General features: G+C 56.7%; 2 protein-coding genes across 12 annotated transcripts; both read right to left on the reverse strand.

Moving 5' to 3' along the window:
• Positions 1 to 742: 742 nt before the first annotated feature.
• Positions 743 to 74,904, reverse strand: FMNL1 (formin like 1). Of its 11 annotated transcripts, none has more exons than XM_075123538.1 (28): positions 73,960 to 74,904; positions 52,791 to 52,874; positions 47,190 to 47,273; positions 45,478 to 45,551; positions 41,011 to 41,094; positions 39,058 to 39,198; positions 36,258 to 36,383; positions 35,705 to 35,813; positions 32,745 to 32,821; positions 32,185 to 32,278; positions 26,756 to 26,830; positions 25,364 to 25,474; positions 24,799 to 24,948; positions 24,138 to 24,239; positions 23,440 to 23,668; positions 22,626 to 22,928; positions 21,683 to 21,807; positions 21,015 to 21,217; positions 18,397 to 18,631; positions 14,709 to 14,777; positions 13,413 to 13,493; positions 7,704 to 7,833; positions 6,220 to 6,383; positions 5,518 to 5,619; positions 4,986 to 5,075; positions 4,459 to 4,582; positions 3,492 to 3,524; positions 743 to 2,793 (listed from the first exon to the last, which is right to left on the reverse strand). In XM_075123538.1, exons 1-28 carry the CDS (start codon positions 74,110 to 74,112, stop codon positions 2,690 to 2,692), a joined length of 3,456 nt encoding a protein of 1,151 aa, XP_074979639.1. In that variant the 5' UTR covers positions 74,113 to 74,904; the 3' UTR covers positions 743 to 2,689. The 11 variants fall into 11 exon arrangements, with proteins under 11 accessions (XP_074979639.1, XP_074979638.1, XP_048685711.1 ...); XM_075123537.1 differs by having other exon boundaries at positions 47,160 to 47,273; XM_048829754.2 differs by having other exon boundaries at positions 3,427 to 3,524; positions 47,160 to 47,273.
• A 16,375-nt stretch (positions 74,905 to 91,279) lies between these two features.
• On the reverse strand, positions 91,280 to 119,700 carry LOC125626614 (myosin light chain kinase, smooth muscle-like). The gene is made up of 11 exons (XM_048829807.2): positions 119,575 to 119,700; positions 112,882 to 113,116; positions 110,276 to 110,372; positions 108,973 to 109,176; positions 108,053 to 108,270; positions 106,540 to 106,663; positions 106,309 to 106,461; positions 102,095 to 102,215; positions 101,684 to 101,780; positions 95,683 to 95,823; positions 91,280 to 95,169 (listed from the first exon to the last, which is right to left on the reverse strand). Exons 2-11 carry the CDS (start codon positions 112,895 to 112,897, stop codon positions 94,910 to 94,912), a joined length of 1,431 nt encoding a protein of 476 aa, XP_048685764.2. The 5' UTR covers positions 112,898 to 113,116; positions 119,575 to 119,700; the 3' UTR covers positions 91,280 to 94,909.
• Between the last annotated feature and the right edge of the window lie 20,643 nt (positions 119,701 to 140,343).

The following is a 140,343-nucleotide window of genomic DNA, read 5'->3' on the forward strand; positions in this document are numbered from 1 at the left end:
CCAATGCACCAAGGATCAGGAGAGGAGCTGCCCTCGGGGTGAGGGCCCTATTGTTTGGGACACTTACAAATAGATTGGGCCAGCAGCGCACTGGACTGGCAGGAGCCCTGGCATTGAATGCTGGCTCGGCTGGTGACCTGAGGCATGTCATGTCTCCCCTCCTTGCTTTTGGTTGTTTGGGGCAAGAATGCTCTGTGGAGATGTGGGGCCCAGCACCCTCTAAGCCCCTAGAGCAGCTGAGGAGGATGAACTGCTCCCAACATGCCAGCAGCTCCCCTCCAGCATGAAGGCCTCAGCTTCCAGTGGTAACTGCAGGACTCGTGTCCCCCAGGTAATGCTCAGCAGAGGCCAAGGAATGCTCTCAGCTCTGAGTGAGTGATGCTCTCCCTGAGCTACCCCAGACCTTTGCCTTAATCTCCATGCTCTGGAGTGTATCTTCTCCCTGCTGCTGTTTCACTCCCTGGAGAGACAAGGTGGGTGAGGCAGGATCATCTCTGCTGGACCAGCTGCGGGGGGTGACGAGATGTGTGAGTGTACACAGAGCTCTTGGCTGTAAGCTCAACTGCATCTCCCCCCCCCCGCCCCAACCAGTTGGTCTACTGACTAGATGCTATTGCCTCTCTCTGCCCCCCCACCCCCACCCCACGGGACCAACCTCACGACCCCAGCCCTGCCTGCACCAAGGGAAGGCAGCGACGTTTCACATGCTGGCTGAGGAGGCCTCACAGGAGCAGCCGGGAACTGTAGCCGTAGTGGGTTTATTACCAGATTAAACCAGGCCTCACAGCCAGGATATAAAAATAATGTATACAAAGGAGCAGTTCCTGTTTCTTAAAGGCATGGTATAAGTTACACATTCATTTCCCCACCCCCCACCCCGCCTGCATTGTGATGAGCGTCTGGGAGTGAGACCAAGCAGCTGGCATTTTGCCCCTTAATTACAGCAGGAAGCAATCACAGCTCTGGCTTGCAAACATGGCTAGTCCTGCTCGAAAAGCCTGGCCTAGCAAGAGGATCCATGGCAGCTGCATGCCCTGAGTCAGGCCGAAAGAAGGAGGGCGAGCACCGTGGAACTCAGGGCTCGATCTCAGTGGGCTCCTCTACTCCAGCAAGCAGGGGGGCTGCATCATTCCACCAGCGCCTGGGGCTGAGGCATGAGTCCGGGGGCTAAAGGGGAGGGGATGGGGAGCCGCAGCCCACAGCCCTCGCTGCAGCTGGGTGCACAGCCATGCAGCTGGGAGCGTAGACACACGCTGCGCCTGTGGTTGCTGCAGCTGGCCAGAGCCACATCCCTGCTCTGCAGCCAGGAGGGCACAGCTGCATTACTGCAGCCCCCTGGCAATGGGGGCACCCGTGCAGCCTGGTGTGTGCTTAGGGCTTCGACAGACATCCCGGCCAGCCTTGCAGCCCAGAGCCAGTTGTTCTGATTGTCACTCATCTGCCTGTGAAAGGCTTAGCTGTACAATTAGAGGCTCCAGCCCTGCCCAGGGCTTAGGGGGCACTAGGTCTGAGCTGTGGCCCCAGCCCAGCCCGGGGGCGGGGTGCAGATGGCATGGGGAAAGGGTGACACCTTGTGGTGACATGAGGAATAGTGCTGCTTTACCCCTGTTGATTGTCATTGTTTGGAGCCTCCCTGGGGATGAGAGAGGGGCTGCTCCCATCCTGAGCCCAGGGAGGAACAGCGGCATCCCCTCCCTGCCTCCCCCACGCAGTGCAGCATAACAAGAAAGCCAAGGAAGACATTTAAAAGCCACCCTAAAATACCGTTCCCACGTTAGGTGACCAGAGAAGGGTGTGACTACTCGGGACACTTTTTCCAGGGGCCAGGAGGGAGTATAGGTGCCTATGTAAGACAAAGCCCCTCAGCTCAGGATGGCTGGTCACCCTATTCCCACCTGCCAGCCAAGAGGGTTGGTGCAACAGCCCCTGTCAGCCTAGCACAGCTCTGTAGGTCCCCCTTGCAGCCAGGCCGGGGCCAGGGAGGCGAGAGCCTGGGCGCTCTGTTCTCACTACAACAGAGATCAGGGCAAGGCAGTGCCAAGGCCGAGCGGGAGGCTGGGGTCAGGGTCAGCCCTAAAGCAGCACGAGAAGGCCAGTCAGGCCAGGGGAGGGGCAATCACAGTACAAGATGCAGCCCATGGACTGCAATCCCAAGCCAGACAGCATCTGCCAGACATTGGCAGGCAGGAAGGCAGGGCTAGCACAGACTGCGGGCAGACCTCACTCTTGGTGCACTGGGGGGCCCCGGTCAGTGGCTGTGGTCCAGCCCAGCATGTGGTGTTGCGTGAGGGAGAAGAGGGATGGGAATCGCTACTGGGGCCCTAACCCCCCTCTGGTCTCTCATGTGGAGCTCAAGCAGCTGCCACACACGTAACATTCCCCCTCCCCCCCCGAGCCAATGACTTGGCTGCCCAGGCAGCAGGGACATGGCCAGCGGGGGAGAGCCCTGTGCCAGACGTGCAGGGCTGGTTTGGGGGGAAGGGTGTGCATGGCACCAGCTGGCACTCGGAGCAGTTAAGCGGCTTGAAGCTGCGAGCAGGGATTCTCCCATCGGTGAGAGTCCTTGGTTCAGGCCTTGGTCCATGGTGGCCCAGTCCCTGTGGGTCACATCCACCTCCTCTCCCCGGGCGGGGCGGGGCGGTGCTGCAGGCTGGCCTCCTCCAGTCAGGGCATCACTGTAGGCGGGCGGTCACAGCGAGATGTCAGGGGTCACCTGGAGGGTCTGGCCCATGGGTCGTTTCTTGCCGCTGCACCGGCCGGTGTCGCCACGTCTGTACGGCTGGTTCCGCAGACCTGTGCCCAGAGAAAACGGAGCCTGGTTGGAGCCTGACCAGCAAGGGGGAAACCAAGCAGCCCTTTGCACCTGCCCTGAGGCGATGAGAGCAACTCCCCTCACTGGTGCCCTTCACCCCCCGCAGATGCCACGTGCCACCCTGTGCTGGCTGTGGGGTGGGGTGGGAGGGGCCTTTCCCATCCAACCGGCGCTGAAGGGAAGTGGAACGCCAGGAGCCAGGGACACGGCTTCATGTTGCAACGCTCGCCAGACAGGCCAGCAGGAGAGGGCCAGCACCTCGCCGGGCCTCCCCGTTCTGTGCTGGCACCAAGGGAGGCCCGCCGCCTCCTGCACCAATTGCTGAGCCACCTGCCGTTTGTCTAGGCCTCTGCCACCCCCATATGGACCGGGCCCAACCCCCCTGAGCGTGAGCGCAAACAAGATCACGGCCCAAAGCAGACGTACGTGAGCCCCCGGCATACCGCCTCCCTGGCTGTCCTCCCGCCGGACACGCACCCAGCTCAGAGGGAAGAGGTGGAATTCCCGGCAGGTGCATGCACAGGAATCTGCTCCCCCAGCCCAGCTCCTCCAACGCAGTCGGTAGCCCAGGCCTGGGCACCCCTCCAGAACCCGGCTCCCCAGGCAGGGGTTACCTAGAGCTACAGGGGACTCTCCTCATTGAAGCTGGCCTCGCAAAAGAGCCGGGACGAGCGCTTGCCTGTCCGGGCTGTGAAAGGAACCGTCTTCAGAGCTGAGCAGAGCGATCCGCCGAGAGGCAGCAGAAGGGGGGGAGAGAGAGAGAGCAGGAGAAAGCCGCAGAAGGAGGTGAGGCCAAGGATGTATGAGAGACAGACCGAGGTGCACGGGGAGAGCTCAGCCCTGCACAGTGGCCAGGAGTGCTGCTTGGAGCTGCAACGATGCTCTAGAGGAATGTCGAGCCCCTGCGGGGTGGATGCCTTGAGCCTGCCCCCTCTCAGCTGCTGGGGAGGTCAGTTCAGCCCGAGGCCAGGGGATGGCTCGACTGTTGGCACAGCCCAGGGAGATTTGGAGGGCTAGAGATCCAGGGGCATTACGGAAAGGCAGCAGGGAGCCCCCAGGCTGAGCTGCAGCTGCCAGGCAGAGATGCTCAGTCCCGGCCCTGGCAGCTCTTTGCACACACTAATGCCCTACCAGCTCACAGCACCAACCCACTGCACGGCTGGGGACACCAAACCCCGGAGAGATGCAGCTCGCCCCAAGCACAACAGTGCCAGAGCTGAGAACAGACCCCGGGAGCTCCCTGCTCCACCTATTGAACACACTCCTCTGGGCTACGCAGCCCACTGGCCCACCCCTCCCTGAGCCCCAGGGGACAGGAGAGCTGCCAGCCAGGCCAGGGGATGGCAGGCGATGGTGCCTTGGGAAGCAACGGCAGAGCACAGCCCTGTGATTGGCAGCAATGGTGTGTACCACATGGCAAGTCATGAGAAAGGGAGCAAGGGTTAGTGGTCATGTGACATGCAGAGCCCAAAGAAAACTCATCACAGAGCAATGGGCTCTTTCTGGTGCCACCTGGCCAGGACCCCGCTCTGCACCAGCTGCCCTGGCTTTGGCCCCCTGGCTAACGTATGGTGCGTTAGTTCCCATAGGCATCAGTCTGAGGGTTCAGGAAGACCCTGCTGGTCTCTGGGTCTGTGCCCCCTTACCCGAAATGATGTCCTCAATGGCACCATCTCCTCCCTCGTAAATGAGGGGCTCCTTCACCATCTGCTTCTTCTTCAGCTCAGCAATCATGTCCATCTGCTGGCGCTTGGCCTTGTGGACAGGAGACTGTGGTAGCAACCGTGGAAAGGAGAGAAGTTAGTGCCCTCAGCCATCTGGCCCCTCACACACAGTGTCTCCTTCTTCGGTAGGAGGAGACCCCAAAGTGCTTTACAAACCAGATACAAGAAACACTTCACCCACCACAGAACTGCAGCCACCTCTGGGGTAGAGCAGGGCAGCTGTGTACCAGCAAACAGCAATGCTACACTCTGGGTTATGAGGAAGTGAAGAAGACTCCAACGGCCAGGGGAGGTTTGAGGGAGGCAGAATGTCGGAGCTGGCAAGAATCTGGCTCCGACACACCGCCTCTTGGGAAAGGCTCCTGAATGAGCACATGGGACAGGCGCTTGGTGTCACGGCTGTGGGACGAAGCGGGGCCCAGCTCTGGGGGCTACAGCTTGGCTCGTACCTTTGGCTCTGGCTTCCTGGGGGAATTGGACTCCACTTCTTTGGCAGCTGCTTCCTCTTTCCTCCACAGCTCGATGTCCTGCTCCACTTTCTTGGGAGGAGAACGGTGCGGGCTCTGGTTACACAGGTTGGGGCTCTACACCCACTGCCCGGGAAGCAGACCCACCCCGCCCCCTGGCTGCGAGGGATCGCAGCAGATGAGCTTGCAAAGCCTGGCTGGAATTGGCCCTGCAGGCAGGGCCCAAGGCCAGTCTTTGGGCAGACCCTGCTCGAGCCCCGCAGGGTTACACGGCACATGGCCTCTGAGTGCCACGGAGCTCTGTGCCCATCCCTCATGGATCCCAGATCCAGTCTGCCCAGCCAATACGCCCGGGGCCAGGGGGCCCCACAGGGTCCTTGCTGGCGTAGGCCAGTCCCAGCCAAGGCAGATTCTGAGGGCTGCTGCCATTCTCTTGCCATGGCACGACCAGAGCGTCACCCCACAGGCCACAGGGCAGCGTGGCCTCTCCCCCCAGCTCCTGGGGCCCCTTTACCTTATAGGCCTTGACGAAGCGCACGAATATAGGGAAGAACATGGTGGGGGGGCTGGTCTTGGGGTTCTCCCCGAAGTACTCCACAGCTGACTCATAGGCCTCCTGCCGGCAGGGGGGACCCGTTAGCGCAGCCACCCCCAGGTAGATTCCCTGCCGGGGTCCTGGAGACCCCGCTCCTAGGCTGGCGTCAGCTGGCTGGGGCCGAGGAGCCTTGCTCTGCCTGGGGGCGCCCCGCTGCGGTGGATGGCATTACGCAGGGCCGGCAGCACGTTTGCTCCCCCCACGGCTCCCCTTCCCAACAGCGCTGCCATTGGAAGCCTGCTCCAGAGGCAGAGCCCCCCAGCAACCCCACCTGGGCCCTCCCCCTGCACCACCAGCAGGCACCGGCCTTCCAACCAGGTCCCCTTCCAGGCCAAGAGCACCCCCAGCTCAGCCCCCCCACCAGAGCATCAGCCCGCTGCGCACCCCCCCTAGGCCGTCTCAGTCCAGCCTCCTCGCCAGAGCATCAGCCCCACCCCTGGCCTGGGGTGACCCACCCCCTTAGGCAGTCTCGGCTCAGCCCCCCCAGTCTGGGGTGACCCACCTACCTGGGCAGTCTTGGCACAGCCCCCACTCCAGAGCATCAGCCCCACCCTGGTCTGGGGTGACCCGCCCCCCTAGGCTGTCTCGGCTCAGCCCCCCAGTCTGGGGCGACCCACCTACCTGGGCAGTTTTGCTGTCAGTCTGCAGCTTCTCCATCACCTCAGTGTTGGCCTTGAGGAAGTCCTTGAGCACCTGGCTGTCGTCCTGCCGCATGAACTCCTTGCGGGTCAGCTCCATGCCCCGCTGCAGGGCCCTCATGTCCTGCAACACGCTGTCCAGGGACACTGGGCGGGCAGAGGAGAACGCAACGTCAGTGGGGAGTGGCAGGGCTGCAGAGCCGGGCCGTCCTGTGCTCCTGGCCCGGCTCCTCTGACAGGCTTCACACAGCCCTGCCGGGACTGCGCCCTCCAGCTCCACGCCCCAGGGCTCGGGCCTGGCCCTGCCTGCGGGCACCCTGAGCTCCAGCCATGCTCGCTGTGATGATGTGACGCAGCAGGGAGGGGGGAGTGTTGACCTGGGAATGTGCCCTGGGGGTGGGAGACCTGAGAGCCTGTCACCTGAGTGGGGGGGGGGGAGGTAACACCTCTGCCCAGGAATGTGAAGACAGGCTGCAGAGGGGAACCTGCTGGGGGGGGTTAGTTTTCAGTTTGGGGCTGGGTGGAGGAACGCAGGGAACCCCAGGGCTGGGGTCTAAGCTCCCTGCTCCCCCAGAAGGACTTGACTGAGGGGTCCTGGGTGTGCCCACAAGCTCTGTTGTGGACTGTGGTCCTGTTGTCCAATAAACCTTCTGTTTTACTGGCTGGCTGAGAGTCTCAGTGCACAGCTACAGACTAGGGACCGAATGGCTCGGCAGCAGTTCTGCGGAAAAGGACCTAGGGGTGACAGTGGATGAGAAGCTGGATATGAGTCAGCAGTGTGCCCTTGTTGCCAAGAAGGCCAATAGCATTTTGGGATGTATAAGTAGGAGCATTGCCAGCAGATCGAGGGACGTGATTGTCCCCCTCTATTCGACATTGGTGAGGCCTCATCTGGAATCCTGTGTCCAGTTTTGGGCCCCACACTACAAGAAGGATGTGGATAAATTGGAGAGAGTCCAGAGAAGGGCAACAAAAATGATTAGGGGTCTGGAACACATGAGTTATGAGGAGAGGCTGAGGGAACTGGGATTGTTTAGCCTGCAGAAGAGAAGAATGAGGGGGGATTTGATAGCTGCTTTCAACTACCTGAGAGGTGGTTCCAAAGGGGATGGTTCTAGACTATTCTCAGTGGTAGAAGAGGACAGGACAAGGAGTAATGGTCTCAGGTTGCAGTGGGGGAGGTTTAGGTTGGATATTAGGAAAAACTTTTTCACTAGGAGGGTGGTGAAACACTGGAATGGGTTACCTAGGGAGGTGGTAGAATCTCCTTCCTTAGAAGTTTTTAAGGTCAGGCTTGACAAAGCCCTGGCTGGGATGATTTAACTGGGAATTGGTCCTGCTTCGAGCAGGGGGTTGGACTAGATGACCTCCTGAGATCCCTTCCAACCCTGATATTCTATGATTCTATGAATCCCAGGAAGAGGGGTGCAGGGCCTGAACTCCCCCACACTCCGTGACATTCGCTACCTGAGCCCGCCTTGTCCAGGAAGTGCAGCTCGGTGTGGAAGCCCGTCAGCTCCGGGTACTTCTCCATGATCACCCGCACAATGTAGTGCAGCAGAGTCTGCTTCCGGTCCGTCGACTTCATCTCCAGCAGCTGGGGGACGGCAGAGTCAGGTTGGGGCCATGCCCAGGTGTCCACCCCCAGAACCTGCACCCAGCCGCCAGCCTCCGCCCCCTGCCCCATACCCAGCCACCAGCCTCCGCCCCCTGCCCCATACCCCAGCCGCCAACTTCCGCCCCCTGCTGCCCCCATGTGCCCATACCCAGCTTCTGCCCCCTGCCCCATACCCAGCCACCACCCCACCAGCACCCATACCCAGCAGTCACCATCGTCCCCCCTGCTATTCCCCCCCCAGTGCCCATACCCAGCCACCACTGCCCTCCCCCTGCCATTCCCCCCAGCACACCTAACCAGCTGCCACTGTCTGCCCCCGCCACCCCCCAACACCCATACCTAGCCACCGCCATCCCCCCAGCACCCCTATCCAGCCACCACTGTCCTCCCCCTGCCATTCCCCCCCAGCACCCTCCTCCCCCTGCCATCTCCCTCCCCTCCCAGTCCCCAGCCACTTCTTCTCAGGGTAGATGCAGCTCTATATTCCACATAGGCACGCGCACCAGCCAGAGCATTTTCCTGGCAGCACCCGGAGGAGGTGGCGCTCACGCCGCGCGGCCACAGCTCCTCGCTTCCTTGCCACCCCGACCCTCCTTCGGTTCTTTCGTCCCCCCGTGGCTGGAGTCAGAGCTCTGGGTGGCTCTGAACCTCACAACTCCTCCTCCTCTGACGTGGCTGGTCCGGGAGCCCATCGCTAGCTAGTGCCTTTCATGCCAGCGTCAGTCGGTTGGCTGGGTTAAGTGTTCCCCGGCGATGCCCTCGCCAGGGTTCAAACACCGTCCGTTGGGGTGGGGGGGAAGACCCCCATCAACGCCCTCAGAGGGTGCTTGCTCCGCTTAGGCGAGGCCCCCGTCCGAGAGCAGCCTTCGATTTGTAACGCGTTCACAAAACACACTCGGGTGGCTGGAGACCTCTGCCTAAAGCAGCACCGTGTCCAGCGGGCCACGAGGCCTGTTTCAGCACTGAGGCCTAGGGTCAGAGGGCACCCTCAGCCTCAGCGAGTGGTACCAGCCCATACTTTGGGACCGGGGCCTCTCCGGACTTGTAAGACAAATCGAGACCACTCCAGGTCTCATGGACACTCGTCTTCCTCCTCCAAGAAGAGCACGGCTACTGCTGGCATACAGGATGGAGCAGGTGCTTCCAGTCACTGCCCGGTACCACACAGGGGCGAGCGAGACCCCATACCATCGACTTCGGTTCTGGCCCCGGCGCGTCTACTGAATCCGGTACCGATGTGGGTGACGGTTTCCATGCCGGCAGTGGATCAGGCGGCAGCGGATCTCCCCTGCCTTTCCCTCCTGAGCTCTTCCTTAGTCCAGGGTTTCGCTGTCCGGATGGCCTGCTGAACCTCTGGGTCTGTCAGCACCGCACCCCGATGTGCCTTTGCCGCAGACTGTGCAAGTGAGGCTGGTGCTGGGCTTGGCACAAGGACCTCCTCGGCACCACTGGACATCACGCCGGCAACGTTACCACGGCGGCACTCCCCAGCCTCGCCGACTTCGGTCACAATGGCCCGAGCTCTGCACTCCTGCAAGGATTCTAGGGGTTCCTTGGGGGTGCGCACCGGGGGTGCAAAGGCGCCACTACGGGTCACTACCCACAACGCCCCTTTGAGCAATCTTTCCCCCCGAAACAGCAGGACTACCCCAGACAGGGGCACAGGTCCCAGAGGCAGCAGCATCGGGTTCTGGGGTCAGCCAGGCGAGATGCCCTCCCCCAGCCTCCTTTGCCCAGCACAGGGGTCCAGTCTTGACTTTCATTCCCTGTCCCCTCCGTTCAGGGGCAGGCTTGATTACCACCCACAGCTGGGTCCTAAGCACAGTCAGATCAGGCTGTGCTCTCCAGTGCCTCTCCCCTACTCCTCTCCACCCTGGCTCCCTGTCCCGCGGGCTGCAGGCACCCCACCGGATGAGTGACAGCTGCTTCCTGAGCAGGTCCTCTCTCTACTAGCTTTGGGAGTGGTGGAGAAGGTTCCTCCAGAGCACTGGGGCCAAGGTTTCTATTCCTGGCACTTTCTGGTTCCCAATGCTCCGGACCTTCGGGACACTCATTTCCATGTGATGATTCTCCCGAGCCACAGAAGATTTCTCCGATTTGTCGTGGCAAATGGCCATTTGCAGTGTACAGTCTTTCCTTTCGGTCTGTATTCTGCCCCTCCCCGGGTTTTTACCAAACTCCTGGTCTCAGGAAGAAGGGAATCTGTGTCTTCCCGCCCCTGGAATAACGGTTACTAAGGGGCAGGCCCAGAGAAGTTCTCTCTCATGTGCACATTACACTGTGCTGACTTGACCGTCTGGGTCTCACCCCAACACCCGGAAGTCAACATTGGGCCCCACTCAGAAAATGGAGTTCACTGCGGTCCTAATAGACTCTATGATTTAAGGGTGTTTTTGTCAACTGATGGTTTTCAGACGATTCTCTGCCTTTGTCTCGCTCTGCACTTCAACCTTCCACAACAGTTCGGAGGTGCCGAAGACTCTTGGGCCACATGCCCACATGCCCACAGGTGAGTCCATTTGCCGGGCTGCATGTTCGCCCTCTTCAAATATGGCTCAGGACCATTGACCGTCCAACCCTTCCCGCCCCTGGACAGGTTGGTCTGCCTCCCTCGCTGATCCTGGGGGATGGTCCAGGGGAACGTCAGGGTATTCCCTTCATCCGGCCCTTACCAATCTGGACTGTGGTCACCATCACCTTCCTGATGGACTGGGGACCACATCTGGTGTTTAGGGTCTGTGGTCGAAGCAGGAAGCGTCACTGTGTATCAATGTGCCATCTACAATGCCTGTCACGCTTCTCTAGAGCGCATCGGGGCTCAGTGGCTCGCATGATCGCTGACAAGAGCGTCGCGATGTGTTATGTGAACAGGGAAAGGGGTGCCACGCAGTGGCAGTTCTACGCTGGGTTCTGCTTGCCCAGAGTCCAGAACCGTCTCGTGACCAGCTCAGCAGGAACTTTTCCCTGAGTCACGAGTGGTCCTGGGAGTCCAGTGTCCTGCGCGTCACTGTCACAGCTTGGGGCACCCCAATGATCGCCCTGCTTGCCACATGGGACAACCATCCGTTCTTCTCCCTTCCACCTCAGCTGGCAAGCGGCTCTCCTGTATGCTTCTCCTGCGCTCCCGACCATCCCACAGGCCATCCCTTGTTCGGGCCTTACAGTTAGCTCATTGAAGGTGCATCCGGTGGCAATCTCAGTGTTTCATCTGCCAGTTCATGGAAGATTGGTGTTTTCCAGTATCGTGGTAGCAAGACTCTTAAAAGAAATCCTTCCTCTCACTGGTGGTGGAACCGGTTCCCTTGTGGGACCGTCACCTGGTCTTGGCAGCGCTGATACAACCCCCGTTTGAGGCTCTGGCAACTTCCCCCTTTTCTCTCTTGTGTCAAAAACCTGCGTTCCTGGTTGTGATGACATCTGCGTGGAGTCTGGGAGCTGCAGGCTTTGAAAGCAGAGCCTCCTTACTTGTAATTCTCTAGAGTGATGTTGAGGCCGCCCCAAAATTTGCGTCTAAGGTGGTCTCTCAATTTCATCTGAACTAGGCGTGTATTTACTGGGTTCTTTCCTAAGCCACATTCTTTCGTGGAGGAGCAGCGTCTCCACACATTAGATGTCAGACAACGTCTTGCCTTCTACCTGGACAGGGCTAAAACCTTTCCATGCTTTGCCTTCTCTCTGTGTCATAGGCAGACCGTGCGAAGGGACAGGCAGGCTCCATACAGTGGATAACTTCCTGCGTCAAAGCGGTGTAAGAAACAGCTTTGGCTAGGGGCGCTGGGACAATGTGCAAAGTGGGGGGCGCTGAGAGCCACTGATCCAAACTGCAAACCCTGCATGTGATGGAAACCACCTCAAGCCCAGGGGCATGGCAGCCCCCCCAGTTCCAGCACCTCTGGCTTCGGCTACACCCCCTCGAGGTCATTGTCCCCCTACACCCCTCGAGGGGTGCGAGCTCATTAGACAAAAGCACAAGCTACGTCAATAGCTTCCCTCTGTGGTTTACAGCCCATTAGGCCATTACCGTGGCACCCAGAGCAGATGCAGGCCTTGGTAAGGTGGCCCTGTAATCCCTGTGCAGGCAGATGCCGAGCTCGCCTCCCAGGTCCTGCTTGTGAATCACCACATGGAATACATGGCTGCATCTCAGAGAAGAAGAAACAGTCACTCCCTGTATCTGTGGTTCGTCCAGGTGGGATGCAAACGTCTCTTCTACGACCCCCACTCTGGCCCCTCTGAACTGGAGCCGTATCTCAGGGGTGTTCGGTGCGAAGGAACAGAAAGGGATCGGGGCGCCCCATACAGCCAGGGATGGGGTTGGCCACGAGGTGGAAGCGCTGCCCCTATGGGTGCTGCTAGGGAAAATTCCCAGCTCTGGTGCACTGGGCGTTCACGTGCCAAAGTGAAATATATGGCTGATCACATCTGGAAGAACCACAGTTACAGGGAGTAACCGTTTCCTGCCCTGCCACTGCCCCGTCCCGTGCCATCCCCACAGGGCCCACCCCCTGCCAACTCCCACCCTCATCCACACCCAGCCGCCACCACCCACCCCCTGCCAACCCCCCAGAGCCCACACCCAGCCGCCACCGCCTGCCCCCTGCCAACCCCCCAACACCCACACCCAGCCACCGCCTGCCCCCTGCCAACCCCCAACACCCACACCCAGCCACCGCCTGCCCCCTGCCAACCCCCCAGAGCCCACACCCAGCCACCGCCTGCCCCCTGCCAACCCCCAACACCCACACCCAGTTGCCACCGCCCGCCCCCTGCCAACCCCCCAGAGCCCACACCCAGCCACCACCGCCTGCCCCCTGCCAACCCCCCAGGGCCCACACCCAGCCACCGCCTGCCCCCTGCCAACCCCCAACACCCACACCCAGTCACCACCGCCCGCCCCCTGCCAACCCCCCAGAGCCCACACCCAGCCACCACCGCCTGCCCCCTGCCAACCTCCACCTGCATCCACATGCGGCCACCACTGTCCACCCTGCCAACCCCCCAGATCCCACATCCAGCCAATACCACACACCCCCTGCCACCCCCCAACACCCACACCCAGCCACCACCGCCCACCCCCTGCCAACCTCCCAGGGCCCACACCCAGCTGCCACTGCCCACCCCCTGCCAACCCCCCAGGGCCCACACCCAGCTGCCACTGCCCACCCCCTGCCAACCTCCTGCTCCCTTCAGTTCCCAGCTGTCACTGTCCACCTCCTGCTAGTGCTCCCGGTGCCCACACCCAGCCATCATCACCCCTCCCTGGCATGATCAGAGGAGACAGTGAGAGGACACTGTTTATGCCCTGGCAGTGAAAGCAGACTTTGCAGACCCTCTGATCTAGTGCTGGATTTCCTCACTGGGGGGCAGACCTGGCTGACAGAGTCAGGAGCCCCCAGATGCCAGCTCCCCACTCCCCCAGCATGAGACCCACAGAGTGAAACCTGCTGCTTGACCCTCCTCCCCCTTGTCCAGTCAAAGCAGGTGCTGCCTGGGGACTATTGGGGCTCCTGTCCCCAGAAAGCTGTGGGCTGAGGGGGGGCCCCTCCCCAACAACCTACCGCGTCGAGGCTCTGCAGCCGGAAGCCGTAGGCCGCTCCACGCTTGCTGCTGTTCATATAGTTCCCGAAGGCCAGGACGATCTGCAGAGAGAACGGTCACCAGGCAGGGCAGTGCCAGGCAGCCCTGCCAGGCTGGGCAGAGAGAACGGTCACCAGGCAGGGCAGTGCCAGGCAGCCCTGCCAGGCTGGGCAGAGAGAACGGTCACCGGGCAGGGCAGCGCCAGGCAGCCCTGCCAGGCTGGGCAGAGAGAACGGTCACCGGGCAGGGCAGCGCCAGGCAGCCCTGCCAGGCTGCAGCTCCCATGGGCAGCCAGGGCACAGGGTGCCGATCCCCGTTAGCCAGCCAGGTGGGGCATCCCCCTGGAGTGGGGAAGTGGCCTGGGCACGGGGCAGAAAGGCACTGAGACTGGCAATCACAGATACCCAGCCTGGCAGCTCAGGACACCAGCCAACTGGCTGCAGGGCTGCTTGGGGGAGTCTTCTCCCAAATAAGACGCTGCACCCAGCCCCGCCTGGACTCTCCCCCGCAGCCTAGCCCAGACCCTCCGACCCAGCCCCGCCTGGACTCTCCCCCGCAGCCTAGCCCAGACCCTCCGACCCAGCCCGGCCTAGCCCAGACCCTCCCCCACAGCCCGGCCTAGCCCAGCCCCTCCGACCCAGCCCGGCCTAGCCCAGCCCCTCCCCCACAGCCCGGCCTAGCCCAGACCCTCCGACCCAGCCCGGCCTAGCCCAGCCCCTCCCCCACAGCCCGGCCTAGCCCAGACCCTCCGACCCAGTCCGGCCTAGCCCAGCCCCTCCCCCACAGCCCGGCCTAGCCCAGACCCTCCGACCCAGCCCGGCCTAGCCCAGCCCCTCCCCCACAGCCCGGCCTAGCCCAGACCCTCCGACCCAGCCTGGCCTAGCCCAGACCCTCCCCCACAGCCCGGCCTAGCCCAGACCCTCCGACCCAGCCCGGCCTAGCCCAGACCCTCCCCCACAGCCCGGCCTAGCCCAGACCCTCCGACCCAGCCCGGCCTAGCCCAGCCCCTCCCCCACAGCCCGGCCTAGCCCAGCCCCTCCGACCCAGCCCCGCCTGGACTCTCCCCCGCAGCCTAGCCCAGACCCTCCGACCCAGCCCGGCCTAGCCCAGACCCTCCGACCCAGCCCGGCCTAGCCCAGACCCTCCGACCCAGCCCGGCCTAGCCCAGACCCTCCCCCACAGCCCGGCAAGCCCAGCCCAGGGCACAGGGACCCCCTCAGCCCCGCTGGGGCTGCTCTGGCCTTGCCCAGCACCCGGTCGGGCCCCAGGCCCCTCACCTCCAGGATGTTGCGGAGCTTGGTGGAGGACTTGAGGGACATGGAGGCTGCAATGATGGCATTGAGTTGCTGCAGACAGAGGGAGAGGCGGGTGAGATGGGCCAGCAAGGCAAAGCCCGAGTCCAAAGTGCCTGCAGAGACTGCCTTCTGCTCAGCACAAATCACCCCTCCCCCTGTCAGCACGAGGCCCCCCCGCTGGCCCCACCCCATGCAAGAGTCTCCCCAGGCATCCCCACCAGGGAGCCCCCACAGTACCCAGCTGGGCTCCCACCCCAGCCGAGCCCTGCCCAAAACAAGGAAGCCCACCCACCCGGAACGCACCATGACACCGGTCCCAGCGCTTCCAGACAGCCAGCGACACTCAGGATGGGTTCTGGACCCGCTCATCCAAAGGCCCTGGCCCTTGGTCCTGACCTGCAGCCCCTGCCACCCCAGCCCTGGGCTGCCCCGGCTCGGCTGCCCCGGCCCTGGGCTCTCCCACCACGGCTCAGCTGAGGCACCACCGTCCTGGCGGGCTGCCCTCCTTGCTATCCCAGTGTGACGAAGTGGGACTGTTCTTAATGTTTCCTCTGAATAGTGTGGGGGTGCCTCAGTTTCCCCTAGGCAGTTCTTAAGTATCTAGGTGGTGGGGTAAGGGTGTATGATCATTGCAGAGCCCTAGAGGGCAGGTGTGTGCAGGAGTCTGGACACAGAGAATGGCCGACACCCTGTTTCCTGGCAACTGATGGCCTGGGCCCTTCCCCCCCTGCAAGGTGAGAGCTGAAGGGTTGGAGAACAAAGGAATCAGGTGACCTCCTGGCCCGGGAAAGGAACAAAGCCCAGAGGAGGAGGGGCTGGAGGGGTTTTTTCAGTTTGGGGCTGGCTGGGACATGGAGTGAAGTGCAGACGTGGTTGTCTGGCTCACTGCCCCCCAGAATGGACCCAGCTGAGGGGTCCCGTTCTCTGCACCTGCAAGCTCTGTTTTAGACCATGTTCCTGTCGTCTAATAAACCTTCTGTTTTACTGGCTGGCTGAGAGTCACGTCTGACTGCGAAGTTGGGGTGCAGGACCCTCTGGCTTCCCCAGGAGCACCGCCTGAGCGGACTCGCTGTGGGAAGCGCACGGAGAGGCAGAGGATGCTGAATGCTCCGAGATCAGATCCAGGAAGGTGGAAGCTGTGTGAGCTGTGTGTCCTGAAGACAGGCTGCTCACAGAAAGGCGACTACCCCAGAGTCCTGACTGACTTCATGGGGAGCAGTTCCAGAGCATCGCCCAGGAACTCCGTGACAACTGGTGGCAGCGGTGGGATCTACTGCACCCCGTGGATGGCGCTTCCTGCAGTAAGTGACTGGGGAGCAGTAACACGAAGGGGGATTGCCGAGGACCAGGCCTGCTGAAGGCTCAGAGAGGAGCGGTTTCGGGGGGCGGTTAACCCCTGGGAGTGTGTGACCAGCGAGAAGTACTGTGCAGTAATGGGGTCCCCCTGGGGACTGCAGTGAGCAGTCTCAGGGGCGGAGGAGTCTGCAGCTCGACCCTGGCAAAGAGGTGGTGACCTTGAGAAGGGCTGGCACACTAGGGGTTCTCCCTGGAAACCGTGGGGAGCTGAGAACACACGGGCCTGTGAGTCCACAACAACTTGGGAGGAGCGGAGTGATGGCCTGTCACCGTCTCCTTAAGAAGGACATTGTAACCCTGTGCAGAAAGAGAGGGTTGAGCATTGGAAAGTTCACCAAAGCAGAGTTAATCGTGCAGCTGGAGGAGGATGACCGCTCTAAGGAACAGATTCCTGACCCCAACTGGGGCTATAGCAGGATCTGGGAGCAGCTGAAGCGGGAGCCAGGCATCGCCAAGACTCCTGTCCCCGACCAGACGAGGGTCTTCATGATCGGGTTCCCCATCGGGGGATCAAGACGGACGGGATTGCAGCTGAGTCTGAGAGAGCAAGAGGACCGTGGGAGACAGCGAGAGCCCGAGAAAGAGCTGCAGAAGCAGCAGCAGCATGAACTGGCGGTGGTGGGGCGGAGAGGCCTAGGGGACCTCCCCGGGGTGAGTGGGGATAGATCCCGGGGGGCCAGTTCCGCAGGGAACCTCGAGACTAAATTGCTGCCCCTGGTTAAGGAGGGGGGGGGTGTGGATGCCCACCTCACTGCCTTTGAGCAGGCTGGCGATTTGAACCAAGGGGACCCTGCGGAAAAGCCCCGGTGTCTAGCTCCCTTGCTGGGTCCCAAGGCCATAGACTCCGTCAGCCAGGTGGTTGGGGATGTGGACAGGCTCCCACTCCTGACCCCAACCTATATGTCTGTGTGGAGTTTCCTGGGGCCAGGCCCCCCGGACCTCCAGTGGGAGTAGAAGGTGATGGTCAATGGGGAGACATTCTTGGGGTGGCCAAAGGGCATGGGCTGCATAAACCTTCCCACATGCGGCCTGCGAGTGCTATCGACCACCCCTGACCTAAGGGAGGGCGTGAAACTGGAAGGGCCTGGTGTAACTCCTACCAAGGAATGGGAGAGATGCTGGGGCATCCATGGGAACGTTGGTGGCTTCGAACTTCCCCAGGTCACCGGCTAAAGTGACCCCGCTCAGTTCGATCTCGAAGGGGGGAGAGATGTGACGAAGTGGGACTGTTCTTAATGTTTCCTCTGAATAGTGTGGGGGTGCCTCAGTTTCCCCTAGGCAGTTCTTAAGTATCTAGGTGGTGGGGTAAGGGTGTATGATCATTGCAGAGCCCTAGAGGGCATGTGTGTGCAGGAGTCTGGACACAGAGAATGGCCGACACCCTGTTTCCTGGCAACTGATGGCCTGGGCCCTTCCCCCCCTGCAAGGTGAGAGCTGAAGGGTTGGAGAACAAAGGAATCAGGTGACCTCCTGGCCCGGGAAAGGAACAAAGCCCAGAGGAGGAGGGGCTGGAGGGGTTTTTTCAGTTTGGGGCTGGCTGGGACATGGAGTGAAGTGCAGACGTGGTTGTCTGGCTCACTGCCCCCCAGAATGGACCCAGCTGAGGGGTCCCGTTCTCTGCACCTGCAAGCTCTGTTTTAGACCATGTTCCTGTCGTCTAATAAACCTTCTGTTTTACTGGCTGGCTGAGAGTCACGTCTGACTGCGAAGTTGGGGTGCAGGACCCTCTGGCTTCCCCAGGAGCACCGCCTGAGCGGACTCGCTGTGGGAAGCGCACGGAGAGGCAGAGGATGCTGAATGCTCCGAGATCAGATCCAGGAAGGTGGAAGCTGTGTGAGCTGTGTGTCCTGAAGACAGGCTGCTCACAGAAAGGCGACTACCCCAGAGTCCTGACTGACTTCATGGGGAGCAGTTCCAGAGCATCGCCCAGGAACTCCGTGACACCCAGCCCCAGAGGCGAGCTGCCCATGCAGATGTCCCCCAGTGCACGTGGCAGCTCTGACAGCTAATGAACTAGCTTGAGATGCACCAAGGCTGTTCCCTGGGTCTCCTGACCTGACTGGGCAGATTAGAAGCCAGATTGCTGAAGAATAAATGCCCGTGATCCCCCAGCCCACCCCTCCCCGCACCGGGCCTTTCTTTGGAGGCCTGCGATGCTTCTCAGCGTCCGCAAGCCCCTGCTCGCCGATCTCATCGAGTCCTGGAGGAGGCCCAGGAGGAAGCATTCTGATGTCACTACCCCCCAGCCCACGGCAGAGCCCCCGCCCGGGTCACTGTGGGTGCAGGCCAGGCGGCCGCCCGCTCTGGCCCATACCGGCATCAGGAGCTGGGCCGTGTCGCTGAAGTTGCCCAGGAAGGTCATGATGTTCATGCGGTCGGCGAGGCGAGGGATTTGGCTGAATTTGATCATGAAGATGTCCTCGTCCGACAGCTCCTCGAGCGGCCGCTGCTCCTTCTCGTACTTGCGGATCAGCGTCAGCTCATACTCGGTGGGCACGAAGCGCTGCAGCAGCTCCAGGAAATCCAGGCTCAGGCTCTGCAAGTCGTACCTGGGGGAGGGAGGCAAAGAGAGGCCAGTGCAGCATTGCACACCCAGCTACAGTGTCCCTCGCTGGGAACAGAGCCTTAGCCACTCATCTCCCCGCCCCATTCGGCCTGCAGCTCTGGATCCACTCTGCCACTCCCCTGAACAGCCACTCCCGCCAGGTGGTCCTCCCCATGCCAGGCTCGCTCTGAGCTCTCTGGGGCTGAGCTCCCCTCTGATCCTCGCCCATGCCCTGTCACTTGGCCCTTCTGTGACTCAGCCCAGCCTGCTCTCAGCCCTCTCCTCCCTGCCAGCTCTTCCCTTTTTTTTCCATTGACCAAAGTGCCTGATTCTCTCCATGCTTCAGTGTCCCCCCCGCCCCCCTCACCCTTGATGTCTCTGCTCCTCTCCCATCACATGGTCTGCCTTGTCAATCTTCAACCCTGGTTCACCCTCAAAATCCACTTCCTGCTCTCGTGCAGCGGAGCATCTCTGGAAGTTCAGACCATGCTGACTTCCATTACAAGTTCATTCTCTTCTCCAGTTCTACCATTTCCCGAGCTACGTGGCTTTACTTTTCCAGCCACACTGAATCCCGTACCCACCGCAGACACGTGTTGCCAGCCTCAGCTCTCCCACCCCCTCTTCACAGAAATGTTACTGGCTTTCACAAAGAGATAACAGACAAGATCCAGTGTGACCTCCCCCTTCCATCCTCCCTCCCCTTCTTCCTGTCGCAGACTCTCTTCTGCTCTTCCTTTGCCATCCCAGTGACGCCATCCCATCTCCTCCCCTCCCCTCAGGGACCTTTCCCTCCCAATACAAGGATGCCTTAGTCTCTTCCATACAAAACCACCCATCCTTGACTCCCCTGCCTTTCCTCCTCTCCAGGCTCCTTGAACGCAGTGTCTGCAAAGGCTGTTTGCAGTTCTCCAATCCCATTGCAGGGAATTCACCAGCACAGTTACGAGTGCTACAATTACACAGGAAGTTTCCCCTGTCGACAAGCCCTTAGACCCACTCCAGGCATCTCTCGCTCCTTGTACACCGTCAAATCAGCTCTCACCAAAGTCTAACGGCTTCTTCCCAGCCAAACGCCAGGGCTCCACTCCATCCTCTTCCTCCTCAACCTCTCAATACCGGCGACAGCTCCCTGCTTCCGATTCCATCCTCCCTCCGCTCTCATCCCGTCCACATTCTCCCATCCCTCTCCAGCTGTCCCTGCAGCGTCCCGTTCGTTGAGCCCCCCGTCCTCTCCGTGGGCATCCCCTGCTCCTCACCCCTGGCCCCTGCTTCTCACTAGGCCCTCACCTCCAAGCCAGGCTTCAGATGCCAGCCTTAGCCAGAGATGCCCAGACCCGCCTAGCCAGGCTCCCCTCCCCACAGCCCTACACCTCAGCTCAGCCTCCCGACGTCAGCTCCTGGATGTCTGGCCAGCAACTTCAGCTCAGCTGAGCTTTGGGCCCCTCCAAGCCTCTCCCCTCCCCCGGGGTTCCACACCCCACCTCTGGCCATCACCTGGGCGTCTCCTCTCACAGGCCCTGGATCTAGACCAGAAGCGGGCAAACTACAGAACCACGGGCCACATCCGGCCCGCAGGACCCTCCTGCCTGGCCCCTGAGCTCCTGGCCTGGGAGGCTAGCCCCTGGCCCCTCCCCTGCTGTCCCCCCTCCCCTGCAGCCTCAGCTCGCCGCGCCGTGGGCACAATGCTCTGGGCTGCTGAGCAGCACAGTTGCAGAGCCGCAGCCTGACCAGTGCTCTGTGCTGCGTGTAAGGGTGCAGGGAGCTGTGGGGGTTGGATAGAGGGCAGGGGAGTTCGGGGTGGTCGTCAGGGGGTGGGGGTGTGGATAGGGGTCAGGGCAGTCAGAGGGTGGGGAACAGGGGGGTTGGATGGGGGCAGGGGTCCCGGGGGGGCAGTCAGGAATGAGAAAGGGGGTTGGTTGGGGTGGCAGAAGGCAGTCGGGGGGGGTCCAGGGATGGTCAAGGGACAGGGAGCAGGGGGTGGTGGATGGGGCAGGAGTCCCGGGGGGGCTAACAGGGAACAAGGGGGTTGGATGGGGCAGGAGTCCCGGGGGGCCATCAGGAGACAGGGAACAAGGGGGTTGGATGGGGCAAGAGTCCCGGGGGAGCTGTCAGGGGAAGAGAAGCAGGGGGGTCGGATAGGAGGCGGGGGCCGGGCCACCCCTGGCTGTTTGGGGAAACACAGCCTCCCCTAACCAGCCCTCCATACGATTTTGGAAACCCAATGTGGCCCTCAAGCCAAAAAGTTTGCCCAGCCCTGCTCTAGACCCTCCAGCCAGGCTGTGTCCAAGCCCTATGCTCCTTGCTCGCTCCCCTGTCTCCTGCCTCCGGCTGCAGCCAGCCTGGGCTCGGGCCTGTGCTTTGCGCAGGTGGGGCAGGGCACTCACGTCTCAATGGCCTTGCAGATGCTGTCGATGCTGAGGCCGCCCTTGCGGAGCGTGATGGCCAGGTTCTTGGCTCGGTTGGACTCGATCAGCGTCACCTTGCTAGGGGCCTTTTGAACAGCCTTCACCTTCAGGGTGCTGATGTCTAAGCTGGGGCCCTGAGCCTTCGTCTTGAACTGCTCCTCAAAGTCATTCATGTCCAGTTCCTGTGGGGAGGGGAGCGGAGAGGCAGAATGCAGCAGGACAGAGATGCAGAGAGGGAGGGGGAGCACCAGCACAATGTGGGGGGGGTGCAGGGGAGAGAGGGGGAGCCCGTTCCTCTAGGGCTGGGCCGGCTTCATACTGGTGACGTCCATGAAACTGTCCCAGCACTAGAGCCCCTCTCCAGGGTGCTGAAGAGCCTCCTCCAGCCACTTTCCCAGCAGGCTGGCAGGCAGGAGGCTCTTCCCTCTGCTTCCCGCACGCTGCTGCCCCATCTCACCTCCCTGGGCTGGGCTGTGCCAGGGCTGGGTGCTCCCGGGCTCAGGAGCCCACGCGGAGTCTCGCGACACCAGGCTGCCAATCCGGCCTACAGGCCCCTCGGGCAGTCTCCACGCAGAAATGCCTCGGTCAGCACAGCTCAGAGCCTGCTCCGCACCCCAGCCTATCCGCCCGGGACAAGACAGCCTCACCTGCAGGACCTTCTCGTCGTTGAGCTCGTTGAAGACGGTCCCGTTGATCTGGGTGGGTTTCAGAGCCACCCAGTTGAAGATGGGCATTCTGAACTTGGTTTGAATTGGCTTCTTGATCTTGACGGCTAGCAGGGAGAGGGAGGGAGAGGAGTGGGCTGGAAAGCTTGGCATGAGCGCCCACAGAACCAACCTGCAGCGCCAGGACAGCCAGGACCTTACAGCTCCTCCAGCACCCTCACAAAGCTTGCACAAGGGTTTCCACGCCTCCAAGAGAGCACGGCCCAGCTGGCCAGGGGCATTGTGGGCAATCTCCTTTCCCTGGCGCACGGCTTTGCCGCTGGAGGCAAGGCGGCAGATGGACCGATGTTCTGATCCATTTGGCAGAAGGCCAGGGACCAGGCTAAGCGGCCAGGACCTGAGCTGGAATGGCCACAGGTGCGATACTGAGTTAGACGGATCGATGGTCTGATACAGGCTGGCAGGGGGGTTTCACTGCTAGGTCAGGGGGACAGATCGACCCCAGGTCATTTTCAGCTGAAGGCTGTTTGGGGATGTGTGTGAAGTGATGCGTGTGATCAGTCTCCACAACACACCCAAACCCATTCCCCTGGCTGACTCAGCAGGGGTGAGGGCTGTCTGGACCAGGGGGACTGACCATCCCTTTTGTGATTAGGGTGACCAGATAGCAAGTGCGAAAAATCGGGATGGGGGAGGGGGGTAATAGGAGCCCATATAAAAAAAAGCCCCAAATATTGGGACTGTCCCTTTAAAATGGGGACATCTGGTCACCCTATTTATGGTGTGAATGATGCTATGCCTAATCGGTGGATAACCAGGGGACCCGTCTTCCTAGGGCATCCCCGGCCCCTCTGCCCAGCGCTGTGCTCTGGCTCTCACCCTGCACACTCCATGGACACCATCATATCCCGGAAACTGGACTCACCTGAACTGGCTGCTGTGCTCGGGCCACTGACCTCTCCAGCTGGCATTCCCAGGGGTGGGGGGGGTGGGGGGGGAGGTGCCGGGCCACCCTCCACTGAGAGGGGAGGAGGTGGTGGGATTTCGACCCCAGGAAGGGGCGGGGCAGGCGGAGGGGGTGCAGAAGGTGGGGCTTGCTGCTGAGAAGGCAGGTTGACAGAGCCTGCGTCGTCGGTGTGGGGCAGTGGTGGGGGAGATGGAGGCTGAGGAATCGTCTGGGCAGCAGCAGGGGGCGGCAGTGGGGAGCAAATGGAAGGAGATGGGAAATCTGCAAAATAAGTAAGAGAAATGTCACCCATCCACCCTGCCAGCAAGGGAGAGACTAGGCTCAGCAAGACGCCGAGGCGTCTGTCCCCAGCCACTGACCTGCTGGGTGACCTCTGGCAAGTCACAGCCCCCTCTCTGTGCCTCAGTTTCCCCATTTGTACCATTGGTGTACGATGCTGACCCTCCCCTGCAAAATGCTTTCAGATCCTCAGCTGGGAGGTGTAGCCAGAGAGTGTATCTGAACAGATCCGTGCAGCCCCTGGCCTGGGGGCCCCGATCCCAGGCAGCGGCCCGTGTGCACCATGGGGCGAACACAGGCAGCCGGTGGGCAGCGGGACCAGCACCAGCATGTGGAGATCCAGCTCCCTGCCGGCAAAGAGCCACCCTGGGGGCTCCGGGGCTTGCAGCCCCAGCCGGGACAGGTAACCCCACGGTAACCCAGAGCCTCACTCCCAATGCAGGGGTCCTCTTAACCCCTGCAGCCCCCCAGCTACGCTGCCCACTGACGGTACCTGTGCTGGTAGAGGCGGCAGCTTCTATAGGAACCGTGGGGACTGCTGTGGTTTCCATGACAACAGGGACAATCTCGATGGCAACGGCTCCCTCTGGCCCACGCAGGATCCGGACTAACCCCTTCTCCTCCAGCTCCTCCAGCTTCTGCTCCAAGGCCGAGGGACGGGCGTCCGCCGGCCGCTGCTGCGGGGGGGGCCGGGCTTGGCCGCTGGAGTCGTTGAGCCGCTCCTGAGCGGACACACACAGCACCGCGGGCATCAGCGCCATCCCCCCTCACAGGCGGAGGGACCCGATCCCCTCTGCCTCGCGCAGCAGCCAGCAGGGACCAGCCCGCCCGAGAGATCCAGCGGCGGTGGGGGGATCATCCACGAACAGAGAGAGGTGCCACCATGCCCCCCCGCCCCATCTCCGGCACTGGCAGCTGGGTGCCAGGAGCCCACCTACAGCAGGAGGGCCCCCGTCCCAGCCTCGCCGCACTGGGAGAGGAGCCTCTCGGGAAGGCTGACAGCAGCATCACCCCCCCACCTTTGCGAGATCTCAGTGCGGGAACATCTCCCCACTGGAACGCCCCCCACGCTCCCCGTCTCCCTGCCCCCACCCCGCCCGACACCTCTCTCACTGCCCCCCTGCACCTCCCCACTTGGCCTCACCCTGCCCCAGCCGAGGTGCCCCGCCCTCCCCTCCCCGCTGGTCTCACCCGCAGCGTCTCTGCTTCACGGCGCGTCTGGCTCAGCTGTTTCTCCAGCTCCGCGATCTTGGCCATTGACTCGTTCTCCACATCCTGGAGCTTCTCTGTGAGCTGCAAGAGGAGCGAGCCCTCAGCCAGTCCCCCACGAGGGGTGGGCCTGGGCACAGGCTCCCAGCACCCCGAGGGAGGAGGGGAGCTGCAGGTGAGACAGTCCCGATGCCAGGAGACCACGCTGGGAGCCCCCTGCCCAAGAGAAAGGTCCCAGCGTCCCCCCTCCAGCTGCCAGGGGCTGGGAGAACTCCTGGGACCGTAAGCCCAGGACGTGGGAAACCCCTGGGCTAGGCAGCGTGCCAGGGCACTCGCTGCCAGGGTCAAAGCTCCTGGTCCGATAGAGCCACAGGCGGCATGGAGGCCTTGTTCCCTAGCAACTCCCATTGGCCGAAAACAGGAACAGCGGGGACCAAAGCAACCAGCCCTCCTGTCCCGGAGCTGGGCGGTGCTAGGGGCCTGGAGGAGCAGCCCTGGAATCCCTCCCCGCTCTCAGGTCACAGAGACGCTGAGCACACGGCAGCATTTTCCTGCCCATACGCAGATGGGCTCCTGCAGCCGCCCTTCGCAGGAACGGCTCCTCGCTCCCTGCCTGCCCTGGCTGGTGCCCCAGGGCCCTTACATGCCCCACTTGCTCCTGGAGGTCCTCCATGTGCTCCAGCACGGCATTCTTGGTCTCTGTGTCCTCCAGCAGGGCACCCACGTCGAAGATGTTATCCAGGTACGCCTGGATCTGCACCTGCAGCTTGTCGCTCTCCGTGTAACGCAGCCTCTGTCACAAGACAGCAAGGGTCCCCATTCAAAGCCAGGCCCAGGCCCAGGCGTCCTGAGTCTAACGTTCTCAGCTGAATGCACATCCACACACACCTCCTCTTCTGGGGTCTCCGCGCAGCCTCCACCCTGCTCCTCCAGCCAACACAACTGGTCTGGAATGTGGCTCTGGGGAAGAGGGAGCCGGAGGAGCCCAGTCCTAGCCCAGCCCTTCTCTTTCCCAGCATTTCCAGGCTGCGTGGCCAATAGCCCAGGCTGGTATGTCACACGTGGTGCGTGCGGACGAGGCCCATTAAAGGAGATGGCTGTAGACAGAGGATGTCCCTCGTTGAGAGGACAGTGGCTAACACCTCCAGTGATGGGGGCATACAGACCAGCCTCCTCTCTCAGAACTCAGGGGGTCAGAGCAGCCTCACCTCCAGATACTCATCCAGCCCCAGGTGAGTGAACTCGTACTGCAGGAAGACGCGGAAGTTCATGTTCTCCACCGAGTGCACCACGATGTTGATAAACTGCATGCAGGCCACCTGCCGGGGAGCCCCAGGGTTAGCACCAGAGCCTCTCCTTCCACCAGGGCAAGCGGCGGGCGGGGGGTAGTGAGACACAAGCAGGGACACTATAGCCATCAGTGACCAGCACCAGAAGCAGCTGCCTGGCCTCCCAATCTTGTGACCTTGCCGCTCGAGGGTCTCGTGCTAGGCACATAAGCCAGCGTGAACAGTTCCAGCACGCATGAGATGGTGTCTCCCAGAGCTAGTGCCCTAGCGTGGCCGCGGAGTGCTTTAAGGAATTAGCAGAGAGGAGGCCCAAGGTCAAGCAAGTCAGCAGCAGAGAAGAGAACCCCAGCGTCCTGCCACCCACTCCAGAACACTGTCTCCCTTAATCAGAGCAGAAGAAATCATTGATCGTTTTTGTTTGGTGGCTAAATCCTAAATAAATAAATAAATAAATAAACTCATTTTCTTTCAAACCGAAGTGGGATTTTTTTCGTTTTTTCCTCTCAATGAAACAAAATCCACCACCACAACAATGTCATTTGCACTGAATGCAACGTTCGGAACGCCGACTTGAAACAAAAGCGTCAACCCAGTTTGTTTAGACATTGGCTAAATAATCTTTTTTGCTTTCAGGGTTTTTTGTGGCTGAAACTATTCACCGTGTTCGGCCCAAATTCAGTGCCCGAAAAATTTTATGGTGGATTTACTATTTGCCAAAGAAGTGTCACCCAGCTGGACCTTTAACACAGCCACGCTTAGTGGGAGGAGAGGAGGCAAGCCCAGAACCAACACAGCTGCTGGACACAGGGAAAATCAAGCCTCGAAGACCCAGTCAGAGGGGCTAATGGCATTTGGAACTGCCCCCTGCTCGCTCCGAGAGACCCTCCAGACTTGCAATATATCAACTACTGCCCTCTAGTGGTCTGATGCCTGTGCACGCTAAAAGCCCTATTACTACTGACCCCAAATGGGATTCACCCGTAGTTCAGGTGGCAGAGGCCTGGGAGTGAGGTTACAGGTTCTTTCCTCAGCGCCGCGCATGTACGGTTTAACAGAGGGCTGAAGGCTGTGTGCGGAGCCCTGGATCCATCCCAGGGGCAGGGGGGCATGCCCACCTATGGTGACAGGCGGAAGGAAGGGGTGCTGCAAACAGCTCTTTCCTGCACTAAGCAGATGGAAAAACCAGCCAAGTCTTCACATCACACAAGCCCTGAACACTCAGGCAGCAGCAGCATGTTATGGATGGTCTGGGGGATGGGGCAGGCGACGGGGCTGCCCTCCCCCCCGTCACTCTCCTCCCCCAATGCTCACCATGAAGTCAATGTTACTGTCCTCATTTCGGAAATACTCCATCAGCTTCTCAAAGCGATTCTTCTCTCCGCAGACCTGTGGGCAGGAGCAGAGACCGCTCAGCGCAGGCGGATTCTGTGCCACGGGCTGCTGCTGCTCCCTGCCAAGCAGAGAAGCCACCCAGCGAGGGAGCCGGGCCCAGACGGTGCCATCCTGCTGCCCTAGAGAGCAGTACGGTATCTGCCCTGCAGCCAGCCACAGTCCAAAAGCTTTGCAGTGCCCAGAACACGTGTGAGCCTGGGCAGTGCACGGGTCTGCGAGTGTAGGTGCACGAATGAGTGTGCCAGAGCAGACACCCCGCTTCGCTGAGCTCGCCCCAGCGTAACCCCACCCCTCACCACAGCCTGTTCCAGCTCTGAGCCCTCGGCGTAAAACCCCTGCAGCCCGTCTTCTGTTCCAAGGCTTGTGGGACTGAGATTTTTGTGCACTCCTAGAAATGAAGCCAAAGGCAGCTGGGGGAGAAAGGGGGGTAGATTTCCCAGGGGATCTCCAGCTCCTCCTCCCTGCCACATTACTCTAGTAGGTCAAAGCCCCCCAAGGTAAGAGACCATGCAGCGCCCCGCACATGGGGCCCTGGTCTGTGACCAGGCTGCCAGGTGCTGCTGCAGTACAAATCCTCGATAACAACTTGGCCCAGGATGAAACTCCAAAAACTGGCATCGATCTGCCACTAACTGGCATCCATCAGCTGACCAGATGGCTCAATAAAGCCAATGCCTTGCTGCCCCATGGGACTCATAATGACAGCGACCCAGAGCAGGAGAGGGACTCTTGTACATGGACATGGCCAGGGCACACCAGCAGGCGGCCACATGGCGATTGCTGGAATCCCAGCTGCAGAGGGATGGAAACCACGGAGGCATAAATGTTCAGTCCAGTGCAGCGACTCCTGGGAAGGGTCAGGCCAATGCAGTGCAGCGGGCAGCCCCTTCTGTGAGCCTGGTAGAGGCTGGGCCAGGCCCTGGGAAGACCCAGGATAGGGATACGAGGAGAGGTGGGCTGGGAGCTAGAGCCAGAGAGAACCGGAGGGTGCGTCTGAGTCCAGCAGCCTCCTTGGTTCACCATGGCCCTGCCCAGGCTCCTTCCCTACCAGGAGGGACGCTGCAGCTCAGAACAGGGCCCTGTGATGGTCAGGGCATTTGGGTCCAGCTCCAGCGCTAGGTCCTTTGGCCAACGCCAGGGCATGAGGACATGGGCAAGGTCTGGCCCTCAGAGAGACGGCCTTGTTCTGGGCAGGACTTCTCCAGTTAGCGATGCCTGCGCCATCCTACCCCTGTGCAGTGCAGGGGCAGTGCCCGGGCCACAGGACCTGGGCCAGAGCCAACCAACGAGGGGAGGGAATTGGGGGGTTGTGGACAATTAAATTCCTCCAGCTGCTCCCTGGCTCTCATTTCTCTACTGTTCCTTGCAGGGTGCGGGCTCTGCCATGGGGCTGTGAGCCCCCCATGGCCCATCGTGCAGTGCCAGCAGGGGCTTGGAGAACTCACTCAATACATTAATTAATACCGATTCCCCTCGGATAGCACCTTCCAGCCGAGGCTCGGCACTGGAGCCTCACGCCCCCTTTGAGGTGGGTTAGTTTCATTATTCCCATTATACAGATGGGGAAACAGAGGCATGGAGCTGGAATGGTCTGGCCCATGGTCACCCAGCATGCTAGCAGCAGAGCCAGGAATAGAACCCAGGCGTCCTGGCTCCAAGCACAGCCATGGCTGGGATGCAGGGATAGGAGAGAGACAGCACGGGTGGCTGCTGAAACAGACATGCTAGTGAACTGTAACCCGAGTCACGGAGCCAACAGAGCCCCCCGTGTCCGGCCCCCATGACTGCAGGCCATGCTCCGGCTCGCTGGCCCGTCTCCAGCACAAGGGACCAGGTCCTCTGCCCTCCATTCATCGTTCAGCTGTCAGCCTGGGTTCCCGTCTCCCGCTCGCCTCCCGCTAGCCTCAGCCCAGCTCCCTGCTGCTGCACCCGGGAATTCAATCCAGCCTGCAGCCCATGTCACCCAATCGGCCCCTTTGTTGGAGCCCCCTTGTAGGGTTACAGCAGTAACAGAGCGACAGCTGGGGCAGCTCATTGCCAGGCACCAGCAGCCCTGCCCGAGCATCGTATCGCTGACCGAATGGGGCCAGCACTTCACACACTGCCAGCGTGGAACAGCCACCACGCAGGGGCCCTCGGCACATTGGTTCTGTTCCACCAGGGGAGAAGGGGGAGCAGCAAAGGGCAACAGCAGGACACGGTGTGACGAAGTGGGACTATTCTTAATGTTTCCTCTGAATATTGTGGGGGTGCCTCAGTTTCCTCTATGCAGTTCTTAAGTATCTAGGGGGTGGGGTAAGGGTGTATGATCATTGCAGAGCCCTAGAGGGCAGGTGTGTGCAGGAGTCTGGACACAGAGAATGGCCGACACCCTGTTTCCTGGCAACTGATGGCCTGGGCCCTTCCCCCCTGCAAGGTGAGAGCTAAAGGGTTGGAGAACAAAGGAATCCGGTGACCTCCTGGCCCGGGAAAGGGACAAAGCCCAGAGGAGGAGGGGCTGGAGAGAGTTTCAGTTTGGAGCTGGTTGGAGACATGGAGTGAAGGGCAGACGTGGTTGTCTGGCTCACTGCCCCCCAAAATGGACCCAACTGAGGGGTCCTGTTCTCTGCACTGACAAGCTCTGGTTTAGACCATGTTCCTGTCGTCTAATAAACCTTCTGTTTTACTGGCTGGCTGAGAGTCACGTCTGACTGCAGAGTTGGGGTGCAGGACCCTCTGGCTTCCCCGGGAGCCCGCCTGGGTGGACTCGCTGTGGGAAGCGCACGGAGGGGCAGAGGATGCTGAATGCTCCAAGGTCAGACCCAGGAAGGGGGAAGCCGGGTGAGCTGTGTGTCCTGCAGACAGGCTGCTCACAGAGAGGAGACTCCCCAGAGTCCTGCCTGGCTTCGTAGGGAGCAGTTCCCGAGTATCGCCCGGGGACGCCGTGACACACGGCCCCGGGGGCTGCTGGGCAGGACAGAGGGACACTGACAGCGCTATGCTGGGTGGCAGGGCTAGGCTGGGGGCAGGGCTAGACTGGGGCAGCGTGGGGCTGCCAGGCAGGACATGGGGACACTGGCAGACTTCATGCAGGGTACCCAGGACTCTGGCACAGCCTCTGCCCATCGCTTGCCACCATTAGCAGCACCACACTCAGGAGCCCTTCCCTCAGTGCCCCGAGCTCTCTGGGCGGGGAGATGAGGGAGCTTTCCCCAGTGCTTGGCCTTCCCCCGAGAGGCAAATCTCCGCCACTGCGTGAAGTGCCCCCGTCCCATCCTGTGCTGCACTAGAACCTCCCTGAGGGAGCCCAACGGGAGACACTGGCAGCACCCGGGCACCAGCCACGCCTGCGAGAACTTCACGGCTGGCAGCGCAGAACCCGCTCTGAGTGCCTGGCAGAGGAGCTGGGCATTCTCCGCTCCGGGGGCACGGGCCGTGGGGCCGTTGCAAAGGGACGTCAGACCCTTCCTTCAGAGCCGCGACACCAAGGGGTCAGAGGTGAGGGGATTTTACAAACCCCAACAGCAAGAGGGATGGTTTCAGGAGCCCAGAACGGGCAGGCTGTTCCCCAGGGACGGCAGGTGGGGGGGCGGCTAAATGTGAGTGGGACGGAAGGATTGTAGGCTGGCTCCAAGGTCATTTGGGGGAGATTTTCAGAAATGTTTAAGGGAGTTAGGAGCATGACTCCCATTGATAGCCAATGGGACTGTGCTCCTAGCTCTCCTAGGAACTTCTAAAAGACTTCCCCTTCCTGGCTGTATGGGGGCAGGGCAAGACTGGTCATGGGCAGAGATACCATGCTGTATCACCAGCTTTCCAGGCAACGCCCTATGGTCAGAGCCAGGGTCGAGGAGTAGGAGACCTGAGGTCCATTCCTGCCTCTGCCACTAACTCACCATGGAGCCTTGGGTGAGTCCTTTCCCCACTCTGTGCCTCAGTTTCCCCATATGTACCACGGTAGGTAACTGTGACCTCCCTCCATAGGATTTACAAGGGTCAATACATCAGCGTCTGGAAAACACCTTGAGATCGTTGGCAGAAGGGGCTAGGGAAGGGCGCCGGATTGTTCCTTGCTACCACTAAGGGCTGGCGCAGACAGGAAGAGACGGGAAACCTTCGGTACGGCGTCCATCCGACACCCTGCGACACACCCGCATGCCAGCTGTCAGCCCTGGGCAGGGAGCCACGGAGGGCAGAGGTCACGTTCTGACCCCATTCTGAACACCCCCACCTGCAGACAAGCCGGAGCCAGTGCTGGGGGCTCCCAGAAGGCAGCAATGGCAGGAGGGTTGGTTCTTGCCCCAGCACTGGCAGCAGAGACATGCCCTGCCTCTGCCCATCCTGGCTAGAGCATGGGGTCCTGGCCCCCTGCTCTGTCTGCAGAGACACGCCAGCCCTGCCAGCCAGGGCATGCTGCGGAGGGGAGGGGAGGGGATGGAGGGAAGCGTGAGCCAAAACACACCGAGCTGGTGAGGGGCTGGCTGGCGTGCAGATGGCCGCTGGGCTCGGGGAAATGTCTGTGTATTCCGGGGATGGAGGACAGGCTCCACGGAGTGGGGCTGTGACGGACTGGGGGATTGCAGAGGGGAGAGGGTCCCGCCGCTCCAGCCCTGCGTCAGTGCCAAGGAGAGCCCCTCATGGACCCGGCCCACAAGGTGTGAGGCAGGGGCTCCTCAGAGAGAGACGTGCTCCATGATGCTCCCCCCGGCCAGAGACCCGTCCCTCAGAGAGACCCCACCTGGGCCCAACCCGATGCTCTGCTCAGTTCTGGCACAGGGCGGGCCGGCCACGCACAGCACCCACGTCCTTACGCCGAGGGCACAACGTGGTCCTCGGACTGGAGGGGAGACGTAGCTCGGCCCCCCAACAGCAGCGACCAGGTTACCTATCTGACTGGCCAGAGCCCTAGAGGAGGGCCATGGGGTGCAGCCCTGCGCAAGAGGCGGGGCGGGAGGTGACCGAGCAGGGCTCCCCCAGCTCCTGACACGCACAGACACAGCAAGGCGGCACCGAGGGACCAGAACCAGGCTGCTCAGTCACGGAGCGTAAATTCCTGTGGCTGCCACGCACAGCCACGTTCCTTAGGACCTGGTGCGTCTCCTCTCCTCAGACCTGGCCCAGCTCAGCCCCCAGCAGGCAGCTGGGTACCAGATGGGGAAACTGAGGCCTGGGGAAGGGCAGGGATTTATCAGAGCTACACTGAGAGCTGCTGTCAGAACTGGGACTAGGAGGCAGGAGTTCCTGGCTCCCACCCCTAGGCCAGGCCCCACCCCCATTGCCCCCATCCTCTCCAGCAGGGGCTCTGAGATCCTCAGGGCCAGCCGGCTCCTGGGCCCCACCGGCTCTGACCCAGTCGCTGGGGGACCCACCTCTTTGAAGTTGTCAAAGGCAGCAAGGATGATGTCGTGCCCTCCTCGGACCAGGCACACAGCGGCCAGCAGCTCCAGGACGAGGGCTTTGGTCCTACAGGGAGAACACAGGGTCTGACTCCCTCTGGGGGCTGCCCCTTCTCTATGGCATCAGCCACAAGGTGCTTGTCCTCACTCACTGTGCCCCCTCCCTATGGTCTCTAATTCACTCCCAGGTCCGTCAGCCCCCTGCCAGCTTCCATTGCCCATATGTTAACCTCTCAAATGACGTGTCCCGTGCTGCCCTGCACGCTTGGGGGAGCTCCCCAAAACATCAGCAAAGCTGCCTCCTGACCCTCCTTAAATCCCTCCTTTGCCGCCATGCCACAGCCAGGCCACCACTGACCAGCCCTACCTCGCTGCTTCCTTGTGCTCCCCCATCTCTGTCTGCAGCTGCCGTCTCTTGTTTCTTACTTAGTCTGTCAACTCTCTGGGGCAGGGCCTGGCTTTTTGTTCTGTGTTTGTACAGCACCTGGCGCAGCAGGGACCCACAGCATGAGGAAGAGGGGCGGGGAGCATACCTGGGGTTTTTGTTGTTCAGACTCAAGGTGATCTCGTTGACACAGGCTGGATGGTTCATCACCAGGCTGAATCCAGACTAGGGGGAGAGGCAGGTGTTAGCAGGTTTCATAGAATCATAGAATATCAGGGTTGGAAGAGACCTCAGGAGGTCATCTAGTCCAACCCCCTGCTCAAAGCAGGACCAATCCTCAACTAAATCATCCCAGCCAGGGCTTTGTCAAGCCGGACCTTAAAAACCTCAAAGGAAAGAGATTCCACCACCTCCCTAGGGAACCCATTCCAGTGTTTCACCACCCTCCTAATGAAATAGTGTTTCCTAATATCCAACCTAAACCTCCCCCACTGCAACTTTAGACCATTACTCCTCGTTCTGTCATCTGCTACCACTGAGAATAGTCTAGATCCATCCTCTTTGGAACCCCCTCTCAGGTAGTTGAAAGCAGCTACCAAATCCCCCCTCATTCTTCTCTTCCGCAGACTAAACATCCTCAGTTCCCTCAGCCTCTCCTCGTAAGTTGTGTGCCTCAGCCCCCTGACCATTTTTGTTCCCCTCCGCTGGACTCTCCAATTTGTCCACATCCTTTCTGTAGTGGGGGGTCCAAAACTGGACGCAATACTCCAGATGTGGCCTCATCAGTGCCGAATAGAGGGGAATAATCACTTCCCTCGATCTGCTGGCAATGCTCCCACTAATGCAGCCCAATCTGCCGTTAGCCTTCTTGGCAACAAGGGCACACTGGTGACACATATCCGGCTTCTCGTCCACTGTAACCCCTAGGTCCTTTTCTGCAGAACTGCTGCCGAGCCATTCGGTCCCTAGTCTGTAGCGGTGCATTGGGTTCTTCCGTCCTAAGTGCAGGACTCTGCACTTGTCCTTGTTGAACCTCATCAGATTTCTTTTGGCCCAATCCTCTAATTTTTTTAGGTCCCTCTGTATCCTATCCCTACCTGCCAGCGTATCTACCTCTCCTCACAGTTTAGTGTCATCTGCAAACTTGGGGCGGATCCCACGCCTCACCCTTCCCCCCCACACACTCTGAAATGCTTGTGTGTCTTTAAGGCAGAGACCACCTGGGCAAGACCAGAGGGGCACGGATTGCAGGCCCATCGTGCCCAAGGTGCTGGCAAGCCCCTGCCAGCTGCTCTGCCCCCTCTGCCGGCCCCCACAGGACCCGACACACCAAGCTGAGCCAGGCCAGTTACAAGGACCACACTGAGGAGCAGCTGATGCCATGGGCATGATGGCACTCAGAGCCCCCTCCCCTGCCGAGGAGAGACCGCAGCACTTAGGGGTCTCTCTCGTGGACCAGGCCCCCAGGCTCAGAGCCGCAGAGAGTCCAGGCTTCCAGGCAGCACATCAGGAGGGGCTGCAGGGATGGCAGCTGGGGGCAAGAGGGAGAACCCAACCGGAGGGGAGGGGAGAAAGGGGAAAAGGAAGGAAGGGGGAAGAATCATAGAATCATAGAATATCAGGGTTGGAAGGGACCCCTGAAGGTCATCTAGTCCAACCCCCTGCTCGAAGCAGGACCAATTCCCAGTTAAATCATCCCAGCCAGGGCTTTGTCAAGCCTGACCTTAAAAACCTCTAAGGAAGGAGATTCTACCACCTCCCTAGGTAATGCATTCCAGTGTTTCACCACCCTCTTAGTGAAAAAGTTTTTCCTAATATCCAATCTAAACCTCCCCCACTGCAACTTGAGACCATTACTCCTCGTTCTGTCATCTGCTACCATTGAGAACAGTCTAGAGCCATCCTCTTTGGAACCCCCTTTCAGGTAGTTGAAAGCAGCTATCAAATCCCCCCTCATTCTTCTCTTCTGCAGGCTAAACAATCCCAGCTCCCTCAGCCTCTCCTCATAAGTCATGTGTTCTAGACCCCTAATCATTTTTGTTGCCCTTCGCTGGACTCTCTCCAATTTATCCACATCCTTCTTGTAGTGTGGGGCCCAAAACTGGACACAGTACTCCAGATGAGGCCTCACCAATGTTGAATAGAGGGGAACGATCACGTCCCTTGATCTGCTCGCTATGCCCCTACTTATACATCCCAAAATGCCATTGGCCTTCTTGGCAACAAGGGCACACTGCTGACTCATATCCAGCTTCTCGTCCACTGTCACCCCTAGGTCCTTTTCCGCAGAACTGCTGCCTAGCCATTTGGTCCCTAGTCTGTAGCGGTGCATTGGATTCTTCCATCCTAAGAAGAAGAGGAAGGGGGGATGCTGGAGAAAGGGATGCAGGGGAGAGCAGGAAGGTGGCAACTCAGTCACATTCAGGTTTCAGGCCCCACGTGGTGGGACTGACCCTCTGGTCAGCACAGCCCACCCAGGAACGCCCCCGGGGTGCCAGGTGGAACCCGCACTCGCCCCCACCCCGTATGCCTGGGCTGGAGATGTATCAAACAGTTCACTGCCCGAGGGGCAGGCGAGAGGTCGCCAGCACCATCTGGGCTTCGGGGACTGTCTTCTGCTGGGACCCCACAGATTAAATGGTGGGGGCTGCTGGCACTGTGCCTCTGGGGTCCCTCCATTTTCACGGGTGGCTGGTGGAGTCCGGGCCACCGCTGGGTGGGATGATTTCCCTGAGACTGTCCCGGAGGGGCAGCACTTGGTAACAGCTGGGGACAGCGAGGCTCCCTGGGGTGGCTCACAGCTAAGTGGGGCTGAAACTCAGCAGGGAGATCACAACGCCAGACACGTCTCTCCCCGGCTGGCTGCTGGGAAGGGCGAGGGGCTCCCTGTCCCAGAGTGGGGGGGCTCTGCTCTGCAGTGCCTGGACAGGGAGCTCCAGCCCGAGGGTTACCGTGGTCCCTGCACAGCCGCACAGAGCAGGACCCAAACCCCCTCTCTGCCCAGGAGTCTCCCACCCCACCGGGAACTGCCTTGCTGGCGAGCGTGCTGGCCGGGGACCAGCACCTGGCCCCCCGCAGGGCTGCGCTCGGGCCGCGGCCTTGCCCCACCTGGTAGTTCATGATGGCGCGCAGACACATGATGCAGACGTGGACGTCGTCCTTCTGGCCGATGATGCGCGAGTTCCGCAGAGCCTTCCTGCTGGGCGCCGGGTTGAGTCTGGGCCAAAGGGAGAGAGCGGGTGACGCCAGGGAAGGGCTCGGCGGGCAGCACAGCCACAGAAAGCACCGGCTGGGGGCCTGGCTGGCTCAGACTGGGAACGGGGTCCCCTCTGACCCGTCCACAGTCTGCAGCCCAGACACCCCCCCACAGGCCGTCCTGGCAGAGAGGCCAGCGACTGAGTGGGCTGGGCTCTGCCTCGCGCCAGGACAGGACTGAGGCCCTGCGGTGGGTCGAGCGGGGCAGCTGCTGAACCTGCTGCGGGAAATCAGGAGAGGACCCTTGTCCCAGGGCTGTCAGTCCGGTGCCTTTCACCAACACTACGGGGGCTTATGGCCTGGAACGACCTGGCATTGCGGCTGGCCGGGGAGAGCAAAGGGCACCGGCCCGGCCCAGTCTGCACCCTAGTGCACTGGTGATCTCAGATGGCTGCAGGAGGCTCACCGGGGCGCATAGGAGTTCATAGGTGGCCTGGGTTTACTCTCCTGATCGCTCCAAGGGGCGCTGGAGGGGACGCTTGGGTGGACTTGTTGAAAGAATGTGTGGATCTGCTGGTTCAAGTGGCAGCACCTGAAGGAGGATTACGGCCTGCAGGACAGGAGGGAGAAACAGTCCTTGATGGGGAGGTGCCCTCCTTGGAGGCATGTGGCGGAGTGGAATGGCGGGGGCTTGGCGACCTCTCTGGGCCACAGGCCGATGGCCAGGAGGCCTCAGCGTCCAGCAACGGAGCAAGGCCAGGTTGTGCACTAAGCACCACGCTCTTCTTACAGGTGGCTAGAGGGCCCAGGGCCTGGATCTTCCTTGGCTTTACCACCAGGCCCTGCTCATCACACCTCTGATCTTTGCATGCAGTGAACTTCCTTTGCCTTTCCATGCTCACATTTCTAAATATCCAGTCCCTAAAGAGGGTCCCTGCCCTGTCCATGTCACTGCACTGGCAGCTGCTCCCCGCGTCCCAACCCCTCAGAGCGGATGGCACACATTGACACCCCCACAGCCTGCAAGGGCGCAGTCTCCAGGGGCACATGTGTGGGCTTTAAGCCAGTAATTCTGGGCTGGGTTCCTGAGCAGTCACTGCAGGTAGCAGCCGGGTGAGCTGGGAACTCAGTAAGTCCCTATTGATTCTTAAGGGGTATTTCTGCTCTGGAAATCAGCTGGCACAGTGCCTGGAGTGCCATGGCTATCATCTCTCTGGCTCCATGCCCAGCGTGCTGTGGTTAGGTGATTTCCTAGCTGCCAGCCTTGCAAACACACCCCGGGGAGTGGGGGGGACGACACGCCAGGCTCTTTCCTCCTTGCACATCACCATGAGCAGCCAAGGCTCTGCAGGCCAAAGCAGACACCACCTGCGCAGCCCTAGAACTGCCCAAAGGAGCGATTCTACGCATGCACAAAAGGCTCCTCCCCCGGCTAAACAGGTCCCGCAGCGCTAATGGGGTCAGACTCCGGCCGCCCCCTGCCACCCGTGGCTGGGCTGGCCCCACAGGGCCAATGGGATCAGACTCCAGCTTACTCCCCCTGTGGCTAGGCTGGCCTCACAGGACCAGTGGGGTCAGACTCCAGCTCCCACCCCCACCCCCTGACTGGGCTGGCCCCACGGGGATAACAGGAGTAAACACCTGTATCCCTGAGTCAGTAGGTCTGACTGCACACAAAGGGAGCGTGAAGCGGCACCGTAGGACAACCTCACACACGACGAGAAACAGAACTGGGAAGTGAGCCAGAGCCTGACCCCAAGCACCAGGAACCCTGGGGCAGACGGCAGAGCCAAATCTCCACCATCCCCAAGAGCGAGCCCTGGTTACCTACCGTGAGACACGGCCCGAGGGAAGCGTGCAAAAGAAGCCTGTGGTTAGAATGTAGGAGGGGAACGGGCATGCACAGAGCCGCATGAGGTGAGCGGGCTTTGAACTAGAACCGTCTCCCATCAATATGGATCAGAACCAGCCAGATTCAGCCTGGGTGTGGGTGGGTCCAGCTCCACAACGTCCACTTTTAACATTTCACCTTGTTTTCAGATCCACAAGATTTTACCCTATTGTCCTTTTAGGCCTCACAACCTATCCTGTGCTAGCACCCTGATGGGGAAACCGAGGCACAGGAGGGGACAGGACTTGTCCCAGGTCACATGGTGAGTCAGGAGCAGAGTCGGGATGTTTTAGTGGTCAGGGCACTAGGTTCAATTCCCTGCTCTGCTACAAACCTACTGTGTGACCCTGGGCAAATCGTTTAGTCTCTCTGTGCCTGAGCTGGGTGAAATGGGGACAATGGCACTTCCCTACCACCTGGGGGTGCTGAGGAGAAATACATGAGAAGAGGCCAGTGGTAACAGATAAGTAGTTACGATAATTTCTCAGGGACAGAACCTGGATTCCTGGCGCTGGGTCCCCTGCATTAGACAGTCCGTGCTTCCTGGGGCTGCGGGAGTGGGGTGTAATTCAGGTACAGATGTTCTCTGGGTCACCAAGCTCCATGTTTATCAGTTTAGGGGGCAGTTGTTAGAGACCTCCCAGATTATCATTTACCCACACTTGGCCTTCTGGCCAACATCAGGTCAGTGCAGTTTCTGGTGGTCCTCTAGCGGCTACAGCCCTGACCCCGCTGCGCAAGCATCACTCAGCCACAGCCAATACACTCAGAACTCAAGGAGCAGTGCTGGACATTTATTTCTTGGTGGTGGTGGGTCTTCTTAAATTTATTTTTATTTTAATTGTGAAAAATTTCAACCCGCTCCATTATTCAGGGCTCTAACCCTTCCCTGACACTCACCAAGCCATTAGCCTCAGTAACATCCTGCAGCATGGAGTGCCACGAGTTAAATATATGGTATGCAAAAAAGGAAACGTGGTGGGGAGAGGGGCGGGTTCCTCAGACCAGCAACTCCAGGCTGTACTGACTCCAGATGGGCAGCGTGTCAGCACCAGAGCAACTGAGACAAAGCTGTGTGTGTCGAGATTCGTAAGAGGCCAAGTGCAGTGGTGCCCCGGGCGCTCCCACAAGGGGAGCTGATGTTCTGGTGTGTGTGTGGATGTAATTCTTCCCCACTGGGAGCTGGGCACCTCCCTCCCGGCCCAGGGCAGAATCAGGCCCACGAGCTGTGCTAACGTTGGGACGGGAGAGGACTCTCTTCAGCCTGTTTGCTTGGCCAGAAGAACCCCGACCGGATGGCTGCCCACTTGCAATGGCCTCTCCTCCAGCATCTCTGAGGAGAGCGGGGGTGTCCCATGCTGGCTGCGTGTGTTACCTGATAGTCAGGTGCCTCGTTTTGGAGGAGCCCTGTGTGGGGGACGAGGAGCTGCTCTTGCTGAGGTCCTCCATGGATCTGTCCGGGGACTTGCCCTTGTCAGAGCCTGGGCTCCCGTTATCTGCGCTCTCCATATTGTACCTGGAGCCACACACGTGAAGACAGACGTGTGAGTCAGCAGAATGTAGTGAGGCCTCATATGAGGCCGCAGGATCCCGGCCAGTGGCGGGGAAGGGCAGACCCAGCGACAGAGCCCGGTGAGAGGAGGTCCCCCGGCACAGATACCTCACGGCTCCTCGGCAGAGGCCCCACACTCGAGCCCAGGGGCGGCATGAGACTGCCCAGCCCAGCCCAGCCCAGCCCAGCTCTCGCTCCTCTGGGACTGCAGAGACTGGCCCACACCAGCTCGCTCCCCCCGCCAGCCTCCAGCCTCCAGCCCCCTCAGCCCAACGCTACCACTCAGCCAGCCAGAGCCACACGTAGCCGCACTCGCCCAGGGCAGGAACTGCTGCCACCAGAGCCCTGCATGGCCCCGCAAACGCCCCCGGGGACCAGCAGCGCCACGGCCGGCGTTACGCGCAGGGGCGGCCCAAGGCAGCAGGTTGAGGGAGTGGAGACGGACGGGCTTTTAGGGAGATCTCTGCAAGCTGCAGAAATTTCAGCACCCAGGACAGGGACGGAGAAGGGGATGGGGGAGGGGAACCGCTCCTACATGTGGGGCGACATTTGTTAAGGGGCCGGGGGTTTCAGAGATTTTAAGGCCCGATAGGGTCATCTAAGCCTGTCCTCCCGCACAGCACAGGCCCCAGACCCGCCCGCAGGGGTGCCACCCGGCCCAGAACGTCTGAGCTAGAGCAAGTTTCTCAGCCTTTGCCAGCTGGCGACCCTGTCTCTGGAGCCAAAATCCGTGCAGCCCCCTCAGCATGGGCGAGAGAACCGTCCCGGTGCCCCCATGCTCAGCCAACCCTGCCTCTCAGCTGGGGGTTAGACTAGATGGCCCCTAACCCTGCGGGTCTGGGAGCTCTGCATGTTCCCAGAGGCTGGCACGACGCACTTGGCCCTGAAGGCTCGGGGCGCATGAGGGGAGGGGGACGAGACTTTTCTTGAGATGGTGACTCTCAGGTGACTGGCCACCCCCAATGGCCTCTCATGCCACCCATGGCGAAATGCCAGGCTTGAGCAGAGCTGTCAGGAGATGGCCAGTCTTGATCTAAACACTCCCAGGGATGGAGAATTTACCCTGTTCCACTAGTCGGAGTTTGTCCGGCTTCAGCTCCCAGGGGGTCTCATTTTGCCAGGCTGCTCAATCCCAGACCCCTCTGCTCTCAGAAACCTGCTCCTGGTCACACGGGGCCGAGGGAGCCCTGCTCCCACAACCCGCTGGCCTCCCATGGAGAGCTGGGGCCCCAGCCCTCATGTCGTATGGGGCAGGCTTGTGTGGCCCCTCCCCTCCCATGACCAGTCCAGGACAGGCTCTATTGCACTAGGGGCTGGCACTCCTTGCATGACACCCGGGCCCTGGTGCCAGAGGGCACAGACTGGTGCACTCGTGGAAGGCTCCTATGGCAGAGATGTGGGCTGCCCCAGCCTGTGGCTCTTGGCCCTGCCCTCCCGGGAGGCTGCTTTCAGAGACTCCTTCCCAACGAGCCACAAAGAAAGCAAAGGGACCGCCTCCCCCCGGCTCACGGGCTGCTAGCAAGGGACGCAGAGGGCAGTCTAGAGAAGTCAATCTGTGGCCGAAGTCCAGAGCCAGACCCTGTAGACGCAGGAGCAGGGCTCCGATGAAGCATGGTGCTCAGGCAGGTCTCCCGCGTTAGGCCTAAAGTCACAGGCACGACTCATGCTTACAGCTCGGCGCGGGTCTGAAGCAGGGCCGACGCTTGGGGAGAAAATGGCACCCGGCCCATCGCCCTCCCCTCCCCAGCAGGAGCAAAGGGCTCAGCAGCAACTTACGTGACGGCACACTGGGCGAAGGCGAGGTATTCCAGCAGCACGTCCAGCCCCTTGTTCTCCTCGTTCAGGAACTCCTGCACCCAGCTGGGGGAGAGGAGGTGCGTTAGCCAGGGAGATCAGGCAGGGAGAGCCCAGCTGCACCGCCATCCTCAAGCCCGTTTCTCTTTTCTTCCTTTTGCTTCCTTTCTAGAGTGTCTCTCCCCAGCTGCAGGCTGGTGCTTCTCTCCCCACAGCCCTCCCCTCGGGCCGGAGTGACCCAGCCCTGTGGCTACCCCTGCTCAGACTGAACCCAGCTGTGACGGGTGTGACGAAGCAGGACTGTTCTTAATGTTTCCTCTGAATATTGTGGGGGTGCCTCAGTTTCCCCTAGGCAGTTCTTAAGTATCTAGGTGGTGGGATATGGGTGTATGATCGTTGCAGAGCCCTAGAGGGCAGGTGTGTGCAGGGGTCTGGACACAGAGAATGGCCGACACCCTGTTTCCTGGCAACTGATGGCCTGGCCCTTCCCCCCTGCAAGGTGAGAGCTAAAGGGTTGGAGAACAAAGGAATCAGGTGACCTCCTGGCCCGGGAAAGGGACAAAGCCCAGAGGAGGAGGGGCTGGAGGGAATGGCAGTTTGGGTCTGGCTGGGGACATGGCGTGAAGGGCAGATGTGGTTGTCTGGTTCATTGCCCCACAAAATGGACCCAGCTGAGGGGTCCTGTTCTCTGCACTGACAAGCTCTGGTTTAGACCATGTTCCTGTCGTCTAATAACCTTCTGTTTTACTGGCTGGCTGAGAGTCACGTCTGATTGCAAAGTTGGGGTGCAGGACCCTCTGGCTTCCCCAGGAGCCCGCCTGGACGGACTCGCTGTGGGAAGCACACGGAGGGGCAGAGGATGCTGAATGCTCCGAGGTCAGACCCAGGAAGGTGGAAGTTGTGTGAGCTGTGTGTCCTGAAGACTCCCCAGAGTCCTGCCTGGCTTCGTAGGGAGCAGTTCCCGAGCATCGCCCGGGGACTCCGTGACAACTGGTGGCAGAGGTGGGATGTACTGCACCCCATGGATGGCGCTTCCTGCAGTAAGCGACGGGGGAGCAGTAAAATGAAGGGGGATTGACGAGGACCAGGCCTGCTGAAGGCTCGGAGAGGAGCGGTTTCGGGGGGCGGTTAACCCCTGGGAGTGTGTGACCAGCGAGAAGGACTGTGCAGTAATGGGGTCCCCTGGGGACTGTGGTGGGCCGTCTCAGCGGTGGAGAAGCCTGCGGCTTGGCCCTGGGAGAGAGAAGGACTTTTGCAGTAACAGGGTTCCCCTGGGGATTGCAGCGAGCAGTCCAAGGGGCGGAGGAGTCTGCAGCTCGACCCTGGCAAAGAGGTGGTGACCTCGAGAAGGGCTGGCACACTAGGGGTTCTCCCTGGAAACCGTGGGGAGCTGAGAACGCACGGGCCTGTGAGTCCACAACAACTTGGGAAGAGCGGAGTGATGGCCTGTCACCGTCTCCTTAAGAAGGACATTGTAGCCCTGTGCAGAAAGAGAGGGTTGCGCATTGGAAAGTTCACCAAAGCAGAGTTAATCGTGCAGCTGGAGGAGGATGACCGCTCTAAGGAACAGATCCCTGACCCCAAATGGGGCTATAGCAGGATCTGGGAGCAGCTGGAGTGGGAGCCAGGCATCGCCAAGACTCCTGTCCCCGACCAGACGGGGGTCTTCGCGATCGGGTTCCCCATCGGGGGATCGGAGATGGACGGGATTGGAGCTGAGTCCGAGAGAGCCAGAGGACTGTGAGAGACAGCGAGAGCCTGAGAAAGAGCTGCAGAAGCATGAACTGGCAGTGGTGGAGCGGAGAGGGTTAGGGGACCTCCCAGGGGTGAGTGGGGATAGACCCCGGGGGGCCAGTTCCGCAGGGAACCTCGAGACTAAATTGCTGCCCCTGGTTAAGGAGGGGGGGATGTGGATGCCACCTCACTGCCTTTGAGCAGGCTGGAGATTTGAACCAGGGGGACCCTGCGGAAAAGCCCCGGTGTCTAGCTCCCTTGCTGGGTCCCAAGGCCATAGACTCCGTCAGCCAGATGGGTGGGGAGGGGGACAGGCTCCCACTCCTGACCCCAACCTATATGTCTGTGTGGAGTTTCCTGGGCTCAGGCCCCTCGGACCCCCACTGGGAGCGGAAGGTGATGGTCAATGGGGAGACATTCCTGGGGTGGCGAGATCCTGGGACAGAGAGAACTGGTGTCAGGCCCCGGGTGGTGCAGCCTCATCAGATGCTGAGGGGCTGTGTGAGCTGGATGAGGGTCCTAGGGGTGAAGCCCCTCGCCCTGCCTACGGCCCAGATCCCTGTGCAGACCCAGGAGGGGTGGGGATGGCTAGTTGTTGGGGTTCTCCAGGATATCAGCTGTGAGAACCTGTTGTGGGGTGACTGTGTCTCTTTGGAACAGGATCCAGGCCCTGCTCCTGTAACAGCCAAGGGTTTGAATTTGAATCCAGGGAATCACGTCTGATTGCAAAGTTGGGGTGCAGGACCCTCTGGCTTCCCCAGGAGCCCGCCTGGGCAGACTCGCTGGGGGAAGCGCACGGAGGGGCAGAGGATGCTGAATGCTCCAAGGTCAGACCCAGGAAGGTGGAAGCCGGGTGAGCTGTGTGTCCTGCAGACAGGCTGCTCACAGAGAGGAGACTTCCCCAGAGTCCTGCCTGGCTTCGTAGGGAGCAGTTCCCGAGTATCGCCCGGGGACTCCGTGACAATGGGGAGCACAGGGGCAGCCACTGGGAGGGGCAGAGTGGGCTGGAAGCATGTTGGCTCTGCCCCTCTCACACACGGGCCACAGCCCTGGGATTAAGTAATCTGCTCCCTTCCTAGAGCTGTGGGGAAGGGCAAGGCTGCGTCCCCCCCATCCCAGCTCTCTCCCCACTAGTCTAGGCCGCCCACACTCAGGGCGGACAGCAGAGTTAGGACGCAGCCCTCTGAGGGTATGGGTGGCGTCGAGTCAGCCTGGTCAGGCCTGGCTGGATGCATGGGCAGGCTTCACAGGAGCAGAGAGGTTCACTTTCCATCAGGGCCCTGCTGTGTGGCTGCATCCCCCAAGGGCAGCCAGCAGTCCCTCTTCTTGATTCCCCCACTGCATGGCTATTCACAGGTTCCCTGCTCCAGGGGGAGCCTTTTACTCTTTTCCTGAGAGCTCAAGTCCCTCCGCCTGGCCCCCAAAATCTCAGAGCTCTCCCCAGACTGAGCCATAGGTCAGGCATGCCATCACTGCCACCCCATCTCGCAGGTGGGGGATGGCAGCTCGGAGACATGCGGGGACTCGCCCAAGGCCAGCAGGGAGTCTGTGGCAAGGCTGGAAATTGCCCCCAGGTTGCCTGAGTCTCAGAACCCAATGCCTGAACCCCCAGACCTGCCTTCCTGCTCTCCATGCAACCCCGCCGCTTGTCTCCTGTTTGGCTGCCGTCACCCCCAGCCCATCTACCACAGGACCCGCCCACAGACGCCTCCAACTGCCTCCATTGCTTTGAGACGTGACTGGCTTTGGGCCAGGCCCCAGATGGCACCGGACAGCCCCAGCCCCACGATCAGGGAGGGGCACTGCCCATCTGCTTTTGCCCCATGCTCAGACAACAGTTCCAGATCAGTGCTGGGTCCCATTTGCCAGAGCACTACCCAGTGGGTTTGCCCCACAGCACGGGGGTAGATTTAGCAGTAGACATACTCCAGGTCACCCTGGCAGCGCAGACACTGGGCCGGCCAGGCCTCACTGCCCATTCCCACCCAGCCTGAGTCTGATCCTGAGAGCCCATCACACGCTGCACTCCAGGTAACTTCAGAGAGGCTTCTGCACGAAGCCTGGGGCCACAGACGTGCCAGTGTGGACACAAGAACAAAGGGATATAAACTGCCCATCAACAAGGTTAGGTTTGAAATTAGGCAAAGCTTTCTAACCCTCAGAGGAGTGAAGTTCCCATCTCCACCCAGACTTGCACCTGTTCTGGATCTTCCATGATCCGGATGGGGCTGGGAGACAGCCAGGGGCCCACAAAAGCCTCACCACCACAGTCATGAGATTTTCGCAGTGGGATGGTAGCACTGAGGCAAACTCAGTGGGGGCCATCCCTAGTTCCCCACAGGGCTCACCCCCCCAGACACGGCACGACCAGTTATGACATCTGATAGCCAAGCTGAGGAGCAGCAGCAGATGGAGCATGGCAGGAACCCACCCTTGCCGGGTCGTGAACCAGGGACCTTTGTACTCAAAAACCAGCTGCTCTGCTGCTGCAGCCAAAGCAGACCTCCGGCTAGCATTGGTAGCAGCTCCTGCTTCTTGCCTCCTTGCAGGCCTGCAGCGATTAGCAGGCAAGAGTGCAACACCCCTTGTCTGCTAAAACACAGACCTGCAGCCCCCAAAGCACAAGCCCTATCGCGAGTTGAGCCACATGCAGGCTGGGAGCGGCCACTAGAGGGAGACAGTCATCTGCACTAACCCTGGGCATCAGATTCTCACCGGATATAGTTGGTCCTCAGCGAGATCTCCAGCTCTCGGAGCACCTGTGTGGACTCCTGCACTCGCCTCTTAAACTGCGTTTCAAAAAGCAAAGGGGAGTTAGACAGATCTGCCACATCACTGGCCAGGTCGCAGCCTCATTTCTCTTTTACCACCTGTGTTAACTCCAAATAACCTCTAGAGCAGCAATTCCCAAACATTTCTGGTCCATGTACCACCCTCTGAGAACAGATGCTTGCCTTCCCTCATGCCAGCATCCCCTTTTTGTGCACAGTTATTTTAGGCCTTAACAGACTTAAGTATTTACAGTCAAAGTGAAATAAGTTTCAAATTTGGCTGGTGGAGATCTGCCTGGGGGAATCTAGAAGAGAAGGCCTTTTGGCTGGGGGTGCCTGGTGGGGAGGGCTACAGGACGTTAGGTTTAGAGGGGGTTGGAAATTTTTTGACTAAATGGTTTTTCATCAGAAAATGCCAATCTGTTTCGCAGGAACGTCCCAGCTTCAACGAAACTTTTGTAAGGAAGGTTCCTCGGGCCCAGGATGGAATTTCGAGTCAAAATGAGAGAGCGACACAGCCTCATTCCAGAACAGCCTGACTCAGAACAAGCCCTGGGACCTGGGGCTGTCACATCCCAGGGGAGTACCCTGACCCCAGGCTACCGGCTATTCTGGAATGATGGGGGATGGCAAGGGGGGAGGTGTCTCTCTGAGGTTTTTCCACACAAAAAAACTACAAAAAGTCGCAGTTTCATCCCGATGCAGAATGGGGAAGTTCTTGAAATCAGGAAAAGTTTTGTGAGCTGGGAATCCTGTTTCCCACCGGCTCTAATGAGGTTAGACTGTGGGGAGGGGCGCTGGTAGTGTGTGAAGGAGTGGGCGTGTAAAAGGCCAGAGAGTGCTCAGAAGGGAGGCATAGGGAGCTGAGGGAACCTTGGCTGGAAGTGAGGGGGCCTCAACTGGCAGCAGGCAGCTCCAGCTCCAGTTCACCTCGTTCCAGGGCTCCCTTCCCATTTCCTCTGAGCCAGGCAGCTCTCCCAGCCCCGACCCCTCTGGAGCATCTTTCCCATGGGTCTCTCTCTGCCCCGGTCCCTGGACTAAATGCCTTCCTCGCAGCCAAGCGATTCCACAGCCCCTCTCCTAAGGGCTGTGCTGTGACTCAAGCCAGCTTCCCCAGCCCGCCAGTATCCAGCTGCCAGCCCTGCTCCAGGGAGCCTCCTTTGCTCCCCCACTTGTTCCCTCTGGTTCTGGGGCCCCCACCGATCCTTGGGGGCTATGCTGTGACTCAGGCAGGCTCCCCAGCCCCCAGTCTCTCCTCTGGGTCCCAGCCCCGGGACCCTCTCTCCTGGGCTGCTGCTGCCCTGTAATTCTGCTCTCCCTCTCCTCCCGGGAGCCAGCCAGCCAGCCAGCCAGAAGGAGGTAGCCACCTGACCCGACCCCCAGGTAGTCCGCTGCACCCTGCAATACCTGTGTCCTTGAAGGGCTCATGGCATGGAAAGGGGTTGTCTGGTCCAGGCTCTCCTCCCCCTTACAGAGGACAGACCACCCTGCTACAGTGCACCACTTCTGACAGCTCCTGTGCCCCTGGGGGTGCACTACCCCATTTCGGGGACCTCGGCTCTCGACTGCGGTACAAAAGCTAAGGGGCGGCAAAGGAGAGGGGAGAATAAAAGGGGAGGATAATACCGCCATGGCAATCAGCCAATCGGAGGTCACCTTTCTGCTGACTCCGCCCGTGTCCAAGTAGCTCTTCAGTTTCTGGATGTACGCAGAGGGGGGGTTCTTGACCTGGAACCGCTCCTGCGAGGATGGGGGAGAAGGGAGACATTCAGGCCCAGCTTCCTCAGACGATGGAGGAGAACACACAGCCCCAAGCACTGATTCAGCGTGTGCACAAGTGCACCCGCAAGCGAGCGGGACGCTGAGGAGACTGCAGGGGTCTGAGATGTGCGTGAGAAACGGCTGAATAGGGCCAGGGAGAGAGACTCGCTCTTTGGAAGTGACCTGCTGCCCAGGCCGTCTGCCCCTGGGAACTAGCCAGACGGGGAATTAGTGGCTTTACACAGACAGGACGTTTGCCAGGATCCGGCAGGATTTCCATGCTGAGTGGGAGCAAGTGAGCCCGCCTGGCTCAGAACTCACAGCCAGCCCTCTTCTTTAGGGCACCAAGCTGCCATAGGCCAACAAGCCACTCTCAGACACCTGTCATCATGTAGTGCTGTGGCTGCATGGGGGCGGGGGACTCACAGGGACCCTCCCCAGCTCGGAAGCTACGCCAGTGAAGACAGAACACAGACGCTGCCTGTGATAACCCTGCAGTCCCCTGCCCCAGACCACACCACTGCGCTCTCTAGCCAGGTCTCCAGTCTCACCACCTCCAACTGCCAGTCCTGCCCAGCCAAGGATGAGCAGTGCCCGGAGCTGGATGCTCTGTAAACCTCACAGGCCACATCTGTTATAGTATGCCGCACCTTCCTATCCCCTCCAACCCAGGCTCTCAAAGCTCTTTACATGCACTCGTCCATAAAGCTGCACAAGCCCTGACCACGAATTAGGTGAATATTATCCCTATTTTACAAAGTAGAGAAATTAAAGGACTTGCCCAAGGATAAGTTTGTGGCAGAGGTGGGATTAGAACCCAGATCTCCTGATGTCCAGTCCTGTGCATAACCACAGACCATGCTTCCTCATCCCATGATATAGCACCAGGCCTGCCTCCCTCCCTCACATGGCCCAGCACTGGGCCTTCCTCGTCCCCAGGGCACAGCGCTGGGCTTGCCTCCCCCCCTGCAGGGCACAGCACGAGGCCTGCCTCCCTCCCCCGGCAGGGCACAGCGCTGGGCCTGCCTTCCTTCCCCCCACTCCCCCGGGGCAAAGCGCTGGACCTGCCTTCCCTCCCCCGGCAGGGCACAGCGCTGGGCCTGCTTCCTGCCCCACAGTATAATATTGTGCAAGAGAGATTGTTGCCTGACACCAGCCGGTGAGCAGTGTGCCCATCAATCAATTGCTATCTAGTGTCACTGCAGATACTGGGCACACAGATGTTAACTCATTTTAAGAGCTACTTGTCCTAGGTCTGGTCTACACGGAAAACGTACATGGGCCTAGCTCCATCTCTGGGGGCGTGACAAACCCACACTGCTGAGAGATATCACTGTGCCGACCTAACCCCCGGAGCAGACAGCACTAGGTCCACAGAGGAGTTCTTCCACTGACCTAGCTACCGCTGCTTGGGGAGGTGGATTAGCTACAGTCAGGCCATGTTGACACCACAAAATTACATCGACCTAACTTTCATCGGCATCCAGCCACTGCAGTTATTAAATTGCTTGTGCGTGCACGCTTGGCTCCTTGTGTTGGCGGTGCACAACCTCACCAGTCGCGCGGATACCGTCACTGGGGGGCATCGTGGGACGGCTCCTGAAAGTCAGCACCTTTCCATATAAGCATCAGAGTCTGCACTGACACTGTCCACCTACATACAGTGGCCGTGACTCTCCACCGCTCGGGGAAGTGGCATTACTAAACCAGCGTAGAGAGGCACTTACGTCAGCAGGACCCACAGTTAAATGAAGACACTTCCATGGCTAGGTTGATGCAAGGCAACTTACGTCAACCTAACCACGTGGTGTGACGAAGTGGGACTGTTCTTAATGTTTCCTCTGAATAGTGTGGGGGTGCCTCAGTTTCCCCTAGGCAGTTCTTAAGTATCTAGGTGGTGGGGTAAGGGTGTATGATCATTGCAGTGCCCTAGAGGGCATGTGTGTGCAGGAGTCTGGACACAGAGAATGGCCGACACCCTGTTTCCTGGCAACTGATGGCCTGGGCCCTTCCCCCCCTGCAAGGTGAGAGCTGAAGGGTTGGAGAACAAAGGAATCAGGTGACCTCCTGGCCCGGGAAAGGAACAAAGCCCAGAGGAGGAGGGGCTGGAGGGGTTTTTCAGTTTGGGGCTGGCTGGGACATGGAGTGAAGTGCAGACGTGGTTGTCTGGCTCACTGCCCCCCAGAATGGACCCAGCTGAGGGGTCCCGTTCTCTGCACCTGCAAGCTCTGTTTTAGACCATGTTCCTGTCGTCTAATAAACCTTCTGTTTTACTGGCTGGCTGAGAGTCACGTCTGACTGCGAAGTTGGGGTGCAGGACCCTCTGGCTTCCCCAGGAGCACCGCCTGAGCGGACTCGCTGTGGGAAGCGCACGGAGAGGCAGAGGATGCTGAATGCTCCGAGGTCAGACCCAGGAAGGTGGAAGCTGTGTGAGCTGTGTGTCCTGAAGACAGGCTGCTCACAGAAAGGCGACTACCCCAGAGTCCTGACTGACTTCATGGGGAGCAGTTCCAGAGCATCGCCCAGGAACTCCGTGACACGTGGCTAGGCAGCAGTTCTGCAGAAAAGGACCTGAGGATTACACTGGACGAGAAGCTGGATATGAGTCAGCAGTGTGCCCTTGTTGCCAAGAAGGCCAATGGCATTTTGGGATGTATAAGTAGGAGCATTGCCAGCAGATCGAGGGAAGTGATTATTCCCCTCTATTCGGCACTGGTGAGGCCACATCTGGAGTACTGTGTCCAGTTTTGGTCCCTCCACTACAGAAGGGATGTGGACAAATTGGAGAGAGTCCAGCGGAGGGCAATGAAAATGATCAGGGGGCTGGGGCACATGACTTATGAGGAGAGGCTGAGGGAACTGAGATTGTTTAGTCTGCAGAAGAGAAGAGTGAGGGGGGATTTGATAGCAGCCTTCAACTCTCTGAAGGGGGGTTCCAAAGAGGATGGAGCTCGGCTGTTCTCAGGGGTGGCAGATGACAGAGTGAGGAGTAATGGTCTCAAGTTGCAGTGCGGGAGGTCTAGGATTACCTAGGGAAGTGGTGGAATCTCCTTCCTTAGAGCTTTTTAAGGCCCAGCTTGACAAAGCCCCAGCTAGGATGATTTAGTTGGGGTTGGTCCTGCTTTGAGCAGGGGGTTGGACTAGATGACCTCCTGAGGACTCCTTCCAACCCCAGTCTTCTATGATTCTGTGTAGACCAGGCCTGACAGCAGAGCCCCTCCCATCACTGTCTCCCCTGCAGCTATACCACTGTAGCAGTCTGAGTGTGGACGCACCCTTCATAACAGAAACATATAGTTCTCTAATGATGATCCTTCTATGGGGCTTGAACTGGGACCACTGGATTTAAAAGCTTGAGCCACACTTTGCTGGCCTGGGTTAGGCATCGAGATCCCCTTTCATCCAAGTGCCTCAGGACTTCTCCTTCCTGGTAGATCGATGGGGTAACTGAGGCAAAGGGAAGGGAAGTGACTGCAGCAGAGCAGAACAGTCCTGGGGACAGAGGCTGGCACACGGAGGTTTGATAATGGGCTCTTCAATCCAGCAGAGGAAGATGTAACACGATCCAATGGCTGGAAGTTGAAGCCAGACAAATTTAGACTGGAAAGGTGTAAATTTTTAACCGCGAGGGTAACTAATCTTTGGAACAACTTCGCAAGGTGGATTCTCTAACCCTGACAATTGTTAAATCAAGATGGGACGTTTTTTCTAAAAGACCTGCCCTGGGGATCACTGTGGGGCAGGTGTCTGGCCTCTGCTATCCAGGGGATCAGACTGGATGGTCCCTTCCGGCCTTGGGATGTAGGAATGCACGAGCCCCCTCTGAGATGCTGGACTCCTGGCACCCTTGCAGGGCTTCACTGATGGGCAGGAGATAGAGACAGAATCAGGGCCCTGAGGCTCTGGCCATGGAACAAGCCAAGAAGAGCCTCCTCTGCGCAGTATCCCCAGTCAGCACGTGATGACTCCTGCCCTGCACCATCTCCTCAGGGAGCACATGGCCCAGCAAGCTCTGGTCAGACTCAGGCCCCCAGACCACAGGCAGGCGAAAGGGGTGATGACACCCATTGCCTTTGCACAGCCCTGGGACCCCTGAGCAGAGCTCTGGGCTAGGGCCAGGGATGACTGTGCTGGGTGAGCCCTGAGGTGAACAGCCCATGGCCTCCATTTATCTAGAGCGCAGGGACAGCACAATTAGCAGGGCACTGAGCCCCGAACCTGCAGGGACTGCCCGAAGGTAGACAGGGAGGTCAGTCTCCATGGCCCACCCAGCCTACAGCCTCTCCGCTGGCCTGTCTTCAGCCATGATTAGGGCTTTGTCATGCCTTCCATGGCCCCCAGGAGCAGGAGCCAAATTAACTGCCCATCAGGAGAAACAAGGCAGCCCTGGGGCAGCAATGCCCAGTGGTCACTGCCAACCTGAGTGAGCCTGGGGCCTCGCCGCTCGCAAGCTCAGCATCCCACCCCCATCCCCAAACCTGAGGGTTTCGCTCAACACAGACCCCCCCAAAGCAAAATCTGGAGTCACCAGAGCCCCTGAGCTAAGAAGCAAGTGCAGAGGCTGACTGGTTAAAATATCCAGTCACTAGCAAAAACTACCAGCCCCTCCCCCAGGGAAGCAGTCGCTCCAGTGAGATGCATCAATTACAGGGTTTTCTGAGGCATTTGATCTTTCACCGGTTTCTAATAATACTCAGCACTTACACGGCGTTTGCATCCTCAAAGCGCTTGGCAGGCATTAAGGGCCCCATCCGGCAGGCCTCGGAAGCACTGGGCCTTGCTCCCCCCAACCCCTCTGAACCGGATAAGAACTAGTGCACACACATGCCCAGTCCCTGCTCCCTCCCGAAGGCCTCTCAGCACCAACGCACAGCGAGGGGATCAACCCCCAGCTTTCTTTGCAGATCACCAGGAAAAGGCTACTTGAGCCTGGGTGGAGGCCCAGCTAACGGCCTCTGGCAGAAAGCCCATCCCTGCAGCGGAATGAATCTTTCTGCTGATAAGGAACTGACTGGCTGGGTGCAGAGATGACAGACGGGGAGAGAAATGACTCATCGAGGAACCGCTGGGATTCCTCCTTGGCTTCAGAGGATTCAACCCATCAGATTCCTCTGCAGGCACCTCCAATGACTGCGAACTGCTGGCAGGGGAGCCAGCCCTCAGACCGTCCCAGCTGGGAGCAGAGGCTGCCGGCCTAGCACCTCCCCTGACATCTGGAACATCTGTGGGCTGAAGCAATGAGCGTGACTTCTCCCGCTCCGGCCCCACTATCGTGAGTCATGCTGCGAAGCGGCAGACTGAACGCCCGTGATCAGGTACCAACCTGAGCAACACAGGAAGTGTCTGGGTGTGAGTTTCCTGCCGTGAGTGTTGTGTAGCAGTGGGTAACGGATGGAGCTGAATCTCTGGCAGCAGGTGCTAGGGTGGCCATGGGGGGTGGCGTATGGGTGCCCGCAGCTCCTGGAGACTTCCCTGGATTAGGCACCTCAGTCTCACCTGGTCACAGATCAGCTCCCACTTCTTCTCGCTGTCATACTGGCTGAGCAGCTTCATCTTGTCGGGCGGCAGGTTCATGGAATCCTGCAGGGGAAACAGACAGGATGAGACAGGAGTGGGCGCTGGGCGAGGTACATCCCAGCTGCCAGGACCATGAGGGAAGCAGATGAAGGAGGAGAGCCCCTGTGTGGGGAGGGCTGAGTCCTATCCATCTGTGTGTCTAGGCCCAACCTGGACGAGGCAGGGTCCCTCGCATCCCAGGTATCTGGGTGATGTCACCCCATCTTCCTCCAGTTCCCTGTACCCAAGGGGCTGAGCTCAGGCCTCCACCCTCTTACCAGCATTGCATCCCCACCACCCCACCCCACCCTTCCACCTCCAAGGACAGAGCCCCTGAGCTCCAGCTCCAAGTCAGGAAGTGGTTGGGTTGCTCCATCACCAACCAGAGCTGCCTGGCCTGGTCAGGTCTCAGAGAGACAGACTCCCAGCCCAGCATGGCCACTGCCAGCTGGACCCCGGCACAGACACAGACAGTCTGTCCTGGACAGGTGGAGATCTCCGACATCCACTCTAATGTCTGGCTGCAGAACGAGAAGCTTCAGCCTATAGTGTCCTGAGGACTTCCCCCCCCAGTGCTCCTCACCACCAACTCAGGAGTCGGCCCATGCCCTCTCGGGATTTGCACTGCGCATGGCGCCGGGGGGGCAGGGGGGAGAACCAGGCCAGAACCCCAGGCGCTCGCTCAGTGCTGGGGTGCGGCCTGTGTGGGACACAAGGATCAATAAAGCCAAGTCGAGTTTCAGTGCAATGATTTAAGCTCCCCATCACCCGTCTCAACAAGCCCAGACTCCCTCTGACAGCATGTTTTAACCGGGGGTCTCTGGACGCTTTACAATCAGCTACTCAAGCCTCACAGCTTGGCCCTGCCTGATGGGTCCGTAACGTTAGCTCCCATTTTATAGAACGGGGAAACTGAGGCACTGATGGGGGATGTGATTTGCCCAAGTCCGCACAGTGAGTGACTGAGTGGGTTGTAGAACCCAGGAGTCCTGGCTCCCAGGCCCCAGCTGCAGCCAGTGAACATTGCCCCTTGCCATCTGAAAGGCTGCATTAAGGGCGGTTAACGCTCTCCCTCCAAGAGACTATGTGAGAGCCGTGTACAGCCGCGTGATGGGTCTCAGCCCATGAAATCGGTGTCTGTTTAGAGGCATTAGCTCAGCGGCAGGATGTTGCGTGCTGCAGTGTTCCCAGCACTGATGTTGCTCAACCCAGCTCCTTCCTGCTTCCCCATCCCGGGGCAGTTGGTTAGGGCCCAATCTGGAGAGACGGGGAGCCAGCGAGGGCCCTGGGCAGCTCGTGTGGTAATTGGGCACAAACGGTTGGCTTCTCCAGAGGCTGCCCCCGCCTCGCGTGTGAGGGAACAGGACATGACCTCACTTCCCCTTTCCAAACAGGTAGCACGCGGGACTTCACTTCTCCTTATGCTCGGCTGTGCTGGGGGAGGGCTCGGGCCGGACCAAGTTACTTTATGCGCAGCTCGCTCCCTGAGTGTTGGTGCCGGGAACCCAGCGAGGAAGCCACCAGGCCAAAGTCCTGCTCCCTTCCAGCACAGGGCCCATTGAGCTACAGCTCCCAGCAGTCCATGCTCCACCCTGGCATCCAAGATGGAGCCCGAGCACACAGACCTGCCTGCCCTGGGGCTTCTGGAGCTCCCAGGGCAGCCTGCCAGGACTCAGGGCGGCAATGGGGTTGCAGCCATGAAAGGAGCCCCGAGGGGCACTAAAAGGGGACGGGGCCACAGATCCTGCTCGAGCGATGAAGCCCACAGTTCCCCACAGACATTTAATGCAGGGTGTGGGTTATTTTCCTGGTTCTAAAGCAAATCATCACTTTTCCCCACAAACAGCAAGGAGACAGGAGCTAAGGCCCCAGGGAGGGGCAGCTGTCAGGAAAAGCGCCATTGCCCAAGGAAGGCAGGAACAATGGCACGTGGTGCTCCAGGGATGCACCTCCATCATGCGATGAGCTGGCGGGTTTTTATGTAAACCAGCGCCCTCTACTGGATGGACTGAGAACTGCTCCCCTGGGGGTCATAGACCCTACACTGCCAACAGGGATTCTCCTTTAGCCCAAGGGCTCAGGGCTTGTGCTTTGCGAGCAGGAGGATCTGAGTTCTAGCCCCACCACTGCCATGACTCTGAGTGGTGACAGTGACAGCTGTGAAGTGCCTGTAGATTTCTCACAGTGCTCAAAGTGGAGGGCAGCCAATGCTCATGGCATTTCACACAATATAGTTTAAGTCATCAGGCTACCAGGCTGCAAAGCCTGGGCAACATGGACAGAACATCCTAGGAGCCCAGCTAATGAGAAATGAGAGGAAACACACTCCCAGAGGGATTTGGGATTAAAACCAAAACTGCTCAAGAACAAAGCGAAAGAGACTCAGCTCACTTGAGAGGAGTGCATCCAGGAGGAAACCTGCCAAGCCACTCGTGAAGCGGAAATCTCACCACCCGCTAACTGCACTTCAGTGCCCTTTGTGGTGCATTCGGGATGAATGAGGCTGCCAGAGACAGTGTGTGCGACTCAGAGGAGATGAGATTCTGCCGAGGACACGGAGCCACCTCAGGAGAGGGCTCAGGGATTCTCCAGCAGTGGGGAAACCTGCGGCAGAAAGGCATCCCAGGGTTTGGGGAGAGCCTTGCTCCAGGCACAGCTGGGTTTAGCCAGGTCCCACTGGATCCAGCTCACTCCCCTCCACACTCATCCCATCCGTGCTGGCTCATTCGGTCCCTTTGCTTTGGAAACACGAGGGTGAGCATCTGGCGGGGGCTCTCCTCCCTCCCTCACGCAGCCACGCAGAGCCGAGCTGAGCAGAGCAGGCTGCGAGGCTAGAAATAGAAATAGCCTCGCTGAGACAATCAACAGCCCCGGCGCTCACTGCCTAGGTGACCAAACAGGATTGTGCTGCTGTTGAGAGCAGCCGGCTGAGAGCCCATGCTGCACCTGCACTGGGCGCTCTCCTAAGGAATGGGTCCCATCCCCACGGCGCCCACCAGCCAGAGGGGATGCGGGTTATGCTGCACGGTGCCACCTGGTACCCAGGAAGCAGTGGACACAAGGGCGAGTGCGGCATGTCAGGCGGTCCGCTAAGTAACAGCACAGGGCACTCCGGGCAGGCAGGGCTGCCTTCAGCTCCCTGAGCGTCACACACAACCGCCCCCGCCTACCCGCAGCGTTTAACGGCCCAGTCGCTCACGGACAACGTGGCGTTTCCCAGCATGGACCAGCCCTGGCAGGATGATCTTGGGGCTAAAGCACAGGGCTGGGAGCCAGAACTCCTGTCTCCAACCAGTCACTTCCCCTGCCCATCTGTAAAGCGGAGATACCCTGATGGGAGAGATTTACGCATCACAGTCCTGGCTGTGGAGCCTGGCACGGGAGGGGCTGGCAAGGGGTGGGGCTTTCGCTCCAGCAGAGAGAGAGCAATGCCACCCGCCAATCATAGCCCCTCTTTGGGTAATGTCATTGACCAAGGAGAGCTGCTGGGTGCCACCATCCAGGGGTGGCTAACGCAGTTGGGCAGACCCCTGCCGTTTCACCAGTCCAGGGAAGGCAGGTCAACGGGACTTGAAACCAACGTGAGGGCCCCATGGACACGGGGCAGCTCTGAACCTGGGCACTTGGTTCCTGTCCCAAGAGAGCCACCTTCCTAATTGTCCTAATGCCTTTTAGGGCAGGTTCCTGCCCTGGCTTAGTGACCAGCCCCTCCTCCCCCACTCTGCTGGGGCTAGGATCCCTAACTCCCAACCGTTCAGGGAGTCCCACTTGGCCTCCTCTCCCATTTCCAATACATCTGGGGGCTCCATTAAGGATCCAGGAGCCCAGCTGGGCTCGCAGGTCGGCATGCTCCCAGCCCGAGCACTAGCCCACAGAACGTAGAGCTGCCATCCCTCGTAGGGATGTGCTAGAAATACTCCGGGGCTTTGTTCATCACAATTGCTGTGGGCAGCTTGCTCGCTGTGCTTCATGTAGCCTCCAAAGCGCAACTGTTAATAAACTGGAGCCTGCCCACCCACTTGGCTCGCCCTAGGGAAAGCAGCCATCTGTGCTCCCACAGCTCCCAGCTGAGCTGCCAGCTCCCCACTGGCCTCTGGCCCAGACTCGGCTGCCTGGGCTGCTGCTGGACGTGAAGCCCTCAGCAAGCGAGATGCTGCACTGGCATCGCCTAGACCTGAAAGTCACCAGCCCATCGCCTCAGGAGCGGAGGAGCACATGCTGCCTAAGCCCCCCCCGAGCCTCCAGATCAGACCCTGCTTGGATTCCTCCCTGGTCTGGAGCTGCCATCCTGCAGGGAGCCGTCAGCACATCTGCGCGCTCTCAGGTGGGCTCAGGGCACCCAGCTGTGCACCCCACCCATGCCAGCACACCATTACATCCTCCCCTGGGAACAGAGGGCAGCACTTGGGCACAGCACCATGCTCTGGGTGTCCCTGCCCAGGCATGTGGAGCAATAACCGGGCCGGGGGAGCTGAGAATGAGGCAAAGCTTCCTCAAGCAGAGGGCAGTAAACCGACTGAATGCTCCATGCCTGCCAGCCCCCTCATCAGATCTCAACAGCTGTGTGGGCATCGCCCCGGTCAGCACTTGGAAGGGTGTTCCCCAGGTGGGGCTGGCACTGCTGGGGGGGCGTCTTCTGGATGAGACATTGCACCAAGGCTTCGACCACTTGTGATCATTCAAAATCCCACAGCACCCTACAAGTTAACCCTGGTGTCCGGGCCAAGTGCCAGTCTGGTTGATTACTTCCTGCCCCCCTAGCTCTTTCCAGCAATTTCAGTTGCATAAGGAATCCTTCTTCACTTCCTGTCCTAAACTAACGTGTTGCATTGTTTTGCGCTATTAAGCAGCTGCCCATTCCACTCCAGAGGTGGCTGCATTTCAGTGCTGGGTGAAGCAATTCCTCCCTCCACATGGCACAGTGCGTTGGGATAAAAGGAGCTCTATAAATGTAGGTCAGTATTATTACTACAAACAAGGAGCTGCAACAGAGGCAATTGCCTACATAGGAGTTTTTAAACTCCAGTGAATTGACTGCCAGTTAACACCTTTGTACATGCTGTCTGGACAGTCGATAGCGCCGGGACCCAAGCCTTGGTGGCTTACCCCAGCCTGGGGGTCCAGACTCCCAGGTGCCCCTTGAGTCTTTGTGCCGCATGGTCCCTACTGTTACCAGTGAACACAGTAGGGCCCCATCTCAACTGGGTGCTCTGGGGACCACTGCAATACAAATATAAGAGCGTAAGACTTGCCACATGGGGTCAGACCAATTGTCCATCTAGCTCAGTATCCTGTCCCTGACAGTGACCAGTGCCAGAGCTTCAAGGGGGACTGTACAGAACAGGGCAATTCTGGAGTGATCCACCCCTGTCTTCTACTCCCAGCTTCTGGCAGCTGGAGGTTTAGAGTCACCCCAAGCACGGGGTTGCATCCCTGCCCATCCTGGCTAATAGCCATCGATGGACCTATCCTCCATGAACTTGTCTAATTCTTTTTTAAACCCAGTTATACTTTTGGCTTATACAACATCCCCTGGCAATGAGTTCCACAGGTTAGTTGTACACTGTGTGAAAAAGTACTTCTTCTTGTTGCCAGTTAACCAGTGCAATCCCCAGCTATACCGATTCCACAAATGGGCCATTGTGCACCACTTTTCCTGTTTAGAGGGACATTGGTGACCCAGCAGGGAGAGGCTGATGTAATGGCCTGAGCAGAGGAGTGAGAGCCAGCAGCTCCTACCATGTCTCTTTCCCATATGTGTGCTCAATACAGTTTGCAGCCAGGACTGGACTAAATCATCGGGCTTATGGGCCCGTGGCTAGGACCCCAGGATCTCAGCTGTCATTTGAAAACATTACATTTCCAGCCTTTGCAGATGTAAAGAAAAAGCTTGAAAAACGTGACCGGAATGTGACTGCCTGAGTCTGCAGAGAGCCTAAAACAACATCTCCAAAAAGCTCAGCCTTCCCCAATGATCTTAACTCTGACCCCTGCTGCCACTCCTCAGACAGGCAGGGCCATGGGGTGGCGGGGGGATGGCAGGGGGCCTCCAGTGGGCTGTGCCACCAAAGCACCAGATCCGACCCCCAGGAGCTCTGCCCCAAATCCAGGCTCCAGTGCCCGAGGAGCTCTGTGCTGATCCGATTGGCATGCAGTCACCTGAGGTCCCGCAGAGCAGGGCTGTGGAGCAGGCAGCTGCCTCCCCAGGGAAACCTGGCCTATATTTGGCAACGACAGCGGGTCCCTTGCGCTTCAGTCGGCAGCCTGAGACATGAAGGCAGCGGCGGCTCCCCTGCTCCCGCCTGGCACAGGAATCGATGCTCGTTGGGCTGGCAACACTGCTCCACTTGGGGGACACAGGGCAAGGTTTGCGTGGGAAGCTGGCCCTATTCCACAGCAGTGCCAGAGAGGCACCAGCCCGTGCTGGGCTGGGATTCCTGGGGACACCGACCTAAGCCATCTGGCTCCTTCCCGGCTGCGTTCCCTCAGCTGCTGTGTGGGCTGCAGATAACGAGGCAACTGGGCTCCGATCTCAGCCCAGGCTTCCCCGGCAGCCCCACCCCAACACACGCACCTCGCTGTGCCAGGCAGGGGGCTGCCACCCTACTTCTCTCTGCCCTGTCCCAGGCACCCATGGCCTCACATAAATAAGGATCAGAATGCTCTGCACTGCTTTAGCACTCTCATCCACTGATCTCTGGTCACGAGCATCATTAGCCCATTTTACAGACGGGGAAACCAAGGCCCAGAGAGAGGCCATGACTTGCCCCAGATCACACAGTGAGTGGTGGAGCTGGGAACCCAGGAGTCCTGATGCCCACTGCAGGGCCCTGTGTGTCCTACAGAGAGTGGTTCAGACACGTTTTGAAACCTCAGGAAACAGGGCACCGCTGGGGGTGGCTGAAGACTTGGGCTCAGACTCTGGTCTGAGCTGGACCAGAGGACCCTCTCCAATCGGGTTACGCCAGCGCCTTTAGCCCAGAGGGGGTCCTGCCTGGCCAAGGGCAAAAGTCATTGACCCAGCCCAGAGAAACTGTTCCAGAGGGAAGGCAGGGTAGGGAGGGAGCCAGAAGGGCAGCCTTGGACATGCTGGCATTTGTATGCCAGCAGCACCCAGAGCTCCACCAAGATCAGGACCCCATGATGCCAGGCACGGAACAGACACATGGGTACAGCTACGCAGCCAGCAAGAGCCCGCAACAGCGGGCCTCCGAGCCCAGGCTGAGACAGGCTCTGGCTGATGGGCTCAGAACAGCTGTGCAGACAGCGCCTTGAAGCCGTGACCTGGGCTGGAGCTCAGGCTCTGAAGCCCCACACCCCACGCCCCACCCCACAGGCTTCGGAGCCCGAGCTGTACCATCCATACGGCAATTTTCAGGGTGGCAGCATGAGCCTAGGGGCATCGAGACAGGCCCAGGGGCTGCTGTGCAAAGGCACCCAGAGAGACAGGCCCTGCCCCAAGGAGCTCACAGCCTGAACAGACAAGAGCAGAGAGGGGAAACTGAGGTGCAGAGGGGGAAGGGAGTCAGCCACTGTCACCCAGCAAGTCAGGATGGTGCTGGGAGCCGAACCCAAGTCTCTGAGTCCCAAGGCGGTGCCCCAGTCAGTAGACTGCACTCGCTCTCCCACGCTGGTGGCAGGATGGGGGGTGAGGCTCCAGGGTTGTCACCCAGGCAGATCGAGGGATGATGTGGAGACAAAGCAGCAGCCCCTGGGGGGGGGGGAGGGATGCAGCCAGGGGCTGCCTTGGCCCAGCCAAACCAACTGGCAAGTGTGCTAATCCCACCTGACCGCTCAGTGATGAGAACAGACGAGAGAGAGCGAAACGACGTATAACATGAGCCAGGGTCTGCCCACATGCCCGGGGCACACCCCAAGGGCACCCAGAGACAGGTACATGCCCAGGGGGACCCAGAGACAGGCACACGCTTGGGGCACACACCCACAGGGGTGCCCAGAGACAGGCACATGCCTGGGGCACACCCCAGGGGCACCCAGAGACAGGCACATGCTCGGGGCACACACCCACAGAGGCACCCAGAGACAGGTACATGCCCGGGGCACACCCACAGGGGCACTCAGAGACAGGCACATGCTCGGGGCACACCCCAGGGGCACCCAGAGACAGGTACATGCTCGGGGCACACCCACAGGGGCACTCAGAGACAGGCACATGCTCGGGGCACACCCCAGGGGCACCCAGAGACAGGTAGATGCCCGGGGCACACCCCAGGGGCACCCAGAGACAGGTAGATGCCCGGGGCACACCCCAAGGGCACCCAGACACAGGTACATGCCCGGGGCACACCCACAGGGGCACCCAGAGACGGGCACATGCTCGCGGCACACCCGAGGGGCACCCAGAGACAGGCACATGCCCGGGGCACACCCACAGAGGCACCCAGAGACAGGCACATGCTCGGGGCACACCCCAGGGGCACCCAGAGACAGGCACATGCCCGGGGCACACCCCAGGGGCACCCAGAGACAGGTACATGCCTGGGGCACACCCCAGGGGCACCCAGAGACAGGCACATGCCTGGGGCACACCCCAGGGGCACCCAGAGACAGGCACATGCTTGGAGCACACGCAGAGGCCCCATCACACGGAAGCCACCCATGGGCGGACACACAGCAGGCAAGCGGGAGGGCAGCCACAGCTACAGCTCAACACCAGCCCTTCCCCAGAGGCAGCCGCGCTGTTTCCTGTCACCACCTCCCGCCAGCACAGCCTGGCCTGGCAGCAGCACCCAGGGCCTGTCTGGGAGCAGCTGGGCAGTGGCTGCGGCTCGTGGGGGGTCCCCCTCCCTCCCGCTTCCCAGTGCCCCTGAGGCCGGCCAGGCAGCGAGGGGCAGGAAGCAGCCGCCCTGCTGCTCCCCTGGCTGCCATCACGGGTGGCTTCAGCGAGTTGTGGCACGAGAAGCAGAGCGAGAAAATGCCGGGCCCTCCCTGTGGGTTCGGTTTCCCGTCGAGAAACACATGCTCCTGGCACCTTGGGGAGAGGGGGAACTCCCAGGGCAGGGGCCTTGGCCTGCTCTTGGGCGAGGGCAGGGGGTAGAATGCAGGAGCACCCTAGGGTGCCAGGAGCTGGTCGTGGGCGGGAGTAGTGGGGCATGGAGAGGACTGCGGCCAGAGTCCAGCTCATGCTGATGGAGGGGCCAGTACAGCAGCAGCCCCAGGGGAGACTCCTCATGGGGGAGTCCCCAGAACCCCCCACTCTGGGGATGCTCATGGGTCCCCACCCCAGCCCCCCGTGCTGCCCTTTGGAGACACTGGACTCCGAGGGCCCTGTTGGGCGCCAGCCGCGATCATGCCCCCAAGCTATGCAGAGGGGCCTCCGACCCCCCCCCCCCCCGCACCGGTTCAACAAGCCCCACAGGTTCAGCACCTGCTCCTGTGGCCCCCCCAGCCCCGACGCTCCCCTGGCTTGTTTACAAACTGGGCCCGGTAACATGCCCATGAGCTCCTCCACCCTCCTGACTGCCTGTGCCCCTGGGGCTGGTCAGTATCCAGCCGTATGGGCCCTGTGCATAGGGACTGCGTGGCCAAACGAGCTCCAGGGGCCTCCTTCCCCCGAGGTGCCGTACTGCACGATGCCGCTGGCTCTGCGCCCACCCTCCACGTGCTGTTGGGCTCTGCCTGCTGCTGCCATGGCCACGCCGGACACCGGGCAGCGCAGCCGCTGCCTGCATTCTTGATGGCCCAAGGTTCAGCTCTTCCCCAAGGAAGGGAGCGGATTATTCAGCAGATGCAACCACCTGGGCTCCGGGCCCCTTGCAGAGCAGGAGGGATGAAGACGAGCCTCTGGCCCCCGAATCGGGGGGGGGGGGGGGCTTTACACTCCCCCACAAGCCGCCAACCCTCCTGATACAGTGCCAAGGAGGCACCTGGCAGGGACCATGCTGCTGCCATGGTGCCAGGCGGAGTATCAGAGGGGAAAAAAGGACTCGCCCCGACTCCCCACCAGGGCTGGGATGAGGCACTTGCTACCCGCGTGGGGGCTGCCCAGCGAGGAGGGAAAGCAGCTGGCCAACTATCAGAGCTGAAGGGTTCAGCTGACGGAGGCTGGTGACTGGGTTCCATAAACCCTCCTAGCCGGCCCAGTGCCCGTGGCACTGAGACACGGCTAATGCTGGCCAGCACTACGCTGGCTTCCACCCGCTATTGCAGCCCTGAGCTTCTCAGAGCCCAGAGCGACCTTCCCGGGAAGCTGGGGCCAGTGGCACCGTGCTGTTGGCATGCAGCCATCTCTGCACTGGGCACTGATGAGAGACCCCCACTTATTTCAGGGGTGACTGGATTGGAGTCCTGGCCCCAGGGGCAGAGACTCAAGTGCTCGGATCAGCCCCACAGGTGCTGGGCCACAGGAACCGGGGGCATACGGCCATGGGCAATGAAGGGTTATGGCCTTGAAATGCAGGTGCTCCTGGCCTGGGCCTGCTTGGCCCCAGGCAGGGATTATGGTTCTAGCTGCCGAGAGGGGAAAGAAGCAGAGCTGGATCCAGGGCACCTGGAGCAGGCTTGGCTGAGCACTAGGCGTGTCCTGTGTGGATGGCCGCCTTCATTCCCTTCCCCCGGGGCTGGGGAAGTGGGAGCTGAGGGTTGGGCCTGGCTGACGAACTGACGGCTTCAATACATTGTCCCACAACCAGACGAACCAGATCCACTCTGGAGACTCTGCGCCCCAGCACGGCAGGGACCAGCAAGGAGACAGGCCTAACTGGCTAATCACTGGGGGTTATTCATCCACCTAGGCTAATCACTGCTGGCTTCTGCCATCTGTGCCATATTAACCCTCCCTGACCCGATGCCCCACCCAGGGCACCACGGCTTATTTCTGGAGCCCAGAAGTCAATGCTGCCTCTGGGGAGAACAGTTGTCAAAGCACTTCCATTTATACAATGCCTTTCCCTGCAAACGGAGCACATCCCCTAGCACTGAAATGCAGCCACTGCTGAGGGCTGAGCATGGCAGCTGTTTAACATCCCAGCGTGGGGCAGGGTGGCTGATCCCCAGCTTCGCGGGAGCATTGGGAGGCTATGCCGTGGTACAGCTCTGAACAGCACACGGTGCTCAGAGCGGAGTGACTGCAAATTCCACCGCGGAGGCAGGGGGATGAACTGGGGGCCTGGGATGGTGCAGGTAGACGTGATGGGGGATGAAGTTAAAAGGGACAGGTTAGGCTGAGCCATGAGATGCGTGGCGCTGTATAGACCCAGAGGTCTCCTGGGCTGGGCCCTGCATCAGGAGCCAGGGTCACTGCTGCCAAGTGGGAGTGGCAGGTGCGTCCAGGGAACGTCACCCAGGATATCCGGGGATCGGAGCCTCACGCTGGGAGGCAGAGGGAGCTGGGGCCTGGGAGAGAGCTCCTGCAGGGGAAGCCCCAGGAATCGCCACGCGGGGGAAGAGAGCTGAGGCGGAGGGTTCTGTCTGGTGGAGCCTCCATTGCTCGGGACATTTAAAACTAGCACATTACAAGAGGGACCACTCCTGCTTGGGGGCAGGGGGGTGGCTCCATGAGCCAATAGGCCTTCTCCATCTCAAGCTTTTAGAATGGCATCACTCCACCCAGCATGTGGGGCAGACCCACAAAAACTCAGGGCTGGTCCTGAGGTGACCCTGACGATCAGCGCAGGGGCAGACATGTGCGGTGGGAGGGGGCTCTGCCCTGGGAAGTGAGGGACAGGGCAGCCTCGCAGAGTCCATCTCCCGAGGTTCGGGGGAAGGAGCGGCTCAGCTGGAGCCAGTCCGAGCACAAGCAGGAAAGACGCGTCTCACACTGAGCAAGAGATGCACGAACCGCACCCAGATCTGGTGCGGGAATAATCACCAGCCCAGCTTGTGTCTGAAAGGCAGGAGCCTCGCGTTGCCTCTCACTACTAGCGTCACCATCAGAAGCTCTCAAATCCCTGCCCATGGTCAGCTCTCACACTCACCCGGATGGAGGGAGATTGTCCCCATGGCACAGAGAGGAGATCCAGGCCCAGAGAGGAGCAGTGATGGGCCCACGGTCACACAGAGGATGGTAGAAAGGAACAGAACCCAGGAGTCCTGGCCCCAGGTCAGCGGAGTACGGCTGGAGCAATGGTTCACACTCCTCCCTGAAGTAGGCTGAAGGTTTGCCACTGCCAGGTTTGCCACTGCTCCAGTTGTCTCTCGACCTGCTCCAGGATCAGACAGGAACCTGTCCTGTTCACCCCACCCTGCTGGACCCCTGCTCTCAGGCATCCTGCACCCAGGCCCCAACAGATCCAATTGCAACGGCCCCACGGAGACAAGCCACCGGGGAGCGATTGCTGCACTCCCCAGCATGGCGGCTGCCTCTGCAGTAGGCGACAGCAATGGTGGGGAGACAGACCCCTGGAGCCCACCTAGACCTTTACCGGACCACTCAGAATACATGGCAGGTGCAAGAGTCAGATCTTCCCTCCCATGCAAGCTATGGTGGCACCATGGCCTAGTGGGTAAGGCCCTGGATTGGGCATCAGGAGGCCTGGGTTCTATTCCAGAGTTGGACACTGAGCTGCTGGGTGACCTTGGGCACATCGCTGGGCCTGAGGGGCCTGAGGGGCCACAGGTCGCCTGTGTCTGCAGTGTCAGCACAATGGGCCCTGATCTCACTGGGGGCCTCTAGTGTTACTGGAATAGAAACGCCCCCCTCAGCCCTGCTGGGGCAGGATACCCCGACCTGCCCAGGGGAATGGGGGAGGCAGAAACAGACTCCAATTCCCTGCCCAAGCTTGGAATTTGTTCAGCACATTTTCCCCCAAGAAAGAATAAAGTGCATCTACCCCCCTGCAGCAACTGGCCGAGCCACTCCCAAGGCCCCCATGCCTTCACGGCGCTCAGCTGGGTCGGGGGGCAGCAGGGCTGGGCCCGCAAGGAAAGCCAGGGCTTAGCTGAGCAGCCTCTGGCCCCAAACCCACTGACCCCATCTGAGGAGCAGGGCCAGTCGCCTTGCCCCAGGCTCAGGGTTGACAGGAGCCTCACCTGGCAGCAGGGCCCGGCTTGCCTCCTGCCCAGGGTCTCTGGTGGTGCTTAACCTGGCCTCAGGGCCGGCTCCTCACTGCAACACCTACTGGCTCCAGCTCAGTGAGTTGTTCAGATCAGGTAGGTCCAGAGCTGCCCCCACTTTGTGGGAACGTCACGCAGAGCCAGGCAGCCCCTGCCCTGGCCCGGGCTGACCAGCGCAGGCTTCTAAAAGCCAAGGCCACTGACTCTGCTCCCTGGGTCAGGTCTCCATCCCTTACAAGGTGAGGCTCCGGGGGCCGGAAGCGAGCAGGTCCCCAGGCTTGGAGCATTCCCCCCTCCCACCCGCAGCACCAGCTATGGGGTCTGCTCGGCCCTCCCGGGACCCTGATGCCAGGAGAGAACCCGCCTCTCGCGCTCCACGGCTGACGCAAGGAGCTGCTAAGATGCTGGAGGCTGCTTAGCTTGTTGCTGTGACAGAGCAGGCGCCTGCTGCTCCCACCTCTATTTTAAGAGCAAGCAGCAGCTTCTCTCTGCACATGGAGTCACTGTGGTTGCTCAGCCACCCTCGGTCCCAGCCTCTCACACCCCCTCCCACACCCCCCGCGGCTCCAGGTCCGCGCTCCCTCCGCTACCTCACAGGCCCAGGTGCAGCGCCCGCCCAGGCAGCCGGCAGAGAGCCCACGGGTCAGGGCGGGGCCGCACGGCCAGACAGGGCGGGCAGTCGTGCGGAGGAGGCAGGGACGGTGACTGGGGACAAGATTCATTGCCAGTCCAGGTGCTAGGGAGTATGACCAGGGAAGGGCTGCCAAGCAGCAGGAGCTCCTTCCACCCCAACCCACTCCAGTGCAGGATTGTACAGAGGGGCAGATAGGTCTAACCTGTTCAGTAACTTCTGGGCTTGGTAGGAGGGGGAGTCTGCAGCGCTCAGCCCCAGCATGGGTCAAGCTGCTCAGCTGCAGAGGAGCCTTATAAAAGAATGGCAGGAATGGGTCACTGCCTGGGCTGGAGAAGAGAATCATTGCGTGTGATGCCAGAAGGGATCGTTGCGCTCATTGGGTCTGGCCTCCTGTATAACACAGGCCAGAGAACTTCACCCAGCCCAGACCTTCTGGTTGAGCCAGAGCGGGGCCGTGAGAAAGACACACCCAATGATGTAAAGGCTCCAGGCCACAGAACCCTACGTCAGTTGTTCTAATGGTTATAAATTGTGCCTTGTTTCTAATCTGAGTTTCTCTAGTTTCAGCTCCACACCGCTGGATCTCGTTATGCTTTTGTCTGCTAGATTAAAGTGCCCTCTGCTATCAGAAATCTCCCCACATAGGGACTTGCAGACCATAATTATGTCACCTCTCAACCTTAACTAAATACACTGAGCTTCTTCAGTTTCTCTCCCTAAAGCTGGGCTGCAGGTCTCTTCTCAGCAATTTGTCAACATCCCTTTTGAAGGGTGGACACCAGCCCTGGACACAGCAGCCAGGAACAGTCTCACCAATGCCATACCAATGCACCTTCACCTCCCTCCCTCCACATGCACAGATTGCATTCGCTCCCTTAGGCCTGGTCTGCACCTGGAAGGGCTTGCTGTGTTCCTAGTGGAGACACAGTTTATGCTGATCCCTGAAAGAATAAGCCACCCTTGGAGAAGGACTTTTTGCCCTGTCTTGTGAGTGTGATCTACGTTCTTTGTTCCGAGGGGTCTGACCTTCTAACTACCTGCATGAAGACACACATTGTGCATGTGAGGCCATCCTACCCAGTTATCCAGATCACTCTGTAGGAATGACCTGTTCCCATCATTGTTTACCACTTGCTCAGCGTGTCTCATCTGCAGACTTTACCAGCAATGCTTATAGTTTGTTCCAGATCCTCAATACAGATAGTGACTAGCAATGGGCCAAGCACAGACCCCTGTGGGAGCTTACTGGAAACACCCCTGCTGGATGACGATTCCCCATTAACAAGTCCTTTTTCAGATCTATCAGTTGGCCAGCTTTTAATCCATTCAACATGTGTGGCACCGATTTTGTGCAGTGCTATTTTTTAAATTAGATTGTGGCCAGAGTCTTCAAGAGAGCTCCTCCGGGCCAGATTTTCCAAAGTGCTCAGCTCCCATTTTAAGCACCAGAGTAAGAGCCAGTTTTTCAGAAGAGCAGAGCACAGTGGGCTCAGAGCTCGGTGGAGAATCTGGTCCCAGTTGTGGGTGCTGAGCACTTGGAAACTGAGAACTGGAGCCCAGCTGGTCCACTGGTTGGACTGGTGTGGTGAGCGTAGGAGGCCAGGCAAGATGGACCAATGATAAGATCCAGTGGGGGCCACAGCTGCTCCAACGCGGCAGGCTACAAGAGTGCAGCAGGAGCCAGAGAGACTGGCCAAATGGACGTGCTCTGATTCACTGAAGCAAACCCACTGTTCACGAACACTGCGCAGGCCTGGTGTAGACAGCCCAGTGAGCTCACAGAGCTGGTTGTTGCTTTCCCTGGTAACGGGGTTGGAATTCCCTGGGGCTTCAGACAAGCCCAAATCGCTTCCCTACCTCATGACCCCACCTGGATTCTGCTGGTCGCTTTTAGATCTGAGGAGGAGAAAGAAACAAACCCTGCCTGGGTGAAGAAAGGGAGTTTGTAGAACCTGCATCGGGGGTTTCACCTGCCCTGCCCTGGAACCGCAGCTCCCACTGTTGTTATCCCCAGCTGGCAACACCCCCACCAGTTCCCATCTTCTGAGCCCCCTCCCGGCCTGCGCATAAGCCCCACAGCCAAATTCTGAACAGAGCTGTTGCGAGGGAGGGGTCATGTGGCCTCGCCAGCCCAGCTGAAAATTCATTCTGCTATTTTTGGCCGGGCCTGCCTTCAGCCCCTGCTCACATTCCCCTCCCCGCATCTTTGGCCTCAATTCCCAGCTCCATCTTCCATTCCGGACCTCTCCCCCCCCTCGGTGCCAGCGGAGAAGCACCTGGGCTTGCAGGCTTGTGGGCACCGGGGAATTCTCACAAACTGCCCCTGGAAAAGCTGCACCAGTGGGAATCCCTCCCAAGCCTGGACCGAGGGCACGTCCAGGCGGAGAAGCTGACGGGTAATGCTGCAGCAGAGTACCTCTGGGTGGATGCTCTTCTCCAAAGGAAAAGTGATTTTATTCCAGATTAGACTGACTTTATTCTGTTCCCATGGGGAAGTTCTAGAGGAACAGCTATTCTGCTAGAGCAATTCCAGTGTAACTCGCCATGGAGAAAAGGCTTTAATAATCAAGGATAAAAAGCATTGACTACAGCCAGGAATCCTGACCTGCAATCCCCCTGCAATTCCAGCCCTGGGCTGTCCCCCGTCCCCCAGCTCTGCCAGTGCCCCGCAATTCCAACCCCCAGCCCCCTGCTATCCCACCCCCAGCTCTGCCAGAGTACCTCATTCCTGACTTACAGGCTCATCCTCTGCTAGCCCAGTCCTCAGCCCCTTACCACAGTTCAGCCTGCCCCTCGGCCATCTCCTGCAGGACCCCTGTAACTGCCAGGCCTGGCTTCTCCTGAACCCAGGTTTCCATTCCTGCTGCACTGTGTGACTGTGTCCTCATCCCTTGCTGTGTTTCTGTGACGTGACTGTTCTGTGGGGATAGGCCGTTGCTCATCCCCTGTCCTGGAGGGCCAGAGTTCTGCCTTTTGGCTGGTCCCTACCATTTGACCTGTCCAGCTTGGGTAGCCCTCTGAGAAACGACAACTCCTGCTGGCACAGCTTACAGGGTGACTGCCAAGGGGCAGTCCCCAGCAGGGGACTTTACAACACAGAGAGATCTCCAGGATAGACAGGGATGGCAGAGCTTTGTCCTAAGTGATGTCCGATGGCATGAGAAGGATTCAGAAACCCACCCGCTGGTAACCTCAGTCCTGTTGCAGTCCAGGTCTCTGGGGGTGAAAGGCTAATGCATTAGGCCACATGCTTGACCCACACTGCAAATCTCTCTCTGTAGAAAGACCTAGCTGGTTCTAGTCCAAGGGAACTTGCATGGGGCTGCAGTGCCATCCCAGCTGCCTGCCAAGCCCAGCCCAGCCAAGCCCGAACATTTCCACTTTGCTGGTGCAGCTACAGCTGCCAGGAGCTGCCAGAGAGCATGGGATGGTGTGCACATGAATTGCACCCACAACGCAACGCAGATACCAGCAACCAACCACTCTTGTGAATAAACTTTGAACTAACCAGCATGCAGGCCCCTGCTGAGGGTAATGTTTTACCCACCAACTTGCCATTACAGAGAAGCGTTTAGAGAGGGCTGTGAAAGTTCACAAGCAGATTTAGAAGGATTGGGACCTACATAAATGCCAGGCTCCAATTCCTGCATGCCTAGCAAAAACCACCCCCCATGCTCAGAGCAGGCTCTGGCATGGGGGAGTCCACGGGAAGAAGGAAGAGAGATTGGGACATCAGCAATGTTTCACAAGAGTCAGAGTTCCCAAGTTACTGCAAGCCGGCACCCTGCTGTGAACTCCCTCTTGCAGAGCTAGGCATAGGGTCCTGGAGGTCCGGATGGGACTAAGACACGCTGTTCTAATAATGCTACTTTGCTCTTCTCATCACCTTTCAGCCCAGGATCATAAACGGCTTTGCATGCATTCTATCAGCTTCACAATGTCCCCATCTTCCCAATGGAGAAACAGAGGCCCATGGCCACCCAGCCAGGGAGTAACAGAACCCAGAAATCCTGACTCCCAGTCCCCTGCTGTAACCCGCAGACCATGCTCAGCCTTCAGCGCTGGGAGCAACACATCCTGGGAGCACACTGTAGATATAATCGTCATCTTACCCTCATATAGCCCCTGCCCCAAGCGGCATGTAACCTATAAACATAGAACCACAGAAATTCAACCACCCCTGCAATGGAAGGCAAATTTTGAACAAAGAACCCAGGCCCAACCCCCCCCCCCTTCCCCCCAACCCGCAACTGCATAGAACCCATGTATCTATGGCACATACAAGGATGAAAGGGTCGGTGGACGTTGCTGATGGTAGAGCCGGTGTTCCAGGCAAGGCAGGAATTCCAGGCCTGGTACTGATTACTAAGCCACCCACTCCTGCAATTGGTGTAAAAGACAGCAAAGTCTTGAAAAGAATGCATCAGCCTTGACCTGAGCTTTCCCAGCCAGCAGCAGAGTGAAACCAACATGATCCTTGTCAGTTTAAGGACTGCCAGGTGCTGAACAGCAGTAGTGAAAACTGACCAGAGTCTTGTCAATTGTGCTGGGCTCAAGGCTAAGAACATCCCATGGGGCACTGCCTGGGTGGTACCAGAGTCTCGTGTGCAATCTTTGCTGTGTGTCTGTAACAGCCAGAAACTTTGTATTTTTACAGCAAAAGCTGCAGGAACTGAGAGCCGAGCCTCCTTCTCTTGCCAGGGGCAGCAAGGAAGTGGCTCTTTCCAGGCTTACAGAGGGCAGTAAACTCAAGCTGCCCACGTTCTACTGGTCCCACTGAACTGCATGGCTAACCCCTTCCCCCAGCCTTTGGGAGGTGCACAGACATGGCTTTGTTAAAAGTCAGATCAAAACAAGACCCCCGCCAGGGGCCTTCCTAGGCTGTAGCTCAAGCAGGAGTTCTAGGCTCCTGGGGCAAGATTCCCTGGCTGGCCTGCACAGGGGGTCAGACTAGATGATCATCATGGTCCCATCTGGTCTCAAAATCCATGACACTGTGAAGAGACTATTAAGGGAAATACTCACAGAGCAAAGCTCCTGTGGTGTGTAGGCTCTGATTAACTGACAGGAAATAAAGGGTCATGCAAGGGAAGCGCCCAGGAGCTCAGGACTGGACCATCCAATTCACTGTGTTTATGGAGGGCACCAAGGATGATATGAAGTCATTTGGGCTAGTTTCGCTAGTCTTCGCCTGGAGCTCAAAGCATTGTACAAAAATCACTGAATGAAGTCGCATAGCCCTGCTGGGAGGAAGCTTATCCCCATGCTACAGATAGGGAAACTGAGGCTCAAGAAGGGAAAAGGACTTGCCCAAGGCCACGCAGCAAGCCAGTGACAGAGGCAGGAATAGAGCCCAGTTTACCTCGTTACCTGTGATCTCACCACAAGACCACGCATCCTTTAAAAAAAAAACAACAACCCATGATGGAGGAGATTGTGAGAAACGCCAAGGGGACGTGAAGGTACTGAAGGACTTGGCAGAATGACAGGAGGGGAAAGGACCAGTTTAGGGAACGTGTAAAGCACCTGTCACCAGAGTGTCTGCGGTAGGTGCTGTGCAGGGATTACACAGTAGAAGCCCCACCACTTCAATGTGTGTCTAACACGGCTTGGTCCCAGCAACTGTACAGGCAAGACCAAGAGTGCGAGGAGCTGAAATCCCATTTCCAAAAGGGACTCAGGCACTCAGGAGCTTAGTCTCCCTTATGCACTTTCTGAAAACGGTGCCCCAAGCCTTGTTACAACTTGATCAAGTGCAGCATGCAGCGGCAAACAGATGGACGCTGAACTTGGGAGAGCCCCTGAGACATGAGTTAGGACTCGCCCCAAGAGTGAAGGAATCAGGAGCAGCAAGCTCCCCAAATGGGATAAAAGGGGAAAAATGCAATTCACAATATGGTTTAATTACGGCCTCTTAACTTAAACCAGGAGTGGAACCCAATGTGCAGCTCTGTGCCCAGTTTTCATCACCTCGTCCTGAGGTGGAGAAGAGGCTGAAAAAGGCCTAGAAGAAGGAGAGCAAAGCTGGTGACAAGGATGAAAGGGGGGGGAGGTGTCTCTAAAACAAGGAATTTCAAAATCAAATATTGTTTAGCATGGAAACCAGTAGCATTAAAGAGGGTTTGACCGAGGTGTTGAAGATTTCAAAGAGCTCTAGTGACTGTGAAAGCTGGACTGTTCCCTTCTGTTTGTGCTTGTCCCATAACTGGATGGGGGGTGGGGGGGGGAGAAGCCACTCAATTAAATTAGAGGGCAACAAATTGAAGCAGCATATAAACAACTTGCGGAATTCCTTGCTGCAGGAGGGCAGAATGTCAAGTCTGAGACTAGATTTAAAACAAGGATGGACTCCAAATACCAAAACGCACTGCCATGCAACTTAAGGACACAAACTGATGGCTGCAGAGGTCAGGAAGGAACGGTTCACCTCCTCTGGTGTGCAGCACTGCACAGGGGGCTGAGTGCATTACATCCACACACACTTTCATTGGAATATCAGGCATTGGCTGCTGCCAAAGGCAGGATCACGGACTAGTTGGACCAATGATGCAATCTGACAAACGACAGTTTCCAAAACATCTAAAATTGTAGGCCGTGCCAGGAGTGGGCCAAGCACTAAATCTCTGGGTTAGAATTTAACCCCTTCCCCCCAGGTCTGTCTCCCAACAATCCCAAAGATCAAGGCATTGAATCAAATTACACATCAAAGGGGGAGGGAAGTGATGTGTCAGAACTTCATTGCTCCTGCCTGGGGGGTTCCCCTGGCCAACGCCCGTCCATTTTAAATTGACATTGTGAACCATCCAGTCTCTCTTTTTTGAAAGCAGAGAGAGATCTGCTTCCGTTTGCAAGGCACGGGCCCAGCTAGCCAGGCAGCCGAGGTAAGGTCGTGTAACCAGAACGCAGGAGGGAGAAGTTATGCTGCCTGTGGATCTCAGGGCGGGCGTGTGACCGGGTGGCCATGCAGTGGGGTCCCCCCAGAGGTGCCTGATGTCAGCCGGGTTTTCTAGTGCTCTTACACACCCGCCCACAGCAAAATTTCTCCAGGAGGCCTGATATTTCCTCCCCGAGGGAGAGAGGCCAAGAAGCTTCACCCACTAGCTTCAAGGAAGGAGTGGAAGGTCTTGGTGACCTTCTCTCTGGACACCAGACCATCCCGCTTGGCTTGAAATGGGGGCCGGGCTGGCCAGTCCTGTGTGTGGCCCCACCACCCCAGTGACTTGGACACCATGGGACCTGCCGCTTTGAGGCCCTCCCTGCTCCAATGGGCAAGTCCAGAAAGTTGTCTTACAGGCCAGCCAGAGGGGGAAGGTTACAGGTCCCCCTGGGTGCGATGCACCCTCAGACATCCTCTGGCAATTAAATAATAGAGGCTGTCACTGCACATTGTTCCCCACAGAGACCCACTGGGGCTGCAGGGAATGCAGGTGGGCGGGCGGGCCTGGGGGCACAGTGACTTACCAGCACATGGGTGAATCTTTCCTCCAGCTCCCCAGCGCTGGGCATGGGCTGCTTCGGCGCTGCAGGCTGCTTGGCTGGCAGAGCTGCCGCTGGTGGCGGGGTCTTAGTCTCCTTCGCCGGAGCCTGGTCCACGCTACCGGCCGCGTTGCCCATCCTGCTGCTCCTGCCCAGCCCAGAAAGCTGCTTCCAGGCTCCCAAATCCAGATTGAAAAAGAGGAAGGGGCCAAAAAGGAGGAAACTTTCCTCCCAACGCGCGAGGGGTCGGGCGACAGCGGGGCCAGCTCCGAGCCGCCGCCTGCACCCAAGGGGGGCTGTCCCAGGAGCTCCCCGCACTCCCAGCCTCCCCCGCGGATCAGCAGCGGGTGCCAGGCGCGGCTGCTCCCCTGCGGGGCTCCATCTCCACGCGGGCGGGTCTCAGCGGCTCCCAGGGGGTCGCCGCGGCACGGCGCGGCACGGCTCGGCTCGGCTCGGCGCGGCGCGGCGATTGCAGCAGGCGCTGGCTGGGGCTGGGGCTGGGGCTGGGGGAGGAAGTCAGGGAGCAGCTGCAGGGGCTGCGGTTCCGCGGTGCGCGCTGGGCAGGAAGCGAAGCTGCAGCCGGGCTCGTGTTTCGCTGTCTCTGTTTGTAACTTCGGGTGCCTCTGGCCCCGGGCTGCAGCCCCAGCCCCGCAATGGCCCCTCTCCGGCCGGCCCCAGGGCCACGCACGGCCCACGGGGGCTAGGGAGAGCCGGGGGCCGGCGGCTCCGCCCGCTCCCCCAAGGCAGGAGCCATGGCCCGGGGAGGCAGGGCCCAGGCACCTGCCGGGAAGGGGCTCTCGGAGCAGAGCGCAGAGCCGCGGCAGCGAGTGGGCTCCAGGGTCCCAAAGCCCCCAGCTCCGCGGCCCAGATCCGCCGCTCAGGGAGCCGGGAGGGACCGGGTCGGGCCGCTGCTTCTTCAGCGGGGAGCCTGGCCCGGCTCTGCCCCGCGCTGGGCGGGCCCCTTCCAAAGCTGAGCGAGCCCCCCGCAGCCCCTTGTGCCCTGAGCTGAGACCAACCTCACGCCCCCCCCCGCAGCCCCTTGTGCCCTGAGCTGAGACCAACCTCACGCCCCCCCCGCAGCCCCTTGTGCCCTGAGCTGAGACCAACCTCACGGCCCCCCCCCGCAGCCCCTTGTGCCCTGAGCTGAGACCAACCTCACGCCCCCCCCCGCAGCCCCTTGTGCCCTGAGCTGAGACCAACCTCACGCCCCCCCCCGCAGCCCCTTGTGCCCTGAGCTGAGACCAACCTCACGCCCCCCCCCGCAGCCCCTTGTGCCCTGAGCTGAGACCAACCTCACGCCCCCCCCCGCAGCCCCTTGTGCCCTGAGCTGAGACCAACCTCACGCCCCTCCCCCGCAGCCCCTTGTGCCCTGAGCTGAGACCAACCTCACGCCCTCCCCCGCAGCCCCTTGTGCCCTGAGCTGAGACCAACCTCACGCCCCCCCCGCAGCCCCTTGTGCCCTGAGCTGAGACCAACCTCACGCCCCCCCCGCAGCCCCTTGTGCCCTGAGCTGAGACCAACCTCAGGCCCCCCACGCAGCCCCTTGTGCCCTGAGCTGAGACCAACCTCACGCCCCCCCCCGACAGCCCCTTGTGCCCTGAGCTGAGACCAACCTCACGCCCCCCCCCGCAGCCCCTTGTGCCCTGAGCTGAGACCAACCTCACGCCCCCCCCGCAGCCCCTTGTGCCCTGAGCTGAGACCAACCTCACGCCCCCCCCCGCAGCCCCTTGTGCCCTGAGCTGAGACCAACCTCACGCCCCCCCCCGCAGCCCCTTGTGCCCTGAGCTGAGACCAACCTCACGCCCTCCCCCGCAGCCCCTTGTGCCCTGAGCTGAGACCAACCTCACGCCCCCCCCGCAGCCCCTTGTGCCCTGAGCTGAGACCAACCTCACGCCCCCCCCGCAGCCCCTTGTGCCCTGAGCTGAGACCAACCTCACGCCCCCGCCCGCAGCCCCTTGTGCCCTGAGCTGAGACCAACCTCACGCCCCTCCCCGCAGCCCCTTGTGCCCTGAGCTGAGACCAACCTCACGCCCCCCCCCGCAGCCCCTTGTGCCCTGAGCTGAGACCAACCTCAGGCCCCCCACGCAGCCCCTTGTGCCCTGAGCTGAGACCAACCTCACGCCCCCCCCCCCGACAGCCCCTTGTGCCCTGAGCTGAGACCAACCTCACGCCCCCCCCGCAGCCCCTTGTGCACTGAGCTGAGACCAACCTCACGCCCCCCCCCCCGCAGCCCCTTGTGCCCTGAGCTGAGACCAATCTCATGCTCCCCCCAGCAGCCCCCCGTTGCTTGTGCTGGATTAGGGCTCCCCCGGGCCTGGCGCTCTGCTCTGGGCTGGGCTGGTGACTGGCTCTGGGCAGGGGGAGCTAATGCAAGGGGCTACTTCCAGGTGCTTCCCTTGGTCACTGTGAATTGCAGCCTAGGCCCCTGAATTGTCAGCTCCCGGCCTAGGGTGCCCTGGGATCCTCGCTCCTTTTCACTTTCACTTCCCACGGGCCAACTCTCCTTCGCCCCTGGATGCCTCCAGGAAAAGGGGGAAAGAGAGGGACGGCTCAGTGAGGCAGGATTCTGGCCCAGAGACGTGTCCGCTTTGGGTAGCCAGGCTCCTGGGGCGCTGGCTCGCAGACAGTGTCTCTGTAGATGAAAACGAAGCAGGCGCAGGTAGCGTCCACTCACTGACCCTGGGGCTTGCCTGGCAGCTCCTGCCTTAACCAGCGCCCTGTCCTGCCTCCGCCTGCAGGCCCTGCCTTGTTTTCCACCCTCCTTCCACTCCTCCGGCTCGTGAGGCAGGGATCCTGCAAAGAGCTGGGACCAGTGTGGCACTTGCCTGGACAAACCTTATTGAATTACGTGTCTGTATCGTTGTGGGCCGGGGATTGTAGGTCATTTCATGGGGGAGGGGGACCACAGCCCCTAGGAACTGAGTCGGGGGTGGGGCAGGCACAGTCACTCAGGAGAGGTGCCATACCCTGGAGCGACTCTCCCATCTCCTGGGTCAGCCTGGATTCTCCAGAGACCAGGGCTGGCGTTAGGGGGTCACAAGCAGGGCAACTGACGGGGCCACCATGCCACAGGGCGCCCTGTGAAGCTAAGTTACATCATATCTACAGAGTCACTGGGATAAATGTAATGCAAGTACGACAGTCATTTCATCTCTAAAAGAGGAAATAAATCACACTAAAGCCGAGATTTCCAAACATTCAGGGCGTGAACGGTGACACCAGGCAACTCGGGCTTCAGCAGGTTGGGGGCCCACTCCTTAGTTTCCACCCCTGGACTCCAGTGAGTCTCACGCTGGCCCTGCCAGAGACCAGCAGACAAAGAAAGGACTTTTGGATAAATATCCTTCTTCCTGATCCAGCAAACGGACAGGACCTTCTGTCTTAGGGGCCCCCAATCCTTCCTTGGACAGGCTGGAAGGATTTTGGCCTATGAGGCCCCACAAGACTGATGGGTGCTGATTCTGAGCTGGGGCTGTTATGAACTTGTAACCCCAGAAAACCCCCTTGGTGGGGTCTAAAGGACTGACTCCTGCCAGAGCTTATGGGTGGGGTGCTCCTGGTGAGCTTATTAGCATGCGTGCAGGTTCTTTTATTGTTTTTAATCTGTTTTCTCTGTAATGCTCTTACCTTAAGAATAAATGGGCTTGCTTAGAAAGGGCTGGGTGGTAACTCCACCATTTACTGGGGCAACTCCACCATTTACTGCCTCTGAGGAGAAAAGTAAAACCAACCAGCTTGGGCAGCCCAGCCATGTAGGCAGGGAGCTGGGCAGTCTGGAAATACCCCAGTCGGGAGGGAGAGATACGGGTCTTTGCCCGAGAGAGCTGGTGGCTGGGGAGCTGGGATTTTACAGTGGCTGCCATGAGGGGGAATCGGGGTGCATTGCCCTGAACTGTAAAAAGAGTCTCATTCACTCCTCCCCTGAGCGCCGTCACTCCAGTGCCCTGAACGAGGGAGGATCCTGTGCAAAACAGGACTGCAACACAGGGTCAACGTCAGGGCGGCTGGTCCAGTGGTTATGGTGCTAGCCTGGGGCTAGGAGATGGGCATTCCAGTCCCTGCTCTGCCCGGGGAATCTTGGGCAAGTCCTTGTCTCTCTGTCCCCCGCCCGTAAGGTGGTGCTGCTTGGGAAGTACCATCTCCCAGGGGTGCAGAAAGGATGAATGTGGGAGGGAGCCAGAGCTCCCTCTGGCTAAGGGCTAGGGTAAGGGGCACCCTAAGTCCTGGCATTTCCTGACATTTGAGTGCTTGCCTTTGCCATTTAAAGAACATTCTTTTATTAAACATTTTTGTATTTAATCCAGTAGGTTTTCTTTTAAAAAAGACAAATGTAAAAACAAATGGGGATATATGCAACTCCCTCCCGCCCATCATACAGCAGCAGGGTTTGAACCCGAACCTTCAGCACTGCTCAAGCTACCAACAGGAAACAGCTGTTACCCTGGGGATGGGTTGCTAGGTCCATTGGCTAGCTCTGGGGGTAACCTCGCATCTCTTTTCTCTCTCCTTCCCTCCCTCACCTTGGGGGAGCTCCTGCCCCGTGTGGTGACCCCAGAGGGGAATGGGACACTGAAGCCGTGTGCTGGGTCCAGTCAGCAAGGGCCCCCCTGCTTGGCTATCTTCCCCACCCCCGGGAGAGGCTGGCTGCTCCAGTGTAGTGCGGCTGGGGCAGGAGGGTCCAGCCTCTTTGAATGTTCATGTTCACTTGTCATTTGGGCTGCTGCCAACATTGTGCTGAAAATGCAAGTGCTGGAAGGGGGATGATGATTTCCAAAGTCAGCATCTCTGCAAGCCCAGAGCAGAATTTCAGGGGAGAAAGAAAAGACACTTTGCAGACCCCAGGGCTTTCTCCCTCCTTGATTTCAAAGGTTTGCTGCAAACAGCAGAGGCATGAGAGTGTCACAGGCGAAGACTGCAGGAATCTCTTATCATGGAAAATGTTATTCGACTTATTATGGGTCGCTCCCAGCTGCCGTATAATTACAGACGTAGTTGTTGGAGGCACCAGTCGAGATCGGGTTCCCATTGTGCCCGGTGCGATACAGAGAGACAGGCCCTGCCTCAACAAGCTTACAGTCCAAACAGACAAGACAAAGAGTGGGAAGGGAAGTGACTTGCCCAAGGTCACCCAGCACAGCAGGGTCTCCTGTAGCCCGGGCTCATGCCCAGCACCCTAGCGCAGGAGCGAGCTAATGGAGCAATTCCTTTCACTCCAGTGCTAGAGGCCTGTGCTTTGAAGCCGAAGGTCCAGCTAGGTCTGTTCTGGCTGACGGAGCGGGGCTGGACTGGGGTGTGTTAAATGCACAGCACTCCATCCAGGCTAGCTGCTTGGCCCCAGAGGCGGCGTGGTCTGCTGGGCTGTACAGTCTCCCGGGGGGCACCAGCTAGGGCAGCTTCGGGTTCGAGGGCTAAAGGGGATGAGTGAGCTAAGGGATAAGGGATAAGATAAGTGAGCTAGCACCAGCAGGAGAGTGAATTTGTGTGGGGGGGTGGAGGGTGAGAAAACCTGGATTTGTGCTGGAAATGGCCCACCTGATGATCACTTTAGATAAGCTATTACCAGCAGGACAGTGGGGTGGGAGGAGGTATTGTTTCATGGTCTCTGTGTATATATAAAGTCTGCTGCAGTTTCCACGGCATGCATCCGATGAAGTGAGCTGTAGCTCACGAAAGCTCATGCTCAAATAAATTGGTTAGTCTCTAAGGTGCCACAAGTACTCCTTTTCTTTGAGCTAAGGGAAGCTCTCTCCAGCCGAGCCCAGAGGGCGAGAAGCCAGCAAGGCCATTTCTTGCATCCTCTCTGGGCTCATGGACCAATCCATCTTTCCATCTCACGCAGCTGCCCCGCACGCGGCCCGTCTACCCTGCCGTGCGGCCAGAGATGGGTTCTGAACCTGGCCGCGATCCCAAGTGAAGGAGCAGGGAATGTTTTATTTCATCCCCCCACTGACATTTACAGGCTATTAGCCTCCTTCACCTGACCATCATTTCCAGGCAGTGCTGTGCAGCCTGGCGGCTGGGAGCACCCAGAACCTCTGCCGGAGGGGAACAGGGAAAGGGAGAGCTCAGCTGCAGGGAGGGAGGGGAGCGTCTGTCTGCTAGTGGGTCGAGCAGGGGACTGGGAGGCAGGACTCCTGGGTTCTATTCCTGGCTTCCCCACCATTGTGCTGTGGGACTGAGCAAGTCATTTCACCTGGGTGCGCAGCGGTATCTCCATTTGTAAGTGCAGGCTGACGGTTGCTCCCCGTGCCCCAGGGAGGGCGAATGGATGTTTGCAACAGTTCCACGACCCCCGTCGGAAAGTTATTATAGCGGCCGGCGGCAAAAGTGCGTCCACCCGGCCTCAAGCAGGGGTCACGACCCCGAAGAGGAGCACAAACAGGGGCTTGCAACCTACATTCCCTGTAAGCTGCACCCCTGCCCCAGCCCAGCCCCGCCAGAGCTTCTGGGGAGAGAAGCCCCTTCCTCGGCCGGCCCAGGCCTGCTGGAGCAGCCACTGGGGACAGGCGCCTCTCACCGGCCCCAAGCTGCTGCCGCAAGAGAGGGCTGGGAGGAGTCCTCTCTTCCCACTGCAGTCCTGGGGCAGCCCGGCCCCACCCCAGAGCCCAGCCACCCTGCACCCCAACCCTCTGCCCCAGGCCTGAGCCCCCTCCCACACTCTGAACCCCTCATCCCTGGCCCCACCCCAGAGCCCACCCACCCTGCACCCCAACCCTCTGCCCCAGGCCTGAGCCCCCTCCCACACGCTGAACCCCTCATCCCTGGCCCCACCCCAGAGCCCACCCACCCTGCACCCCAACCCTCTGCCCCAGGCCTGAGCCCCCTCCCGCATGCCGAACCCCTTGTTCCCATCCCCCCCACATGAATTTTGTTATGTGCACCGATACGAAGGTGGGGCGTCACACATCACCTCCACCTTGGTGGACATAACAAAATTCATTCCACACACGGGTGGGAAAAATTAGAGGGCCACTGGTTGTAACTACACATCCCTTCCTCCACTGCTGAATGGTTGCAGGGTCCTGGAGTGGCGATGGAAAAGCCCCTCCAGGCTGGCAGGCACAGCACCCCAACTCAGGGGTCTCAAACTCAAATGACCACGAGGGCCACATGAGGACTAGTACATTGGCCCAAGGGACACATCACTGACCCCCTGCCCCTGCCCTGGCCCCGCCCCCCACTCCACCCCTTCCATGAGGCCCCGCCCCACCCCACCTCCTCCCAGCCCTTCCCCGAAATCCCCACCCCAACTCTGCCCCCTCCCTGCCCCCAGGGGGTGCAGGAGGGGTGCAGGGTGCGGCAGGGGGCTCAGGGCAGGGGGTTGAGGTGCAGGAGGGGAGTGGGGTGCTGCAGGGAGTTGGGGTGCAGGAGGGGTGCGGCAGGGGGCTCAGGGCAGGGGGTCGGGGTGCGGGGTGCAATAGGGGGCTCAGGGCAGGGGGGCAGGGTGTGGCAGGGGGTCTGGGGGCAGGAGGGGTGCAGGGTGCGGCAGGGGGCTCAGGACAGGGGTCGGGGTGCAGGGTGCGGCAGGGGGCTCGGGGCAGGGTGTGGCAGGGAGTTGGGGTGCAGGAGGGTTCGGGGGGCGAGCTCCGGCCTGGTGCGCACCGGGGGCAGGGCAGAGTCCCCGCCTGCCTGCCCTGCCCCCGCGTCGCTCCGGGAAGCGGCCGGGACCTGGGGGGGGGGGCAGGGATCTGTGTGTTGCCCTGGCCACGCCTCCAGGCACTGCTCCCCGCAGCTCCCATTGGCTGGGAATGGGGAACCGTGGCCAATGGGAGCTTCGGGGGCGGTGCCTGGAGGAGCGGCCGGCGCAACACACAGACCCCTGGTTCCCCCCCCAGGTCCCGGCCGCTTCCCGGAGCAGCGCGGGGGCAGGGCAGGCAGGCAGGGAGCCTGCCCTGCCCCCGGTGCGCACGGGGCTGGCCGGAGCCGCTCGAGGTAAATGCTGGGGGGCCGCGGGGAGCTGGCCGGCGGCAGAAAATGACCCCGCGGCTGCGTGTTTGAGACCCCTGGTCTACCTCCTCCTGCCTGCCCTGAGGGTCTCCAGCTCGGCAAGAGGAGCCTGTTTCCCCAGTCGCTCTCCAAGACGGCCGGTGGTCCGTGCCACGAGCCCCGTGACTTGGAGGGGGAAGCTGAGACACAGGGAGGGCTGGTGACTGACTCACGGTCACACAGCAGGCGAGGGCCAGGACTAGACCCCAGGTCTCTGCAGTCCCGCTCCCGGCCTTGTGCACTGCCCACGAGCCCACACTGCGCCCTCCAGGCAGCTGCAGTTCCGGTCCCATGCGGCAAGTGTCATGAACATGGAAGGACTCTGGACAATCAGCCCCTAGGGGCCAGGGCTGGCAAGTCAAAAGCAGCCGTTGCTTTTGGGAGTCTTGGTTTTTGGCTGCCCAGCTTGAGGCCCCAGGAGCCCGTTCAACCCAGAACTCAAGCAGAAGGCTTAGGCCTCTGGCCTAGCGTTTCTGGGGGCCAGTTTGCCCCCCGGGGGAGCTAACACTTGTTATTGCTACAGTAAGAGAATCAGCATGACTGTAAGCTCCTTGGGGAAGGGACCATCTTTTGGTTCTATGTTTGTGCAGCGTTTGGCCCCAGGCATCTGGGGCCACAATTGGAGCCAGGCACCAGGAGATAGATACTCGTTAATCATCATCATCATAACTCAAAACCCCCTTTAACAAACAAACAACCCCCTTTCAGCCTCTTTTTATCCATCATCAAAAAGCTGGAAAGGGCACAAGTCCGGTGTGTTTAAACTCTAGCTCAGCGTGGTGTATGGCCCCACCCCAGCGTTCGCAGGAGCTGCCCTCTTGCCTTTCAGGATTCAGGCCCATCATTAATCAAGGGTAATTTGTAAAGCCCTCGTTGCACTCCCCTCCCCTCTCTGCCCTACATTGCTGTCCTTCCATCCCCAATCACAAGTCTTTCTAGGGCACCATTCCCCGAGGCACCCCTGGAGTAGGAGATCTAGGATTCAGCTTTTGGCTGATGCAGTGATACAGGAAACTCTTGTGCATGGGACCAAGGAGAATTCAGGACCTGCAAGGGGCTCTAGTGAGGACTTTGGGGTGTCTGGAGAGAGCCCCATTCTCTCTGGCACTAAAGCACCACAAGCCTGGTTCTGGTAGCATTCTCACCAGTGCAACGTGGGTGTCTCATGCTACCAGCTCAGCCTGGGATGCGCTTGCACTGTTGCAGAGGGTGGCACAGAGTGCAGGGCAATGGCGAGGCAGGCCCCAGATTTGGGTGAGGGAATCGCTAAGTGCCCTGTGTTATTTTCAGTGGAGGAGGACGCTGCTTTCTCCACGATAAAGGCAGGATTTGCTCTGCTGAGTCAGGAGTACAGAGGTGGACTTCTTTTGGGCTCGCACTTTGCCAGACTGAGGGCAATGCACCAGGAGGCCAAGTGCCAGGCCTAGTTTACATCGAATGGGGCACATTGCAGCCGCTCAGAGGCTTAGTGAAGCCAATATAACCGGGGTGGCCAAACTGCGGCTTGCAAGTCACAGGTGGCTCTTTTACAGGTAAAGTGCAGCTTGCGGAGTCCCCCCGTCCCCATTTTCCACCTACCGTATCGGGGTGGTGGGAGCTCGGGGCTTCAGCCCTGCGGGAGGCACCTGCTGGGGCTTAGGGCTTCAGCAGGACAAGGGCTGAAGCCCTGAGCCCCGGCAGCCATGCCCCACAGGGCTGAAGCTCCAAGCCCCAGCAAATGCGCCCGGCTGTCAAACTTCTGAAGACTGTCGTATGCAGCTGGGAGGGTCAGTAACTTTGGCCACCCTGCAATATAAAGCTTTGGAAGGGACAGAAACCCTCCTGCTCCAGGGCTCAAGCTGACCACTAGGGAGCAGGGTCAGGAAGCTCCCATAACTGCTGGAGGTGGGGTTCTTGCCCCTTCCTCTGAAGCAGCTGGTGCTGGCAGCTCACAGAGGGAGGACTCAGGACCCCTGTTCAGACCCAGCCTGGCCGTGCCCGTGTAAAGTGCTTGGACAAGCAGGGTCAGATTCTGATAGGGTGACCAGATAGCAAGTGTGAAAAATTGGGACGGGGTGGGGGGTAATAGGCCTCTATATAAGAAAAAGCTCCAAATATCGGGACTGTCCCTATAAAATCGGGGCATCCGGTCACCCTAGATTCTGATCTCGCTTACCCGGGTGTTAATCTGCAGTCTCTCCATTGAGTGACTCTGTACTGACAGCCGTGTGAATGAGCTCAGCGCCTGGCACTGTTTGCCCTGCGGTGGGAGAGAAAAGCCACACCTCCCACGCTGCAGCCCTCTGCCCCCAAGCTCCTTCCACGCCCCCTTCCTTCCCACCCTGCGCACACCGGGCAGAGCCAGGGTGCCCCCGGTGCTGGGACAGTGCAGGCCAGAGCCCTGGCGAGCGGACACTGTGGTGAGGTCTTGCTGCCCCCTGCTGGGCCTGGGAATCGGGTACATCTAAGCAAGCCCCGAAGACAGCTCCAGCCGGCTCTGGTTGTAATACAAGGGGCTGGTCTGCTCAGTGGGTCTGGGCTGCCTGCAAGAGGTGAACAGCGGTGGCAGAGCCTTTCCAGAGGCAGTCGTGCCCCTTAGCAGAGTGTGGGCAGGGAAACTCTGGGAACAAGCCTGGGCCCTCCTTGCTTTGGGCACAGCAGCGTGCATGGCTCTGAAGGGGGGGCATCCGGGGGAGTGACAACACACCAGTTCCAAGTACACATTCATTAACGCAGTGTTAAGGGTGCCTGGTGTGTGCCCTCCCCAGACCATCAAGTTCGGCAAAACTCAAACATCCAAACCAGGAACTCGAGTGAAGGTAAACGCCTACAAACCCCCAGCTCTGCCCCCTGGAGCTGCCAATAGCTTTTGGGAAGCCTCCGCTCGTGGCACTCATGGGGTTGGGTGTCGCTGTGCTGAGCGGTGGAGGAGCAGTTTGGCAGAACGGCGATTGTGAAATGAGACAATGTGGCAGGGCCATGCCCAGGTGGGGGGTGCCCCTCTCCCTGACCCTGTGCGTGTGATCATAGGAAAGAGGGGAGCCTGAACCTCAGGAGAGCCAGCTTGCCCCTGTCCAGAGCTGCGCTGTGTGGGGCAGGTCAGCAGGGGGGCACAGGGATTTTCTTGCCATGGGGCTTGTCAGCAGTGCGGTGGGAGAAGCGTGAGGTCTGAGGGGTTAACGGAGGGCAAGCGGCAGTACAATGTTAGTGGCCATTGTGTGCAGGAGGGCAAAGGGGTAGCAGGAGGTGTCCAATGTAGCAGCTGTGGTGTGCAGGGGGGGGGCTGTAGGTAGCCCCTGTTCAGTACAAAGACAGCGGGAGTATGTGTGGGTCACATTGGAGCAGATCTCAAAGCAGGCGGGGGGCTTGGGATACCAGGGCGTCAGAGGCAGGAGCAAACTGGAGATTGGAACCACAAGTCAGACACCAGGAGGCAGTCAGGTCAGGCTACCCAGAGATCAGAGCAGGAGCAGGGTCAATCCCAGCTGCAAGGACGTCTTCCTGGTCCTGTGCTGGGTTTATAGAGACGCTGCGAACCAGTCGGGCCCGCCAGCATCCTGCCAATCAGGCTCCAGGAGTGGAGTGCTCCCTCACGGTTTAGCTTCTGCTCTAGCGGCTGTGGCAGGCTGGGTGGCAGGTTGGAGCTGACTGGTACTTAAGCACCCTGTGGCCTATGGTTCAAGACCTGTGGGTCCTGGCAGGAGCAGCAAAAGCTTCTTAAAAGGGGGGAAAGAGGCTACCAGCAATCAAACTGTGACCCTACATCACCCCTGCCCTTGTACTGCCTTCATGGCAGGTAAAAAGTGGTGGGGCCGTGGCTGCCTGTTCTGGCTCCTGGCATGCGGGCTGCCTGGTTTGGCCAGAGGCTTCATCCTAAATCTGATCATTGCCAAAATTGTCCACTAAACCGAGAAGCGTCCCAAGGAAGCAAGGGGAGTTTCCGTTGAGCTGAAGAGTGGCTGAGTATTTTCTTCCCCAGCTTGCAGGGAGGGGAGGATGAGAGGGGTCAGTGACCTGGGACAAGTCTGCTAACTTCCTCTTCCTCGAATGTGCTTGTCTTGCTCTTCTCCCTTCTAATAAAGACACCGAGGGTGGAGGGGGTAGACCTGCTTCGCTGAGAGAATGGCTTTGAATCATTTTCCTTTGCTCCTTCCCATCTTCACCATGGCAGACGGGTGGGATGGGCCCCAGAGCAGGACCTCAGATCCGAACAGCTTGCTCTTTGGCACAGCTGAATCGGTGTTCAAAGTGCCTAGGCCTGCTCTGTTTGAGAGGACAGCTTCTGTCCTGCGGACAAAGGGAGGGGTTTGCCCTGGACACGTAATTCTCCTGCCTGTGTTTGTGTGTGGAAAGTTTGGAAGTAAGGAACAGGCAGGGCTCTTCGGCTTCAGGTTTTGGTGATTTTTTTTTAATTGTAAATTTCCCAGGTTTTACAAAAGCTATTATTCCGGGGCGGGCGGGAGGAGGGGGGCAATTTTCACCCAAATTGTGTCCCCCTGAAATACATGAAAATACTGATTGCTGAGGAAATCCAATGCATTCCATTAGGTGGCGGTGTGTATGTTAATAAATTAGTCTGTCAGGGATTTCCCTAGACCCCTCCCCTGAATTCCCCCCTGCAGTTACATGCAGTGTTGCCAATTTAGTTGTTGGTTGGAAATTTGAATTGAAATTGAAACATTAATCCACACTTTGAAAGCGGATACAGTGTATGAGAAAATACTTCTACCTGAGAAAGCAGAATGGGTTTGAAAAGTGTGAACAAAGACTGGCTTCCTCACACAGCTGTTATTTATGACAATGTCGGCACATTTGTTTTGGCTATATTGGCCTACCTAATAATTTCAAATTATGATTTGTAAGCAAGGTCTGAATCAGCTCTCCCGTGACAGCCAGTGATGAGCCAGTGGAGGGTGGAAAGGCTTCAGGACCAGACCGTATTTACATGAACACACCTACTCTGCCTAGGTATCAGCAGACAGAGCTCTGCTGCCCAAGTGATCAATTTTGGCTGGTGTTGGGTTACAAATCCCTGTAGCATTCAATGTGGGGGTCATGAACTGTTGTTCTCCTGATTGCAGGAGTAAAGGGCAGCAGACTGACTGACTGAGGGGGTCCCCTCCATGCTTAATTTATGCCAGGGCTTGCCAGGGCTGAACCCCGTCACCTCTAGGCTTGGCCGTTCAGAGCCCTGGGACCTCTGAGCTTGTCACGTCAGTTATGAAAGTAACAAACTTGCCTGACCCCGGCGCCTCTTTCCTTACAGATTAAGCCCTGGTCACCTGCAACTGAACTGCACTTGCTAAGCAAGAGGTTGGATGCCAGATCCGAGTGAAGAGAGAGAGGATGGGGACAGGTGGTTTGCTTGGTGGGGTGGGCTCTGCCTAAGAGTCACAGGCACTAGTTGACCTGCCCCTCTCTCCTGTTTAGAGAGAGAGCGGATTAGGCTCCATAGAGAGTCTTTTGGTTTAAGTGACCACTCGAGCTGAAATCACTGAGAATCAGGTCTAAGTGCTCAGACCTGCTGCAGGACAGTGTTTCTGTGGAAGAGACGGCCCAGCCCGCAGTAGCAGCGAGCTTGCCCAACTGAGAGCTGAACTCACTGAGAGCTGGTGGAAGCATGAGAGACCAACTCGCAGAGGTCACAGTGGCAGGAGAAAGTGACAGTGCAGGGCCATGGGGGATGGAGTGGTAGAGTGAACGGTGGCATAACAAACCTGGGCCAGAGCATTGGACCATGTTTTAGTGGCTTTGCTACAGAATGCTAGATTTGTGACTGGGAAATTTATATAAATATGTGTTTCCTAGTAGGCCAAGATTTTAAAAATGTATTATTTGCCAAGGTCGTTATCTCACATCATCGCTATCTCAAGAGGTCATTATCTTGGAGTTTTTGTACTAAACTTTTTTATGATTATAAATATTTTTATGTGAGAACGGCCATATTGGGTCTTATCAATGGTCCGTCTATCCCAGTATCCTGTCTTCCGACAGTGACTATTCCAGATGCTTCAGAGGGAATGAACAGAACAGGGAATCATCAATTGATCCATCTCCTGTCACCCATTCCCAGCTTCTGGCAAACAGAAGCTAGGGACACTCAGAGCATTGTGTTGCATCCTGGGCCATCCTGGCTAATAGCCATTGATGGACCTATGCTCCGTGAAGTTATCTAGTTCTTTTTTTTGAACCCTGTTATAATTTTGGCCTTCACAACTTCCCTGGCAAAAAGTTCCATGGGTGACTGTGTGTTGTGTGAAGAAATACTTCCTTTTGTTTGTTTTAAACTTGCTGCCTATTAATTTCATTGGGTGACCCCTGGTTCTTGTGTTAAGTGAAGGGGTAAATAACACTTCCTTATTCATTTTCTCCACACCAGTCATGATTTTATAAGCCTCTATCATATCCCCCCTTACTCGTCTCTTTTCCCAGCTGAAAAGTCCCAGTCTTTTTAATCTCTCCTCCTATGGAATCTGTTCCATACCGCTAATAATTTTTGTTGCCCTTCTCTGTACCATTTCCAATTCCAATATATCTTTTTTTGAGATGGGGTGACCAGAACTGCACGCAGTATTCAAGCTAAGCCAATTCAAGCTAAGCCAATCAGCTAAGCCAATACTGGCAACCTATATGAAAAGGCTGCAAAACACCATGCCTCTGGACTGCATCAACATGCAGAAAGCCTTATAAGCTAGTCACTGTCAAAGCCAATTTTAGAAGAACGTAATGAGGCTGTTAAGAATGCTGGAGACACAACTCAGTTTATGTGGACCAACATGGCTGTTGCATTATACTTTCTATTTAAGCAAGAGATACCACACACTGCAAACTGGAGGCCAATGTTAAGTGGAAGTTGGACACTGGTTTCGAACAAGACTGGCAAATGCTCGCTATCTTTCTGAAAAAACTCAGCTGACTCTCTAGAAGCATGTGCTGCAAGAGTGAAAGACTCCACAGTTGGAAAAGTGAAGAACTCTCTCACCATATTCAAAATATGTGCATATGTGGCTGATGAAGCACCAATGCAATGCAAACAGGCATCAAGTATTAAGTCATTGCGTATGCTATCTTGATGTCTGTGGTAGGCCAGTAGATGCATTCTAGATGTTCAGGTTATAGAAGACACATCAGCTGCATCTGTGACATCTTAGAAGAGTTAAATGCTTGTCAAATGGACCCCAAACAGATGGCTGCTTGTGCATTTGATGGAGCTATAAACTTCTCTGGAAGACATAGTGGAGTACAAGCTTTGCTCAGAGAACAGTGTAACCCTAATCTCTCCTATACACACTGCAGAAGCCATCTACTCCAGCTAGCACCAGTACAAGCTGCAGAATCTTCAAAAGACATTTAAAAAGCCACACATTGAATGGCTTTTTATACTCTTTTTTTTTTCAGCAAGAGTCCAAAAGGACTGAACGACTTGGAAACAAATAGAAGATACACTGGTATTGAAGTTCAAATTAGTCCAACCTGGGAAAACCTGCTACCTTTCTCATGAGCGATTCTTGGCTGTTGTCTTAAAATTACTGCAACCCTTATTACTGGCTTTGGAAAGTATCCACCAAGATGGGACGGATCTAAGTAGTGAGCCTGGTGGATTACGTTTGTTACTAAGTTCAGAGAAGACTATCGCCCTTCTCTCTCTTGTAAGTCTACTGTTGAAACCACTTGGGTCATTAAACAATGTCATCCAGGCATCTGTTACAACAGTGGTAGATCTTTGTCCAGCAATAGAAGCTGCATTTGAATCAATCAGAGAGATCCATTGAAAATGGACTGGAAGAAGCAAAGACTTCAGTCTAGAAGTTGACTAATGAAGGTCCTTAAGTGAAGAGGGTAAGAAGTGGTTGTTAAGCCAGCTGAAAAAGTACACAGACTTGATTCTTACAAATCTACAACAGCGATTTCTGGATTCTACTCAGCCTCCATGTAGCTTGTACAGATGCCTGTCTTATAAAACACTGACAGTTGAGTGGAGTGAGGCACTCACTCCCAGCAATGGGGCTGCCATGTGCTCAGGACAGAATAGAGAATTTTGAATACAGAGTGGAATATCAGATGATGAACGAATGAAGATTTAACTTCAGCTTCTTTATCATCGCTCGTGGTTCGACACAATTTTTGTGCTATGTTTCCTGGGATGAAAGAAGTAGGTATACCTCTCTTGCTACTCCCAGTTACAACAGCTACATTTGAGCATTCTTCTTCCTCATTGAATAGGATTTTGTGTGCTGAAAGAAGTCACCTTCTGTCTGATCATGAGCATATCATGAAGGACTGGAAGTGACAGACACACAAGAAGACACCAAAGAGTTGTGCAAAATTATAAGAAACCAAGAAGGATGTAGTTGTCGTGCTTCGTACTAGGCTTGAGTAGCCAACTTTAATTTTTGTGATGATTTTAAAACATGAGTTAAATCTAATAAAATGATTGTGAAACATTTTTCAGTTTTTACTATGGTGCCATACATCCCACCTTCATCCTCGCGGTCTCATCCGTCATTGGCCCTCACCCCCCCCTGAATATTCCAACACCTCCCCTAATTTCAGTTCCTGGGGAAAACACTGCTCTGTGTAACTGTGAAGTGGTCCGCTAAAGTAAGGCCGGGTAGTGGAAGACATGCATGTATGTGTACATCAATAGTCAAGGTCTCAAATAAGGTGTGTGGAGCTCCCCAGACCCGGCTCCCTGCTCCAGAAGGAGAGCTGGTGGCTCAGGAACCCAGGCAGATCTGGTTACCAAGCTGCCATCTCTCATTCCAGAGGTGGGAGCTGGGTCTGGACGCCAGGGAGATCTCCCTGGAAGGGGAGATGGTGGCTCAGGAACCTGAGCAGACCACAGGTGGACCCTCCCCCAAGACCCAGCTCCTCGCTCTGGAAGGAGAGGTGGCAGCCCCCAGGAAACTGAGCTGCCAGGTCTCCTTCCGGAGTCAGCCCAGAGGAGGCAGCATGAGGAGATGGCGCCCTCGCTTTCTCCATCTCTTCCACTTCTGAGCCCACTCCAGGAAGAGAGACGGTGGCTCAATGAGCTGGGCCCTCCAGGTTACTGAGCCGCTTGCTCCTCCAGTGGGAGGGAGCCTTGCCTGGGTGTTAGCACCCTAACACCACCAGCCCATCAGCCATCCAAGCCCCCTCCTCTGGGCTAGGCCAGCCCTGTCATGAAGAAACGCACACCAGTCCCTTTGAATCGTTGCCCTGTAATATCCCTGACACTGGCTACTCTCAGAAATCCCAGCTCCTCAGCTCCCAAAGGAGCAGTGGGCCCCAGTTGACCAGCTTTACCTTAAACTCCCCCCCCCACCCCCCGCCACTCCTACGTCACACACAGCACGTCTAAGAAAACGAAAGGTGGTGTATTTATTTAAGAAAGAATGGAGAGTTAACTAGAAACAAGGAGGTGTGGTGGAAACAAATGGTTATGATACAAAACAAAATGCACTCACACTTTTTGTGCCAAGGTCATTAATAAAAATGTTAAATAAGGTTGGTCCCAAGACTGATTCCTGAGTAACTCCACTAGTAACCTCCCTCCAGCCTGACTGTTCACCTTTCAGTAGGACCCACTGTAGTCTCCCCTTTAATCAGTTCCTCATCCACCTTTCAGTTCTCATATTAATCCCCACCGTCTCCAATTTAATTAATTTCCCATGTGGAACTGTATCAAACGCCTTCCTGAAATGAAGGTAGATTAGTTCTACTGCGTTTCCTTTGTCTAAAAAATCGATTATTGTCTCAAAGAAGGAGAGCCGGTTGGTCTATCAAGATCTACCTTTTGTAAAACCCTCTTTTATTTTATCCCAATTACCGTTTACCTCTATGGCCTTAACAATTTTCTCTTTCAAAATTTGTTCCAAGACCTTGCATACAATTCAGGTCAAACTAACAAGCCTGTAATCTCCTGGATCACTTTTTTCCTTTCCCTTTCTTAAAAATAGGAACTATATTAGCAATTCTCCAGTCATAGGGTACAACCCCCAAGTTTACCGATTCATTAAAAATCATACAATCTCAGAGTTGGAAGGGCCCTCAGGAGGTATCTAGTCCAACCCCCTGCTCAAAGCAGAACCAATCCCCAATTTTTGCCCCAGATCCCTAAATGGCCCCCTCAAGAATTGAACTTACAACCCTGGGTTTAGTAAGCCAATGGTCAAACCACTGAGATATCCCTCCTTGCTATTGGGCTTGCAATTCTATGTGCCAGGTCTGTTAGTTAATATTTTTGGGTGGAGATTATCTGGGTCACCCAAATTTAGTCCCATTAAGCTGTTTGAGTTTGACTTCCACCTCCCATGTGGTAATTTCTACTGCCATGTCCTCGTTTCCATTACCAACCCTGCCGCTAATCCTCAGCTCCTCATTACCCTTATTAAAAACGGAGGCAAAGTATGTGTTGAGGTGTTGGGCCAGGACTAGATTATCTTTAATCTCACTGTTTAGCAGCCCCACGTTTTCTTTCCTTGAGTTCTTTTTATTTACATGGCAAAAGAACATTTTACTGTTGGCTTTAATTCCCTTTGCAAGGCCCAGCTCTTCTTGGCTTTTGGCCTTTCTCATTTTTCCCTGCGCTTTCTGACAGCCAAGGGGTAGCTTTCCTTGCTGATCCCGCCCATCTTCTGTTGAGACGGATAAATACCCTGCAAGCTGTATGTGTTGTAGTGAGCATGGCAAATTGGAGATGAGTGAGTTGTTTGCAAAGACCAGGGGAGCGTCTGCTAAGGAGCCTGGGTCACAGCTGCCACCTCTCTAGCCGGGGCAGAAGCTCTTGTACTTTTTTCGATTTGTTACTCTGTTTTTTCTGTTCTCCCATCCCCCAAGGTCAACCCTGAAATGTAGCCAGCAAACTGTGGCGCTAATTTTTGCATCAATTTTCACCCTTTTTTTTTAATGGTAATAAACACAGACATTCCTGAGAAAAACCAAAACTAATGGGCCATATGAACAGCCCATGGAGCCCTTGGGGTGTAAAGTTAATAGATCCCAAGGCCAGAAGGAACCACTGTGACCATCCAGTCTGACCCCCTGTATAACAGAGGCTGGAGCCCTGCCCCGAAATAACCCCGGAGCAGATCTGCTAGAAAAAACATCCAGGCTGGATTTTAAAAATTGTCAGGGATGGCAAATCCACCACAATGCTTGGAAAACTGCTCCAGTGGTCTATGACTCTGTTAAATATTTACATCTTATTTCCCGTTTGAATTTCTCAAGCTTCAGCTTCTAGCCACTGGATCGTGTTACACTTTTTCTCCTAGACTAAAGAGCCCATTATTAAATATCTGTTCCCCACGCAGGTACTTATAGACTGGGATCAAGTTACCCCCAAATCTTCTCTTCATTAAACTGAACTGGAAATCCAGGGGGGGGGGGGCTGCAGTGCGGGTCAGTGGCAAGGCGTGTGTGGTTCATGAATCCCATAGAACAGCCTGTAGCTCCCTGCTTCAGACACAGGCAGGCTGCTGGTTGCAAGGGCTGTTTGAAAGGAGCCCTGGCCCAGACGTATTGTTCTTGCTCTGTTTCTGTCTTTATTGCTGGGGCAGGCCTTGCTGGCTGGTTATGATTTCCTGGGCAGCAGGCGAGCACTCCCCTTCCCCCCGCTATGAATGGTGAGAGAGGCGGGGTGCTGGAACAAGCTGGACTTGACGTGTTGGCTGTAGTCACACGATGTGGGCCAGGGTGACGAGGGTTTGTCATCTGATGGGGCCAATAATTGCTGATTCCAGCGGCACTGCCAGCTCCTACAAGCATGTGACACACGGAGCGTGTCCCCGCCTTAGCTGCAGCAGGGTAGCGGTCGCGTTTTCTGCACTGAGCACTGACCCAGGCTGTTGCCTCCTGAGACAAGCATCAGAGAGGGGCAGAGGGCAGGGGACTGACTCAGAGCTGAAGGGGAAATGAGGCAAAGGGGCATGGAACCAACGGGCCCTGATTTCCACAGAGCTGGCCGAGGATCTGGCCCGTCACTGTGATGGGGGGGATACGGGGGGGGGGGAGGGGAGGGGGGAACACACTGTCTTTTAATCAGCAGCTCAGCCTGAGAGATCCAGCCAGGGAGAGAATGTTTGCCCCTTCCCCCCCACTCCGAGACAGAACTGGGGGAAGACGCATCCCCTGAGGCCCACCCCAAAGGGTGTGAGGAGGCTGAGAAAGGGCCAGGAGGGGGTGCTCTACTCTTCAAAGGGAAGGACACCCTTGTAGGACAGACAGTGAGAGGGGGAAACACCCCCTCCCCCCCAGAGATGGCAGTAAGAGAGCAGTGGGGGGGGCAAACATTCCCTAAGGGCACCATCTGCCTCTCAGCACAGGAGGCTGAGGGAGGGGGATGCCTACTGCTGAGACCCCCCAGCCAGAGCTGCGCGCTGTGAGAGGGGACAATGATCCCACAGCCCCCCCACCCCCACCTGCTGGAGCTGTGGGGGTCCTGGGCTCCGGGTGTGGGCAGCAGGGGCCTGGAGCCCACCCTGGGACTCAGACTGCAAAGGAGACAGAGCCCTCCTTAGGCAGGCAGCACCAGCCCCCCACCCGCTGCCTCCCCCGCTCCTGCTCCCCAGGGCACCGTGAGGGGCTGAGGGCGGGGACGGGGTGTCCTCCAGAGGCAGCTCAGCCCTGGGGGTGTCCACGCTGCAGCTGGGAGTTCCCAGCCTGGCAGAGAGGAAGTGGAAGCAGAGAGGCTGGTCTAGGCACTTCAGGCTCAATCCTGCCATCCTCACAGGCCAGACTCCCTGCACACTGAAATGGATTGACTTGGGATTTGCCTGTTTGGGGACTGCAGGATCGGGCCCTTCTTGTCCACTCTGTGGCTGCCTGCCATGTCCTGGCCCAGTGGGAAGCAGAGCGCAGCAAGATTCACTCCCGGAGCCCAGCAATGCAGTTAAAAGGAACAAGGGATGAGGGAAAGAGCCAGACTGGAAGCAGAGCACCTCCTGTAAGCCATGCCGCCAATGCCGGGCAGAGAGCCCATAGCCTGCTGCACTCACAGCTGGTCAGTTCCAGGGCCCTCCTCTGCATTTGGCGTCTGCGTGTTGCTGCCTCTCTGTACAGTCAGCCTGGCACTGCATTCTGTCTCCCCTAGGGCACTGGGGGCCCTGCACACATAGTGCCCCGTGTCCTCCACCGAGAGCCTCGCAATGGCAAAGGAGCAGCTTCCATTCTCCTCCTCCTCTATGCGGAGCCGGGGAGATTCCTGGATAGGGGCATTGTTCCAGAGCCACGTCACCTCCGGGTGGGGAAAACCTGCCAGGGAAGAAGGCCACAGTGATGGGTCAAAGGTCCACCAGGCTACCCAGAATTTTGGGACATTTATTTGACCCTACTGGGTCTCCCAAGTTGGGTGTCACATCACAGCCTCTCAGGTCCTTAATCACCCTGCAACCAGTGCTGCACTGCTGTGTCCTCTACCGGGGCCACACACATTTAGCAGCATGGCGCCTAACACCATGCCAGGTGTTAGTCCAGTACAAGATAACCACCTAGCGTATCAACGCCCCCTTTCCTAGAGTACCAAGGTATCCCAAGAAAGTCTCATCCAAGCAGCGATGCTGCTTAGCTTGTGAGAGTTCAAAGCACACAGCTGTGCAGCCCCCATTCGTGCACAAGGCTCCCCCTGTTGCACAAGAGTGATTTAGGCCCTGCAGAGCCTGTCCCTGAGGGTGAGCACCCTGGCAGGGGACATGCTCCAAGGTCATTCCAAGGACTTCAGTCATTGAGGGGGTGGGAACAGCCTTGCAGGCTTTCATAGGAAGTTACCTTCAACGTGACACTGGAGGCAGGTACTGCTGCCTTCCGTTGCTACTTGGTCCTTCAGCGGCTCCAAGAAGCTGGGCCCCTGCTCCATCTGCTGTGGCAGGAAGGTGAAGATCTGATCCTCTTCCTGGCTGTGGCCCAGCTCTGGGGACCGGGGATGGTGGTGGGGGGAAGCGACATGTTAATAGGCGAAGATTCATATGCAGAGCAGATGGCTGCAAAAATCTGAGTCTATTGATTATAAAACTAGAACGATCCAAAATGAACATGGCCCACACGGATCAAAGAGTTCACGGACTGACAAACTGATAGGTCTAACGGGCAGAAGGGACCACGGTGATCAGCGCAATCTTATGGTGGCCTGTGTTATACAGGAGATCAGACTAGCTGAATTAATCCCCGTTTGAATTAGAGCAAATCAACAAAACATCCAGTCTTGTTTAAAAATCTCCAGCGATGGAGAATCCGCCACGACCCTGGGCAAGTTGTTCCAATGGTTAATTACCCTCACTGTTAATAATGTACATCTTATTTCCAGCCTGAATTTGGCCAGTTTCAACTTCCAGCCATTGGCTCTTGTCATAGCTTTGTCTGCTCGACTGAAGAGCCCGTTACCAAATATTTGTTCCCCATGCAGGTACTTATAGGCTGCGATCAAGTCACCCCGTAACCTTCTCTTTGTTAAAACAGGTTGAGCTCCTTAAGTCTATCACTACAAGGCATGTTTTATCAATATCCTTCTTGAATTGTTGACACCAGAACTGGACACCATATCAGCTCGACAAGCCAGTCAATTGATCAGTCAAATAATGTAAATTGACTGCCTATTATTTGACCATGGCCAAATATTACAGCAAGAATGCCCTGATGTGGTAATGGCCTATCTTTTTTCATTGCATCATGGTGCTCTCTATTGGCAAGTCTACTTAAAATGTCTTGACCACACACTTCAATACATGCTATTGCCCCTTTTTGGGAAAAAAGCCGAACTAATTGAAAGTTGAGCATCTTGACTGGCTGGAATCTTCTAGAGCAGACACCCTAGGTCTATCTTTATTTGTATACCAGGCCATCAGTGTACATGGTGGTTTACAAAGCACATTAAATATGGAAAAAGACATGGTCCCTGCCTCGAAGAGTCTACAGTCTACCCTGACTAGACAAACACGTAGAACTCAACTCCCAAGGGAGTGGGGGAGGGAGAAGAGGGGTCACAGTCACTAACCCTCCTCCCCCAACATAAAGAGAACAGATGCACAGCCATTAAGTAGCTTGAAGAGTCTGTTATAGCAGGGGGTTGGACTAGATGACCTCCTGAGGTCCCTTCCAACCCTGATATTCTATTATTCTAGTTGCTCTGGGTGTTTTATTTCTGTTTAATTTCATTCCTCTTTTGTAACTACAGCTGGTAATTATTTTCCTTTTTAAAGCTTCATTTCATTGTTTCACATTTTTCAGAGTTAAAAATCTTGGTTTTTGTAATTAGGTCCAAGTATCTGAGGGCAAGTCTGCATGACTGCACTACCCTGGCATACCTGCGCCACTGTCGTGCACCTGGTGAAGACGCACTCTCCCGTCGGCTACTCCACCTCCAGGAGAGGCGGACGCTATGTGGGCAGGAGAGCGTCTCCCGCCAACATGTGGACACTGCTTTAAGTCTATGTAACTTACGTTGCTCAGGGGGGTGTCGTTTTCACACCCCTGAGTGACGTAAGTTACATCGACTTAAGCAGCAGTGGAGACCAGCCCTAAGTCTCACCGATTGGAGGCCACAAATTCTTACTTTATTTTGTTTCTGTTCTAATAATTAGCGCTTTAAAATATTTTACCATTCTTGAGACTATCTGACCAATTAGTCAAACATCTAACCCTAACATCTTCCAGCAGCGGTTGTACTAAATGCAATTGAACAGGGCATAGTCACCAAGCGGGTATATTTCTCCTGGGGTCCCACAGGGATTAGTTCTTGGCCATACACTATTTAATATTTGTATCAATGTCCTAGAAGATAAAATCCTCACGGATAAAGTTTGCAAGTCACACAAAGATTGGAGGAATGGTAAATAAGGAAGAGGACAGGTCACTGAGAGCGAGATCAACAACATGCATTTCATATAGCTAGATGAACACAGGCCACACTTACAGGACAGGGGACTGTATCCTGGGAAGGAGGGACTCTGAAAAGACTCAGAGGTCATAGTGAATAATCAGCTGAACATGGGCTCCTAGTGCGACGCTATGGCCAAAAGGGCAAATGCCATCCTGGGAAACATGAACAAGGTTATATTACCTTTGTATTTGGCACTGGTGTGATGCCACAGGTGTGTCCAGCTCTGGTGTCCCCAGTTCCAGAAGGATGTTGGTAAATTGGAGCGGGTTCAGAGAAGAACCATGAAAATGAATAAAGGATTAGAACACCTGCCTTACAGTGAGAGGCTGGAGGAGCCCCATCTAGGACATGAGGGAGATTCGCACACCCAAACCATTCTCTTTAGGTGAAAAATCTAAGGAACTGTCTCAGACTGAGGTGTAAACAGAGGAAATTTTGGAACAAACGGATAAATTAGACAGTAATAAGTCACCAGGCCCAGATGGTGTCACCCAAGGGTTCTGAAGGAACTCAGATGTGAAACTGCAGCACTAGTAACTGTTGTATGTGTCCTATTGCTTAACTCAGCCTCTGTACCAGATGACTAGAGGATAGCTAATGTGATGCCAATTTTTAACAAAGGCTCCAGAGGTGATCCTGGTAGTTACAGGATGGTAAGCCTGACTTCAGTACCAGGAAAATTGGCTGAAACTATACTAAAGAACAGAATTATCAGACAGGTGATGAACACGATATGTTGGGGAAGAGGCAATCATGCCTCACCAGTCTCTTAGAATTCTTTGAGGGGGTCAACAAGCACGTGGACCAGGGTGATCCAGTGGATATAGTATACTTGGACTTTCAGAAAGCCTTTGACAAAGTCTCTCACCGAAGACTTAAGCAGTCATGGGATAAGAAGGAAGATCTTCTCATGGATCAGTAATGGTTAAAAGATAGAAAACAAAGGGCAGGAATAAATTTCATAGTGGAGACAGATAAATAGCGGGGTCCCCCGCAGTGTTCCCTCTAATTTTTTACATCCTTGTGCGGAATGAATTTTGTTATGTGCACCAATATGGAGGTGATGTGTGGCGGGGGTGGGGCCAAGGGGTTTGGAGTGTGAGAGGGGGCTCAGGGCTGGGGCAGAGGGCTCTGGCTGGGAGTGAGGGCTCTGCGCTGGGGCCAGGGATGAGGGCTCTGGCTGGGAGTGAGGGCTCTGCGCTGGGGCCAGGGATGAGGGGTTTGGGGTGCAGGCTGCCCTGGGGCTGCAGCGGGGAGAGAGGACTGCCCCCCAGCTCTCTCTTGCTGCAGCAGCCCGGGGCTGGGGGAAAGGTGTGTTTCCAGCCCAGGCCCTGTGGCTGCGCACCTGTGTGGCCCTTGATAGCCTGTTGTGTGGCCGCATGGCCACGCGGCTTAGAGGGATCTTAGGTCCCTTAGGGATCTGTACTGGGACCAGTGCTGTTCAACCTAGTCATAAATGATCTGGAAAAGGGGGTGAGGTGGCAACATTTGCAGATGATCCTAAACTGCTCAAAAAAGTTAAGTCCAAAGCAGATTGCGAAGCGTTACAAAAGGATCTCACAAAACTGGGTGACTGGCAAGAAAATGGGAGATGAAATTTAATGTTGATAAATGCAAAGTAATGCACATTGGAAAACATAATCCCAACTCTACATATAAAATGATGGGGGCTAAATTAGCTGTTACCACTCAAATTGATCTTGGAGTCTTTATGGAGAGCTCTCTGAAAACATCTGCTCAATGTGCAGCGGCAGTCGAAAAAGCGAACAGGATGTTAAGAACCATTAGGAAAGGGACAGCTGAGAAGACAGAAAATATCATAATGCCACAATATACATTCATGGTCCTCCCATCTCAAAAGAGATATTAGAATTGGTAAAAAACAGAGAGGGCCACCAAAATGATTAGGGGCCATAAATAGCTTCCATATGAGGAGAGATTAATAAGACTAGGATTTTTCAGCTTGGAAAAGAGACGACTAAGCGGGGCGGAATATAATAGAGGTCTATAAAATCATGACTGTTGTGGAGAAATTAATGGGGAAGTGTTATTTACCCCTTCACAGAACACAAGAACCAGGGGTCACCAATGAAGTTAACAGGCAGCAGGTTTAAAAACAAACATAAGGAAATATTTCTTCACACAATGGACAGTCAGTCAACCTGGGGAACTCGTTGGCAGGGGATTTTGTGAAGGCTAAAAGTATAACTGGGTTCAAAAAAGAACAAGATAAGTTCATGGAGGACAGGTCCATCAATGGCTATTAGCCAAGACAGTCAGGGATGCAACCCCATGCTCCGGGTGTCCCTAGGCCTCTGACTGCCAGATGCTGGGACTGGAGGACAGGGGATGGATCACTCAGTGAATTTCCCTATTCTGTTCATTCCCTCTAAAGCATCTGGCACTGATCACTATCAGAGACCAGATACCGGGCTAGATGGACCACGGGTCTGACCCAGTGTGGCCGTTCTTAAGTTCTTATTTACCTTATCAAAGAGAAGATTAAGGGGTGACTTGATGACAGCATGCAGGTACCTACCTGAGGAGGAGATTTCTAATCAGAGAGGGCTCTTCAACCTAGCAGACAAAGTGCTAACAAGATCCAATGGCTGGAAGATGAAGCTGGACACACGCACAGCAGAAATAAGGCACGCATTGCTAACAGTGAAGGTAATTAACCCCTGAAACAACCGTACCGAGGGCTGTGATGGATTCTCCATCACTGCAAGTTTTTAATTAAGATTCGATACCTTTTCTGAAGGATCTGCAATGGCAAGTAGTGGACTCTAAGCAGGAATCAATTCAAGGAAGTCCTATGCTGTGTCATGCAGGGGGGCTGACTAGATGATCACAGGGGTCCCTTCTGGTCTTAAAACAAAAAAACCTATGAATCCATGAAAACTCAGGCAAGATGGCAGTGAAGTCAATGGGTCAAGGAAAAATCATTTTGAACAACTAGCCAGCCCCACAACATCTCCTTCCCTTGAGGGCATCTGCCTTAGCTTGCCAAGATGGACCTCCGTCCTAGAGTTCTTCCATGCTGCTCAACAAACTAGATATCTAACGAGTGACAGATAGCCCAAATGCTGCTAAAATGCCTTCTCCCAGTTCTAGCTAGCAACAGACTGAGGGATGTGGGCTTGGCCCCACTGGTCCATGCACTGAGGTTGGATTACTGTGGTTCTCTATGTACCAGGAGGAAATGCAGCCATGCAAGACCTCCAGCTGGTTCTGCAGACACCAGCTCACCAGTTAAGTGGCATATGTTTAACAAAGCCCATCACTCCAGGACTCATTGTCAACAGCCTGATCCTCCAAGCCTGCAGTAGATGGGCTTGGACTGCTCCAGAGACGACCTCTCTCCATGATGAGGCTCCACCAGGATGGTGATGTTCCCCAGACACAACGGGATTGTTAACACAGCGGGCGTTGGGAGGACACATCATCCAGAGCTTTCCCACAATTAAATTAAACCCAGACTGGTCGGCCTGCCTGTGGCCAGAGAACCATGGGGGAACTAAGCCTCTTCTGTCTCTCAGCACCAAGCTGCCATTTCACAAGGGTGAATGTGGGAACAACGAAGCCAGGAGTGGAGCGGGAGTCAGCTGGGTGGGGAAATCGGGGGATCGCAGCAGGTGGGCTCTGAGGCAGAGGCTGGCATGGTGGGTGCGGGGGGACAGCCTGGGGGCTGGAGGAGATGGTGGGTGGGCAGGCGAGGCTGCTGGTCGCGTGGAGGTGGGAGCCGTGGTTGGGTGAGCTGGTAGATGTCACAGGGAGGGCAGGGCTAACTGAGTCAAAGGGCCCCGGGGTGCAGACAAGGAGCCTATGCCAGTTGGGTGTGTGTGTGTGGGGGGGGGGGTGTGATTAACACATTCTGACAGGCTGGGCCATTACCTCCCTTCTCCTGGGCACTGGGGGTGGTCACCGGGTCATCCAGCTTGTGGGCCAGCCGGGACATTCTCCGCAGGGCCAGCACGGCGTTGCCTGTTTTCTAGAGAGGAAAGAAGCAGTGAAGGTTCCTAGAGGAAAAATCCCAGCTGGCTGGGAACGAGCGACCACTCCCCTACCCCCTCAGGTCCCGAGCACAGGCTGGCCAGTGCCGAAGGGCAGGAGACCTCTCTGCCCCCAGGGGACAGCGGCATGGGCATCCCCGGCTCCACGGCAGAGGGGAGCTCTCTCCTGAAGCCCCTTTCCCAACCAGGCCATTGCACGGCCCCCCGCAGAGCGCGGGCCACACGCTGTCCAGCAGGCAGAGTGCAGCCCCAACGCCAGCAGAGACGGCATCAAAACTGGCACCAAGCGCACCTGCCACTTCTGGCGGGCCAGGAATCGCCTCATCCTCTCCTTGGACAGAACCTTCCTGTCGCTCTGCTCAGTCTTCCGCAGCCAGGGGTGCGTGAGGGCCTGGTCGCTGGGCAGCCGGCAACTGGGGGCGACAGCATTGAGGGAGATGGGCAGTGATCTCCGCATTGGGCTCCAGGCTCTGTGGCCTGGCAGGAGGTCAAGTCAGTGAGAGCTCAGCCCTCACAGGCCCCATTGCCTGGGCTCCAATCCTGGGAAGCAGGATGCTCTGGTCTTGGTGTGAGCTGCGGGGGCCAAAGAGCAAGGGGGCGGCAATGCCTCTTTGGCTCCTGCTCCCACAGGCATGCTGCCCTCCACAGAGGCTCCATGGGCACGGGGCCCTATGTGCTTTCTGGGATTTCCATTTATCCCAGTGTTGCCAACTCTTGATGTTCTGCAGTGACCACGGTACATGGCCATTGCAGAGCCCATTTGGAGATGCCAGGAGAAACTCTAGCCTCTCACAAAGCTCAGCCGTACCAGAAGCCAGCAGAGTTTGTCCCCTCCACTCGCTGCCCCACAAGGAGGGTGGGGAGGGGAGCAAAGAGCCCAGCAGCTCAGTAAGCCCCCGCACCACTGGGAGCAATGGGGACAGGATGGTGCCTCTGCTGCTCTCTCTTGCCCCCAGCACCTGCCTGGATAGTGGGTGTCACGGAGCGTGGGGGAGTCCAGGCCCTGCCCCCCTCTTCCTGGGATTCACTGAGACTCTCAGCCAGCCAGTAAAACAGAAGGTTTATTGGACAACAGGAACACAGTCCAAAACAGAGCTTGTGGGCACACCCAGGACCCCTCAGTCAAGTTCTTCTGGGGGAGCAGGGAGCTTAGACCCCAGCCCTGGGGTTCCCTGCGTTCCTCCACCCAGCCCCAAACTGCAAACTAACACCCCCCCCCCCCCCCAGCAGGCTCCCTTCTGCAGCCTGTCTTCACATTCCTGGGCAGAGGTGTTACCTCCCCCTCCCGGCTCAGGTGACAGGCTCTCAGGACTCCCACCCCCAGGGCACATTCCCAGGTCAACACTCCCCTCTCCCTGCTGCATCACGTCCTCACAGTGAGAGCAGGGTGAGGAGCTCCTGGAGCTGCCCCCCAGGTCCTGGAAAGGGGGTGAAGAACAGGAGGAGCAGCAGAGGTGATGCTGGGGGATGGGGGGAGGAAAGAATAATTAAAAATTGAAGTGAATTATATTTAGCTATTGGGACAATTATGAGATTTTATTAAAAACTAAAAAAATTATGGCAATTGCTAGATAATGCATATAGGTATTGTGACAAAGCTCTGTCCTTGTCTCCGTGGGTCCTGCGTTTCCTGGCGGATTTCACTGTGACCCTCCACATAGCCCTTCTCTCTCTAGAGGCAAGGGTCACCGCTTACTGAGCCATTTTCATCATAAGCCAGCAAAGGAGATGAGGAGGTGAGGAGAAGCTACCCTCCCTTGCACAGTTTCTGTGGTCTCCCAGTCTCAGTGATTAATCAGGGGCAAAGGGGGGAGCCTGGGCCCGCCCCCTACTCCAGGACCCTAATAGGATGCGTATAATTCCCTGGGCCACTTCCCCACAGCAGCCCCCACTTCAAGATCCACTTCACCCTGGTCTCCTTCCTTGTGCCCGATATGGTTTGTGTTTGCTCAGTCTCTCCAGCAGCATGACTTCCTGCTACAGCTCCCGACAGGTGCACCCACCTGACTAACTGGGAGGCTTTTAACTAGTTTCAGCCAGCCCCTGATTGGCTTCAGGTGTCCCAATCAACCTAGCTGTCCTCCCTGCCTTTTGGAAAGATCTTAATTGGCCCCAAGTGTCTTAATTGACCTGGAACAGCTGCCATTTGCTTAACCTGGTAACAGGGATTTGTTTAGCCTGTGGCTAATATATCTATCTCCCACTACTTTACTATAGCCATCAGGCCTTGCCTCATCACAGAATGTAGGTGTTACCAAAAGTATACAAAGAGAAGAAGGGTTTAAAGTTATTTTTGAAATACTTTGATTCTGACTGAACTGATTATTTTAAAAACTAATATTTGGGGGTTTATAAATATAGTCACTGCACTGACATACAGAAAACTCAGAGGTGGTTGGGGTTGTAAAGATATTCTTGCATGGAGAGCTCTGGGCCACTCACATAAACCTTGATTGAAAAATACTAGGAGACTGTGATACGGATAGAGAGCACTTTGTAGTTTCTCGGGTGTTTGCAACATCCTTTCTGGGGAGTGTGCGTCTCTCAGTTATCAAAGCCTAAGTCTCACCAAGTTCACTCTAAGTCCAGCCTGCTCAAAACTGTGTTCCCACTATTCAAAGTTGGTTTGCAGGGCCTCCCAATCTTCTGCACAGATCATTAAGTCATCAGCAAATAGCAAATTCCAAGGCTCCCTTCATATAGTCTCACTTATCACATCCAAGACAATGGCAAACAAAACAGGGCTCAGCGCTGAGCCCTGGTGCAGGCCAGCATTTTCTAGAAATTCTCTACAGGAGTCCCATTTGGTTTTGGCTGTGGTAGTCATGCCATTGCATGTAGCCTGGACAAGACAAACACATCCTTCCAGCACACTGCTCTGACACTAACTCAACCAAACTAATTCTTTCGGGACATGACTGTACACCTTCCTCAAGTCCACAAAGACCATCTCTTTTCTCTGAACTTCTCCATAAGGATTCATAGACCATACAGAGCATCAGTGTACTCCTTCCCAGTAGAAATCCACACTGACCTTTCCAAATTTCAACTCTTCCACAGAGATGCTTTTCAATATTCTTCTCCCATATTTTCATAGCATATGACATCAGCTTCATTGGGCAATAATTAGCACACAGTATAATGTCTCCTCTATGTTTAAAACTGGGCAAAGCAAAGATTTTATGCCATTCATCTGGCATTTTGTCTTTCTTAAGAATATAATTGAACAGACTTGTAAAATATGTTCTGCCTTCCCTTCCCCATGACTTCAGCGCATCCACCCGTATTTCACCTGGCTCAGGTGCGCTCTCATTTTCTCAAGTGCCTCTACAATCTCTTCCTCCTGCTTGCAGTCTATCACGCCCCGGTTTGACTCACATGTTCTTAGTTCCTTCAGTTCTCCTCATTCATCACTCTTTCAAAACAGTCACTCCGGACTTCAGCGATTGATTCACCATTCATTTGCAATGTATCCCGCTCATTTTAACAGGAGAAAACTCGTTCACATTCCCCTTTGATTTCTCTCTTGCCTTAGAGAGTTAGTAGGTGGTCTTTTCTCCCTCATATCCTCCTAGTCAGTTATCCAGCTTGTCATTTGTAGCCATTAACAGCAGCATTACAATGATATTGAAATAAGTCTCGTCACTTAGGACTAACCCAAATAAAACAAAGACTTAACCATTTTGCATCAGCTCCATTCTAATTCTCCTTGAGCATATCTGAACCCTCCAGAATACAGCACGTCTCCATCTGAGTGCACACACACGAGTAGAGGGGAGTTAAAGTCAAGACAGACTAAAACTCATGGCTTGATTATGTTTTGTAAATCATGATTGGTGGGGCCAGTCTCAGGATTTTTAAGGATCTGACTCATGGTCTTTGATGTCTCGAGGTTGCCAATGCTGTTATCGGCACACATTCGCACAACCTGTGGAATTCTTTGCCAGCAGATGTTGAAGGCCAAGACTATAACAGGATTCAAAAAAGAACTAGACAAGTTCATGGAGGATAGGTCCATCAATGGCTATTAGCCAGGCTGGGCAGGGATGGTGTCCCTAGCCTCTGCTTGCCAGGAGCTGGGAATGGGCGACAGGGGATGGATTACTTGATGATTCCCTGTTCTGTTCATTCCCGCTGGGGCCACTGTCGGAAGACAGGGTACTGGGCTAGATGGACCATTGGTCGGACCCAGTATAGCCGTTCTTATGTTTTTATCCAGCGTCACCCATTCTCCCAGGCATTGGCAAACCCCCTGACTCACTACCTGGGCTCCCATCCCCACCCCCAGGGAGGCCTGTCTCCCCATGGAAGGTGTCCCTCCCAACCACCTACTCAGGGCTGGAGGAGGAGGTATGTGTGTTGGGAAGGGCCAACCTCACAGTCCGCAGCCACAGCTCAGCACCTGGTGCCGCTCCACCCCACCCCCTTGGAGTGCTCTTTCTCCCCCCCTCCCCGAACACTCTGGGTAGTACCGCTTCTCCCTCCCTGCGACATCAGCTGCTCTACCGGCTGTCTTTCTGCAGTAGCTCGCTGATGAAGTCCTTGGCCTCCTGGGAGATCTCCGAGAAGGTCTCCTCATCAAACTCCCACTGGGCAGCCGTGATGTTGTGCAGCGTCTCCATGTCACTGTTCCCCTGGAAGGGGGAGTCCCCACTCAGCCTGGGGAGCAAGAGAAGAGGCTGTTACTCGCTCAGCCGGGACCTCTGCCCCAAAGGCTGTTAACGGGCAGCAACGTACAGGATGTAGCAGATCACACCGATGCTCCACATGTCCGTGGTGAATCCCACTGGCTCAAAGGCGATCACTTCTGGGGCCATGAACTCCGGGGTGCCGTGCATCACCTTCACGGGGCTCTTTGGATCTGAAGGGGCAAGATAAGAGCAGTCCAGCATCCCCATCCCTGCAGACCGTGCTTCCCCCAGCCACAGCAAGGGATCAGCACAGCCTCCCGTGTCCATGTCTCCGGGATCCCCCATTGCAATGTGCTGCCGCAGCGATTACCCCCACGCGCAGGGTAGCAGCACCAAGAGCCCAGAACTGATACTGGAGCCCATTGTGCAAGGTGCTGCACAGTAGGAGACAGGCCCTGTCCAAAGAGCCGACAGCCTGAATCCACAAAGGGCAGAAGGGGAAACAGCGGCACAGGGAGACTCGCCCAGGGTCACCTGGGATAGAGAGCTGGTCTACTCCAGCTCATACAGCTCTGAAGGGCCAGCCTGACACCAAAGTCAGGTGCATTGACTGACCGTGCCCAGGGAGCTGGTGTGCTGGGGAAGAAGGGACTGCAGACTAGCAGGGACTGTCCCTTGTCTCAGCCCAGCAGGAGCTGGGGAGCTGGTTTTGTGCTCTCCAGTGCCAAGGTGCATGGGCAGAACCCAGATATTTGCATCCCAGGTGGCATGTAACTGAAATGGAGCTGGAGCTGAATTTGCAATAAAGATGGGGAATCTACTTGGCAGGTTGACAGCACCTTGCTTCTGTGGGTCTCCAGTGCTCTGCAGTCAGTCAGAAACAAAGCCCCCCAACTCCCCTGCAAGGGCCACGTCACTACCCTCATGTTACAGACAGGGAGACAAAGCACAGAGGGGCTGTGACATGCCAGCAGTAGAGCTGGGAATAGACCCTGGTCCCCTGAGCACCAGCCCACTGCCCTGCCCAGTGTCTTAGCTCTACAAAAGTGGGCAGAAAATATTGCAGGAAAGTCCCTGTAGCTCCAAACGCCCCAACACCAGCCTTTCTGGGGGTTTAAGCTTCCAGCCAGAGCCAGGGAGGTGCATTGCAAAGACACAGCCACAGAAGCAAGCCGAGGCTCAATGCATCCTGAAGAGACCAGCGGATTGGGCGAGCCCTCGCCATAGCTGGGGGGGCAATCTGCCGGGACGCCGGGCACTGGCAGCTCCAACTGACTTCAGCGCCCCCAAGTGCCAGGCCCCAGGAGCGTTGAGGGGACTGCCCAGTGTGGAAAGTTTGGTTGCAGTTTTGGGCAAAGGGTCAGGCTGGTTATTTCCTGGGACCCTTCTGCCCACCCCTATTCCAGACACATGGGGAAGTCCCCACTTGCTGGCCCGGATTCAGCAAGGTGTGAAACACAAGCTCTGCTGAAGAGGGACGGACTCAGGAACATACTTCAGGTTAAGCACGTGCAGCAGCCCTTTGCTGAATCGGGGCCTCGCCCCCTGCAGAGGCAGCGTTCGCTCCGGGACAGGGAGATCCCAGGACAGGGCTCCCCAGCCGGGCCCCTCTGGCTCACCCAGTCTCCGTGCCAGGCCAAAGTCGATGATTTTGACCCAGTGGCTGCTTGTGTTGACACAGACGATGTTCTCGGGTTTGAGGTCCAGGTGGACGATGCTCTGGCGATGGACGTACTGGATCCCCTCCAGGATCTGCCTCATGTACTGAATGCTGGTGGGCTCCGTGTGCTCGAAGTCGTCATCCACAATCCTCTCAAAGAGCTCCCCGCCCGCGACGCTGCCGGGAGCAGAGGGGGAGTCTGTCCTAGGAATTCACTCCGAGGGACGGCTTTATCTTGTGCCCAAGGCAGTGCCAGCCCAGACCCCACTGCCCAGGGACTTGGCTCAGGCACTAAACTCAACTAACAAGTACACGGAGAAGCCGCTTGGACACAAGGAGCGGGGAGCAAAGACACCCAACCAAGTCAAATCTGGAAACCTGTGCAAACAGCCCTCCCCCACCCTGAACCCTCTCTTCCCGGTAGGGGATGGAGGCTGGAGCCCTGGGCACTGGCCCATCTGGAAATCCCATAGTTTGCAGTCCCTTCTTGACGGTAAAGTCTCCGGTGGGAAGAGGCCAGGGCAGGGGTTCTGTAGAGGCTAGATTCGCACCACCCATGCTGCAGCCGCCTGAACTCCTAATACCAGAAAGCGGGGTGGGGGGCTCAGCAGACGCTGCCCACTTCAGGGCTCAGCCTCCCATTCAACTTCGATTGACCGTCTGCAAGCCCCCACGGGCAAACGCACCAGAACACATGGAGCCCAGGGCAGCAGGGACGGAGCCTGCGGAGGTGGGCTGTCTGCTATCCCCTTCGAGGTGCAGCCTGAACACCTGTGCACAGAGCAGTCCCCTTCGCCCCCCACCCCCACGCCGTGTCCCTGGCAGCGAGCGAGACCCCCGCTCCCACCGCCCTGTACCTGCCCAGCACGCCCCACTCACTATTCCATCACCATCACCAGCTCCGCCCGGCTCTGGAAGGCCGCAAGGCACTGCACCAGCCTGGGGTGATGCAGCAGGTTCATCAGCTCCACCTCCCCGCAGGCTGCCTCCCGCTCCTTGGGCGTCCGCGTCCGGAAGTATTTCCCTGCCCGGATCTTCCCAGTGGCCTTCTCCTGCAGCTTGTAAACCATCCCGAACTTCCCACTGTGAGAGACGAGAAGGAGGGACTGTCTCCTGCTTCCCGCCCAGCAAGGCAGCTTGCACTTCCGTGCCTGGCCTGCTGGGGCAGCAGCTTGCAGTGGGAATGGGGAGCTCCAGGCCAGCTCCTAGGTGTATCCCAGCAGCACCCAGATTTGAACTAGACAGCTGGGGATCCCCAGAGAGAACTGGACAGAACAGACCATAGCTAGTAAAGCTGGCAGACAGCGACAATGAACGTCGACCGTCAGCTCTTTGGGGCAAGGACTGTCTTTTCGTTCAGTGTCTGTACAGCGCCTGGCACGCCAGGGGCCTGGGCCAGACTGGATCTCCTAGGTGCTATGGCAGTGGTCCCCAAACTGTGGGATGCCCCCCCAAGGGGCGAGTGGAGTAATATTCAGGGGGTGCAGCAGGGCCCGGGCCAGCCCCAATGGGGGGCAGGGAGGAAGTGTCACCCAGCTCTGCCTCCAGCCCAGCTCCAGTCCTGTGCCCAGCTGTGGTCCCGGTTGTATGCTGCATATGCCTAAGGACGGCCCAGTGGCCAATCACGACAAAGCAAGGAGATACAGGAAAACGGGGCCCGAGGCCAGGAGCTTCAGCTATCCCATCCGTTCATACAGCTAGAAAACCCTGGTCATTTACATTGACAGCTTCCTGTCCCCCAGCCAGCTCGGCCCATCACCGTGGCCTCTGAGCACCTGCATGGCTTTACAGATTAGCTGCATTAATACTCAGAGGTCTGGTTGTGCTGCATGCCGCAGACACAGTGAGGACTGCCTCTGCCCAGAGAGTTTGTAATGTGAATGGCCAAGGGGTGGAAGGGAAAACAGCGAGGCAGAGAAGGGAAGCGATTTGCCTGAGGTCACCCAGCAGGTCAAGGACAGGACCTGGAAGAGAACCCAGGTCTCCTGTTGCCCAGCCCTGCAGCCTCTCCATTACACTCTGCCATAAACACACACAGAACCAGAACAGGGAGGGCCCCCTTCCCTGCCCTCCCCGAGACATTTCTGCTGCGCAAGCCAGAGCCACAGGGCATCTCTGGGGACAAGACTGTCCCGGCACTGCAGAGTCCGGTTGTTGCAGATGAACCCCACCATCGACTTACGCCCCAAGTTTCTCGAGCTGGGTGTAGAGGTCCGAAGCCTTCTCCATGGTGTTTACTGTAACGGTGTGGTATTCAAAAGCCTCCTTGCTCCTCCCACCTGCAGGGAGAGAGACAGGGCTGAGTGGTGACAAGCAGCTGAGTGACACATTAGCAAGGATCCCAGCCTGATACGAGGGAAGGGCAGACAGAAGACTCCTGTGTGTCTCTCTTTCTGTCCTCCGCTATCCTCTCTTATCCTCGCTCTCTCTCAGCTTTTCTCCTGGTCCCGAGACCAGCCACGCCTGGCAGCACCAGCAGGATGGGAGGAGACGGCCCATCCAGCTTTGTCCTGCTTGAGCAGGACTAATGCAGGAAAAGGGACCTGCAGATATTGTCTCAGACTGGGGAAGGGAGCCATGGTCCAGAGCAACAGCTGCCATGCTAGCCCAGAGCATCTGTCTCAGACTGACCTGCTGCTTTGGACTCCGAAAACTTCTGTATTTCTCCCAACTTTTCTCCTCTCCCCCTTTGCCTTCCTGCTTTTGACAAGACAAAGTAACCACCAATCACAGAGATCCACTCGCAATTCAGTAGCAGAACTAGGCCTTTCCTTCCCAGGGCTGTCTGGAAGCATAAGAGGCTCTGTCCAATATCCTCTTTCTGGAGCAGGGGGTGATGAAGTGGAAATGTTCTGTTATATTTTTATGATTCCTAGGTGTGCCTCAGTTTCCCTCTGTACTTTGCTACCCAGTGGCGGTGAAAGGGTAAAAAGCTGCCCTTGGCACAGCAGGCAACATGGGGGCGGGGTGTCAGGTGACTGCCTGGGTGGGATGAATGGGTCGTTAATGGCCTGGCTGAAATGGACCCATATCAGTGGAGGGTCCACAAAGATCATGGAAGCCCCACAACTGAGAAATTGACACTTATCCCGGGGAATCTCCGGCAGGTGGAGCACGGGAACTCAACAAGGGCGTGCAGGAGCTGGACAATGGACCGAAAGGTGTTGGGTGGCTGGAATCCCTGGGGGGGAGAGATAGCTCAGTGGTTTGAGCATTGGCCTGCTAAACCCAGGGCTGCGAGTTCAATCCTTGAGGGGGCCATTTGGGATCTGGGGCAAAATTGGGGATTGGTCCTGCTTTGAGCAGGGGGTTGGACTAGATACCTCCTGAGGTCCCTTCCAACCCTGATATTCTAGGATTCTAATACAGGTGGGCTCTTGGAAGAAACGTGGGAGGTCTCAGCTGGGACTGACACAGAGAGACCCAGAGGGGTTCCCAGGCAGCTTGGCTGCATGCAGCACCCGGACTCATCTTATCCTTTGCTGCTCTGTGCTGACCCCAGGACTTCCCAATGCTGCGTCCAGCTGACTGACAAACCCTGCTCTGTTCTGAAAAGGCTGCCAGGCCTCACTGCAAATACTTGCTGAGGGGCTTTGGTCCCTGAAGAGTGTAAACATCTGTAACCAGGAGGCTGTCTCACTCGCTGGGCAGAGGCTCAGCCTTGTAGGTGTGGCCTTAGGGAAGAGCGAGACCCCTTGGGTGACCGGCACACTGAAGGGGCTCCTCCAAAGGACGGTTTAAAGCTGGGGAGGAGCTCAGATCCTTCTGGATCTGGGACAGAGGAACTTGGTGGAGTTTGGATTAAATTGGTTTTGCAGAACCATTCGATTTCAACCTCAAATGCTTTAGGTTTTGTTCCTCTCTCTCTCCCCCTCCCCCCAACCTACCACATCTAGACCTGGGCAGGAAGCGTTTGGTGTGTTTGCCATGGGACTAAGCAGGCCAAGGTCTCTGTACTCAAACCAAAGCCGAACCCATGTTTAACTATTTGGTGTTGTGCAGTGGACGTGGTCATGTTAACACCTTTGACTCTCTGGGACCAATTATTCCATCCAAATGAACCCAGAGACTAGGTTGGGTTTGTGTTGGGCAGGGTCTAAATCCTGGGTCATGAGCACATGGAGGCTGGGACCATGTCTGTGCGGTCCGTACAGCTCCTAGCACAAACCGGGTCCCTAGGCACTGCGGCAATGTGAGAAACAGGGTGGGACGGAGCTGGAGTGGAGTGAGAGGATGAGGGTGACCATGGAGACAGGGGAGATCCAGGGACAGGAGGAGTTGGGGGCAGGGAGACAAGAAACCTTATCGGCGCCATGGGAGAGGGAGGGCAGGGAGCCAGCACTGCTCACTGGTAGTCACAGGCCCTGCACCCCCCACAATTTGGGGCAATTCTCTGTTAGTTCAGTAGGGCCCGAGATGTTTGGTTCCCACTGGCTCAGCATGGCCATGGCATGCTCCATCGCGACAGCTCTGCCATTCCCATCACCCACAGATTTGTTACGTTCAAACCAGAGTTGATTTAGTTCCACTTCTGTTACACTTTGCAAAATAAACTCTAAACGCTGGGCTCAGGTGCCCCTGGCTGGGCAGAGCCCCCCTGATCTGGGTCTGGCTTGGCCTGCCCATTGGGCAAATAGCTAACGACCTCCCCTTGTCAAAGGCGTCATAGCTGCTTGAAGGGTTTGTAAGTTCATTTCCCCAATGGCAGTCGTGGTGGCTGCCCCAGGCAGTGGCAGGGACAGGGTGGGAGGGACTGAAAGGTATCAGCCCGCTCATTCAGCACCTTACCTTCTCCTTGGGACATCCTAACCACTCCTGGCTGGGGGCGCTGAGCCCGTAGGTGCTGGCGGCTCAGACCTGGCACTGGTTCTCCCCTCGGGACTCCAGACAGCTCTGCCCCTGCTAGGGGGCAAGTCCTGCTCAGCGTGTGCCACTCCCACGTCCTGACCCACTGGGCTTCCACCAGGTACTCTGGACCGCGCTCCCTGTCGTAACACGGGCTGGCCCAGGGCAGGCTGAGCAACTGGACAGACAGTAAAAAGAAAAGGAGTACTTGTGGCACCTTAGAGACTAACCAATTTATTTGAGCATAAGTGGGGATGCAGAGGGCTTCCCGGCTGGTGGCTTGGACTGCCTGAAACCCACAGGGGAAGGAAGGAGGATGTTATTGGAATGGGACAGGAAGACTGAGCCCAAGCAGAACATGGAGGGATCCAGGCTCTGGTACCTCCCACTCATCCCCACCCAGGAGGCCAGGGTCCCAGGTACGTGGGGCTCTCTCGTCCACCCTCTGCAGCCTGGCAGGTGGCAAGAAGCCATGACGTGAAATACATACACTAGGGGGACTGGCTGTCATACCACTGTCCCTTCTGAGAGGGGACCCCTGCGAGAGGGACACACAGCCCGGCTCCCTGCCACCCAGCACCTTGAGCCATCCCCTGCAAAGTGACCCACTCTGATCCGGCAGCGCCTCACACCCACACTGCACAGGGGAGTGATGGCACCAAGTGCCGGGCTGCAGAGAATCAGCTTTCTGGGGAGCAGAACTCCCTGAGAACAGCCTGACCACCTCCCTCGGCCCCTAGGCAGGCACTTCAGGCTCCAGGGCCCCTGCCAGCTGGGTCCAGTTGCCCAGAGTGCCCTGTGGGGCTACCTGCTGTAACCAGGGTGTCACCTGGAACCCAGCCTCGGCCCTTTCCAGGGTAAGGTGTGTGAGTGGGACCCTTATGGGAAATCTGCAAGGAGCCACTCCCTGCCTGTCCAGGCAGAACAGGACAGCCAGCCGCAGGAGCACAGTGCCCCCGACTGTGCGAGCAGCCTGCCATTTGGTTAGCACTTGCTCCGCTCGCTGCATGGCACCAGCAGGGCCCTGCGCCCGTCTCTGCTCCTTTACAAGGTACAAAGACGGCTGGGAAATTCGTTTAAACTCTCTCTTCCCCTCGCCCATTAGAAATTCAAGTTGCAGTGGGGGAGGTTTAGATTGGATATTAGGAAAAACTTTTTCATTAAGAGGGTGGTGAAACACTGGAATGCGTTACCTAGGGAGGTGGTAGAATCTCCTTCCTTAGAGGTTTTTAAGGTCAGGCTTGACAAAGCCCTGGCTGGGATGATTTAACTGGGATTTGGTCCTGCTTCGAGCAGGGGGTTGGACTAGATGACCTTCTGGGGTCCCTTCCAACCCTGATATTCTATGATTCTATGAAATTCAGGTCTTGTCTGCCCCGGAAGATCCTATGGGCAACTGGAGAACTGGCAGGACCATGACATTTCAGATACCAAAGATGTGACACCTGTTTTGAGATAAGAAGCAATTTTAAGAACACCTATTTCTCCCCAACCTCTTTGAGCTCATCATCAGAAGCAAACTCCCCACAGACCAGGACACACCAACTCAAGCACCGCCAGACCCGGCCAGAACAAGGGAGGCCAAACCTGCAGCCATATCTCCACAGCTACAATGATCAGCCCCCTCCCCTCCCCACACACCCCTTTCATAATCCACGGGTCCTACACATGCCTATCACACATGTGACGTACCTCATCCAGCGCACTAAATGCCCCAATGACAACTGCGTGGGTGAAACCAGACAAGCACGAAGCTCTGGAATGAACTCACACAGGAAAACAATAAAAAACGAAAACACCCTGTCACCTGTGGGTGGGCACTTTTCACAAAGCGATCACTCATCCTCAGAGGAAACCTGCACAACACTCACTGCTAGACACTGAAAACCCTGGACTGAACAGAGACACTGCATGACAAACACTCCTTGTTCAGAATCACCGGCCCTTCCAACTAAGGACGAAGGGAACTTCCAGGCCCCACCTCAGAGCCTCCAAAGAGTCCTCTGCCAGCGCCATATTGCTCAGGCATTTAAAAAGAAAAGAAGCAGCAGAATAGCAAAACCTCTAGCAAAAGCTAGACTCCTTCCAGGCCTCCCTGCACCAGAGAGAAGCCAGCAAGGGCCATCCCCTTTCTAGAGGCCAACATTAATCCACTCCCCAGACCAATGCAGCAGCCTCACAATCAATGAGAAGGTCTCTTCTCCAGGCCAGCCCAGGACAAGTGGAGCTCAGGAAGAGCCGCCATAAGCCTGGCACCTGCCCACGACAGCAAGGCCGAGGTGATGGTGCTCGCTCCCCGTCCTGTCCAAACAGCATTTGGCAGCCAGAGCTGGCTGCATGCGTGTCCCGATGCTGCCTGTCTCTGTGGTGTCCAGCAGGGAGCTGGAGTCACTGGTGATCAGTCAGAAACAAAGAAGAACAAGGGGGGGGGGGGGGGAGGCGCTCAGTGCCAGGGCATCCACATCAGCCACTGGCACTGATGCAACTGGCAGTGGGCCCCCTTCCTGGCAGAACGGGCATGGACAGCAACTGGGCTCCTCTCAGCTCGAGAGCTGGTTCATCTGCTGAGATCCATTGGCTGCTGACTCGCATCCCAGGGGGGCCTCCTGGACAGTCAAGAGCCCTGTAAGAGCCTGGCTTGCCCTGAGGGCAGAGAGCCTGGGGCTGAGCCCCACCCAGGGGGAATCAGGCACTGCCCCATAAAGGGCAGAAGGTGGCTGCAGTAAATTGGGAGGGCCAGGCTTAAGTGGTGACAAAGTCTGGCTGGAAAAAGCCCCAAGCAGGGTTAGTGTGGAAATCCCTCCAAGCAGGGAGGCTGGGAGAGAGCCCGACTAAGCAGGGAAGAGAGAGAGAGACCGCGAGGGGAAGGTGGGAGCTTAGGCTGTAGGGAGGCAGCCCAAGAAGCCTCAAGGTTGGAAATGGCCCAGGACAAAGTACAACCCAGGCCAAGGAGCAGACTGGGCTCTGGCCCAGAACCCAGCGCAGAAGGTGGGGCTGGGTGTCACGGAGTGTGGGGGAGTCCAGGCCCTGCACCCCTCTTCCTGGGATCCACTGAGACTCTCAGCCAGCCAGTAAAACAGAAGGTTTATTGGACAACAGGAACACAGTCCACAACAGAGCTTGTGGGTACAACCAGGACCCCTCAATCACGTCCTTCTGGGGGAGCAGGGAGCTTAGACCCCAGCCCTGGGGTTCCCTGTGTTCCTCCCCCCAGCCTCCAAACTGCCAACTCAACTCACCCCGCAGGTTCCCTGCTGCAGCCTCTGTTCACATTCCTGGGCCGAGGTGTTACCTCCCCCTCCCCCTCCTGGCTCAGGTGACAGGCTCTCAGGTCTCCCATCCCCAGGGCACATTCCCAGGTCAACACTCCCCCCTCCCTGCTGAGTCACATCGTCACATCTCGGTTCCCTTGCTGGCTCCAGGGAAGTGGGGGTACAAGTCCAGTGCAGAGATTATTGGGCCCAGTGGGGGTGCTGCAGGCTGAGGGAGGGGCCCAGAGAACATGGAAGGATTTTCTTTGTGTTCAAGGCATTTAGGAACTTCTAGTTTATAGAGCCGTGACCCAGGAGTGGGTGGACTTAAGAGGGTGACGCCCAGCCCAAGAGCCAAGTTACTGGGAGAGATACTGCCACAGTGCTGGAGCCCGTCGGCAGGGGGCGCTAGACGAGCCGCGAGAGCTGTTATGCCAAATCGGCCAATGCCGGGCTGCCAAGCGGTGAGTGAACTGGTTCACACGCCCCCACGGGGCCAGAGAGTGGGGTGCAGTCCTGTCAAGCACCCGGAGCCTCGGAAGCTTGCGAGATCCACCCCCAGGCCAGGGTGCAAGGCAGGGAGCGGCTCCTCGCAGATTTCCCATCAGGGCCCCGCTCCATCCCAGTCCACCCTCCCCTCAGCACGGAGGCAGCCCTTCATTGCTGCTGCTCTGGGGGATAGACTCCGGCCCATAACACACTGAACAACATGCACAGCGAGCAGCCGGCGTAAAGGCCCCACGTGCCGTGCTCTGGACACTGCACTGTCCCACTAGAGCCAAGAGTTTGGTAGGAAGAGGCCGAGGTGAGATACCAGCGATGGGGGTTACCATGGCAGCCCAGTCGTCCTTGTTAAAGGAAATACCTCAATTGTGCCCCTGAGGCCTAAGCACCAACCCCCCCCAGCAGTACCCCGGCTGGGTCGTCGATGGGGACTAAGCCCAGGACCGTGACCCTCTGTGCTGCTTGATCGAAGGGAGCTCTGCGGGCTCATGACCCTCTTTGTTTCTCCCCACCGGAGGGGACGAGAGCCGGGCTGCCTTGGCTCGGGGTGCATGGGGGAGCAGGGCACTTTGCAGGAGAGCGGCTGGTCACGCCCAGCAGGGACTCCACAGTGCAGATCCCACGCTGTGGCCATTCTGTCTGGATCCAACCACCACCAGCTGCTGGACCTGTCCAATCTGGCTCCAAACTCCCAGCTCTGATCCCCCCGCACTCCATGGGGCCCTGCCCCACACATGCCAGAGCAGAGCAGAGTAGCTGCTGGTACTGGGGAAATCAGAACGCAGCTCACCTGTCTCCTCTCTCACCCAGGAGGCAGCAACGGGTGGGGTTCTCCCAATGTAGTTGCACCCGCCCCGCCCCGCCCTCCCCCCACGTGGGGGCAGCAGTCTCAGGCGATCACCTGGAGCAAGCCACGGTGGTGTCTGTTAGCCCCACTCAAGCTCCCTCCGCTACAGCAAGGTCCCTGCACCCAGGGAGAGTGGGGAGCTTCTCCAAAAGCTGGCTGGGGATGATGGGTTTGGGGTGCAGGAAGGGACTCCGGGATAGGGGGTGGGGCCAAGAGGTTCAGAGTGTGCAAGGGGGCTCCAGGCTGGAACAGGGAGTTGGGGTGCAGGAGGGGGTAGGGACTCTGGGCTGGGGTGTGGGCTCTGGGGTGGGGCCAGGGATGAGGGGTTTGGGGTGCTGGAGGGGCTCAGGAATAGGGCAGGAGGTGCAGGCTCCAGGAGGGACTTTGGGTGTGGGAGGGGGCTGGAGCGTGGGAGGTGCGGGCTCTGGGCAGTGCTGACCTCCCTCTGGCTCCTAGGCGGAGGCTCCGTGCGCTGCCCCTGCCCCCGCAGCTCCCATTGGCTGCGGTTCCTGGCCAATGGGCACTGTGGAGCCAGCACGCAGGGCGGGGGCAGCATGCAGAGCCCTTGGGGCTGTCCCCGAGCTGGAGGGACATGCTGTCCGCTTCCCAGGAGCCACGTGGAGCAGGGCAGGGAGCCCGCCTGCACCACACCAACTGGACTTCTAAGCTGTGCTGTCTGGAGCCACCAGGGTCCCTTTTCGACCAGCTCGAAAACCAGACACCTGGCAACCCTACTGTGCCCCCCACCTCCCTAGGAAGGTGCACCCCACAGTTTGGGGACCACTGCGGCAAGGATACTGACCTCCCCCCTGTAAAGCACTTTGGGATCTGTGGATGAAGCACTCTGTGCAAGAGGGAGCAAACGGGGGCCTGACCCTCTTTGGGCAGCCCTCCCACTGGCTTGCAGGATTGAACTCCAGGATAGAGCACAAACCTCCCAGGCGGTCAAGGGAGTGAGCAGGCCCTTTGTTATCCGGGGCATCTGATCCAGAAGCAGACTGGGTGCCCAGCAGTTCGTCTGAGCGCTGAGAAGGAAGGGCTCTCCTTTGGCTTCTGTATTAGGGAGCAGCTGGCTCTCCTCAGTGGCTGTCAGAACCGGGTGAGGAGCGAGTCTTGGACTAGCGGATTCAAAGACAAGGGGCCCGAACCTCCGCTGACCCCTGCCCTGTGCAACCAGTCAGAGCAGCATGGGGACACTTTGCACTGGTCAGGGAGAGGGCAGGGAACAGAGGGTATGGTCGTGCGACTGGAGTGTGGGTGGGCGCACTGACGCTAGCTTTAATCTACATAGTGCGGTAAGGAGCATGGTGACGATGGGGGAGCACAGGCTATCCACCCCAGTCCAAGCCTGCCAGGTAGCCTGGGTACGTACTCTGTTGGCTCACCTAAGCGGGGGTCTGTGCCACCCCCCTTCACCGCTATTGTTACCTCTACTCGCTCAATTACAGCTCACCCAGGCGTGCCCAGAGCAGCAGGCCCCGGGGTGCCTGGTCCACACAGGTCCTGCGGGCAGCATTAGCTCTGCCTGCCACCCCTCAGGCCCATGCTCACCCTGGCAGCGGGGTGCAAGAAGAGCAGGGCTCTTTGTACCCACAACAAAGGGCAGCGCCCAGGAATGGGAGCAGCTCCTGATAAGGCTCCTCGCCGGCTGAGGTGCCCGCTGAGAACTTGGGCTGGGATTCCTTCTCGCCGCTGGAGCAGGTGCCTCACCCAGAGCCCAGGCCCCAGAGCAGAGAGAAGGCACCCAGCCCCGTCCAGCCCCGGCACGCTTGGGGAACGCGGCTTGCTCCCCAACGGAAAGGCAGCAAGGAGACAACAGGGCCTAGCAGCTAAAGCAATAGGCAGGCGCAGGGCAGGGCTGAGGTTCCTCTCAGCTGTGCCGCTGACTTGCTCTGTGAGCCTGGGGGGTGCCAGGAGCTCTCTGTGCCTCACCCCCTTTAAGGGGCCAGTGAGGCTCCCCCCCCCCGCACTACGAGACCCCGAATGGGGGGCCCAACGCGTTCTCGCCCCTCCCTGCTGTCAAATGCCACCGACCTGCTGCTGAGTCTGCGTGCTGGGGAGGCCGCTGGCTCCAGGCAGGGAAAACAGCGCCTGCCTCTGCTGTGCCCCTACCAAGCCCCACGCGAACAATGGCTTAATTAGCCCCCAGCAACCTGGCTAAGCAGCCTCCCTCCCCTTTATGCAGCTGGCATCCCAGCAGCCACACCCAGGGGAGGGAGCAGGGGCTAGCGGATAAAGCCCAGGCCTGGAAATCAGGGCAGCTGAGTGCTGCTATCCAGCTGTGTCACTGATTAACTGTGTGACCTTGGGAGAGTCACACCCCATCCCTGAGCCTCAGCTTCCCCCTCTACACAACAAAGCTCTGCTATGCACCCGCCAGAGCTGGGGCCTCAGTGTCTCTAATTCCCACAGACCTCCCCTGCTGGGCAGGGCTGCAGGAGAGGTGCGTATTCCCCTGGCCAGCAGGCTGGCCTGGACATGAGTAATGGAATACGAACCTTTCCTCTCTCCAGGCCTGGTCCAAGGAGCCACCTCCTAAGTGACAAATTGAAATCACAGCAGCTGTCCACAGGCCCAGCAAGTGTGACTTTCCTGGGGGCACATTGTGCCTGAGATTATCACTACTGTGTGTATCATGGCTGGTCCTGGAGGCTGCCTGGCTGTGGCCGGGAGACTGTGACTTTAAGGGCTGAGGTTCCTGGGCAGGGGCTGCAGAAGTGCATGTTGTTCTGTGCACTCAGCTGGGACTGTTCACAGACTAGAGCTCCTGCAGCACGGAGGGTGGGATTCATATGTGGGACTTGGGCACCTAGTGGGATCCACAGCCCCCTGTGCAATGCCTAGGGAGAGACGGGCACCTTGGAATGGGAGTAGCAGAAGCCTGGCCCATGGGAAATGGTTAGACCCTGCCCCCTCCCCCTCAGCCTGGGTCCAAGGGAGGCACCAGTCTCCACTTGCGATTCCCAGCCATGAACCTTCTCCTGCATTGGGCACCTGCACCTCAGCCCCTTTCCAAGCAACCAGGTCAATATTCCCTCCTCTACCTGCTGTGGAGAAGAGATTGGCACTTGTGTCTTCCCCCGCCCCCGAGCGAGCGTCCTGCCCCGTGGGCTCTGGGGGATTGTGGGACAGGGCTCTCCCCTGCTAGGGCTGTCCCACGGGGTATGAATAATTAGTCATTGGGCCAGAGAGCTAACTGAAGTGACACTAGCCCAGCGGTTAGGCCCTCACCTAGGAGGCTGGAGACCCAAGGTCCCATCCCTTTGCTCGCAGGAATATTTAATTATTGATACCTGGAGGAACAGCTTGGGCGAGGGGGCAGCCCCAGCGTACCAGAAGTCTAGGGGGACTGTTAGGATATAGATATTCAGGCCTGTCGGTAAAGGCCTGTACTCTAAGAATTTAGGTCTATTCTTATCACTTGGCTAGTTGTAGGGGTCTAAAAGAAAGAATCAAAATCACTGTCTGCCGGTGTAAGGGCCTTCTCTTCTGTGACAGTCTGAGGCCCTGTGCTTAGGCTCAGGCCTTTGGCTAAGCAACAGAGGCAGCCATAAGCTGGGAAGCGACCGGTCACCTCCTCACATTCCAACCTAGTCACATTGAAAGAAGGTGCTATTGGGCTGTTAGGATACAATCCTGTCCTGATAATGCCTATCGCCTCCAGAGAAAGGGAAGTACCTAGAAAATGTAAAAGGAAACTTAGTTTGAGAGCATCCTGTCTGGCAAGAACTCACTTATCAATAGCTGGGATGTGAAATCCTCACTTCTGTGTTGTTTTGTCATTATAGTTCCCACTTTGCTATTGTTGGTCTGTATAATCTCTGTCTGGTTCTGTGATTGTTTCTGTCTGCTGTATAATTAATTTTGCTGGGTGTAAACTAATTAAGGTGTTGGGATATAATTGGTTACATAATCATGTTACAATATGTTAGGATTGGTTAGTTAAATTTCAGGAAAATGATTGGTTACGGTATAGCTAAGCAGAACTCAAGTTTTACTATATAGTCTGCAGTCAATCAGGAAGTGAGTGGGTGGGTGTGTGTGAGGGAAATGGGAACAGGGAATGGGGAAATTGAATCATGTTTTGCTAAAGGGGGAAATGGGAACAGGGAATGGGGCTGGGGAAATTGGAATCATGTTTGGCTAAGGGCAGGAATGGGAACAGGGACACAGGTGTAAGGCTCTGTGGTGTCAGAGCTGGGAAGGGGGACACTAAGGAAGGAAACTGGAATCATGCTTGCTGGAAGTTCACCCCAATAAACATCGAATTGTTTGCACCTTTGGACTTTGGGTATTGTTGCTCTCTGTTCATGTGAGAAGGACCAGGGAAGTAAGTGGGTGAAGGAATAAGCCTCCTAACAGGGACCTGCCCCAGGGTACCCAGAAGTCCAGTGGTGTGGGCACATGCCTGCAAGATGGGAGACAAGTTCAAAGCCCGTCTTCACATCAGCCCGAGGGGGGATTGAACCCAGGTCTTCTGTATCTGAGGCAAATGCCCTAACCACTGGGTTAAGGGTCATAAGGGGGGGGGGCACTGCCTCCTCTGGCTATTTGGGATGGGTTTAGACATACTCTGAACACACCTATTGCCTCAGGTCACAAAGTCAAGGCAGCCGGGCAGGGAAGGCCCCGGGGGCCTGAGCGTCAGTCAGGACTGCGTGGCCGTGTCGGGACGTAGGGGCTGAGCGCATGACCACTCACTGGAACCAAAGTACTTGGAGACTTTAATGGCAGAAAACTAGGTGCCTCCAGGGTTTGGGGCAGCTGACTGGGGGTTTGTGAATCCCCCCGAGTGATCACTGAACACCAGAGAGAGCTCACCTGAGACCCCGGGTGTGCCCAGACAGAGCAAGAGACAGGACCTGCCCCAAGGAGCTCCCCGTCTGATCAGACAGGGCAGCCGCAGGGTGGGAGAGAGGGGGTGTTGTTCTCCCCGTGTTACAGGTGGGGATCAGAGACAATGGGGCAGGTTCTGCATTGCCCATGCGCCGTCATTCCCACTAGAGCAGAACACGCCTGACCCAGAACGGGGACGGTTTTCCCTGGCCTTGGGGACCACACCTGGGCAGGGCAGTGACGACCTGGGTATCTGGCACTGCGGGGCCTTAGCCACAGGGCCAGCCACCCTCCAGTGGACAGGAAGCACCGTGCCGGGAGCAGGGCTGGCTGGAGCAGACTGAAAGCCCACAGCAGCACGGGTTCCTGACGCTCCCGGTGCTGTTTACACAGAGGGGCAGGAGAGAATCAGGGCTCAGCGGGTTACTTCCTTCCCCACAGGCCCCTTGCCCCACGTGCCTGGCCTAACTCCTGTGGAACTCCCCACCCTGCCCCCCTCCTCCCCTATGGTGCTCCAGGACTCTGCAGCAGCTTCAGATCAGTGAGTGACAAAATGGAGCGTGTTGCTGAATCCCAGAGGAGAATGACTGAAGCTCGGCACAGCCTCCCCTTCCGTCAACCCCACTGCACACCCCGTTCCCTGCAGACTGCCCTCGGAGCCTTGTGCTCCCTGTGCACCGCGTAGTGAACACGCACAGCCGAGGGGGGAAGCTGCTGGCAGTTGGGGAGGAGACAGGTGGGAGCTTTGACACCTGGACGGGGATTTGGGGGCTGGTGCTTTGGGCTTTGTCTCCACTGCAGCGTTTAACTTGGGAACTAGCAGCAGGGCGCTAGTGGGACACCAGAACACGCCAGCTGGTGGGTCCCCTTGGGGCCCAGCCTCCCACGGCTTCAGGCCACCAGCGCCAATGCCCTGGTGGGTCTCTGCGGCGGGCAAGGCTCCTGCTGCCCTTCCCTCCCCACCCTCGGGCACATCGCCTGCTCTGGGTAGTTGGCTTCTGCCTGATGGATTCACAGAGCCACGTGTACTGCGTGGGGGCCACTTACAGCCCCATGGCCGCCAACGAGCCTGGGACGGTTGTGTAAGAACTCTGTGAAATAAGAAATTAGAGGCGAATATTGCTGTGCCCTGGGGTGCCAGTGGAGCGCTGGAGTAAGAGCCCGGAGGATGCAGAGCTGAGCCCCCAGGGGCTCCCTGGGTAGGGCTGGTTGGGGCAGGGCAGGGGTGCAGCAGAAGCAGATCCTTTCCCCTCCCCCCTGCCCCGGAGCGGGTGTTAGGGCTTATTGCAGCCTCCTGGACGCAACCAGAATTTTGCTAAGGAGGGGACCCAGGTTACCTGCCTGGCTGCCCAAATTTGAGTGGTGATGTGACCCCATGTACCAGGTCGCACATTAACAAGCGGGTTACACCTCTACCCCATGCAACTCGTGTTCTGCAATGGGCTTATGACAGCTCTGGATCATGTATTACCCTTTCAACTCTGTTTTAAAGGAACCATATGACAAAGTGTGACCATAGAGAAATATGTAGTCACCTGGAAACCAGGGGCCAGACTCCCACGTGCTCAGCACCCCACATTCCCCTGCACCGAGCTCCTTGGTGACTCTGGCACGCCCAGGTTAGCTCTGGATTAAAGGCAGAACAAGGGTTTTATTAAATCTCATTGTTTCACTCCTGCCATTTTCTGTGTGTTCTCTTTAGCTCTCATCTCGTGTCGTATGCTAAACCTGCAAGCTCGCTGGGGCAGGGACTAGCTCGTTTATTACACGTGTCTAGCGTTTAATAGCGCCTAGCACAAGGGGGCCCTGAGCCTTGCTTGGGACGGCTGTAAGTAATAAGGACCCAGGTCCCACACACACAGAGCCTGATTTGCCTCTCCCTTTGCACCGATGTAAGTCCCCAGAGTCAGCAGGGGTGTAACGCTGGTGAGAGAAGAATGCCAGTGTGAACTCCCCGTGCCTGTGATTGCTGCCTGGCAGCGCTCTGCTCTCTGCTGACGGCAGTAGCTCTATGCCCCGGAGCAGCGCTGGGGCCCCGGAGCAGCAAAGCACTTAGCATGTGCCTAAGTCCCTTGAGAGGCTGAAGTGCCGAACTGGACCCTGGGATCCCAAGGTGATGGCACTCGGGAATGCCACAGACAGACAGATCAGAGGGACTCACACCACACATAAGGGTCCCCCTGCCTGGCACCAATTTTGTCTGCAACCCCCATGTCTTTTGGCAGGAAATGCAAACTGGCTGCAGCACCCAAGGGGCAGCCGTTCATCCCGCTGCTGAGCTCAGGGTGCCCCACACACCGTGCGGTCCTGACACAGAGCATGGCAGCACCACCTACTGCCCAGAGTGCCCTGGGGTTTCCTGACCTCCCAACCAAGCCAAAGGCTCATTAGCTTGGTCACAGCCTGGGATGGTTTGGCTTGAGCCTGAGGAGCTAGTTCAGGGGTGGGCAAACCATGGCCCACGGGCTGAATCTGGCCCATGAGCCATTTTAAGCCACCCAGCGAGCTCCCACTGGGAAGTGGGGTCCAGGGCTTGTCCTCCTCCTGCGCTCCAGCTGGGGCGCAGGATCAGGGGACCGCACCATGCGGCTCCCGGAAGCCAGAGCATGGCCCCGCTCCAGCTCCTACAGGCTCCCCCCCTCCGGCACTCCAAAGGGACCTGCAGGGGCAGTGCCTGCGGACAGGGCAGTGTGCAGAGCTGCCTGGCCATACCTCTGCTTAGGAGCCGGAGGAGGGACATGTCACTGCTTCCAGGAGCTCTCCCCACAGCCCAACCCCCTGCCCCAGCCCTGATCCCCCTACCGCCCTCCAACCCCCTTGATCCCAGCCCAGAGCACTGTCCTGCACCCCAAATCTCTCATCCCCAGCCCCACCCGAGAGCCCGCACCCCCAGCCGGAGCCTGCACCCCTGCCCCAGCCCTGATCCCCCTCCAGCCCTCCGAATCTCTCGGTCCCAGCCCAGAGCACCCTCCTACACCTCAAACTCCTCATCCCCAGCCCCACTCCAGAGCCCGCACCCTGCAGCCGGAGTCCTCACCCGCACTCCACACCCCCACCCCAGCCTGGAGCCCCCTCCTGCACCCTGAACTCCTCATTTATATCCCTGCCCTGGAGCCTGCACCCCCAACCAGAGCCCTCACCCCCTCCTGCACCCCAACCCCAATTTGTGAGCATTCACAGCCCGCCATACAATTTCTATTCCCAGATGTGGCCCTCGGGCCAAAAAGTTTGCCCACCCCTGAGCTAGTTCCTGGTTCCCTCTCCAAGCTCCTGAGGGGAGGAGTGAGAGCCCGCCCCAGGGGTGGATGGTGCAGACGGGCAGGGAACGGGCACATCTGTATGGAGAGGCTACAGCAAAGGATGCGGTGACAGCTGCAACCCCAAGGCGACCAGCTTCAAGTGAACTTCCCCATGTGACTGCCTCGCATCCCAAAAACTCCTCCAGACCTACTGGGTGGGAGCCGGTATCTGGCTAGGGGCCACCCCACACAGGCTTTGTCCCCCAAGGAGCTGGTCCCCATCCCAGCCATGCCAGGTGGCAGGGAAGAGCACTCAATTTTTGGGTTACCGCTTGGGGCAAGGGCTCCCGATGCAGCTCCGGAGTGCAGGCCATCCAGTGTACAGGGCTCGCAGCCCAGGTGCTCAGCTCCCCTGGCAACCATATGCCCCACAAGGGCGAAGCCTCTGCCCCCTTCTCCAGGGTGATAGCTGGGATGGGGAAGGGTGCATCAGCCCTGCCACACCCCGTGCACACACACAGCCCATGCAGCACTGTCCCAGCTGCACAGAGAGAAATCGATGCAGTGTGGGGCCGGATTGGACAATGGGTAAGTGCTCTACACTGCACCTTGAGATAGGAGCTGGTGCAGCTCCCTGCTGGATGGCAATGCTGTGGGGCAAAAATGGACAAAGAGGGGCGAATCGCACTGCAAAACTGCACCCTCTTGGGGGCTCTCATTGCACCCTGCAGCAGGATGAGACAAGGCCCAGGGATATTTGGCAGGAATCTCAGGGGAGCGTCTCCTGGCACTGAGCTCTACCAGTCCCCAAGGGGGTGAGAGCCCCATGACTCAGAGTGATTGGGCAAGGCCCTGGGGAACACGCTGGAGAAGGATGGTCTGGGGCATGGACTCTTGTGCCCTTTCCCCAGGCACCAGATGACTGGACTGAGCCTGGCCCCCTGTACATCGGTCAGCGGAGCTAGCCCAGCGTGGAGAGCGGTGTTAGCTGATCTATGGGAGTGTGCGGGGAGCTGCCAGGGCACTGCCCAGGCCCCCAGCCTAGCTTCTGGCAGAGTCAGCCACAGACATGGCCTTGCCCTGCACCCCTCTGCCCACTCACTGCACCCCCCAGCCCCTGCTCTGTTCCTGGAGGCTCTTTCAAAGCTACAGCAGACAGGTGCAGATCTTGGCGATGAGGCGGCTTCGCTTGTACCAAAGCATGTTCTTCTGCCATCCCTGACCCCGGGGCAGCGGGGAGCACCATCGCTAGCAGCAAGACTCCCAGGGGGCGTGGTGGAAGCCCTGTCATCCCAGTCCTGGTAGGCAGAGGTGAAACCCGTGTGGGGCTATGCCCACGGTGGTATGGCCTTGCGTTTGCCCAGCCTGGGGATGGGCTCAGTGTGCCATGGGCGAGTCAGGGCTGGAGGACGCACCGTAGCAAAGTCTTGCATGGAGAAGCGGTGAGGTGGGAATGCACGGCTTAGAAGGCCTGTTCCAGCACCTGGCCCAAGGACAACGCAGCCCTCCCTTGTGAACTGGGCTGGCCAAGGGGGCTGCTTTAAAGGCTGCTTGTTGCAATAATGGCCTACTCAACCAACGTCAGCATTAAATCCCTGGCAAAAGCAGAGCCCACCACAGAACTAAGGCTGCTCTTTGGCTTTTTCCCTGCAGCCTGCTCCGCACGGCCTGGAATGGACACATCAGATTCATGTTATGCTCCGCCTGCTGCAGTCTAGTTAGCACAGTGTGGAATTCGGGCCAGCCCCACCAAGCTGCTAGTGTGTGACACACAGAGCAGGGACTGCAGTGACAGCTGCTATCCTGGCAGACGTACTGGGGATTGGACCAGGGACCTCCAGAGCTAATGTTCCCCAGCTCGGACTGCAACAGATTCACATCTTCTGTGGGTTGGGCACAGAGGGGACCTGGGGACCCACCAATGGGTTACACAAAGACAGATAAGTAAAACCAAGAGGAGTGTCCGTAATGCGGTGGAAACAAGAATAATGAACAATCACAGAAGAAGCTGGCGTCAGGACAGTGCAATGTTGCAGAGGCAGGCTCCAGGAATCACCTGCCAGCTGAAAGCTGGAATCTGCCCCAGCTGCTGGAACGTAAGTGTTACTAGAACTGGATTCATTTAATAGCAGACACATTTAACTGTCCATCAGCTCAGAAAGGACTTTGCTCCACAGGCCTCCAGGCAGAGCAGAGCTGCCATCTCAAGCAAACTCATCAAGGATTCAGTTGTAAGGCAGTTCGTCTCTGCTGCTTTATTGCCTTGCTGTTCTAATTGTGGATCCCACGTGCTCCAGCAGCAAGGACCGACTGCCCCCAGGTTGCCTGCACTAGACACAGGACACTCTGCTCTACTGCTCGAGCTGCAGAGAGTACCGACTGATTTCTATCCTCTTAGACCAGGTCCTAGTGGAGGACAAAGACCTGGAGCCAGCCAGTGTGGGGGTCAGCTCGGGGTAGGCCCACATTTGGATGGACGACTTCCAAGGAACACTTCGGGGCTCAGGAAGTGTTGTGTAGCAGGCGGGGGTCTTTCCTTTGAACTCTTATTGAACCAGTGCCCCAGCATTGTGACACTGAGCTCCCGCAGCAGTCCCACTCATTACAGATCCCAGGGCACTTTTCACAGGGCACCCTCATCATTCCATTCTGCCCCCTAAATTCCCTTTGCAGGTCCAGGTGTGCATAGAACTCTTCAGCTTCCTACCTGCCACTCTTTTGTGGCATGGCTGTGTGGTCTTAAACAGCTGCTGTGCTCCACCCCAGAGGGGGTGCATTTCAGTGCTTGGTAAGCCACTCCTGTGCAGCATTGTTGTGTGGCTGTTAAACATTTGGTGCACCCCCTCACCTAGCAGTGGCTCCATTTCAGCGATGGTGAAGCAGAATGTAAAGGAGACAAGGTGCTGTATAAATGCTGGGTATTAAATGTAAGTTCCCTGAAAATAGCCCAGCCCCATTCTCCACTGTCCTTTTCCAGGGAAAGACAAATGGTCTTGAAGCTGTTACTGTCTGATGCAGTCCCGGGGGGAGAGACGGGGAGCCTGCAGCTACCGAGGTCAGGGCCAATTTCAAGTCCAGTGGCTGACCACGGCCCTGCTCTCTATCCAGAGGAGGAATAGGGATGCACACTTGTGATGGATTGAATTGGCCACCAGATGTCACTGTTGTCCTGATGCTAAAACTGATCTCAAAGGGCATTTGGATACGCTGGTTCCAGAGAGCCCCGTGGAAATGCAAAGCTAGTTCTGCCCTGGGCACAGAGGGCAGCTCCAGGGTTTTAGTCTTGCTCTCCCATGATAATAAAACTCTGCATTTCTGTAGGACTTTCATCAGAGGATCTTAAAGTGCTCTACACACTTATTTACACTCCCCAGCCCCACTGTAAAACAGGTGCCATTACCCCCCTCATTTAACAGATGGGGAAACTGAGGCACAAACAGGGGACGTGACCTGCCACAGTTACACTATGAGTCAAGGCGGGCTGGGAACAGAAGCCAGGCACCCTGACTGCACAGCAGGAAGCAATGAATCCCACACTGCTCACCCAAGAGTCCAGGCTTCCAGTTCCCTGCTCGAATCCCCAGACTATACTCACATCTGAGTTTTGGGACCAGAACCCAGCAGTCCTGACTCCCAGACACTGCTCTAACCACTGGACCACTTTGCCTATAAGTTACAACTGGGGAAGCAATTTTCCCAGCCATAGGACTCTTGCATGGAGAAGTTTGTGGTCCACACTCCTTTTACACCTTTCCCATGGGGACAAAGCCATGGCATCCCCATGGCATCCCCATGGCATGAGGGCTCCATCACTTGGTTATGACAATGTGACTCAGCGCCCTCCAGACATTTCTGGTCATTCTCAGGCCCGGAAGTCCTGAGATGTTGGATGATCAAGATGTGGATAAATTGGAGAGAGTCCAGCGAAGGGCAACAAAAATGATGAGGGGTCTGGAACACATGATTTATGAGGAGAGGCTGAGGAAGCTGGGATTGTTTAGCCTGCAGAAGAGAAGAGTGAGGGGGGATTTGATAGCTGCTTTCAACTACCTGAAAGGGGGTTCCAAAGAGGATGGCTCTAGACTGTTCTCAATGGTAGCAGATGACAGAACGAGGAGTAATGGTCTCAAGTTGCAGTGGGGGAGGTTTAGATTGGATATTAGGAAAAACTTTTTCACTAGGAGGGTGGTGAAACACTGGAATGCGTTACCTAGGGAGGTGGTAGAATCTCCTTCCTTAGAGGTTTTTAAGGTCAGGCTTGACAAAGCCCTGGCTGGGATGATTTAACTGGGAATTGGTCCTGCTTCGAGCAGGGGGTTGGACTAGATGACCTTCAGGGGTCCCTTCCAACCTGGATATTCTGTGATTCTCTGATTCTCTGATTCTGTGATTCTACGATTCTGTGATTCTGTGATTCTACGATTCTGTGATTCTGTGATTCTACGATTCTGTGATTCTCTGATTCTCTGATTCTGTGATTCTGTGATTCTGTGATTCTACGATTCTGTGATTCTGTGATTCTCTGATTCTGTGATTCTACGATTCTGTGATTCTCTGATTCTCTGATTCTGTGATTCTACGATTCTGTGATTCTGTGATTCTGTGATTCTACGATTCTACGATTCTGTGATTCTACGATTCTGTGATTCTACGATTCTACGATTCTGTGATTCTACGATTCTGTGATTCTACGATTCTACGATTCTGTGATTCTACGATTCTGTGATTCTGTGATTCTACGATTCTGTGATTCTACGATTCTGTGATTCTGTGATTCTGTGATTCTACGATTCTACGATTCTGTGATTCTACGATTCTGTGATTCTACGATTCTACGATTCTGTGATTCTACGATTCTGTGATTCTACGATTCTACGATTCTACGATTCTGTGATTCTACGATTCTGTGATTCTACGATTCTACGATTCTGTGATTCTACGATTCTGTGATTCTGTGATTCTGTGATTCTACGATTCTGTGATTCTACGATTCTACGATTCTGTGATTCTACGATTCTGTGATTCTACGATTCTACGATTCTGTGATTCTACGATTCTGTGATTCTACGATTCTACGATTCTGTGATTCTACGATTCTGTGATTCTACGATTCTGTGATTCTACGATTCTACGATTCTGTGATTCTACGATTCTGTGATTCTACGATTCTACGATTCTGTGATTCTACGATTCTGTGATTCTACGATTCTACGATTCTACGATTCTGTGATTCTACGATTCTGTGATTCTACGATTCTACGATTCTGTGATTCTACGATTCTGTGATTCTGTGATTCTGTGATTCTACGATTCTGTGATTCTACGATTCTACGATTCTACGATTCTGTGATTCTACGATTCTGTGATTCTACGATTCTACGATTCTGTGATTCTACGATTCTGTGATTCTACGATTCTACGATTCTGTGATTCTACGATTCTGTGATTCTACGATTCTGTGATTCTACGATTCTACGATTCTGTGATTCTACGATTCTGTGATTCTACGATTCTGTGATTCTACGATTCTACGATTCTGTGATTCTACGATTCTGTGATTCTACGATTCTACGATTCTGTGATTCTACGATTCTGTGATTCTACGATTCTACGATTCTGTGATTCTACGATTCTGTGATTCTGTGATTCTGTGATTCTGTGATTCTACGATTCTGTGATTCTACGATTCTACGATTCTACGATTCTGTGATTCTACGATTCTGTGATTCTACGATTCTACGATTCTGTGATTCTACGATTCTGTGATTCTACGATTCTACGATTCTGTGATTCTACGATTCTGTGATTCTGTGATTCTACGATTCTGTGATTCTACGATTCTACGATTCTGTGATTCTACGATTCTGTGATTCTGTGATTCTACGATTCTGTGATTCTACGATTCTACGATTCTGTGATTCTACGATTCTACGATTCTCTGATTCTGTGATTCTGTGATTCTGTGATTCTACGATTCTACGATTCTACGATTCTGTGATTCTACGATTCTGTGATTCTGTGATTCTACGATTCTGTGATTCTCTGATTCTGTGATTCTGTGATTCTACGATTCTGTGATTCTGTGATTCTCTGATTCTGTGATTCTACGATTCTGTGATTCTCTGATTCTCTGATTCTCTGATTCTGTGATTCTGTGATTCTACGATTCTGTGATTCTGTGATTCTGTGATTCTACGATTCTGTGATTCTACGATTCTGTGATTCTACGATTCTACGATTCTGTGATTCTACGATTCTGTGATTCTACGATTCTGTGATTCTACGATTCTCTGATTCTGTGATTCTGTGATTCTGTGATTCTACGATTCTGTGATTCTCTGATTCTACGATTCTGTGATTCTACGATTCTACGATTCTGTGATTCTATCATTCTGTGATCACAGGAAAAGAGCCCAGGCGGCTACTTGTAGAACTTGGTTCCCCAGGTACTTCCAGGGGGCAATACAGGCAGCTCCAAATCTTCCACGGGAGCACCACGAGCCCTCTGGGGATACTTAGTCATTGTAATAAATCCCTGGTGACGGGGAACCTCACAGCCTCCACTGCCACTCAGAATGTCCTGGAGACAGCTCCTCCAGCTGCACAAGCCGGAGGCCCCCACGGCTAGATCTGAACGGCGACTCTTCCTCGGCTGACAGCAGTACAGCCTGGGGCCACAGCCGAGCAGTTCTGACTCCAGCCTCCTCAACGACAGTGGTGACACACTGCTCTCCACTATTATTATAACGTTACATGACATTATTATCACATTCATAGATTTTAAGAGCAATAAAGATCATTATGGTCCTCTAGTCCGACCCCCTGCAGAGGGATTCCTGCGTCAGGCCCAGAATTTCTGGATGGGCTGGAACGTAAGTATTAAGAAAAGATCCAGTCTTGCTCTGAAGCCAACAAGGGATGGAGAATCTGCCACATCACAGGTAAGTTTCCCCAGTGGCTAATTACCCTCACTTCAGAATTGCGCCTTATTTCAGCTTCCAGCCACCGTTTCGCCCCGTCCCCTCTGCTCTCAGAAACCCTCTCCCAGGGTTGGGCACTCACAGATGGCTGCACTGGGGTGCACTGACCCTTGAAGGAAAAGTGGAATTGGGAGGATGGGGTCCCAGTTACCCTGTTCCAAAGAGACTCACCTGAATGAAGACCCTGGGGACCACAGGGGCAGAGGTGGGAAAAGAAGAAATGGTCCAAGGGCCAGACTTGGGTCTGGTCTATACTCAAAAGTTAGGTTGACCTAGCTGCAGCTGGTGTAGTTAAGCCAAGCTAACCCCCAGCATGGATGTGGCTGGGTCAATGGAAGAATTCTTCTGTTGACCTGGTGCTGTCACTCGGTGAGGTAGATTCCCGACCCACATCCATGGGAAGCTCCCTGTCACTGCTGTAGGAAGCAGCTGCCTGAGGGTGCTACAGAGGCTGCAGAGCTGGACCTGTGTGGCTGTAGCATGGGAGCAGAGCCTTGGGGAGAAGAGGTGACTGTTTCTTTCCAAACCCAGGGCCCTGTACTGTGTCGTGGAGGGTGGGACGAGGCTCCACTCTCTCCGAATCACTCAAAGAGAAAAACTTTGGCAGGAAAACCGCACAGAAAGCTCCTGTTCTTGCTTCGTGGGGCGGGAGGGGGGCGAGTTGCGGGGTCTGTTTGCTAGTGGACCTTCGATCCTGGGAGGGAAAGGGGTGACCTGGAGTCCCCCTGCCAGGGTATGGATGGAATCCTTGCCCCCAGAACACACTAGGTGGAAGGACTTTTGCTCCCAAGGGTTTGTGTTTGTGGGGATTTTATTCTGAAAGACTTTTGTGGCCAGCCCCGGTGGGGATGGACCAGTGAGATGTAAAGGGCCTGCTGAGGGGGAACGAGTGTCTCAGGGCAGCAAGCCCACCACAGCCATCACCAACTCAGCCCTTCAGCGTCTCTTGGGCTAATGGAAGAGATTGAACTTTTCACGTTTTTCTCTGTGAAGCAGGTTTTCCAGACCCGGAGTCACCTCGTAGCTCCCTTTGGAACCTTCCCACATGGACGTCCATTTTGAAGTGTGAGCACCAGAACTGACCACAGGGTCCAGGAATGGTCTCACCAGAGCTGCCATAACAACAACCCTCCTTCTCCCCTGCTCGGTTGGCCACATGTCACACCAGGAGCTCATGTTTGGTTGGTTTCCCTATGACCCCAAAGTAGGGTGATCAGATAGCAAGTGTGAAAGACAGGGACAGGGAGTGGGGGGTAATAGGAGCCTATATAAGATAGAGCCCCAAATATCGGGACTGTCCCTATAAAATCGGGACATCTGGTCACTCTACCCCAAAGTCCTTTTGTGAGTGATTACTTTCCAAAATAGAGCCCCCATCCTCTATGTGGACCTACATTCTTTGTCTCTAGCTGGACATTGATAAACTGGGGAAGGTTCAGAGAAGAGCCATGAGAATGGATTAAAGGATTAGAAAACCTGCCTTATAGTGACAGACTTGAGGAGACCAATTAATTTAGTTTAACAAAGAGAAAATTAAGGGATGACTTGATCATGGTTTATAGGTACCTATGGAAGGGAATAGCACTTGATATGGGCGCTTCAGTCTAGCAGACAAAGGTCTAACACGATCCAGTGGCTGGAAGTTAATGCTCAACAAATCCAGACTGGAAATTGAAATATTTTTTTTAACAGTGAGGTAATTAACCTTTGGAACAACTTCCCAAGGGGCATAGAGGATTCTCCATCACTGGCCAGTTTTGAATCAAGACTGGAGGTTTTTCCTGCTCTAGGGATTATTTTAAGGAAGGTTTGCGGCCTGGGTTATGAAGGAGCTCAGACTAGACGATCATAATGGTCTTGGAATCTCTGAATCTAGGAATGACCTTCTATTTAACTGTATTGAAACACAGGTTAGTCAGGTGAGCCCAGCTTACCATGTGACCTTTACATAACTGACCAGTCTCTATCTTTATTTACCACTCCACCTATCTTCGTGTCGTTTACAAATTTTACCAGCAATGATTTGATATTTTCTTCCAAATCCTTGAGAAAGATACTGTGGCCATGAACAGATCCCTGTGGGGCCTACTAGAAACCGTATCTATGGGATGACAATTCCTCATTGACAATTACTTTTTGAGATCCATCAGGTAGCCAGCTTTTCATCCAGCTAATATGGGCTGCATTAATGCTGCACAGTGCTCATGTTTACATCAGAATGCCTTGCAGGACTTATCACTTATAGGCAGGGGCGCCATTTCAGATTTTCAGGGTGGGATTCCAGGGGCTACTTAGGCACTTGAAAACTCTAGGGTTTTTTGGCAGATAACTTAGCAATTAGCAGACAGGAGCATGTCTCTAATTCCTATATAAAAGAAAGAAAATTCAATAAATATTAGACCCACTCAGTTCTAATACTAACATGTTCTGACACCTTGTGGCAAGTCACTTAAGCAATACTGGTTAGGTTTAAAATTGTAATGTATATTCTTACTTTGTTACTAAGTCTGCAGAGAGAGCAACCCCTTCAGGACTCCTGGGTTCTATCTCAGCTCTGGGAGGGAAGTAGGATCTTGTGGGTTACAGTGGGGGGCAGATACATCTGGGTTCTATATAAGAACATCAGAATGGCCATACTGGATAAGACCAAGACAGGCCAGTATCCTGTCTTTCAACAGTAGCCAATGCCAGGTGTTTCAGAGGGAATGAACCACACAGGCAAGTGATTCAATCCCTGTCGCCCACTCCCAGCTTCTAGCAAACAAAGACTAGGGACATGCAGAACATGGTTTTGCATCCCTGCCCATACGGCTAATAGCCATTGATGGACCTATCCTCCATGAACTTATCTAATTCCTTTTGGAACCCTTTTATAGTTTTGGCCTTCACAGCATCCCCGCAATGAGTTCCACAGGTTGACTGTGAAGAAAAACTTTATTTTGTTTGTTTTAAATCTGCTGCTTATTAATTTCATTGGGTGACACCTAGTTCTTGTGTTATGTGAAGGAGTAAATAACATTTTCTTATTCAATTTTTCCACACCATTCATGATTTTATAGACCTCTATCATATCCCCCCTTAGTCATCTCTTTTCCAAGCTGAAAAGTTCAAGTCTTTTTAATCTCTCCTCATATGAAACCTGTTCCATACCCCTAGTCATTTCTGTTGCTCTTCTCTCTATCTTTTCCAAACCCCAACATATGTTTTTTGTGATGGGGTGACCAAATCTGCACGCAGTATTCAATATGTGGGCATGCCATGGATATTTTCTGTCTTATATCTATCTCTAGCCTAATGATTCCCAATATTCTGTTTGCTTTTTTGATTGCCACTGCACATTGAGCAGATGTTTTCAGCAACCACTATCCAGAATGACTCCAAGATCTCTTTCTTGATGGGTAACAGCTAATTTAGACCCCATCATTTTATATGTATACTTGGGTTTATATTTTCCAACGTGCATTACTTTGCATTTATCAACACTGAATTTCATCTGCCATTTTGTTGCCCAGTCACCCAGTTTTGTGAGATCCTTTTGTAGCTCTTCGCCGTCTGCCTGGGACTTCACTATCTTGAGTAGTTTTGTATCATCTGCAAATTTTGCCACCTCACTGTTCACCCCTTTTTCCAGCTCATTTATGAATATGTTGAATAGGACTGGGCCCAGTACAGACCCTTGGGGGACACCACCATTTACCTCTCTCCATTCTCACCATTTTTTCCTATCTTTTAACTGGAGTGTCCCTGCCTCGGCTTATAAACAAACTCCCTGCCCCAAAGGGGGAAGGTGGGAGCAGCGCAGAACACATCACATATCACACTCAAGCTGTGTTGCCGTTAAGAGCTCTATCTGGGGCTAGGGTGTGCGCCGTGAGCAGACTTCAGGTACGAAACTCGGGTGGACCTAGAGCCCCCCTCCCCTCCATGCCCCATCTAAATGGCATCCCTGCTTACAGGAAGTCTAAGTAAATTATGTCAACACAGTTAACTCTAACCACCAACCTTAAAATCTCATCAAAAAATCTCTGTCAAGTTTGTTTGACACACCTATTTTCCATTATACCATGCTGACTGGCGTTAATTATGCTGCCATCCTTCAATTTTTTACTGATTGCATTCAGTATACGCCTTTCCATGATTTTACTGGGAATCAAGGTCAAGCTAACTGGTCTACAGTTACCACTTGCTCGAAATATTGGCACAATATTAGTTTTATTCCCCAGCTCTCTATAACTTTCCCAGTACTTCAGTATTTGTTAAACAACATTAACAGCTCAGTGAGTTCCTTGGCCAATTCTTCTAAAACTCCTGGGTGCAAGTTTTATCTGGTCCCACAGATTTTAAATGTTTAACTTTAGTAGTTGCTGTTTAACATCCTGTCTACTTGCTGTGGGAATAGGAAGAATTTCATAATCAGTGAAGCATGTGAATACATCATCTAGCTTCTTTCCAAATACCCAACAGCAATATTTGTTCAACACTTTTGCCTTTTATGCATCATTATTGACAACTGTAAGATCCCAACCCACCCATAAGAGTGAGAGATCGCCCCAGGATGCTACATTGCAGCCCCTACCGGGTAGCTCCTGATCTGTTACCCTGGGGACAATGTGCAACATGGCACTGATTCACTGCAGTCACTCCATTTATTTTGTTCCTAGTATATTAAAATGTTCCTTCTTATTTTCTTAACCCTACTGGTATATAGTTTTCACGGATACCTTTAGCTTCTATTTTCAACTGTCTGTATTTAATGATTGCTAATTTATAGCCATTGTTGTCAGCTTCCTCCTTTTTCATTTGTTTTATTTGTGTATGTGTGTGTATTTTACTTTATTTTATGTTGCTGGTTTCACTTTTGTTGTTAACCAGGATGGTGTTTTAACCAACGACACTTTCTTTCATAATTGTGGTTTTTTGACACACAATAAAGTTTTACACAACTCCCAACTGTCATTCCTATTGATTTGTTTAAATTTTTCCTTTCAATCAACATTGCTCATAATTGTTTTCAGCTTTGGAAACTGGCCCTTTTAAAGAGTCAAGTGGTATATTATTTGTCAGGGCTGTATTTTGTTTGCACATTAAAAATATAATTAGATTATGATCACTTGTACCAGACAAGCACTAATTTTTAGCTCAGTGGTCAGTTCATCTTCATCTATCAGGAGATCAAACGTAGACTTGTTCCAAGTAGGGTGTACTCCTGTTTGTGTTAGAGTAAAGTAGTAACTCTTCTACCAGATGGAGTCGGCAGCAACAAGGCCGGGTTCAATATTTAGGGTTTCCTCATAACGATACAAAACAGAACCGGCTCGAGCCCCCACCCAGTAATCTGGGAAAACTCAACACCACCCTGCGCGCCTCTAAGAGACAATGCTTCCCTTCTCACAAGCACTGAGTCTGTGTATAACAAAAGAGAACTTTTAATAAAAGGGAAAGGGAACCAGGCATGAGTTCGGGACACCAGAGCCACATTCAAAAGCAGGCAAAACCCAACCTCCCAGTGCACCGTCCCGTGCCTCAGGTTCCCACCTTGTGGTGGGAAAGTCCAACGAACAAATGTTCCTTTAGCACCTTACTTCCCCCTCCCTCTGTTGGACCCACTCACATTTGGCTGGTCTTGGCCAGCGAAGACCCAGAGTCAGAGGTGTGTTCGCAGGGGTCACCTCCCACCCCAGAAATGGGGGGGGGGCCGGACATGAACAATCTCTGTGTGGTCGCTGTGCACCTCTGCAACTGGCTGTTTGCTGTTGCAGACACTGCTTTTCTCTGCCGACTTCGAACACGCACTGCCATTTCTGCGATGCCATGTTCTGAGTGTCCACCCCTTAACTCAGGTCTTTAGTGATTTCAGCTCTTAGTGATTTCACTGGGCAGCAGGGACCCTCCCTGCCAGTACAGCCTCTGCATTGTCTTTCCTTTTACTACCATCCCAACACCAAGTCAAAAGCAGAGCCCCCAGACCTGCACTGATGCTGCACTAGTAATCACTGAATAGAAACATGACTCCCAATTAAGTCTAATTAGCTGTGTCTTTAAACACTGGGGAGAAAGTCAAATGCACTCTTTGAGCAGCACCCACAGCCCCCAATAGAAACCCTATTACTTCCTCCTCCTCTTCCTCCTCTTCCTCCCCCCTCTTTTCTCTTTCATTGGGATTTCGCATCTCTACTGCCTGCTTACTGAGTGAGGTTCAGCTGAGGGTTCTGCTGCCCTTTACTCACACAATCGGGATAATACCACTCCGTTACCCCTGCACTCAGTGCTAGAGGGATTTGTGAGCCAATACTGCACGACGGGATTACTCTGGCCTAGCGATGGCACCGTATCCGTGTAAGCACAGTCCTGGTGGTGTAGACATGGCCTCTGTGAGGCAGTTAAAATAGGGTGACCAGATGTCCCGATTTTAGAGGGACAGTCCTGATATTCAGGACTGTGTCTTATATAGGTGCCTATTACTTCCCTCCCTGCGACCCCCCGTCCTGATTTTTCACACTTGCTATCCATTGCTATCACACAGTTGCATCCGATGAAGTGAGCTGTAGCTCACGAAAGCTTATGCTCAAATAAATTGGTTAGTCTCTAAGGTGCCACAAGTCCTCCTTTTCTACTTGCTATCTGGTCACCCTAAGTGTAAAGAATTGCTCTTTGCCTTAATCTCTCAAACTGGAATCAACGCTTGGTTCAGACCTGTCCCCTGGGCACGGAGCCCTGGGGTCTGGGCTGAGATTTCTGAAAGATCATTTCGGCAAAGCAGCTCCATCATGCTGCAAGCTAGGCAGAATGGGCGTGTCTATGCAAACGCGGTCTGCTCATTCAGAGAGCTCATTCAGACCCTGCTTACATCTAATTTTACAAACTCCAAGGTGGTTTAATAAGTGGCAGCACGAGACCTCTACCATGTGTTCCCCAGGTCAAAATCCCCCATGAAAACAGTTTTTCCTTCTACTTATTATTGATAGATGTTTAACGAGCTGATCACCCTGTTCTCTAGTCTCATTTGGTGTCTATGACAGAGTCACACCCCATCGTGTGATTTGTCCGTCCACAACCCCTGAGCTGGGCCCCCAAGCTCCCTGTACTATCAGTGCGGGGAGAGAGGGACCTTAGAGTGGGATTTACAGAGCCCCCGTACTAGGCAGGGAGCTGCCTAAGCTACCCAATGGGAGATGCTGACAAAATGGGTGAGGCCTAAATCCCACCCAGGGCCAAATTAATCTTTTATGTGCCCCGCCCACTACCCAGAGGCCCCGCCCCCACTCAGCCTCTTCCCCCGAGGCCCTGCCCACCACTCGCATGGGGAAGGAGTGCAGAGAGGAGTGAACAAGGGGGAGAGGAGCGAGTGGGGCCTTGGGGGGAAGAGGTCGAGTGGCCTGGGGCCTCGGGGCAGAGCACGGGCCGAGCAGGAGAGCAGGGCCACGGTCTGGGCACCAGGGCCCCTTCTGAGTGTGGGACTGGTGCCAAGGCCCCATTGTAAACCCGGTACTGGTCCCGCCCCTCTCTGAGAGTTTGGCCCATAAGTCCGAGAGAGCCCAGGGAGGCACCTGGCGATCTGCAGCCGGGGACTCTCTCCCGGCATCACAGGCTTAGGTACCCAAGTCGTTTCCCAGGAGAACAGTTTAGGCACCGACCCAACTCCACACAACACAGCCAGGGGGTGGCAGGGAGGAGGAGGTGCCATCTTGTGAGGAGGTACACGTGCTCGGAGCTCCCCTGCCAGATCCCCTGCAGGCAAGACAGGCATT

The sequence above is a fragment of the Caretta caretta genome, chromosome 27 (assembly GCF_965140235.1).
Source record: "Caretta caretta isolate rCarCar2 chromosome 27, rCarCar1.hap1, whole genome shotgun sequence".
Lineage (NCBI taxonomy): Eukaryota > Metazoa > Chordata > Testudines > Cheloniidae > Caretta > Caretta caretta.

Excerpts from the sequence above, each read along its gene's own strand:
- FMNL1 (XM_075123537.1), bottom strand. The coding sequence starts at position 74,112 with ATGGGCAACGCGGCCGGTAGCGTGGACCAGGCTCCGGCGAAGGAGACT. Across the intron at positions 52,875-73,959 it reads AAAGATTCACCCATGTGCTG|GATTCCATGAACCTGCCGCC; the intron begins GTAAGTCACTGT and ends TTTCCCCTGCAG. Across the intron at positions 21,808-22,625 it reads GAGCACAGCAGCCAGTTCAG|CCGTCAAGATCAAGAAGCCA; the intron begins GTGAGTCCAGTT and ends TCTCCCTGCTAG.
- LOC125626614 (XM_048829807.2), bottom strand. Across the intron at positions 106,462-106,539 it reads GGTGTGATCTGCTACATCCT|GCTGAGTGGGGACTCCCCCT; the intron begins GTACGTTGCTGC and ends CTTGCTCCCCAG. Across the intron at positions 101,781-102,094 it reads TGGCCCGCCAGAAGTGGCAG|AAAACAGGCAACGCCGTGCT; the intron begins GTGCGCTTGGTG and ends TTTCCTCTCTAG.